Below are 141,494 nucleotides of genomic sequence, written 5' to 3'. Positions count from 1 at the left end.
ACCAAAAAATGACGAGAGCGTAGTCTAAGGTGCCTCCCGCCTAAGCGGACAGTTGCTCTGGGAGAAAAGGAAATTAGGTTTGATATGACTCATCAAGACTAGTTTTTCACCTCTGTGTGCTTACTAAAAAAATATTTATCCCAGTCTTTTTGGGCGTTGACATCGTGCCACTTGTCTGTAATTTCGCAATTTCACTCTTAGCCTTTTTTTGGCTACATGCTTTGCCCATCTGCGGGATGCGAGTTAGCAGCTTCTGTTTTTTCTAGGTTTCCAGGAAGTTTGTCAGGTTGTCCCTCCTATGGCCTGCAGTCTCTTCTCTAAATTTAATAAAAAATAAGTGTTTTGTTACAAATTACCGAATAAGCATTTTGTGACTCTGCAACAAAAGTTGAAACATTTTGTAGTAAGAATAGGATTCATTAGGAACAACCAGACCTTAAAAATTACATGGGTGTTAGTTTGGTGGGAGAAAACATCTTCTTAGAAGAAAATGCTAAAATGATTTTTTTGATGCAGGGGTTTTTTGTGTATTTCCAGGATTATATTCATCTTGAAAATTATTATTTGAATAAGGAAACTACTGTAAAAGAAAACTGAAAGACAATTATTTAACTATTACTGATAAAACTGTGTGTTACCATGATAAATTGAGAAAAAAGGGAATAAGGTTTTAACAGAACATGTATGGGAATATCATAGTGCTGATTCTTTATTACACCAATTTTATTAGATGGTTAAATAAATTATATTGGCTCAAAACTAGGTCAGGCACTATATTCCTAGCGGAAACATGGCTGCAAAACTTTAGAAAATATTATTTATTTTGAAGGCAAGTGAGTCTGAGTAGATAAAACAGTTCAATGCAGGGAATTCAGGCTCGCTCTGCAAAAGGCGTGCAGTGCACGCTGATATTATTTCCTTCGTGTTGAGAATGTGCTCAGCTCAACAAGAAAAAATAAATAAACACTTCTCGGGATTTAGATAGTTTACGGGCTGAAAGCCAGAGACAAGGGGCCATGGTATATAGGAGACACACCCCCAGCGTGTGTACGTACACTGCACGTGTGGAAGGGTGGTGCAGGTCAGCGCCAAGCAAAGCATCCAGGCACGCAGCAGCGGGAGGGGTGCTGGGGAGAGGAGAGCTCACGGGAGCGGGAGGCAGTGAGGGCTGTTTGCCCTGGGTTAGTTCAGAGGGACCGGCAAGTGTTGTTAAAAAATCCATGTGCCAGTAACGCGTCTCTTTGGCCGTAGTGAAAGCAGTGATTATTTTAGGAGAGATTTGGTAGGTCAGTGGCTGGAGAAGGGAGAATATTTTGTGCAGAAAGTACTGCTAGCGGTGGTGGGAAGGGCTGCAAGAATGGGGCAGGGGAGAGATGCCGACCGGTTCTGTCATGGCAAAGTCAAGAAGTCGAGGCTGATTAGGGAAAACGAAGTCTGAATATGTTCAAAAGAGGCAGCACGATGGTCATAGTAACAGGTAATGTCAGCTGATGGAAGAGAAGCAGGATGAATAAATGAAAGATAGGAGGATTTCTGTAACCAGAGTGAGAGACAATTGAGGCAGAGAGAAATACTTTAGTTACAAAGACAACTAGGAAGGATTGATTCTGAGACGTTACAGAGAAAGAAATAACATTGCTTATTTCTCAGGTATATGGATAGTATGAGAAGACTGATGTGCAAAAGGGAGAGGCACCCAGTAATTCACACAACCCCACCTTTTCAGTGGCTTCCTGGTTTTCTCTCGTCCCTCCCTTTCCTTTTTCCTTCTTTGCCTGCCTTGGCTTCTCCTGCCCCGGTAAAGGTACTACATTGTAGGAGTTAAAAAGGTATTACATTTATAGCATCAGCAGACACAGGAAAAAAAAAAAAGGAAAAAAAGTCAAGTTTTATATATTCCTTACACTAATCAAGACGTTCGTCTCTCTACAGAGATTTTTTATGGCCTCAGGTTGCTCTAGTTAGGCTTCATGGACATTTCAAAATGCAAAGTTAGCTTAAGGTATAGTACGAGTCATCTGTAGCCATGGGAAGCCCTTGGACTCAGACATCTACAGCAGAATTCAATTTATTTTCTAGTAGAGTTTATGCTGATGTGCGTGTATTATAAAAGATAATTTAGGGCTAAAATTATGCTTTATTTTGGTTCGCACATTGCAAGTTACCTCCTACGTTTACCTCCCATATCTCCTGAAGTGAAGGCATCCTGGTCAACAGCATCACTGCCTATCTTCTGGTCTGCTCCCTGTTTTCCTAGCCAAGTATCGTATGTCTGACTTCCAGGCATTGCTATCCATGAGAAGCAAAATCTGAAAGTGCCCTTACTTAGGCACTTGGAAACAGCAGCCATCTAATCGCCTACCCTGTTCTTTCCTTGTGGAAAACAGGTCTGCAGGGGACTTTGCCACAGGAATCCATATTATTTGGGGGGAAAAAAAAAAAAAGGAAACATCGCAACATCACAAAAAGAACCCTGGAGTAGGAAGAGAAGGTGGAAATATAAGTTATCATCAAGTTATAAGGACTAGGAGGGGGATACTAAGTACATGTGCTTATTCTGATTTTTCTTAGCACCTGTAGCGTCAGGAGCAGTGTAGACTGAAGGGGCTGATTGATCTCCAAATCATGGGAACAGGGAGCAGAAAATCAGAGCGGATGTAGAGGTGAGGGACTGAATTCATCCTCGCAGGGGCCTGTAGGCACAGTTTATGGGAATTATTTCCTATAGCATGTTTAGAAGATCAAAATGGAGTATGTGGCTTAGAGAGGTCACATACCAAAGGCCAAGCAGCCATGACAGACAGCTTTGATGGGAAGCTTTTACATACTCTTCACACTGCTTTTTTATCTAATAATGGAAACAAAGAGGAAACCATGCAAGCAGTCTGCTTATAGATGAGCCTGAGAACACACAGGCTACATCTGTATCACCTTTAGTGATATCTTTAGTATCACACCTTTAGTGATACCTTTAGATTACCTTTAGTAGAAATACCCATATTTCAGTTCAAGATCACCGAGCAAAGCTGTTGGAGGGGTAAACCAGCAAAGATGCTCCTCTACACTGTAGGCTTTAGCTTATGTCCACTAACTTGGATTTTGTCAGGAGTGAAACCACTCACCTGCTTCCTCCCGTCTCCATGTGTCCTGATGCAGCCGGTCCTGCTAGCTCCCATGCTGGATGCTCCTCTTCCTCAGCTGGACTTGCCACTCCAGCCCCGAGATGGCTGTCACCCCCTCACAGGCAGAGTCGAGGACACAACCCTGCTGCCTGCGGCGGAGCCTTGTTTCGAGGAGAGACACCAGTATCTGCTGGTGGCAGTGTTTAATCCTCGGAGTCTTGATTAGCAAACTGTACGGCAGCTGGCAGCTCCCCAGAAAGGTCAGCTTTCCAGGGCAGGACTCTTCTTCTGCACCCAAGAGCACCCAGCTACCCCCAAACCCTACCCAAAGGGCAACATGAGCATCCATCCTCTTGTTTTTCATCAGGAACAAGTGATGCTGGCAGGGAGGTCCTGGCGAGGAACCCTCACGTTTGGACTGTACCGCTCCGCTGTGAAATCGCCCGGTTCCTCTGACCGTCAGATCTGCTGGACCCATCTCCAGTCCCCGTTGGTCATGGGGCGCAAAGCTGGGACTGGGCTGGGGGCCCTCAGAGCTGGGGGCTTGGTGGGCCCCTTTTATAAAGGCTCTTACAATTTGAACTCACTGTCTCAAATTGCCCTCGTGGTCTTGGTTAGTGCAGGTTATCTGAATGACTGTTCGGAGCAGGGAATAGTTTTAAAATTATTTTTTGGTGACTGTTTTCTGATTTAATGGAGGTTGCTGGTTTTATACTTGTTTTCACCAGTCTGACTGTATTTTCCTAAATATCAAAATCATGCAGAGTTGTGTATAGACCTTTTTTATGTATCATATCAATCTATTTAAGTGAATAAATAAATAAACACTGCCACAATGGAGTATTAGTGAAAGATTGCGTCGATGCTATTAGGAGTAGAAATATTTTGGAAGTACCACTATCAAATCATCTGTGAAAATGCCATATAGGCACATGCATACACAACACCCACAGACAACATTCTTTCCTTCGGATAAATGTCAAAAATACAGACGTCTGTTTTCATTTAAGTACCTGACATATTCTTCAAATCCACACTGTGCTTGGCAGATACCAGAGCATCTTCCATTAATCCTTAAAAGATTTAAATAGCATTTTATTTATATTTAGCATTCTGAAAGCACAAAAGAGAACAGTAAGAGTATTCGATGCCTAGATCTTACAGGCTTCTTCCTAGAAAAGACTGCTACAAGAATAAAACTAAATTGGTAGTAGCTTAATCTGTTGTAGGTAATATAATTTATGTTGCTATGTATCATGTTAATGACTCTAAAACAATGTGCACGTTATATTTTTTTCATTTGCAATTTGGGATTCTCAGAATAGGAGATGCAGAGACAAGGATAACCCATGTTTTCCGTAAGAGATTCATAGAAACTGAAAAATAAGGTCTTTTAATAGTTCATTATAACTGTTTTTCTTGGCTTAAGTGTAGGTTTTAAAAAATGGTGCTCATTGTTTTGCTTGTAGTTCTTTCATGCATGGACAATCATGCTGATGATGCATTTACTTCAAGTGAATTTTCCAATTGAAAAAGTGCTCTTGAGTAGTTTAAGTACTATGAATCACCAAAAACTCATCTAAGTCCCATAAAAGCACTGGCTGCAGAAAGCAGCCCTGGAAAGAAGACATATTGGGGTTGTACTGCATGATTCAGCTAAATGGAAATATATTTTGTCAACACAGAAGAAGTTGAAGAACCTAAGAGTTCTGTAAAAATGAAATTATAATCTGCTAGAAAGACAGAAATTAACTCTGCTGCAACCCCCCAGTTATATCCCTCAGTTGTTCCTTGCTGGCCTGAAACAGAGATTCTAGACGCGAGAACTCCAGCCCTTGAAACACAGGATTTTTGAGAGAGATATTTTATTCCTCATCTCTTTCTCTACTTTTTATTTCGCTATTGCCTGCCTTCCTTCCTAGTTTCCCTTGTCTGACTGTTGGAAGCTATCTTTTCCCTGTTATCACTGCCCGCACCATTTGGACAACTAGTGTTTCTGAGACAATGTCTTGTTAGTATGAACAAATGCAATCTATTTATTTCTTACGTAATAATATTTCCACTGAAACAACTTTGAGTCATAAGTATTTGTCAGGGAGACATTAGTGATTTTTAAGTTATTATTCAGTTCTTACGTAGTTTTTATTTAAGTCTACCTTTGAAAGCAGATAAAACTATTCAGTAAATCACAGTATTCAAGCTTTTCAAAATTGTAAAATGTTTAATAATAATTTCAAATTGTTAAGCTATTGCCTTAGAATTTTTTTAATTTATGATATAACTTAAGGTTACAAGTTTTTAAAAGTAATTTAAATATGCTGAGAGTTTAAAAAATTTTAATGTAGCTTTCTGTATCTTGGATAGCCATGTATTGCCTCAAGTGAGCAACGCAAGTGTAGGGGGTTTCCTTGTGTTTGGACTTTCTGACAGGTTCAAAGGTCTTGGGGTCTGGCTCCGGTCACAGACTGCTGAGCCCATGTGGTGCTCCAGTAAGTGCTGAGAGGCTCGCTGTGGTCACGGCATCTTTTCTGCTTGCAGTCACATACGCAGCTGTAGGTTAGTTGGTGCTGGAGCTTCCATCTTGCCCTGGTGAAAGAAAATAATTTTGCCCACATGCATTCACAGAAAACTTTCATTTAGATCGTTTTTCCAAGATAATTTGGATACAGGTTAAGATGTTTAACATGAGCTAGGGGAACTTGCACGAGTGGTCTGGGCGCCAGAGACAGGGAGCACAGCCAAGCCCTGGCCATCAGCACTGGCAGGCTGCCATGGCCCTTCCCCGAGCGATCTAGGGTGATTGTCTCTGGGACAAACTTGTTTTTTTAAAAAAAATGAAATTATGTGTCTACAAAACGCGAGGGTTTGTTCCTTCTATGTCATCACCTCTGGCACCCATTGACACGAAGCATCTTGTCCCTGCCATCAGTTTGGTTACCTCTCCTTGGGAATCTGGAGTAAGAGTGCCTGAAATGTGCTTTTAGGGTGGAAGATACCTGAGGAAATTTAATGGTTTATCCCATGTTTTATTTTTTGGTGACATCATTGATTCACAAGCCAGTTAGCCTTACTTTGGGGATAAGCATTCTCCTGCTGTTCTTTGAAATAAAACACTTTGTGAAGGTGAAATGTAATTAAGTCGTTCACACCCTCTGATGAGCTGTTAAAACAGTAGCTGTAGAACAAGCAGGAATAAATAAATAGTCTTTTGGCCTCTACAGCTTCCTAGGCAACATGGATGATCTCTTCCCCTCTAAAAAAAAGTAAAAAAATCTTGGGGGAGGTGTGGAGGGGAAGGAAGCTATATGAACATGAATGTTTAGTGCGCACTGAAGAGAGACGTGACAGAGGATGCATTTGTACCACAAAGTTATGAAATGATCAGTGCTCACTTCTAACTCAACCTAATCCTCTTGAAGACATGCCTCCCTTAAGTAAAAGCTCTGTTTTAAATCAAGAACATTTTCTTTGATTTACAGTTAAATCAAACTTCCATCCAGGTACACACACACACAAAGGTGGAAGAGCGATTGGGCACATCGTTTGAAATACTGATCAAGCAATTGAATGTCATTTGGAGAGACGGTAAAAAAATGAGAAAGGCCCACGTGCCTTGTTTAGTGAAACAGACTCCTGCAGCAGGACACACAGGTTGTACACTTGCATGACAAACTCGCTTCCCCTTCCAACAGAAAGCAGATAATTAATTTTGCATTTCTAAAATGTGTCTGTTCGCACTTTGCCCGGAAACTTTTTACATTGCCACAGAACAATCCAACAGTGTCAAACTGGAGCTTTCTCAGGGAACACCATTCTGCTCAATGTTATTTTTGTTAACCTTCTCTGGTTATTTGTACACCAGAAATTTTGAAGTCACTGTTAGGACTTTTTAAAGGCGTATGGCCGAGGGAGCTGATGATGTGCTGCCCGGTCACACGCACAGCTCCCATTTTCCCCATATGCTACTGTGTACAACTCTGCTTACCCTGTTTTCACAGCTGCCTCATCCATCATCTCCCACACCCTTCCTGGGGTTTCCACCTTGCTTATCTCTCCAACATTGTGCTTCGTGAGGCGTTGGCAGGACCTGGTGTAATGGGAGGACCAAAGAGGTGAGAGAAGCCAGGATGGGGGACAGGGGGGCTGGTGAGTTGTTAGAGAGAAAATTGAAGCAGACTCTGAAACTTGACTCTTCTGTCCTTTACAGACTACAGTTGTTTGTGCTATACTGGGGGCATGACTTTTCTTAAATTAAATCAAAATCCGAGAAGTGACCTGCCTCAAAGACGACTTTGTTGCAATTTGGAGTTTGTGGTTGTTAAGGCTGAGGAACAAAATTACTTCAGACTACTGCAGGCTGTGGCTAACCAAAGCAGAGCTGACAAGTCGACGGTGGTGCTGTGGTTGTGGAGACTGAGGCAACCCCAGTGGCTGTAGTTTATGCGCAAGTGTGTGCATCGATATTTTCTCTGAAATAAGGATAGTTAGCACTGAGGGAGTGCTCCAAAGCTCTTCTGGAGCCATTGATCACGCACATTACAAAGCACATAGGAGCGTGTCAGCTTAAAAGAGTGCTGCTTGATGACCGGTGGAGTTGACCAAATCTCACCTTCCGAAGAAGCTAGAGATGAAAACAAGTAATGAAACGTGTGGCAGATAGGTTAAATGGGATAAGCCTGGAAAATGATAAACCTCATGCTTATCTGTAGAAAGCAGGGAAAGGAAGAGCCAGAGACTTATGGAACAAATAATCAAACTAGCTGCAAGGACAAATTGGATTTGTCAAGTACAAATTGTATTAAACCAGCATAATTTCCTTCTATGACAGGATAACAGGCCTTGTGGATTAGGGAAGAAGGAATAGAGTGCATAAATCATGACTTTGGGGAGACTCTTGTCACCGTTACACGTGGAATCCCCATGAGCAAGTAAGGGAAATACAGTCTAGATAAGTCAGTCCAAAACCATTTTGAAGACTAAAGGGAATAATTAGTAGATCGCTGTCACACTGGAGCATGTTTCAAGGGGGAATGTCCCAGAAGTCTGTCATGGACCTGGTAATACTGAGTGTTGATATTCCTTCAGAGTAAATTCTAGTAACAACACTGCTGATGAAATAAAGAGCATATTTGTTAAATTTGCAGAAGACACCAAGCTGAGAGAGCTGCAAACACTTTGAAAGGCAGAATTAGAATCCAGACTTTACCCGATATCTTGGAGAAGGTGATGAGAACAAAATACTGTGCAAGTTCATAAGGAAAAACCCTACACTCAGCAAGGAAAATCTGCACTCCAAAACCCACAAAACTGGGAATAGCTGAAAAGGCATAAAAGTCATGGAGAAGATCTGGAAGTTATAGTGTATATGAGTTAATGATATGGCAAAAAGGTAAACATTGTACTGGGCTGTATAAAAAAAGGTATTTTGTCTGCAATGTACATGAAGTTTTCTTCCTCTGCTCAGTGCGAGTGTGGTGTTCAGCTGGAAAACAGTGTCCAGTTTTGAACACTTGGAGCACTTAAAGAAAGATGCAGGTGAGGTAAGGTGGATCCGGCCATTTTCTTTATTCTCCTCTAGACTCTTTGGCAAGATTAAAGGAACCCGGCTTGCTTGATCTAAAGAAGAGAGAAATTAAAGCAGACATATTAACCATCTTCAAAAACATAAATAGCAAAGAGGGCAGGAATAACCTCGAAGAGGACAACAATAACCTGTCAACAAACAGAAAGGAGTCTACATTGCATTAGGAGAGATTTAGTTTAGGTATTGGGAAATGTCTGAGAGCAAGAACAACAAGGCACTATTACGGGTTATGTAGGCAGATGCTGGCATCTTCATTGTTAGAGTTAGGATCTGGTTAGCAAACATTGCTCAGGAAAGATTAGGTATAACTGATGAGTGGATAGATGGTCTTTCCAAGACCCTTCCTGTTTATGATGACTCTATGTATGTGTTGGATTAAATATCAGTGTAATAAAAGAACCTCAAAACAGTCTTCAGCCACTGGATATAGGATTTCAGTATCAAAACATCAATGTTGTAATTTCCTGTCCTCGGCAAAGTAGAGCAGGAACTGGCCCTTTGCATAGGCAGTGTAGGCATCTGGTTAAACTATCAGATCACCGAGTCCAGCAAAACAGCACAGTCCTGCTCTCTGTGCTGCTTACTCCAGAGCCCAGAAAGCTGGGCTGGAGAGGGCAAGGTAGCCAGACTGAGCTTGTGCTGGGGTGAAGGACCCTTCCCAGGAGCATCATCTCTATCCTTTGGAAGAAGAGGGAGTGCTGGCTCCAGTCCAGCACTGTCCTTTTCTTTCCTTTTGCTTTTCCTGAGGCAGGAGTAGAAATACGCTTGTATGTTGCTCACCCTGTTGAGAAGCCCGTGCCAGCTTTGCAGAAGAGGGAGATACCATTCCCAATGAACTTTCACTCTGACTTTCTCAACAGCCAGAATTTTAGCAATTCTTTGGCTAAAGTCACCTTTGTCTGGGGAATACAGACATCTCAGAAGAGAATTGGAGGATGTATAAAGTCCTTCCTTGTGATCGTGTGTTGTAAGCCAACTGGATTGTGAATTGAAGGTAATTGGATGCACTGATATAATGAGCTAAAGACCCATGTGACAATTAATAATTCTATCTAAATAAAGTTCTAATTCAATATTTTTGGTAATGTAACACTAAATGTAATAGAAGAGAAGAATGTCTTCTTTCTCAGCTTTTCACAGACGAGTTAGACTAACGCTGAAAACTCCTGCCTGCATGCTTAGCCTGACTTCAGCAGGGCTGTTGGCAAGTATGTGAATTTAAGCAGATGGACAGGCATGGACTTACAGGGGGCACTAACGTGTCAGTACAGTAAAACCAACACATTCTTGTACCACGTGATGTCCCAACAGTCATATAACTGTACAGTCCCTTTGCATTCCCCCGTTTTGATCAGTTGCAGGTATGCAGAGGTGCAAGTCTTCGTAAGTACAGTAGACTTCTTTCTTGAAGTCTAGGATCACTGAGCGGTGAGCACCTCTTGTCGTTATAAGTGGAGGCTTTTCAACAGAGTTCCCGCCTGTCTTCTGGAGCCAGAAACGTGGTAAATGTAATGCAATAATGTGGGACTCCTCAGGACAGAGCTATCACAGCAAGGGCTAAAAAAGCAGCTGAACCTTCGTGGTTCCACTGGGCCCTTGGTGGAATCACAAGACAAAAAGTTCAAAGCCCAAATTGATTTTAGGTTTTTGAAGGACCTATTTGGTGATTAAAGATTTCAGGTTTTCACAAAAGCTTTCAATAATCTTTCTAACATCAAAACTCTCTCAGAAAGATGGATGTATAATGGATCAATAAGAGGAATGATTTTTGCATTGCCAACCTGTTCTTTGCAGTCACATGTTAAAGATGAAGTGGAGATATTTTCTGTCAATCCACGGCTTTTGAGAAATTACTTAGCCTCCACTGAGTCACTTTTCTTTGCTGCTATCCTATCATTATTAATTATATATAAATAATATAGATGCTTCTCTCACACAAAAAGGAACCCAAATAGCATATTAAGGCTCTCCAGGCTTCAGTTCCAATCTTCTATCACTTTCTGTGCTGTGTAAATGAATTCTGCTCCCCTTAAAGGCAAGGTTGAACACATACAGGTCACAAATCAAAAATGGTCTGAGGTGCACACTTCTGGCTCTTGGACAGCATTTCAGCAGGCACAGATCTGCAGCCCACACTGAATGGCATGTGCTAAATTCCTAATCATGTTGTAGCTGTGATGGTCTACAGACATGACAGACACGACTGCAGGAAGAAATGATGCCTTTTTTTTTTCTCTGGGAGCAACTGATATAGCTGGAAAAATAGCCAAGCTTTCAGGCACAAATTTCTCTGCAGACAGAAAAAGCTAGAAAGCTTGTCTGTGTTTTTACAGCCAAATCAGCGGGTCTAACCAAAGACATCATCTCTCCTGACAGATTTGCCTCATGGCAGCCTGGATGGCAGGGCTCGTCAGTGCTTGCTGGTGGTGTGTGCCGGGGCTGTGCCGGCACCTGCTGTGGGCGCCTCCATGGGGACTGCGGTCCCCCGGACACGGTGGGAGAGGGACAGGGCAGGGAGGTGGCAGCCAGGAGGTGAGAGGAGAGGAGAGGAGAGGAGAGGAGAGGAGAGGAGAGGAGAGGAGAGGAGAGGAGAGGAGAGGAGAGGAGAGGAGAGGAGAGGAGAGGAGAGGAGAGGAGAGGAGAGGAGAGGAGAGGAGAGGAGAGGAGAGAGAGGAGAGGAGAGAAGAAACCTCACCATTTGCAAAGCCCACCTCTACTCTGCAAATCCCCATCAGGCTTTAATTTCCCCTCAGCCCTCAGGCACCCCAGCTTTGCCCCTAGTTTGGACAACGTCCCTGCCATCTCTGTCCAACCAGCCTTCAGCCCCATTGCTGTTCTTCCATCTTTCCGGCAAGCCCACTCACCACCCCAGCAGCAGCAGTCGGCCAGCAGCCGCCGGCTCCATGGGTACCCATTAGCAGCCATCGCTTGCCACAGACGCCAAAGATGAAAAAGGAGAAACGCCACAGCTCTTCACTGAGTGCAAGTTCAAAGTTCTTCTTTCCAGGGAAACGCTTAATGAATCAAAGTCTCAAACAGAAGAGAGAAATTATAGCAGAATAAATCATATAACTGCAAGATTGGTTCAAAAGTGCTGAGAGGCAACACAAAATATGAACATTCCTTCTTAACACTAAAGTAAGGGATTTAATATTCCAAAAGGAGTCTAAGGAACTATTTTTAAAAAGGGCAAACGTTTTAAGTCACCTGCTACTTTTGCAGGCTTGGTGACTTCACCTTCTGAACAGTTTGCTCAAGTCCAGAAGTACTTCAGGTCCTGCATTAACTAGACTGTATTTCCACAAAATATGGCCTAAGTACCCCTTTTTTGACCTCCTTTATATATTTACTTAGACTTGAACTTGTGCTAAATGTGGAACTGTGAGATTTTTAAATGCTGAGTCAAGCTCATAATGAGAAAAATAACAGAGGTCGTAAGAGGAAGAGTCCTTTCTGTAGTTCCTTTGCAGTAAAACCGCTTATGGTAAAGACTGGGGGTAAATGGTAAAGAGGATATAGAACTGCTGTTTTGCGGTGTGGCTGTATGGGGGACAATGCAGCTGGTGCATACAGAGACCCTGTTTCACCCTGGAGCTGCTTCCACCTCTGCCCTTCCCTGTGTGCTGGTTTGGGGTCACGGTGCCTGTACAAAAGCATCAATTTCTACAGCAAGCTGGTGTCCAGGGAGTGAGGCGTTTCACAAGGCGGTGCTGGTGCTCCAGCAGCCGTACGCCCTGGGGACTGATTTTGTGGAGCAAAAAGAGTCATCCCGTGCCCAGAGAAAGGGCTTTGCCTTGCACACACCAGCTCAGCACCCTAGCTGGTGCCTAGGTCCTTTTATTCAGGAAGCCAAAGCAATATTGCCCTCCACTGGTCCTGAAACTAGTTTAGCTGCTAATGTGAGTTGGACAGAATCGTTGTCAGTACCATCAGGGGCACTTTGAAACCAAGACTCGGATTCCTGAGACGTGTTGGTGTTGTTCCATCTGTACTAGGATCTCTTGCTTTTCAGCCTCAGCTGCAGCAGAGACAGTCATTATGAGTGGCGGTGGCATGACTGCACAGCAGGAGGGGTGTACGAGGAGTGTCACCTCCTGCGGGGACCAGTGCTCTGCAGGGGATTTTTGGTCAGGGGATCTGCTACTCAGCTTTCATTCAAAGCAGACAGAAACTTCACTCAGCGTGAGCTCTGGCATTGTCCAACATGAGCCGCCCTAGTGAATGGATTTGCTGTCGTCAAACTGATATTCCCATCAGGTGAAACCTGTAGGTCCACTAAACATTTCAGCGTTCTAAAGCTTGCAATATTATGTTGAAAACCCATGTTTTCAACTATTATGTCTGCTGATTCTCACTGCTGGCTGAGGAGGAGGCGAGAAGCCCTACTTACAAAACCTCTGGGCACACCCCGAAGGTGCCGGTGCTGGCTCCAAGGCCCCCAACGAAGCCAGCGTCACTTGAATAACCCAGCCAAACACCAGCGTCCAACAGCTCTATGCTAACAGCAAGAGAGATTAAATAATTCCTGTCGCGCTTCGAGGACCATCCGAGGGCCGTGCAGGCAGCGCTGGCCTCCGCAGGCTGCAGGTTTATTCCTCGGGAGTGTGGTGTGAAGGCGTGTGGCACCAGCAGGTTTCACCTGCGTGCTGGTGACACGGAGGAAGCGTGCCAGATGATAGGTATTTTTGGTACGGTGAGCAGCAGTGAATTGATTAACAGTCCTGGCATTTGAGTGACCATAATTAGGCTTCCCGTGAACAGCCCTTTGAGATAAATAATAGAAATTCACACCTATCTGGGTCCTGCATTTTTTCAGCCTATTTGGGGCAGGCTGAAATAAGGTGTGTAAATCTCCTTGAGCACCTTGGACACTCTGCAGTTGTCTTAAGGAGCTGTGGCAGTCACTGGCTCGGCCTCCCTAGTTCAGTCTTTTAACCTGCTGTTCCCAGCGTCACCTCCATGAATAAAAATGTTCCTGGTTTGCAAGGCATGCTTCCCGGAAAATTACTCTTCTAAGGATCCACAAATCTTACTTCTGTCTGAGCATGGCTTGATACACCTAGAATAGCTGTCTGAAGTAAGTCCAAGACTGCCGTGGCTGGTTGAAGTTCGAAAGATTTTAATATCGATACACTTACTGTGACTTATCATTCGTAAGAAAAACTTCTTTAATTTCCACCATCAGTTTCTTTCAATGACGTTGGAAGAGGTGCACGAGAGCAGCTCGGATGCCAGAGAGGTTTCTTGCAGAGTTAAGGACTTAATTTTAGAATAATTTCCAGTAAGTCACCAGGAAAGATAGGGGCTGAGGGTTTTTGCAGGATATTAAGAATGATATCGCCCCTTCCAGAGCTATCTGCAAATCCTGTGCTGGTGTGATAAATAACCCCACGGTTACCGAAAGACGGGGAGCAACCAATGTCCTTGCAAACTAGAAGAGGTCTGTTTTCCAGACAGCAAGGTAGCGAGAGCTACAGTTGTTGTTCTAATGCTGTTAATGGGCGACAGTATGCTAATTAGTCAGATTAACTAAGCGGGTGAGTCATGCACTAACCCTTCTTGAAAGAAAGTGCCCATTTTGAGATGCTAAATGAGAACATAAATGCAATCAGGCATAGAATTCTTGAAAGATAAGACGAGAGCAGACCTGCTTGTTAATGGAGCCAGTGAAATTAATTCTGCTTTGGAAAGGGGTGCACTTTTTCATATTCAGGGTTCGTTTTAATGGGGAAGGGTTCAAAACCTTCAGATCTATACAATGCATTTCACTCATGTCTAAGTAGCTTTAATGACCTAACATAACAAAGATATTTCTGATATTCTCTGCTACGTTTGCACCTTCAGAAATATTTTTTTTTTAATTAGAGGCATTCAGATGTTTCAAATGAAGACAAAACTATAATATTCTGAAAAAACACAAAGCCCTCTCATCTATAATTGATGGGAAAGTATTAAAAATGTTTATTGTGAATGCTCAAGCTCTTATACTGAAAAACTACAAGCTCCCCACATTTGAGAGGTCGGCATCAATGCTCACAGGCACCACAGATGTGGTCCTGCTGTGGTGCTGGGAGTCATCGCCGAGGGTGAGGAAAGCAGGGCCAGGTGCCCTTCTGTGGGGAAGACCTGTGCCATTTTTTGGTGTGTGCGATCCCTTCCTTTCTCGGTGGCCACCCGCTATGTGCATGTCAGCCTGTTTTAACCTTTTTCTCTTCATCACTCATAATGGTGTAGGCATCAAAGAAATGCAGAAGTGGTGCTAGCAGCCGTCGCACACTGTCTGGGATACTTTGGGTCCTGAGTTAAAGACAGCTCAGACAGCTGGGCGGCCCCAGCCTCCGGTCTGAAATCCCGGACAGCTTTCCAAGTGCCTGACGTGGCGAGAGGAGGAAGCACGGGGCCCGGCTCCCCGTAGCTGTTCAACAATCACGCCTGCACATGGTGTTTGCTTGTGGCAGCACCTCCAGCGGTCATTTGGGTACCGTGAGGCTTGCAGATGCATGCCGCTGGGGATGAAAGCCACATCTCCATGCTCGCGTGAGCCAGCGGGGAGGTCAGGCAGTGCTGCGAGGAGGGCTAGCACTGGGCAGAAGCTCTGAGGGAACGATGCCCGCAGGGGTTCTGTGGTCATCAGGACCTCGTGAAAAAATACAGGCCTTACCACGACTACCCTTGGGCACTGCATTCACCATGAAAATATTCTGCCTCACGCTTGTTTTTGAACATGCTCTGTTGACTCATCATTTGCCAGAACTAGTCTTTTTTCTTAAAGATTTCCGACCCTTCCAGTCCGATTTCAAGGCAGCTGCTTGGCAGTAGGACTGCTAGAAGTGCTGGCTCCACTAGTCTGCCTTCTTTTCTAACCCAAGGTTTTTCCAGTGCCACTGCAATGGCCACCAGTTTCCACCCCAAAGGTGTCTGCACTTAGATGACTGGTGAAGTGATCCCTATATATATTTGCAATTCTCTGAAGTGCCTTGAGGCTTGCAAAAGGCACTATATAAATCAATTAATAACAATATCAGAGGTCAGTCAGCCAATAAGAATACAATTTAGTTTAATGAGAGATAAATAAGACAGACAGAGTGAGAGGGGAAGGGAGCTACAAGGCTCCCTACTTGGTGCCAGGCTCTAAATACGCCAGCTCCTCACTTTATCGCAGTGATCATCAGAAACACGGAAGATAATTGTGTCATTGCCATTTCTTAGTCCAGTGTAATATCTATTACTGGTTTTGATGTCTTACTTAGCTCTGTACCAGTATGATTTTAGGAAGAGTGTACATTATTTTCATGAAAACAAATATGAGCATGAGGAAGCATTTTTCCCTTGCGTGCAATTCCTACTAAAGAATTTACATTCTTCTAATTTACTGGTTTACTGCACCACTTAGTGCACTCCTGAGATGTGCAGAATGTCCTCGCAGTTAAGAATGTGCAGATGAAATTTACCCTTTTTGCACTGAATCACTCACTCTTCCCTTGGAAGTCACCATGCTCTTTCCTCCCTCTAAATCTCCTTTAACCGCTCTAATAAAAGAATAGATTATTCTGCATAGTTACAAAATGGATCCAAAACAGATGGTTGGCAGTTTATTTGGATTTTCGGGTAGCAATATATTTTTGTGACCAGTCTGGTACTAAACAGGTGAATGGAAAGACATTGTTTTACATTTGGTTCTTCCTATTATATGGGACTGTGGATGTAGGAATGAAAATTCTCCATTGTAGCCCCAGACAAAAAGCTGGGCTACATCACCCTCATCAAAGCAGTATTTGATAAGTTGCCAGAAGATGCAGAGGACATGGGGAGGTTACCCCGAGTGGGGTAGGACAGGGGATGGGGGAGGCCTGCGTAGCAAAACGAGGAGGTGTTCTGTGTTTGTGCCGCACCGGTACACAAGCTGCACAGCCTATCGCTGTGTCTGTGTCCGCACGAACCTGTTGGGATGCGCTGGATGATGTCTCGGGCCCCGCTGCCCTGGTTGTGCAGCCTGAAGAGCTGTTAGGGAAGGCAGCAGCTCCTGTCCAGCCCCTGCACGTGCCCTTTCTGGGGGTCCAGAGGGAGCTTGCATATTGGTACGGGTGCTGAGAAACGTTCCAAGGCTCAGTATTCTAGAAACAGCCATTAGCAGCAGAGCATGAAACATGTATCTAAAGCAGAATAAAGCAGTATGAAGCACTCTTGGTGAACAAGCCCATAGCTGTAGGGCAAGGCTGACTTGGGCTAAAATTTGACACAGTGTAGTGTAGCGTCATTACATGCAGAATCGGCTCACCTGGTTATTCCTAGAAACTTCTTTTTTTTAGCTGTGCCTGCACGCACTGCATGTCTCTTTGTCTGGCAGTTGCCTACATCGTGCTCTAACAGGGTACTTGTTCAGACCTCATGCCCTGCGGCCATGGTGAAAGGAGGCAAAGGAGGCAGAACAGACCTTCCTAAAGCTCTTTGACAAAAGCCAAAGCCAAACGGAGCTGACTTCATGCACATCAGCACTTCTGAGGTTGGATCCCCAAAAAATTCCACTTACATTTTTGGGTCCTTTCACGTGCCTCTAAACAGCAGCCTGTGCAAATCTGGGGCTGTCTGCTTCACACTTAGGTAATCCACTTGCAGAAACTCAGATCTGGACATGAAAACATTGCTTCTGCACGGGGGGCTGCTCTTTGTTCCCTCTCCCCCGTGCCAGAAAAAGCCAGCCCTGAACACGGTGACAAAGGATTAGCTCAAGCAGAGGCTAGGCTGCAATGTAAATAGCCAGACAGAGAACAGAATGGTTTCTTTTATCAGACTTAACATCCCAAAGCTCTACTGATTTCATTGTCATTATGGTGGTGATTAATTTGACCCAGAGTACTGCCACCCACTGTTAAAGCCTTTGCTGCATCCCTGTTGATAGCTCTCATGACAGAGATTACAGTCTGCCACTGCGTTGTCCATAATTAGTACTTGTCAAAATGAGATTTGCCTATGGTAGCCCACCGTCCATGAGAAACACATTCAAAATTTAAGACGCTTTGGAAAATAGAGGACAGTTCATCCTCTAATTGGAACCAATGAGTACAGAATGAAAACTCTTTTTCTCATCTATTAAGTGTTGTTCCAGGTCTAAAAAATGATTTTGTGAGTCCTCTCCATAGCTATCAATAAGTGTCCTCTGGTGAAGTATGAGGGTGCCGATTCTGTTCTGCAGCTGGGTCCTAAAATGTTTGCACAGTTAATTCCCTAAAACAGCGTAGTTTAATTGCTTCATCTGAAACGGGGCCAGGGTCAGGGCACAGTGACGGTCCCTGCCACGTGGCCGATGCCAGCGCTGCTGCCCGGCCCTGAGAGAGGGGCCCTCAGGAAGGCAAGGGCTGGGCACAGCCCAGGGAATACCTTGTGCTGGGGGGGGGACGGACACCCGGGGGGGTGTTTGGATGAGTCATAGCACATTTCCAGGGAATGAGGAGAGAGGAGGGAGTGAAGCCACACAGCCCGTGGCCTGCCCGATGGGCTAGCGTAGAAATGCGAGGTTTATAGTGACAGGGGTGTAGGCTAGTCTGAGGCTTCACTCACCAACAGTTGGGGCTGGACTAGACATGGAGTCTAATATTCAATTCACTTTGCAGGCCAAGGCTACAACCCTTTATTTTTTCCCCCCACTGTAAGAGGAATGGCCAGTGTTATTGCAACCCTGAATGCAAAGACTCAGTAACTACATCCAGTATCACTAAGGATTGCAACAAAAGGTTTTCTGATTAAACTCTGAACTACAGGGCCAGGGATGGACACAGAGATGGTAAATGCACTCAGAGTAAGTAACCACGCTGGAATCAACTGAAGTTGATGTCCAATGACATTTTTCACAGGACAAACAGGAGAGCTGGTGTTTTTGTGATCGGAAGCATGAATACATACAGCTATGAAAATGGTTCTCGCTCGAGCCACCGTCTAAAAACAAGAGGAGGGAATCCAGAGCGTGACATGCTAGTGCTAGTCAAAATAGACCACTGTTTGAGAAATGTTGTATCTTTTCATTTCAGGTACTGGCAGTGCTCAGTAGCTCTTGAAACCAGTGGAATATATCATGGCAAAAGTGAATGCTTGGAGAATAATTCACAAGAGGTGGTGGTGTGCCAGACATAATTCTGTCTTTCATTTTATTCCACTAAAAGAAGTAAAAGAGCTTAAAAGACAACGGTATTTTTTTCTGAGTGCCCAACCGCTATCAGTGCCACACTTTCCTACAGCAGGTTAATTTATCTTTATGCAGTCCTGTATGTCAACTCCATTCACTAAAGCTTATTGGATTGGACTCTGTACCTGAATCCTGCACAGCCAGATTATGGCTTCCATCCTCATCTCCAGTGGAAGTGCTGTTAAGAAGAGGATGTTTCGTCTTGAATAGTGCCAAAATACCAGTCTGATGAGCACTGACCTGGGCAAGTTACAGGGAGGCCTACTAATGAAGGAAAGACCTCACTGCAAAGCTTCAGTCCACTGCAGCCCTGGACTGCATTACTGCAAGTTAGACAGAAATCTTCTGGCCTTCTCTGCACTGGTCAATGCGCAGCTGAAGATGTGGGCCAGCTGGAGATCAGCTAAAAAGGGAAAAATAAGACTGCTGGTAGATGTAAAATCCATAGTCGGGGAGGAGAGACTGAGTCACAGGCCTAGAGAAAAGTGAAGACTGGTAGTCTTTGGGTTTGCAAAAAAAAGCTGCTGCAAAAAGAGTGGGAATAAACAGTTCTCCTTATCCACCAAGAGCAGAAGAAGGAAAAGCAGCTTTGAAGGTTCTGTCATCTGTGAAAGTTTTAGATGATTTAATTGTGGACTTAAATTTTTGGAAAATATTTGTTTTCTCTTTTAGGTTCTTCCTGGAATCATCTCTTTAAACTAATGAGACATTTAAGCTAGACATTAGGAAGCATTTTCTAATGATGACAATGACTACATCCCATCACACATTGCTACAAAGGTTAGGTGATTCAGCAGACGTCTGCTGGGAGTGGGCTGGGCATCACCGACCCCACCGTGGCGGGGGGGAGGCAGGGGATGACCTCGGCAAGCCCCAGTCAGTCCCGTTTCCTATCACTCCGGCAAGTCTGAAGATTTACTTTCACCCTGAAGGTAATCAGTCAGTCATGATTTTGACCTACAGTTTAATGTGCTCTCTTGCTATAGTTACAGACATCCTCCTTCTGGTTATGCTCCCTGCTGTGACTAATGGCATCTTTGCTGTTAAAGAGGTGGTTTTTAAAGAAAAAGATCCAAGTTGCAGTGATGTTACTGAGTTTACAGCTTTAGCAAAAACAATGGCACAGCAGTCCTTACTATGGCCTATGAACTGGACATTTTTCGGGTGCAAATGTGTATGTGTATATTTATACACCTTTCTCAAAATCCCTAAATACACAGAAAGCAACAATTTTTTTGTTACTGTTTATGCAACGGATCATCAGTTTGGGTGTTCACTATTCACAGTGGAGTATGTTTAAAGTTCACTTACTCCATTCATACAAAATATTCTTGATCAGCCCAAGTTTTTTGAAAACTGAATTGTTTTGCACAAATGCAAACAAAAATGGAAACAAGTTTGCAAAGAATCAGGAACTGAATATCACACAAGATCCCGAGATGCAAAGCAAACTTTACTAATGCGATTCTTCCAGTGTGATTTTTTTGGAAGATGTTTAAGGGTGATATGAGGAACCATTTGTTAAAGAGAAAACCATAAGGATTTTAAAGGTATTTTGCAAAGTGCAGCTTACCTCAACCATTAGTAAATACTCCTTCTGAAGACACTGTAATGATTGAAGGTAGTTCTCCAAACTGAAGAACAGGTTTCTAGATTAAGTGATGAGACCACTTTAAAGAAATTCAGCTGATTTTGTGTGTGTGTGTGTGTGTGTGTGTGTGTATGCTGAAGGAAAAGAAAAATTTGGGAAAATGCTGCATTTGTTTAAATCTTCTCTTGTTTTTGCTTTCTAAATAGGTTCCCTGTATCTGTTCACCTCTAAGGCCAATTAAATTCAAAGGCAGCAGATCACAAAAGCTAAAGCTGCTTGACCAAAATTTCTACTCTGTGTGGCAAGAAAATCAGCAGAAAGTAGCTCGAGTTTTGCTTTTCTTTGCTAGAGAAGACTGCAGATGTCATCTGGATGCTAAGTGGAGTCATTGTACAATCGTGTTAGATGCCCTGTCCTCATTCAATATTGTTGCAGGTAACATAGTACCTGTGTTCTTCAGGAAAGGATCAATGACACAAAGGTAGTTTTCTGCTGCAGGGAGAAAACAGACAATTAGAAAAATCACTATTTGTATTCAATCTCTGTTTACACTGGTTGACCACATCTCTTGCAAGCGCGTATTTCTCTCTAGCTTCAGAAATACACAAATATATCAGCACCAGAAGTCTCCTCTCGTTTTACTTTGCAATTCAGGAATGCTTTATTAATCAACGCAAGATGCATTCATTGAACTGGATTAATCCTGCATAAGTAATTTTGAAATTTCCTGCTGAAGTTATTTTTCATTTCTGGGAACAAATCACGTATTTGGATTTTCATATATCAGGATCACAGAGATTTGCCACAGTCAGATTTTAATTTTAGTTACATCTGAGCTGGCTTATATATTAGGGCACATAGTTTTGCATGAGAGCATCTTCTAAAATCTGTAATTGGTGTGGAACACTGACATGCACAGAATACATCTGACAAGGTCCAGAGAGTTAGGTTCAGTTTCGCTGATCAACATCTATGCTGCAGATTAACTGAATCTTTTATGGCGTTACGAGCCCTCCAGAATTCATTAGTGTACTTTCCCTTCCCGCTCACCACTCTGACCTCCAGCGCTGCCAGCACTGCTTCCTTGGTCTGGACCTGAGAGGCTGAAACACTGACTCTTTTTTGCTGCTGCACTTAGCAACAGAAATGAGAATGTGTATCTTAAAACTGTTCAGGAGTGTGTATGTTAGCAATTACTGTTTTGCCCTTTTTAGCACTGTTTGGGATTTCCGTCTCCTTTGTCTGTACCCGGAAAGCTTCACTTAAATTGCAAGCTGAAATATGGTCTGTCCTTTAAAAGCAAGAGAACTAGAGAACTATTCTGGTGAGTTATTATAATACAATACAAACTGGTATATATAATGAGGTTTGGCATGGATTTTTCTCAGAAATTGGCTTACAGATGCAGCTAGCACAGTAAATCATTGTATTAAAAGCGGGAAGGGGGACAAACACGTGAAGGAAAGCAATGCCAGCTTTTGGGAGGTGGGTGCACAGTACCTCTGAAAACAATGCTATGATCAATGAAAAGCACATTTCTGAATCTTTGCCCTCCTTAAGGACACGCATATGGGTTGCAAGTCAGCAGCAACCCAGCCTTCTCACGCTTCTGGGGCAGTGGATGGGACCACAGCTCAGGGCCCGGGAAACAGCTCCATTCACTGGTCTGTTGTTTTCCAGGCCCAGCTCCACAAAAGTATTTAGGCAAGTTTGTCATGCTGAGGAGGAGGAGGAGAAGATTAGTGTTTTGCAGGAAGGACAGCAGAGAAGAAGAATGGAGGAACAGTCCAGGTGTCCAACTCCCAAAGGCAACTCTCATCTGTGAATCAGAAATGGAGAAGATACTTCTCTCCAGCCCAGCGGGGACTGGGACGTGCGACACATCTGCTCTTATGCTTCTCACCACCAGCAGCAGCTCTCCTCCCTTGCCACAGGTGCTGACTGTTGTTGGGTTCTTGCCGCAAGCCCAGGCACCGCAGAGCCGTGCTGGGCACCTATCTCATGATTTTTGTTGCGCTGAAGTCTGCGCATTGAAAGCTTGCACACTGCAACACCTAAGTACTCTGCTGATTTGATCCTTCTGCCTTGACAGCTAGACCACTATAAATGATTAGCTGAAGAAAACAGGAGCAGTACCATCACCAAGCGCCTATTTAGTTTCATGTTTATTTCATGTCCTCTCTTATTGCATTTTCTCGTGTTTCTCTTCTGCTCTTTGTGTCGCCTCTCCTGTCATTTCTTTCCAGGCTTGCTCTGATGTGCACTTCTCAGAAACCATCTTTGCCTTCCTCATTATTCCAGCCCTTACTTTCTCTGTGCCCTCGATCCACAAGAACTTCCCACTTTCTCCTCTCACAGGCTCTCGTTTTCTATTTTTCCCTTTCATTCTTACCTCTTCTTTCTCGCTTCATTCCCTTCCTTTCTAAATCATATCTCTGCCCACTGGTTCCAGCTTCTCCTCTTCTTTCTTCTCCTACATTACTTTAAAAAAAAAAAGCTTAAATCTGTCTTCCTTCCTATTGTGAAATAAACTCATTAATAAAACAGCCCTATTCATTGTGCTATCTTACCGTAGGTGCTGCTGGCTCGCCTCTCCCTTTCTCATAAAAGATTTGAACAGAACTGATCCCGTCTCATTAGACCAGACTCTATCATTGCGCCCTCAGCCACCCCCCAGCACAGCTCACACTTACTGTAAGCATGGGGGTCAGGGACTGCCTTTTTGTTTGCTCAGTGCACCCACTTGGTTTGCATAGGAAGGTTCTGTTCCATGGCAAAGGTTGGTAGGCACTGATAAATAATACATGTAGTGTAGTAAGTGGTATTGATAACGATTCTGTTCCCTGGTAAATCCCCTGCCTGTACCTTGTCTTCTCAGCCTGGCAATACCTCTTGTCCCAACTCCTCTACTGCTCACCCGTGCCAGCACTTCCCTCCAAGAACAGAAATACCCATAGTTAGAAGGGTTAATCGCAGGGGGGGACATTTTGAAGAGGAAAGAAATTACCATGACTAGCATTAAATTCCCCAAAGCTTTTAACCGGGCGGCCTCCTTCTCGCTTATCTTACCATGGGACGGAGGAACGGGCAGAGCCGCGCAAGGCAGAGGCATTTCACAGGCGTCTGATCGCATCAGTAGGCTTCTGAGGTCAGACCCTGCCAGTGGGCACGCAGGTGGGGCTTTCCCTGCTGGAAGCACAGGCCAGGCACGTGCGCTCAGGGGAAGACTCTGACTCACTACATTTTACTGCGTCGCTGCGTTTACAAGCACTGAGTAATGACACTTGGAGAACAATGAGGCAGTTATGTACGGCCACAAAATAAAAGAAGTTTACACATCTACATGATAAAAAAAGTTCCAAAGAATTTAATGTAGATATTATTTATACATACACTTTATAAGTAGGAATATGGCAGACAGTTGAATTAGTACATAAAGTTTTATTTAAAGTTTCCCCCCTACAAGCAAGCTTCATTTACACAGTCTAGTACTGTACAAAATTTACATTCTTTGTGTGACTTATTCAGTTAGCACTTTCCTTGGTCATGCCTTCCTAAAAGATAGAAAGATTTACATACAGTCCTCATAAATCTTTAAATTATCTTGGTAAAAAAAAGAACCACTTAAAAGGACAACAAATATCCTTTAAAAATGGTACGTTTTAGTAGAGACAGGTGACAGTCAGTGCTTAATGGCAGACCTTATTCTGATCTTAAATGTCATTCAAGGTTTCCTCATTTAGTATCTTGACAGTTTCCTTTTTATATATATTTATATTTATATACTTTCAACAGGAAAGGAAAAAAAAAGTCATGATTGCACCAAATATATTTTACAAGGGATCCCTTGGATCTGAACAATATAAATAAATAGAAAACCAACTAAGATTGCACTATAGAGTAGAAATGGATTGAGATTTCAGGATATACACTCCACCTTTATGAGTTCCTTAGTGATGCTCACTGGAAAACTCCCCAACGGCACATTCAAATATTAGCATCTTCAGATAATTATTTTGTTTAAACATTTTTTTCCAGGCGTGCAGCTACCTCATCAATTGGGTTATTGCATTTGTACCATATCAGTCTTTACTGCATTACTCCAATTTTACAACTGTGTAATTCTGCTGCAAGCAAGGGAGTTGCACGGCAATAAAACTGGACTGATGCCAGAGAGAAACAGTCCCATGGTATTTGCTCTCCGTTATTTATATTGCTCTCAAGCTTCAATATATAGCGTAATTTCTGTGTACATTCGCCCTCTTTCTATTTTGCAAAGCAAATAATGAATTCTTCCTCCCATCTATTGCCTCTGCAGCAGAAATCAACCTCCAGTAGTTGCCTGCTCCTTGCTTAATGCACTAGCATTAAGTCCTATCATGAAAGATATGCGCAGGCTTGAAAATGCAGGATCTGAGTCTCCCTTGCCTCTTATCTGGTGCAGCCAGTTACAACTAGGCAAATTAAAGGCCAGATTCTTAGCTGACATAAACCAAAGTACATCCGTTGGCTTCAACGGAGCAATGTCAGTTTATACCAGCGAAGACGATGGTCCTGAGGGTAATGGATGCAGCACCAGTAAACCACAATGGAAGAACTATGCATATACTTTGCTGAGGTGTGGACGATTATGTTAACTGCAAGGGGGTGAAGAATCAGGCTCAGATTTTGTCACTGCTTTTGCAAAGCCAGGACAGAAAGACACAAGCTTAAAACGTGGACAGCCTGATTTGTGCAAACAACTATGGGTTCATGAAGCGAGTCCTAAATGCTACTGGTCCAATGTGGTAGCGTTCTGAACTCACTTTGCAGCGTGTAAATAATTACACAAGCTATAAGGCAGTGGAAAGTCTCGCCTCCTATTACTTTGGATCAATAGTAAAAATCTTTCAGAGTACATTTTAAGATCAACCACACAGGAGTATTTTAACTATTTACCAGTGTCTCTCCAAAATTGTGCATAATCATTTAAGAGTCCAAAGTAATACACTTATAGTTAAATGCAGTCTTCTTGTCTTTGGAAGCAACTAGCATGGATGCTCCTATCAGGTTGGTGAAAAGTAAGTAAGGGTGCTGGTGCTTCGTTAAGTCGTCACAGAAATAACTTACTCTACGAACCCAGAATTTAAGGTGTAGGACCAAATTTCTGTTGTACTAATGTAAAAACAGTCATTCCATGTGATTTCAGTGAAATGACTCTGACTTTACACAAGTGTGATTAGAAGAATTTGATCCTAATCCCTAGGCTGCTATTGCAAGAAGTGCTCTGTAAAGCATGTCTTTCATTGTAGTCTGCTTTCCGCTGCACTTACACGTGGGGACTTTGAAGGCAGAGTGTATTAGTTGCCAAGCTGTGCAAAAACTGAATGATATTTCTTTACCTTTTATAATCTTCTGATGCTGTGTTGCTTGCAGAGCATGTGAAGTAGCTGTAGGTTAGGATTACAGAGGAGGAGACAATTCTGCAATGCAGTGTGAGCTTTTCACTATCTGAATTCTGAAGCATTCATGAAAACAACATCCTCATGACTTCAACACAGATCACATGCAGGTAGATACAATGCACAATACTGATCTTGTCTCTTCAGGCTGTATTGAACATTTAGCCTTCATTTTTTTTAAAGTTAAATTTGATGTGAGGAATATCTCTGCAGCAGGAAAAAGTTAAAATCAGTCTGAAATGGCAGTCTGTCAGCATGTAATGTTCGGTGTGTTTTAGCTACTTGCTTCATAAGACACCGGCATCTATCTGAGCTGGGACAACGCTTGGTTTTTGTTTTCTTTTAGTTTGCTCCTAAAGCATAAATATGGAATAAGGGGTCAATTATGGTAGCTTTGTTTTAACAGGAATCCTGTTCTAATAAAATATTTACGTCACCCGTCATTATTTTCCCAAATGCAGTCAGTGTTCGTGTCAGTGCTCCTTGACTATCATTTGTTGTACGGTACGCAGGCTGGCAATATGACAGTTGAACAAGCAGGTCCTGCAAGTGGCTCAGCAACATCTCCTTCTAGTTCTGTCCAAGTCCCTTTCTCAGGACTATAGCAAATAGTAGAAGATTTGTAGGCTCCCTGTAATAGAACAAAAAGTCATATTAAATGTGGCTTTGGTAAAAACCAAGTCACACATCAGCTTTAAAGAAAGATGTTTGAAAGTGACTCATGGTTTTGAGCTCTAATTTAGGAGCCTTTCAAGAGGTTTGGTTTTCGTATGGGCTGAACACCCAGCCTCTGCAAAGCAGGCTGCTTTACAAGCGCCTTATAAGCAGAGCTATAAGCATACAGTCCCGTCAATCACTTTTGCCAAATTTAATCTGATTTTTATATTACTCCAGATCAGTGAATACAGTCTGATAATAACTCATCTAAATAGAAAAGCACGAACGTGAACAAATACTCCATGTTCTCCACAAGTTGAAAACCAAACCAAAACCAGCCGCTGCAGCTACTTCATCCCTCGTCTCCTCTCCATCCCATCTGAGTAATACACAGACTGGCTGCAAGAGCTCAGAAGGAATGGAGGGGTCATTGCAGAAAGCAGGTACACACCATACTCCAGCTGTAGCCTCCTACAAGGTAAATACTGTCGTCAAGCACTGCGCAGCCAGGGCCACTGCGACCCTCCAGAATAGGAGTCTGGAGGATATTCCACTGGTCGCCTTTTGGATCGTAGCATTCCACAAGCATTACATCGAGATGGGAGAAACCTGGATGAGGGCATTGAGAAAAGAGAACGTGCGTTATGACATGCTGTTTTATTATTTGTTTTACTGTTAAATTTATTACAGTTACAATTATATTATTACAATTATAACACCATTGTTAAACTTTCTTCTAGAAAATATGGACATATACATTTAAGCCATCTTCTGTAATGTTAATGTCTCATTATTTCAGTTCAAATAAATCTGTTGAAAGCTTTTACTATTAGTTCTACAGTCTTCTACAAATCACAAGTACATATAAAAACTGAACAGATCAGAAAGTAACACTCAGTAATAACCTATCAATGATGAAAGCAGATTCAAGTAATATTCCTCCTCATCTATCAGTGCTAATGCGAGTTTGAACATGTAGGAAAAGCCTGTCCTGGCAGTCTTTCTCAAAGGTCAGCAGATCTAATCTATTCAAAAGTCAACAGATTAAATCTCACTCAGAAATCACTGTCTAATGAGTCAAGGTAGAGCTTAGACAGCTGATGCCACTTTATTCCAGAGGGATAAGGTGCTTAGAATCATAGAATCATTAAGGTTGGAAAAGACCTCTAAGATCATCGAGTCCAACCATCAACCCAACACCACCATGTCCACTAAACCACGTCCCTAAGTGCCTCATCTACTCGTCTTTTAAATACCTCCAGGGATGGGGACTCAACCACTTCCCTGGGCAGCCTCTTCCAATGTTTCACCACTCTTTCAGTAAAGAAATTTTTCCTCACATCCAATCTAAACCTCCCCTGGCGCAACTTGAGGCCATTTCCTCTCGTCCTATCGCTTGTTACTTGGGAGAAGAGACCAACACCCACCTCGCTACAACCTCCTTTCAGGTAGTTGTAGAGAGCGATGAGGTCTCCCCTCAGCCTCCTTTTCTCCAGGCTAAACAGCCCCAGTTCCCTCAGCCGCTCCTCATAAGACTTGTTCTCCAGACCCCTCACCAGCCTCGTTGCCCTTCTCTGGACACGCTCCAGCACCTCAACGTCCTTCGTGTAGCGAGGGGCCCAAAACTGAACACAGTATTCGAGGTGCGGCCTCACCAGTGCCGAGTACAGGGGCACGATCACTTCCCTACTCCTGCTGGCCACACTATTTCTGATACAGGCCAGGATGCCATTGGCCTTCTTGGCCACCTGGGCACACTGCCGGCTCACGTTCAGCCGGCTGTCGACCAACACCCCCACGTCCTTTTCCGACAGGCAGCTTTCCAGCCACTCTTCCCCAAGCCTGTAGCGCTGCATGGGGTTGTTGTGGCCCAAGTGCAGGACCCGGCACTTGGCCTTGTTGAACCTCATACAGTTGGCCTGGGCCCATCGATCCAGCCTGTCCAGGTCCCTCTGCAGAGCCTTCCTACCCTCGAGCAGATCAACACTCCCGCCCAACTTGGTGTCATCTGCAAACTTACTGAGGGTGCACTCGATCCCCTCATCCAGATCATTGATAAAGATATTGAACAAGACCGGCCCCAAAACTGAGCCCTGGGGAACACCGCTCGTGACCGGCCGCCAACTGGATTGAACTCCATTCAGTGTCTCCAGTCGTCTTAGCACGACTGATGTGAAGTTCAGGACCAGTTTCAATTTTCAAGCCGATTTAAGGTGTACCCTAAGCACGCAGCTGTGATGTGACTAAGTCTTTAAGGCGACAGAAAATGTAACCAAAAAAACCGGTGGTCCCATCCTTCCCTGACAGACTGCAAAAGGCTCCATGCGACTGCTGCTTTGTAACCACCAAAGGGCAGATGGGTCTCAGCTCAAGACTCTCAAGCTGTATCAATTAGTATCAACTAAGTGAGCTGAACACAGACTTAGAACCCAGGAGTCCTGGCTCCTGCTCCAATATTTAGATGTTTCCCTATCTCAAACTACCTTCTTTATCAGAGCACCACAGTAAAATTATGGCTTTCTTAATATGCTGCGATGCTTTACCTGACACTACTGCCTTTGCCATCAAGGTATGATAGAAAAGAGAAGTTAAGATTTTCTGGAAAAGGGCATTTGGTGATATTGGTACTTCACAATGACGCTGCTTGTACGAGTATTATTTATGTCAGGAATGAATAGCTGTGATGAAATAATTTTTCGTTGCTGTAAAGTTTTCAAGGGGCCATAGAAAGGCCACTGCAGTGCGCCCAGAATCTGTCAAAAGCTCCGTAATAAACCGCAGTATGCACATGACTAGCTGTGATGCGATAAACACACTGCTGACACTAGTATACAGATCCAGCTTCACAAAGGAGGGCTTTGCCATGGAGCCCTGCTATTCCCCTGGCCCCCCCGGTGGAGAATTTGTAGCATTTCATCTGCACTTCAGTTCCCTCCCTCCTCCCTTTCCTTGCAGTTCCTCCTTTTGTTTCACTGTACAGAAGAAACCAGTTTTCCAAAAAGCCGGCTTTCCAGAAGCCTGGATGTTAAATACCTCTCACAGCAGAGAGCAATTCATACGTAATAAAGGCACCTAGGGCAACAGTTGTAGAGGCGAAAATGCAATGTTTATTATAAGTTCCTTCTTTCCCAGAGGATGGTAGGTGAAACTGGGTGAAAAAAAGGCGGCGGCAGGATGGAAGCAATTCAAGGGTATGCAAACCAAAGCATGTGCTTTAGCTATAGGAGGTGTATGACATGTTGACTTCTACTTCAGTAGGAGAAAAAACCAACACTGTGGAGCTCTGCAACCTCTACAAAATTTGCAGGTGCACGTGGGCAGGCAGCTTTTACCCCCTTCACCCTGTGAAGTCCAGTCCAGGAACACCCATCACAACTTGGGGTGGGGAGTGGAGGCACAGCAGCCCTGCACCTGGCTGCAGGGGATTACGCACCAGTACTATTTACCAGGGAAAATTCACATCTGAGACTTTGTCCCCTACATGCTCCACAGGCATTCAGATCTTCAAAAGCAGCATGTGGCTTCAGAGCTTCCCAGAGACTTGGGTGCCACAGTCATTCAGGCACGTGGCCTGGTGCTACTGGCAGTTAACATCACTTTTTCTTTTGCATTACAATTTTCCCTTTTGTTGTTGTGAAGCTTTTTTTTTTCTTTTTAAGCAAGAAAGGAGAAAGAAAAAAAAAAAAAGGGAATATAAACGGCCAAATATTGTCAGGGGACAAAGGAGCAGGAGCTGTGCTTTTTGTCTAAGTGGCTGGATTAAGCAGAATCTCTTTAGCAGTAATAGCAACGGCATGTAGGTATTAAGACAAAATTACCAGATGCCTAAGCAGTAGTTATTTTAATATGAGACCTTTTCAAAAGATGAAAACAAGAGACCTCTAAAAGGAATTATAATTAACAAGCTACATTTAATACTAAAAAGGGATCTAAAGAGCCTAGTCCTAATATTTAATGGCTGGAGGCTTTTTTTTTTTCATTAAATCAGGAGCTTGTTTTTGTGTGTTGCTCCGAATAAAGCTCTCTCTAACTGCACATTTTGGAAAATGATTTACAGAGGAAAATATTGCTGGTACTTTCGGGTCAAAGAATAATCTGTTTGTTTCATTGAATTCTTGGTAATGACAAATTGTCCATGCCTTTGAGTAATGGAAGCTCCCATTTTTATTATCTAAAGCATTCATTACTCATATATTTAATGTACTGTTATAATTTTAAAATAATTTGCATAAAATGTTTTTAAAATTGCTGGCTCAAGTGTCCTGTTAAATTGTGTTGCCTGGTTTTTAATGTATTTAACAATGACTGTCTAACAAAAATATTCTTTATCAGGAGATGGGGGACACTGGAATGTTTTTCGCTATTAAAAATGTGACCTTTCAAATGGTTTCCTCCAATTGCATACAGTCGATCATTCATTACAGCCAAAGTGTGGATTGCTCGCTTTGTGTTCATGTCCTGTTTTCGGGCCCAGACGTCCATCACAGGGTCGTAGCAGTACAGCCAGGGGACATATTCTCCATTGTGAACACCTCCTGCAAAGTAAATATACTTCTGTTAATCAATGTAAATAAAGACATTGCGCTGCAGCAGGAATTTAGCTCTATGATTTTGGGTTCTGGGTTTTTGTTGTTGTTGTTGTTTTGGGTTGGTTTTTTGTTACATAGCAGGAATTATAAAAGACACTGGCCTGAAATATATATCTTGCCATTGTGAACGGCTCCTGCATGGGCTGCCAAAGGTTGCGGTAACGAAGACACGTAACGCCACTCGTTTGTCTCCAGGTTGTAGCACTCCACGCTGGACAAGTAGCCAGTTTCGTTTCTTCCACCAATTACATACAAGTTCTTGTCAAGGCGACAGGCGTAGAAACTGGCTCTCCTGGAGGACAGGGCAGAACAAAACAAAACAAGCCAACAACAAAGCAATTAGCCACATCAACCATATCTCTTCTGTCTCCAGCTGACTCCCTGAACTAAGATAGCGGCTCCTTCAAATGCGACTTCAGATAGAAGTGTCCAGGAGCTTCACATGCTTACTGCTATCCTAGAGACTGTGGCTGCTTTGCTAATCAAATACATGCTCCACATCAAACGAATACTTCATTTTTGTTGTCAAAACAATTAAGCACACATAAATCTGGTATAAAATACCCCTTTTCAAAGCTGTTTGTTGCTTTTTCACACCTGTGAAAGATAAAAAGGTGCTCATTAATGTTTGGGGCATTACCTTGTAAGGGATATAACAACTCAGTAAGGCAAAGTGAAAAATGAGGTAGATAATGTAACAATAATAAATTATCTTGACATTCACTTTCTTTATGGTCCTTCAAGGGTCATTGTTCCCAATTTACTAAGAGAACCACATCATCAAAATTTTTCTTCAATTATCATTTTTTTCTTCTTTCTGCAGTACTGCAAGTAGAACAACTTTCCTTACGCTAGGCACAATATTACATTTCCGCCCTTTAACTCAAAAGAGGTCTGTCTCCATCCAACTAACTCTGAGAAAAGTTTTAGCCACCTGTCCGCTTTCACATGCGGTATATTTCAGGTATGCAGGAAAATACTTAATTTTTGTGGTCAGGACTGCTCAGCATATATTAGTTTGTCTTCCTCATGCCGCCAAAATTAACAGTAAGTGTCTATTGCTGAAGTAAAAATAGAGCAGTAGACAATTCTGAGAGACCCTGTTTGGTGTAATCCACTTTCAGGGAAAATTCCCTGTATTATGCAGCAGCAGGAAGGTTTTCTAGGGTAGAGGCCTTTAATTTTAAACTGCAATGATATGAGAAAGAAAATTGCAAAGAGCACAGCTAGGCTAGGATGAAGACCCGTACAAAATGTTGAATGACAAGAATTGTCAGTCCCAAACCTCAAATTTTCTCCTGGGTGAAACCAGAGTGGTGTGGGAGCCCAGAGACAAGCAGGCAGGTGAGGGATGGCAAGGTCGAGCTCTGACAACTCCTGCGAAACAGGCACGCTGGAGTGTGGCTGCAGCTTGCCAAACCCTGCTCCGTGCCTGACACAATAAGCTCCGGTTCCTGCCCAGGCATCCAAATTTGAATCTGGGAGCGGCTTGCATATTGCATTCCTGAATCGCACAGTAAATCTTGGGGGCTTGACCATCAAGGGCTCGATCCTGCAGACTGCTACAAAGCATTCGGGATGAGCAGTGGTCCATGTACAGAGCACAACACCCTGCAATGAACAGCTCTGGTATGTCCCAACTCCTCTCCAGGCTTCCCTATAGTCATCCCACGACCAGGTGAGCTAGCAAAGCCTGCTGTGCCATGTCTCTAACCTGCCATCTAGCCAGGCACGCGTTCAGGAGCATTTCCTTCAGTGAAGGCAGGAATAAGATCTCTCTCCTTTACCCAGGTGCCTATTTTCACAAAACTTGTAGTATGCTTTAACATTTTGGAGAAATTTCCCTCTTTGTTAAACGTGGCTGAGACTGGCTGATGGGTTTATAAGTTGGAGGAGAGGTCAGGCAGACACAAAAATACAGCCATGGAAACAGCAGGGCTGGCTGAGCGTTCAGGGAACAGATCTGATGCAACGCCACCTGTTTTTGGCCTTACTTTTTGGATTTGGTGCACACCTGAGAGGGGTCCTCACCCTGGCTGGTGGGGAGCTGCGTCACCGAGCACCTCCTGTCTACCTCTTTGCTTTCATCTTGCCTGCACATGGGCAACTTGGACGGTGCGGGACAGCACCCCTTGTTGAGCAGGAACACTGGCACAAGGATAAGGCTACCAAAAGACAAGACAGAAACAGGAGGACAGGAATGCTGCTAAGTGCCTCCAGCTCAGCTGATGAATTAAATAAGACCATTTAATTTATCTGTCAATGGGCAGATAGAAGCTGATGGCATATATTGCTCTGCATGGTCGGGCAGCAAATTGTGCATCTATGTTTTTAGCCTGATTTTCTATGGAAACAAAGCTTATTTGATTACACTGTACATGTACCCATGTCTGCCTGAGCGTTGTCTCCTCAACAAAAAGCTGCTGGCTGATTTCACTCTAATTTGACAGAGGGTATAGGTGTTAGAGGCAATCAAGTGCCTATATGCTTCCTGAGAGTACGTGACAGGCCAGAGGCAAGACAGGTTGTAGTGGCCTCAAAAGTAGGAAAAGCTGCAGAGGTCACATCCTATTAGACATCAGAGAGCCTGCACGGGTGGGCACACGCTCTCCGACCCTCCTGTGCCTGGCAGCTGCAAGGCACAAACCCACAGGGTGCCTGTCGTCAATGCTTGGGGTGCTCACATGTCCGCTCGTCTGTCCTCGCGCACCTCCTCTGACAAACCCGTCAGCAAACTGCTCTCAGCGTGGGTTTTTGAGTTCAGGTTTAAGAAAAAGAGGTAGGTACAACTAGCAGGCTTTACTATTTTAACTAGGATTTCACTGACATTATTCTGTATGTGTACTCCTGGTTTCATCCACACAGTGTCACTATAAGGAGCAAAAATGAAAGTGTCAGCACACTTCACTCTTCTGCTTGGATGTGAATATTCACTCAGTAGCTCCTGGCACAAATATTTTAAGCTTTTTGATTTTTCACTTTTCAATGGTACAGTGTGTAAGGGGCGTGCTGTTAAGTGATGACTTTTTAAATTGCTGTAAAACATGATTTGGATTAAAATATAATACAGCAATCTTTGCACGACAACTTTCCCCACAAAACTGGGAAGAGACTATCCATCCTATATGAGATAAACGGAATCCACCTCAGGATCTGAACATGGACAATAAGACAATTATTTTGTGGTTTTCTTCAGGATTGCAAGTATTTGACGTTCACTGGTCTCTGAAATGCTTTTCCTTCAAACCCCTTCACTCAATAATCAACCCAACCAAATTCTTCTCATAAGTACACACACAAAAAAGGGAAGAATTTCTTTCTGATTTCCACAGATGATGAATTTACACCTGAAACAAGAAATACAACTACCAGTCTGAAGTTTAAAACTACCAATGCTATTACTGATCACTGCGATATCTGGACCTGATTTCAGTGTCACTGTTAGAGTGTATGCTTTGCTTTTTAAAAACTAAAGTCATCTTAGTAAGGGTTAACATTACTATTATTAAAGTCATAGACTACAATAAAATGTGAAATTGTTCTCTCTCTTTTTCTGCGGCTTCTTTTCAGTTCACTCGGCCTCAGTGAGGATGCTGACCTGCTCGCTTCACTTGTGCTTCTTCAGGCCCTGGTACTATGCCGGGTTTTTTGCTGGTCTTTAAACAGAAACTTTTAACTCAGAATGTAAGAAAAAAGAAGATGTTTTAAATGTTATTATGTTCCACACACCTTGTCCCGCTCTGGGCTGAGCTGGCAAGATGCAACAGTACCGGCTGAGGTGTCCAGCTGAGGCTCATGCCGCAAGTTCAGATACTTCTGCTACAAAGGCCACTCCTTCAGTAGCCATGTTAATCTAACTGAACCGCTCTCCAAAAAGCATCCCGTTGTTACAGCATTGTCAGGCAGACGTGTATTTCAAAAGCCGATGAGTCATTTGCTGTTTCTCTAAACAATGCATGCCTGAAAATAGTACACACTTTTCTTTCGAAAGCATGCATTTTTGAGATGTTCTTCAAATGAAAAGAAACCAAACTTGGCTTTCAAGAAAATACACTGACGGCTCTGAATCCATAACGGATTAGACTTTTCTTTATAGCTCATACAGTAAAATCAATCAGATATGGATTTTAGCATATGAGATAAAAGTTTACTCATCAAATATTTCATATGGATTTCCAACTTGAGAATATACTGCCTGTGAATGAGACCCACATTTACCTGGCAGTCATTTCAAAGGAGCTATTATAGTCTATCCAGCCAATTATTCTCAGACTGAAATTCCTAAGTAGGTTTTGACTTGATGGACCATAATGACTTAGAAGTACCCATTAAACAGTCTGTCTTGTCAATGGTGCCTGCATTATGCCAGCAGAGACAGGGCGTGACCCTGTACTCCTAGCAGGGAAAAAATAGCCTGTTGACTTTAATGGGAACTTTATCTGACTAAAGGAGCTGGGAAAGCAGACTGCATATAAAGCTCTCTCTTGTTTGTATGATCTTCTAAAAACTGGGCCAGACCCTACCTCTAAAGGCTGCAACAATTCCGAGGAAGTCATTAGGGATGAGCAAATAAACCATTAAAATCATTTTAGAAAGTGATTTGAAAATCCCTGTTTTCCAACAATAGCCCCAATGCTTAGGAGCCTTTATAGAGAAATAATGGGCAAGCCTATGAGTTACGTATCCTGAACAAAAGAGGTGACAATTAACGTTGTCATAGTAAAGCCCCTTGCAGAAGGAACTATGTATGAGTGGACCATTACATTTAAATAATGCTGTAAGGAGCTGAGATGCTAATACATTACAGTTTATTACCGGGCAGCTGCTAAGCAATCACAGTGTGCAGCAGAGGTTCTGACTCTTGGCTGAAGGCAGCAGCTTCCACCAGAGCAAAAGGCAAGTCATATTCCACACCTGCGATTATAAACTGATTTTCTAGTGAAACACAACTGGCCACTGTGGAGGTGGAAAAACTTCTACTGTCTGCTTTCTCCAACCCTTAACTGCCTACTTCTGCCTTCTGAGCTTTGTCAGCCAAGTAAGCCCCACCGTTCAGCCAGCCGCATGTGCCCCTCAGGAGTTTTACTTGCAGATACCCCGAGGACCTAATTAGGACACAGATTAGGCTCCACAGAAGAGCTTCAGGCTCCGTACAAACACTAGTCAGCCTCCCGGTTCACTGAAGATGACCTGCACAGCGATGCACAATCTCACGCACACCTCCTGTCTCCCCCGCGCCTGACACCTGAGCCGGCAGTGCCTCAGTCCGGGGAGCTGAACCAGAGGGGAAGGCGTCAGTGTTTTAAGGTAAATAACCCAGTTGTGGGGTTATCCCACAGTGCTGGCAGGAGTGAGGGAGAAGGCTGGGGGCTGCCAAAGCAGGGTCACCTCTTTAGCTAAAGCCTGCTGTTGGACTAGCTCTATTAACAACTAAAAAAGAAAAAGGAATTTTAGTAAAGGACTTTTAAAGTAAAGGATGATGTTATTAATAAAGCCAGAAACTAAAATGAACTGTGATGCTCTTTTTTAATCTCTATTTATATGGCTAATTTTATCAGTTCACTCAGCTCCAACAGGGAACCTCCTCAGATCCGTTCCATTTGTGCTTCTTCATGCAGTGGTACAATGCAGTATTTTTTGGTGACAAGCATTGCACATGGGTCTGCATATGGACTTAGGTCAATCAAACTGAATCCTGAACAAAGGCCCTTCAAAAACTCTACAGACTGACATTTTACCTCCGAAAATTTGAAAGGACAGCCCTATTTCCATGCATGTTGTAATACACACCTCGAATTGCAAGGTTGCACTGAGTTCAATATATTTATGACTGCCAGACACTTGAACACTGGGAGCAGCCAACACAAAAAGAGCTATAATACTGACAGCACATGGAATAAGGAAGGTGTTTTAGGAACGTGGTGTGAGATCTCTTGTACACTGGATCCATGAGAAGATGGGTGTTGAACTGAAGGATGGACATTGAATGCTCTTTCATAGAACAACATTATAACGTTGGATCTTCTGCCTTTGAGATTCTTCTTAGGAAACATGCATCATTCAGTTCAGGTTTGGGGGACTTTTTACCTGCCAGGGTAGGATTTGGGATCCAGAGTTAAGTTTACACCATCTCTACCGGTCATTGCTCAAGCCTACATGCACCTCTGCTCTTCGGTACACAGTCAAGATTAAAATGCATGCTACTCTAACATGCATTAGCTGACAGCAACTTCACTCAAAGACCACCTAGGATTAAGAGTCCTCTGACAAGGTGAGACATGTTGAGGAGAGCTCTTTATGGCTGGCATGGTGAAACAGGATGGAGTCAACATGTGAAGGTTTCAGCTCCCTATAAGATACCTGACTATACTGCTTATTTACTGCAAATTCATCGTGACGCTTCAGTCAGGGAACATGACAGGACACTATGAACACTTGAGAAAAATCCTTCAGACCGTACTCAGGCAACCAGTAATTGCACAAAGTCCATGGTTATTTTCCATGAGTTAGCCCTGCAGGATTTGGCATCTGGAGTTTTGAATTTGAAAGTTTAAAAAAATTAGGAAACAAATGGGAAGCAACTGCATGCTGCAGTTTTATCTCAGTATTTTCAACACTTCTGTAGGCCTCCTTACTCCCAGAACTAAGCCAAACTTCAGCTGCTCCTAGGATGATAAAACATATATTGAAAAACACGTAGCAGGATTTTACCTCTCTTGCATGGGTGGAAGTTGTATCCAGCTGTTAAACCTGGGATCGTATCGGCTAACAAAGTTTGTACTGTGTTTCCCTGTAAAGATAGATTATTTTGACACTCAGCTGTTTGTTTCATGTATTTAACATCATGATTGTAATATATATTACATATACTTCACAAGTTGACAGCTTTTATGAAGGGTTCCCCCTTTTACAACAATGTATGATTACACTATGTGTACAGTAATAATTCAACAAATGGGGCACTGCGAGGTTTGAATTAGCAATTGTTAGCAGTAAAAGCAGATAGAGATTATTCTTGCTCTCTGTAATAAGATCTTGAAAATGTGTATTTAAATTTACTTCTAGATGCTGTGGTACTTTCACAGCCACAATAAATTACAGCACTAAACAAAATTACTGCCCAAAAAAGGGCATCCCCACGGTATTTTTATGAGTAGAGTATTTTGTGTCAGGTAGAAAAATCAAAGGGAGAACGTGTGCTTTTCTTTCTCCACACATAGTCTCTACGTGGAACATGGTAAAAAAATCTTGTGCAAATAACCAGGAGCTGCATAAGCCATCAGCACGGGGTATGCAGTGTTTGCACGAGATGGTTTATTCTACCATGTACTTTCAGTGTAAGTTAGAAGGAATTACACATGTGCATCGAAGGGGGAATACACCCTTAGAGTTTTATTCCAAGTGTGTTAGCTAAAATATGAAACATGAGCAACATACACCAGCTAACTAGCTTATCCCTGCTGTCAAGCCCATGAACTGTATTCATGTCTTCACGATATTAAGATTTCACCTTATTTTACATGCAGATTGACATCAAAGCAAGAAACCTGAAGCAAGAGAGTGTATGGCAATTTCCTGTAACACCTGCGACTTCAACAGATGAGGATCTCGGAAACAGAAACCTTTGTTTATGTATGTGTGACTAAAAAATTGAATTAGAGGCTTCACAGGCCAGCAGAATAACCCAACTGCGTATGTCACTGTTCTATAAATGGTCACTGGGTATTCTACAAGGTGAATATTTTTGCATCGGAAAAGCCCCTGTAGGATTGGCTCGCTTTGCTTGTTTCATTCCACACTACTTCAGCATGTGTAAACAGACCATCAAGATTGTAGAGAAGAGTAACGATACAGCTAGAATTTATATTCGTAATAATTTAAGGTCATGTTCTACAAGAAAACAGAGAAAGAAACCATGTTGACCACTCCGTCTGGAAGCAAACTCATTCCCTCTCTATGTTATAAGCATGTTCTGTGTGAGGAGGGTAAAGCAGAAGACTGATGAATAATGCAGCATTTCCCTTCAAATCCAGCATGGTGCCTAATGAGGACCAAAGCCCTTTATGCTGAGCACCACCCAAACACATCTCAAGACATAGGGTGAGACCCCCATACACTAAGGGCAACTGGTCATTTTGCCCCTGGGTTTAGTGAAGCGAGGCTTTGCTCTTGGTCCCTGTCTGAATTCCTTCAGTCTATACAGACAATTTAGAAAAAGAGGCATTGAGAGCTATAGATTCAATAAACAGTAAAACAGTAACAACAGGCATCTAACTGGTTCTAGGTCTCACTATTTAGGACATTTATTAATCTATTTCAAAAAGCAGGATTTCTAAACAATGTAAGTATTGATCGTAAGTTTGGACTTCTAGTAGGAGGGTTTAATGCTGCCATATGCATTAGATCTTTCAGAGTTACTGGGGACTTCAGTGGTCACTGGTTATATAGCAGCTTTTTAATTGTTGTCATACAAACCCATGATTTGGGGACCTTGGCCTTCTAACATAACATGTGTCATACACGTGTTCACTACAAATAACACATATGTAGAAGATTGTATGGCGCAGGGTAGAAGGAGAAGGGTTTAGTGAGCCTAGAGTGAGAATACAGGACACAAATCTGGTCACTTCACAGGAAGGGAGATGAAATCAAACTAGAACAGGCACAAAGAAGAGCTACTATGGCGACAGGAAGAACAGAAAGTTTACCGTACGGCAGGAGACAAAGAACTTGGCTTGTTGCACCTAGGAAGACAAAAGCTGAAAGGGGACAGGAGCACTGTCTGTAATACATCAGAGGAACAAACCTCCAGGAGGGGAAAAACTATTAAGCTAAAGGCCAGCTCTGGCATGAGAACAAGCTGATTTAGACAGTCAAAGAATACATTTTACTGGAAATTAGAGTAAGGCTGCTAGTCATTTAGAGCAATTGGATTCTGTAACAGCCTTCAGGAGTAGTAGGGGCTAAAAATCCAACTGCTTTTCGAATGGAGCTTAGAAAATTTACAAAATGGGACTATATGATGCCTGTGATGGCAGGAAAAGGACTTGATGACCTACTTAAGCTGCCTGGTGTAACTGTGACTCCAGTTTAATTTTGGAATTCAGTTTGCAAGACAACTGTATCTATTATTTTCCCTTGCTCATCAGTCAGGAGGTTTACACATGTTAGGAAGCACCTGTCAGAACGTAGAAACTGTAATAAGTGATCAGAAATCAGGATTAGCAAATCAGGACGATGGGACAAAAGGAGGCAGATGCTGCTGCTCTCTGCTCTCTACAGGAAGGTCTCTGGAGCCATGCCAAAAGGTGAAGGGCTCTGAAGGTTATGAAGGTTGGTCTTAATCCATGCCTGTGTTCTGCAACCTGCTCTCATCAGCATTTACTCGTGCGGGGATCCCTTGTGACTGGAAGGGGCATAGCCATAGGAGGATGTAAAAGAAAGAGTAAAAATGTCCCCCATGCGCTCTAGGTTATCAGGAAGTCACAGGAGCAGCACGGAGGGTACATGGGTGCTCCTCGGGCTCCACCTGGCTTCTCAAGAACCTGCAGGTCTGATGGCTAAAGAAATGCATGGTGCTCCTTCCATTGCCCTCATCTCAAGGATAATTCTGTCCACTGGAAAAACACCTGGCATATTCTCATTCAAACCAAAAGCCTTGTAATGCTCTGGGCAAGACAGTTCCAGCTAGGTGCATATGAAGCCCCTTCTGTACTATGAGGATAGCAGACAAAGGCCTTTAAATTCAAGTAGGTATGTGCAAGCAGTTCCCATGTAGCTGCACATTTAAAGCAAATCAGTTCCAAGAAAGAACTAGCCCAGCCATAGCATAGGATGCAGTTTATGATTTTCAGGTCCGCTTTTTGCGACAAGTAAGATCCATTTCTCTTGGGGTAAATTCGTAAAGAGATCAGTATCAGCAATGCTTCTACCTCTTTTATTCCTATCTTCTCTATAGACAAATCACAGCTCTGGTATTCATAGAACAAGGAAGCTGTTAGACGTCCGATGGCAACGTCTTCAGCTCAGGAGTTGATCTAGGCGACCACAGACCTAAGGTACTATCCATCTCACAGTTGTGCTCGACTCCTATCTCAGATGCAGGATATGTACCCGTTCTTACCTGTCCCCATCGTCTTGCGACTCAGTTTCCACATCTTTAAATTGTGGGTAATTATACTTCTTTTCTTTCATCCTTCATGTGACATGGCTATTTAATTATAAACTGCCTGGAACAAGGTCTGCCTCTTACTACCCATATGCCTACCACCAAGCACAACAGGGGCCCTCAGTTGTTGGATGTGGCTGATGCTCCTAATAATAATTATCATTAATGATACCACGCTATCTCCTTTTTAATATAAAGGAGATCCAACAATAGAACTGAAGGGCTCTTCTCCTAAGACATTTAGTGATATTTTTAACTACACCGGAAATATGCTTATAGGGTGGACTGGATTGTTTGTCTCAGGTTTTAGGAAGTGAACAGATGTAACAATTTTCTATAATTTGGTTTAGTGCAGATGCTGAAATGGGGCATTCACAATAAAATATATGCAGTATATGTAATTTCAGCTGGATCCTCTGGTGTTTTAAAGTAAAAATGTGTACCTGCAAGCTGTTTTATGGTTTCTCAGTCATAATTATCTCTGTTACACAGACTGCTACAACTACAACTCTTTCTTCGTGTGCAAGCTTTTTAACAATGTCTTGACAATTTTGTGAATTTTGCAAGGCATGGTATTCTCCTTTTGCTTTGCTCAGAAGCCTGTTAAATTGTTTAATTTCTCTTTGCAGTAAATTTATGAAGTAATCAAATCAAAGAAGGTAGCAGCAGATAATCTATATGAGAAGCTCTTGCACAAGACTGAAAAAAGGACCAGTTAAAGAATCTCGGAGTCTAGATAATTAACACATTAACAACTTTAGCTGTGAGTATCTGGTTTGACAATAGAAAGGAAGCATCTACTGCAATTGCATTATTATATTATATTACGACCGGAAGGAGACTGGAAATGAAGGTTAAAATTCTTAACAGCTGCTGCCTGGTGCATGCACATGAAAGAGTCTGTTCTGCTGCCTGTGGCATTTCTCAAGGGATGTGGGAGCTGATGAATGATGGAGATGCTAATGCTGAAGTACCAGATATTTATTACATCAATATCTACAAGTAGCCTTTACTAGGTTCAACAATCAGGCTGAGGGTCCTCAAAATCCCTTGTTAATGATTACATCAGCTGACCTGATGGACAGACAGACAGAGGAAGGCAGATGCTGCCTGTGCCTTTTAATATTCTATACATACCATTAGGGTTCCATTGGTCTTCTCCTCCCAGCACGAACAAGAAGTTTTCCACTTCCACGACACAGTGATGGGCACTGTTATATGGCATAACTGCAAGTAAAGCAAGAATTGTTTGTCAGCTCAGGGCACTGATTCCATCAAATATTTCCAAAGGTACAAAGTACAACACTGGGATTACATCTGTATGAAATAATAGGGGAATGCATCACCCCAAGCATGTATGTCCACTGAATTAGCAGCAGACAAAGCCACTTATTAGTAATCGTACGTTATTCAATCTTGCAAATAATTGAGGAAAAAAGCTGGAATTCTGGTCCCTCAGCGCCCCCCCACCTGTCCAACTGCCGTATATGCTGCTCTAAAAACAACTTGTAAAAAGGGGTGAAGTTGCCCGTTATTTCCCTGAAAATAAGCAGATGCTAGGAATCCTAGTATGCTAGGAAACATTAAAAAAATCTTAGCCCAGCTTTGTTCTGCTGGTAATGTTTCCACAAGAAGAGTCAGTGTGTTCAGTAGCTTTCTATTACACAGCAATGAACAAGCTGCATTTCCATACAGTTTTAAGTTTTTAAATTAAGGTCCTGCTGATTTAATGCCTTTTCCAAATGTATACGCTTAATTTCCTGTACAATGTCATTAGCAGCACAATCACACATTTTCTATTCATCTAATCAGGAAGCCCTTTGTTAACAAAGATCAAAACTGTGGCATTAGGTTTGCAATATCCCTCTTTTTTGGAGGTGGTGTGATTACTATGGACCAACTACAGTCGCAATAATCTATTTTTTTTAAATTTACGTTTTCCACTGCAAATGCTAAGACACAAAAATAAGGACTTACATATACATAATATGCACATATTATTGCGGTGTGCCATACAGCACTATTGTGATATTATATGGTAAATGTAAACTTACACAGCATTAGTTATCATACCCCATAGAGCAGTTTTGGCCCAGTGACACCAGTAGGAAAAATGATGTCCTTGTTCAGCTCATCATATGGGCACCTTAAATCTAGGTGAGGACAAATGGGGAGGTGATGTGCATGTACAGGCAGGGAACTTATTGCTTGACACGGATCAACAGAGCACTTAGGAAACCAGTGCAGTGGGAAATCAATATGACTCAGGGCCAGCTCTTACTTTGTGCTCTTTTGCCAATGCCAAAAAAAAAAAAAAAAGAGGCAGCCTATCTCACACTTGGATTATTTTGGGTGATATATCTCTCATTTCATTTGTTTTATTATCTTTTATTTTTCTCAGAATGCAGTTGTGCAGTATAGCATATGCAAATAATAATAAGAAGAAATACGCACAGCTTTGTTATTTAGGACACATTTTCTTAAAGATCCAGTGGGCTCATTTAAGCTTCTTACTGAAGTTTTTGCCAAGGCAATGATGAATAAGTAAGGTACATTTTTAGTTTCTAGTAAAGGTCGAATATCATTTTCATAGTCTGTGCTCTTACAAGTCATGTAAGTGAAGCTGTTCTTAAATTGGGCAGCCAGGTACAGTGAAAGTTCATTAATTAAGGTTATTTGTTACTAGTACACTTTATAAAACTGGGAAGTAATCCTATACTAGGCACTGCATAAGATTTTATACTACCTATAGATTCCTATAGGAAAGAATGAAAAGATTTTTGTTATCTTCTTAGCGCCCATATCATATTTATCTCATTCTTTAATCTCAAACATTTTCCCAATTTAAAATTATCTCTCTCAAAACCCCAGTACTTTCCTTGATTTTGTGGATGCTTGTACTACAGAATGAATTTGGGTCTCCCACGGGAAATTTGCTGTCTTCCTTAGATGCTTTTTGGGACCCCTCCTCTGAAGAAGAGACTCCCCAGGATCAGTCCGCAGGGGCTTCAATCCTTACCTCATTCAATGCTCTGTTATGGTGTCAAATTAGGTCCAAGCCAATGGTTGTACTCTCAACTAGGCTCTTCCTTTGGTCAATCCGGAGAGATCTAGCATTTATCAGAAGAACTGTCTGCAGGCAGCACACATGCTTATTTTTCACATGTTGTGTCTTCATTTTTACGAAGACTTTTGTTTATTTATCCTCCATTTTGACACAAACAGGGCCAGTAGAGGAAGAAATTATATTTTAAGCTTTTCTGCTGTTCCCATGCATATAAACTATGCAATAAGACTCCCACACTTATGATGATAATTAAACCTTGAAAACTAAGGGCTTAATCCTGGCTCCTACTTAACTTGATGGCAACATTCCCACTGATATGGGATTGGGCCCAGATGACCCGAACTACCATCCGTAACTCACGGGAAAGCTAAAGGGAAGCTTGCCTTAGAAAGGAGGGTAGTATTTGGGCTTCAGAAGGAAAGGTGACTGCAATAAAACACTGCAGACCTTTACTATGACCTTTGTTTCTCACAGAGCTTTGAGGAAAACTCTGTTCTTGGTCTCATGAATCTGCCCATGGGGCTGGACAAAACAGGGAGGACGGAGCAACACTGTGGACATCTAAGAGGGAGGGAGTTTCGGCATTGAAATTGTGAAATCGCCAACATCGCAGTCTTTCTCCCTGACCATTTTCAGGGTCCCTCAGAATCATGAGTTATACACAGAAGTCAAAACTATGGGAATAAACAATTTTTTTTACCGCTACAAAACACCCCCTGAAAGCACCAGGAAACTTGTGCTGTAAACCGTAATTCCCTATGAACACACACCCATATAGGACATAACTTTTCATGGATATAGTCAAAATTACGTGGCAATGAGCCTGCTAAATTCAGCCTCTATAGGAACAATCTTCTCAAACTCACGGGGCTTGCCAGGGTGTAACAGGAAGAATTTGGCCCATCACACAGTCTGGCCAGGCTGCTGCTTTCATTAATTTTATACGAGCCTTTGTCTGCTGTTTTGCTTTAATAATGTGAAAATCCCATCTTCTCATTTTTCGATTTCAACTCAGTGGAACACCTGCCTGCCCCGCAAAAAGGGTATTTGAAGAGAAGTTTGTACGCCACGCTCAGACACAGCCCGGTGTGAGTTTTTAGCGTGTCAGTCAGTGAGTTAGAGGGAAAGGGTAAGGAGAAGCTAATCAGGATGAAATGAGATTAAAGGCTGTCTAATTTTACAGCAACTGTGATCCATCAGCCACTGTGAAAGTGACAGTGGAAATGAATGATGGAGACAGACAGGTGGGGCTGTACATTTCACTGATTTATCCTCAAATGCACTGGGCCTTATTTTATTGAGTGAACATGACCGCATTTATCATGACTGTCATCTAAACCCACTTCCCTCCATTTAAAAAGGTCACTTTACTAGGAGGGAGTAGGATAGAGGCACTTTCAAAACAGATTCAAAATTTAATAACACATGTTTATAAAACCCTGTGCAAGAATTCTCAACTTTAATAAAGACCGATTTAATAGGAAGGAGAAAAGACTATTAAAAAGAGGAGAAGATGAAAAAAAGCCAGAGTCATCTGAGAAACATGCTTAGCTACCAAGGCGATAGGTGCCAGAGAATTGTGAGACGGACAGATATAAACAGACTAGTCAGAGCGGGCAGAAACCACCTGCTCTAAGCCCCTGCCCCTCACACACGCTTCCCAAAGCTCGGGAGGCCCATGGTTAACAAACTTGTGCTTTCCTGGACCAAGAGCATGAACGAGTCCAAGCAGCCCTACAGAGGACAGCACCCCCACCAGCCCCCTTCCCATGCAATTTATGTGTGATCGGTAGCAGACCCTCGGTAAGGTGGGAGGCAATTTCTCAGGTACAGATATGTAACATGCAGAGCTTTCTAGGTGAAGACCAAATGGGTGATTTATACTTGAGAATGATCTGGAAGGCAGTGGAGTCCAAGACTGCAGAGGTGTTTGCTGAGAAATACTTCACTACACAAACATCAGTGACATTGTGCAGGAGGTGACACTCATGGACGTTCTTCAGACGCAGACGCAGGTGAAAGACACAGCAGCGCTCTTCACATCAGCATAGCTGTCCCAGGCAAAAACTCCTCGCATATGCCAAACCTTAGTTAATGAAAAAGCACCAGATAATGTTCTGGGACCTACTTTCAAAAACAGAGTCTACAGCCTATAGCCAAACGCTCACGAAACCAAACACTCTCAACCGTAATGCCTTGAGGTCAGCCAGATGCAATGATGCTCCAAAGGCACCTCCAACTTTTCTATGTGGGTGACAGTGACACACCTCATTCACCCAACAAACAATAATGTGTGCTGTTTGTTTTACCCAGTTTTGCTTAGTTTCTGCCAACAATTGCACATTTAGGAAACAGCATCTGCTTGTTCTCGATACCTTAATCAAGGGGTCATCAGTACCTTCTTCTCCTTGCAACCCACCTTCCCGTGTCTATCGTCACTTCAACACTAACTAGCGGGGAAGAAAGGGGAACAGGAATGGCATTTCTCAAGACAGAAGGAGGGATGAACTGTGGTCCCAGGAGATCTGAAAGCTGTGATACAGCCCATAGCCATTCCCCTGCTCTGCTAAAAACTCCTTTCAGAAACTGCACTTGATTCTTCTACTCAAAAGTTGAAAAAAAAAATCCATAGATTTTTCACTGCCTGAAAATGGTTGCCCTGAACCATTCAGCTGCTTGGGATACAGGAGGTACTGTGAGGAAAGCCAAGAAATCTTCTCCTCAGCTACTGCACAGCTTGAGCATAGCCCCTTCAAGACTCAGTACACACCAAGAAGTCATGCATATCATCTCTAATGACCTGTGCAGATGACGAAAGAAAAGAGTGTGTTTCCAGAACCAGGATGTCATTACCAGAGGACATATGGAGTCAATAATGACCTTCCACAATATTAACAGCCTAACCTGTTGGCTACATAATATTCAACTACTGCTACTTGAAAACTGGTTATTTCCACGGCTCTCCAGAGGGCCGAGTAACATGAGAAGATGTCTCTTTCCAGTACAGAAGGCACCTACAAACTCACTTTTGGAGACTGATTAGCTCAGAGTCATGGCAGAGACACAATATTCATTTCATTCCCAACCCTCTCCCCAAAATGCTGGCCAGACCACAGCTGGTCCAATTATTTCTTGAGAACAGAATGTCAGATACTGTTCACCTTTCTTTGGTTCATACATCATTTGCAGGAAGACTAGGCATTTATTACTGAATGTGACTTGTTATTTCTCACCAAGGAGGTTATATAAATAAACGCTAGGATTCCTCTGTGAATTGTTCACTTCAATTGTTTGTTATTTAATAACTGTGGGGAAAGACTGACCACAACAAGTATGAAATTCTAGCCTTGGTGAACATGGTGGGAGTTTTGCCATTGACTTTAAAGGCATCAGGTTTTCACCCACTGGTATTTTCTGCTCAAAAGATAATGAAACAAAGTTAAAAGAGGAGAATAATCAACAGTAGATGGCAAATACCTCTGTTAACATTCCTATAGCCAAACTGCACCCTGTCACCTCAAATTCAAGCAAATACGTGGGGAGTATTTTTTCTAGTAACACACCAATGGCAGTCTTGAGTCCAAGTTCAACTCAGTGGGGGAAGCCTGGGACAATCAAACAGCAGTCACCATAAGCAGAAAATCCTAAAATGATCAGGATGAAGCACTATGCCCCAAAGTCACCTTTGAGAACAAATAACTGGTATAGCTCTGGTCCAGCTGCCTCACAGAGAACTCCATCAGCTCTGCTAGAAACTTTACAACCTCTTCATCCCCGTGCCAGTTTTGTGGCAACTCCATTCAAGCCATCACAGGTAAGATGGACAGAGGCTAGCAGAGTTCATCTAGCACACGGCCCCTACTTCACCTGAGGCTGCAAGTAAGCAAAGGCAAAATGCCACCCCAAACCTACCCTCAATTCAAGATAACATAAGCACTAAGAAAAAGTTATCTGAGCAGGTGAAAGTCCTTGGAAACATTCACGACATAGTGACTGGTATTTCATACTAATTAAGGTATTTCACATTATGAACATATTTTTTATTAATGAAAATATCACATTTTTCATTCAAATATCAGGAGTTATTATTCTGATACATTCTCTGGAATAACACCAGCCAGGCCTGTTCAGCAGGGTTCTCAGTTTAATTGTTATAATGGGCTAAATTTTTCATTTGTGAGCATCTAAAATAAGACACTTAAATTCATGCTGAAGCACCAGATCAGGCAAACATAACATCAGGAATAGCTGGCATGCTCAGCTCTCCCCTGAAATAGTTTCCAAGTTACTTGGATGCAAGTTCTGAGTACGGACCTGTCTACTTCCATGGGTGAAACTCACCCCATGGCAGAAAGTTTTACTGGTTTTCAGCAACACTGTTTCTGTTGCAAGAACAAATTTTACCCATATATTTTCAAAGCTGCAAGCACACATTTGGACTTCATCTGAATAATAAAATAAAGCTGCCTACTTGGATCAACAGTGTCTGGATAAAGTAGGAAAATACTGCATTTCCACCTTAAAAACTAATGTTCCTGTACCAATATCCTGACAAATCCTCGCCCTGCAGTGTATAGCAAACCTATGCACCCTCTACTGCACCCCCTTGCCGCCTCCCCCATGGAAATGACTCCGTGCAGTCGAACTGCCGATACAGCATCTGAGAAGCACATTTAAGCGAATACACCAAATTTCCTGGCATGACGCAGAACAGGGGGATGTAATGCACGGTCCTGTGGGAAGGTTCAAAGCAACAATTCCTCTGTTTTGTTATCCCCTACTTACCCACCAACCTGCTGAAGGCTGCCCCTGGCCACCTAGATGCTCCACTGATTCCCACAGACCGTTTTATCAGGAGACACTTGTTGTCCACCACTGTGAGTTATACAATGTTACCTCAGTGATGGTTGCTCTCGAGTATTAGAATCATAGAATAGTTGGGTTGGAAGGGACCTCTAAAGGTCATCTAGTCCAAACCCCCTGCCATGGGCAGGGACATCGTCAACTAGATCAGGTTGCTCAGAGCCCCGTCCAGCCTGACCTTGAATGTTTCCAGGGATGGGGCATCCACCACCTCTCTGGGCAACCTGTGCCAGTGCTCCACTACCCTCAGCGTAAAAAATTTCTTCCTTATATCTAGTCTAAATCTGCCCCCCTTTAGTTTAAAACAATTACCCCTTGTCCTGTCGCAACAGGCCCTGCTGAAAAGTCTGTCCCCATCTTTCTTATAAGCCCCCTTTAAGTACTGATAGGCTGCCATAAGGTCTCCCCAAAGCCTTCTCTTCTCTAGACTGAACAACCCCAACTCTCTCAGCCTTTCTTCATAGGAGAGCTGTTCCATCCCGCTGACCATTTTCGTGGCCTTCCTCTAGACCCGCTCCAACAGGTCCGTGTCTTTCTTATGCTGAGGGCTCCAGAGCTGGACGCAGTACTCCAGGTGGGGTCTCACCAGAGCAGAGTAGAGGGGCAGAATCCCCTCCCTCGACCCACTGGCCACACTTCTTTTGATGCAGCCCAGGATACGATCGGCCTTCTGGGCTGCGAGCGCACATTGCTGGCTCATGTCCAGCTTTTCATCCACCAGTACCCCCAAGTCCTTCTCTGCAGGGCTGCTCTCAATCCCTTCATTCCCCAGCCTGTATTGATACCAGGGGTTGCCCCGACCCAGGTGCAGGACCTTGCACTTGGCCTTGTTGAACCTCATGAGGTTCACACAGGCCCACTTCTCGAGCTTGTCCAGGTCCCTCTGGATGGCATCCCGTCCCTCTGGCATGTCGGCTGCACCACTGAGCTTGGTGTCATCTGCAACCTTGCTGAGGGTGCACTCGATCCCACTGTCTATGTCATTGATGAAGATATTAAACAGTACCAGTCCCAATATGGACCCCTGCAGGACGCCACTCGTCACCAATCTCCATCTCCACCTGGACACCATTGACCACTACCCTCTGGATGTGACCATCTAACCAATTCCTCACCCACCGGACAGTCCACCCATCAAATCCATACCTCTCCAGTTTAGAGAGAAGGATGTTGTGGGGGACCATGTCAAAGGCCTTACAGAGGTCCAGACAGACAACATCTGTAGCCCTTCCCGTGTCCACTGATGTAGTCACTCCATCATATTCTACTATTCCATGCTGTGTACCTACTCAGGCCTGGATTTATGGTCTCTAAAGTAGAGCCCAACATGTATTACTGGGGAATGACATCTCGTCGCATCCTAACAGTCTCATGATGAAACATACATGTGTGACATTTTGCACAACAAAATCTCCTCATGGAAGATATGATGAATAGTCCCTGATGGGAGAAAACCACTGCAGAGTTGCCAGAAAGCTCCAGAAGGAAATACTATTTTGTCCCACTGGAGGCTTTCAGATCCTCCAAGACGTCAGCTCAAGGACATGCACTCCCTTTTCTAGCAGTGCCACAGGACAGAAGAGCCCGAGCAGGACTGGTGTGTTAACGCCCAACTGCTTGTGATCAGTTGCATCCGTTCGTGGCTCAATTTCTACCTGACCTTGAGATGCAAACATTCTCCTGGTCTCCTCTGAAGGTAACCTTCCAAGCTCAGGACAACCACAACTACTTCTTGTGTTTTCCTGGCCGGATCCTGTTGGTGCTGCTCAGGGACCCGTGTCTTTAAAAGAATTAATCACATGCAGCAAGATCTTACTTGGCCCCCACTGCCCCAAAACTCAAATCTTTCACTATTTTCTCTCTCGGTCTCAGTACTTCCTATGCTACTCTCCACTCTTGACTAACCTATTATTTTAGAGCAATCAAGTTTTTTTTCTTCCCACTAAGTCTTGAAGTCATTCCAGGAGAAGAAGAAAAATGTGATTTTCCATTTGGAAAACTCTACATGGAGAAGGGATGCGCCCATATTTCACCGTATTAAAACAGCAGTTTTGATACACTTAAGTTCACTCATAATAGATAAATCGAAACCTTCAGAATTGCACTGCTACAGGTTTTTGGACTTTTCCTTTTAAATATTTCAGTATTTGCAAACAAAAGGGTTTGTTTACAAGAGAGTCCAGCACATACCTAAAGCACCAGACATAGAGCAGAGGAGGGTGGAAGGATCTGTCCAATGCTTACCACCAGGAAAAAAGCTTAAAAAATGCTTTCTTTCCCAGAAGACATCTGGGTATCTGAAGGTATCTGAAGAAAAGTCTGAAACTCCAAGATGCCTAACTTCCAGCATGCAGAAGTAGAAATGTCCACGTAGTATTACAGTAACATACCTAGGCTGCCTAAAGAAAGCTCAGGAGTCCCTGCCAAGGACCGCAAGAAGGCTGAGTTCATCTTTAATGGACAGAAAACTCAGACAACATACTATCAGGGTGCTGGGGGCACCAACAGGACTTAATGGCCCTGACCAGCCTGGGGTCTCCCCCAACACCACTTGCCCATGGGCGCAAGAGCCCCATTTCATCTCAGGCCTAGGCACCCAGACCTGGCCTGGATGGACCCCATGTAGGCACGTTGCAACGCGTCTCCAGTCCGGTCTTTGGCTTTGTCTCCCGGATGGACTTTGGACCCATGTTGAGGTCTGTCCTCGTGGAGCCACCAGCCCTGCTGCACCCTGACACATACCCATAGGCGGGAACATTGCTGTCTAAGCAAGGACTGCAGCCCAGATTTTCCCTCGATTCTGCACATCCCTAACAGCACCCTGAGAAAAAAAGGCACTTGGAGATGCCCCGGCAGAGCTTAACGTTCTCATCACCACCAAAATGGTCGTTCAAGTACCAGGGGACAAGTGTCTTACTGTTGATACTTTTTCCATGATGGACAGAATTAAATATAATTTATAATATTCTTTCTGCTCAGGATGGGCAATAAGAGCTCACTCTAAAATGTACTAATCACTGGGCAAACAAATACAGAAGGAAACACAGGAATCAAGCCACATAAATTAGGTAACACCAAAGACTGGTTTCTCCAACAGAAACCAGGCAGAAATGTTGCTCTCCTAGATCTCTCCCCACAGATGGGCTCCCAAGGAAGGGAAATGGCAGACCCACAGACAATTTTCAAATTCAGGGAAGGAACCTTGACCTGGGCAGCAAAACCACATACTTACGTAAAATTGGCACAGATCACTTACTTGGTAAATCTATACACAGAAGATGAAATGAGAATGTGTATCCGAAAAAAATCCATTAATAGATTTGGACTAAATTTATGTTAATTTTCTTTTGCTTTCTATAATAACAGTACTGTTCAGTATTTTCAGAAAAACTGCTATGAAAAATGTGTTGTGATGCCTAATCATAATGATCAGAAAAACTCATTCCATATGAGCACTCATACCAGAAATTTTGTTCTGTCTCCTCAAAAACTCTTTGCAGATTTAGAAAACATCCAGTCAGGAAATAGAAGTAAAACTGTGTTTCTTAAAATTAAATACCAAGCTGAATATCATAGCACAAATAGCTGCTATTTAAATCAAGCGGTGTCAAAATTCATGGGCTGAACCATGTTCACACAGAATCACAAATAATTCACAAATTACACACTAGTGCATCATCATGGACTGCTGTCAAACAGGATGAAAGGTCAGGTTAATTTAAACCACTGGCCATGCCGGGACTGCAGGATTCGACAAGTACAGTAGAGTAAATTAAAGTTGTGATCAATCCCAAATACTTCAAATATACATAACTAAGGGTCCTCAACTGGCTTGCATTTTTTGTTGAAGAAGTTAAGTTTGCAAACAGTATTGTTCATGAAAGTATCATTTTGAGTTAGTTAGGTGAAGGGAAGCGAGGACTGAGACAGAGTCTGCATGAACGAAACTGGGATTCCCTGTGCTAGTAACTGTGGCTCGGACCAGGTTCTGGTGGAGACTGAATTCAAGAAGGGAATGAAACTGAAATGAACAGACAGGGATGGGTCGGGTCAGGTCGGAGGGGACGTGGCAGAAGGGACCGGGACTGGAGGAAGAGATGGCAAAGTCTGCAAACACAGCAGCACATACTGATCCAGAGCCCCAAGTCCTGCACCCTTCATACTCTTCCGCTGTCAGCATATCTGGGTGGACACTTGTGCTGTTTACACCCCCTGGTTAATGGGGCGCATAGCCTCCACTGTCACCAGCAACTGCCTGAATTCAAAAGGCAGAGATGCGTACAGCAGATCTACAAAGCCAGCCTACATGACACGCTGTTTTTCAGCATACCTTGAAAAGGCAGTTTCACCTCTAAGTCTATATAAATGTCAAGGAGATACGGGGCACTCCGAAGTTACAGACTGCCACTGTGAGAGGCTGCAGTGCACATCTCCTCCGGCACTTCTTTCTTTATGATGGCATGGTCCTTAAACAGCTAACCGTGACACTTCCCAACTGCCCATCTTGCTGAAGGTTCAGTCCCATGAACACCAGAGATCTGCAGAAGCTGCCACTGCAAGAAACATTTCTGCCCTTTCTTGTCCCAGGTCCCATCACTCTTTGTGATGGCTGATGCATGCATGCAGCCAAGCAATAAACAAGCAAGAAACCACACTATGTTTTTAAGGTGCATTGAATTTAACCCAGATCTGTTCCCCACCAAGCTTTCCTGCCTGGCCCCACAAATCAGAGTTAGCAGGAGTGCGAGGCCATGAGAAGAAGGGAAGGACTGATGTACCAGCAGCAGCACCAGCTTGCATCAGCTTATTGCGGTTGTGAAACTACCTCAGCACACAATACCAAACCATTTTAATGGGTCTAACCCAGTGTTGCTGTGGCCCTGCTCCTCTCACAGCCCAGGCAATCCAGGCCCCTCTTCGTGCCAGCACAGTCTCTCCTCAGCACCCCTCAGTGAGACCCTTCAAAGCAATAATCTGGTGGAAAAATAACCCAGAAAACAAGAGAGTATATTTTCATTGTTGTTTAATGCCCTGAGCAGGCTCACCCAGGAGACAAATGAGTTCCAGCGCTGACATGAAGGAGGAGACAGGACCATGGGATGGGGTTTGGGTGGAAAGGAACTTGAAACAACAGCAAGAGTTTCACTTACCATGCGGCCGTGCAGGGGATGAAGCTGCCCTATGAATGAAGCAGGTAACAGTGAACAAGACCTCTGACTGCAAGAGATTGTTTCACTTCTGGAAGGTGTGTAGGGAGAGGCTGGGGGCTGCAGGAGCAGATGGGATTTCTCACAGTTAAGGCAGCTGTGCCCTGAGCTGGAGAATGGGATCTTGTCCCTGCCTTTGCTACACGATTCTACTGCAGTGCTAGACAAGTCCCTTAAGCTATTTTTTTTCCACAGCTACCTGTTTCCCCTGTTCTGAGAACATTAATTACGTGCGCTTCATTTTCAGAGAGCCTGCTCTGATCCCTGTGTGTGATACACAGGAGCACTCTGTGCTCACCGCTGTAACTGAAGCAGGTGGGAGAGGCAGTCTGGAAAGCATGGTCTAAGGGGTCTTAAAATGGGCACCCCAAAATAAAGGATACCTTTGACTTTAACCCCATTGTACCTCTGTTCCTTATCTGCAAAATGGCAACAATGACAGACTATGCTCCTCAGAAGGAGGATGGTGCAAAAATACTGTAACATGCCAATGAAGCAGTTGGCCCCTGTTGTTGTGAACACTATAAAGGAAACCTTGTGAAAAAATTCTGCCTTCAGAAGATTTTAGTAGCATGTGACAGACAGGATCTACTTGCCGAACAACAGAGAAAACAAAATACTGTGAGGAGAAATTCAGCACAGTCCCTTCTGTGCACTGACATGTGACAAAGAGTAGTACGCGATATCATTAGAGATCGTATCTTAATGCTTATGCAAACAGAGGCCAAATTAAGGTTGCAGAAGCAGCTCAGTTCTCACATTTCCTAACTCCGGAGGGCTTGGTATCGCCGTCTGTCTAAGGCTCTTTTCAAGCTTGGTGCAAGTCCCTTGTGTGTGATCCACCCTAGGTCTGACAGGCAGCTAACGCCTGCCTTATTCTGCAGCTCTTTCAGCATCTCCGGAACACCCACGTAGGTGCTGTGGATTCCAAAGTCTACTGAGCCTACGGCCGGAGTTGCAGGAGCCCTCCTCCTCCTCTTCGTCCTCCTCCTCCTCCTCCTCCTCCTCCTGCCGCATTTCCTTCTCACCGGCAGTTTGAGGCTAAGCCACTAGATGGGGTGCGGTGTGCTCGGCTCCCCCCTCCCCCGGGAGAGGCATTTCAATCATCTTTTGGCTTCAGGTTTTGCAGCCAACCAAAAAACAAAGAGGTGAAACGCAGCACAAAAAAAGACATAGCCAGCTTCCTCCCAAGCAGTTAACTTCTGCTTGTTCCTCGTGTTTGGCGTGAAAGGGAAGAAATCAAACGGAGTACACAAACCCCGGCGAACGCTCGGTGCATCAATCCTGGCGGATGCTGAGCCGCCCTGGCTCCCGCTGCCTGCAATGGGCACGGCGGGTGCTCAGGCTCTGGCACGGTTATCAGTCATACCTGCTTTGCCTCGTCTTGTCTCGGCTCCCCGAACCCAGACTGCGCGAGGATCAGTCAGCGATTTCTCTGGCAGTCCACACACATCTGCTTTTCTACTCCACGCGCCAGTCCCAGTGAAATATAGCAGGCACAGTTCCCTTCCCCACCAATACACCGCCAAATCTCTCTCTCTCTCTCTCAATAATGATCTGGAAGCTGGGTAAAGCAACACGCTTGCTTTTGACAAAGAGCGCGCTTCCTCATTACAGGGGTAAGGAAGGGGAAAGAGGACATGAGGAAACTGTGATACAAAAAAATAACCTACAGAATTACAGGGGAAAAAAAAGAATCCTTTCTAAAACAGTCACTCCTTTCCAGTGGAAACACAGTGCTTTACTCAAGGTTAATCCCAAACCGAACTGCATAAAGGTGGCCAGATTACAGCTCTTTTCTTGTCTCTCTAAAGAACGATTTTTTTGGGAAGGCACGCAGAAGCTGAAGCGTGCCTATTCCATCAGGAATGTGGGAAGGGACTGGTATTAACCTGCATATGCACTGCTGCCAAATGACACCTTCTCTCACTCTTTCCCAGCTGCTTACAAGAAGAACTGTCCCTCTCAAGGCATCATCCATCCCAGTAACGCTACTTATTATTAAACCTGTATAAATACAGCCAAGCACTCCTTCCCAAGATCCAGCTTCTTCCAGCCTCCTACGAAAAGAGATATCCTAGATCCCCTATACAGCACCTTCTCATGACCCAGCCCAGCCTTGCAAGCTCCTGCAGACTCCTCTTCTTCTTCTTCGTGGCCAAGAGAAGGAGAGCAAAAAGCCAGGGTCATTTTGAAGTCAGTCTTTTATTTTTCTTTCCTGGTATGGGTAGAGAAAGTCCTCCTCCCACTCAGCAGAGGAAGACCACCTGAGGGCAGGTGCTGGGGATGCTCCTACACAGGGCAGCAGTACTGACAGGGGTAAGCACACCCTCAGTTGTCCTCTTTACCCCAGCAACAGGATAACTTGCATTTTTCAGCCTGTCACAGCTGGTGCTGCAAAGGCCTATATCCTCAAAAGCCATCTTGAAAAGAGCCATGCACAGGGGTACACCCAAGTGGCAATGCACCACTTTTATTAGGCAGGATTACACCTTAGCTGTGAACTGGGAGACGAGCATGGGCAGACAGATTTGTGCTGCCCAACAGTATGTCCTGTCACATACCCTGCAGGTGAAAACTCAACTCAACCTTCATTCCTGATGAATTTGGATTTTCACAAAGAGAAAGAGATGAAAAAAATGTGGCAGAAAAAGAAACACAATGGGAATTAAAAAAAAAGTGCAGTTGAGGAGTTCTTTTTTTAATTCATTGCAAAAGCACTGACAAAATGCGCAGTGCATCATTACTGGACATTAATACAGAGTGATCCTGTCTGAGGAGTTTGCAGTCTTCCTATAAATTAATAAAGACAGAATATAATCCCAAATCCAGTGCATTTGCTCATATATATTCATATGGACACTGCTGATCCAAGCTGGCTAAAATAAATGTGTTTTTACACAAATTAGGTTACCACTGATACAAACAGTTTTGATTCCTACTACAGAGCACAAACAGATGATCAACGCAATTGCTTTGGTTTAGCACTGTGCTTGTGAAAGTCACCACTTATCAGCTGGGCTGCAGTAATTGCTTCTAGTCTCTTACAATTAGAAAAAGCCACTAGCTTAAACTACCTTAAAGCACTGATTAGATTGTTTAGAAGAGCACATTTTACCTTACATTTGTAACCACCTAGGAACATGAGCACTCTCCAGCATTGTGGCTCAACTAGTGGGTGCTACCTTAGAGAAAAGTAGATGAGCTGGATCTCATGCAATCCTTTGCCCATAACAAAACTGAAAAAGATTTAGACTCAAAAAAATTCCACAGATGACAAACAAACAATAATAGCAACTACCTGCAAAATGAGCTGGTGAAATCAGCCTACTCTTTGTGCCAGTGTACCTTATTTACACAGTACAAAACCACTGAAATTTTGCACTGACTATACCTATCCCAAGAAGCAGTGCAGCATTTTTATTAGAGAAATACCTTGGTTAAAATTCCGTAGAGTCCTTAAAGCCGAACTTTAGACGTTGAGTCTGCAAAGACAGCTCTGTATGATCAGCTATGTGTAGACTTTCAAATGGTAAGTCCTCTGATTTATTTTGTTTTCTGACATAAAGAAGTACTTTTTGGCGTTCTGCAACATGTAGAACCTCTGAGCGATTACAAAAACCTGTCTGGGACTCTTGCTGAGATCCACGTCACTGGAGGTTCACAAATACATTCATTCCTATTGCAGTACCAGGGTGCTGTCCTGGTTTCGGCAGGGATAGAGTTAATTTCCTTCCTAGTAGCTGGTACAGTGCTGTGTTTTGGATTTAGGATGAGAACAAAGTTGATAACTCACCGATGTTTTAATTGTTGCTAGGTAATGCTTACACTAGCCAAGGACTTTTTAGTTTCCCATGCTCTACTGACTGAGAAGGCTGCAGGTGCACAAGAAGCTGGGAGGGGGCACAGCCAAACTGGCCAAAGGGACATTCCATACCATGTGACATCATGCTCAGTACATAAACTGGGGAAAGCTGGCCGGGGGGGCCGCTGCTCGGGGACTGGCTGGGCATCGGTCGGCAGGTGGTGAGCAATTGTACTGTGCATCACTTGCTTTGTGTATTATTATTATTATCATATTATTATTTTTATAATTTTATTTCAATTATTAAACTGTTTTTATCTCAACCCATGACTTTTTCTAACTTGTGCTCTTCCAATTCTCTCCCCCATCCCACCGGGTGGGGGGGAGTGAGCAAGCGGCTGCGTGGTGCTTAGTTGCCGACTGAGATTAAACCACGACAGGTGCATAAACAGTTTTGATAAACATGAATACAGTAAAAGTGCTGATAACCCGAAACATTTTCAAAAATTACAATCCAGACCACTAAATCCAAGACACTACATATGCTTGATGCCCCTTCAATTTACTTTCAATTTACTTTTAATTTTCAACCATAAGATCAAAACCTCCCATTTAAAAAATTATCAGTTGAATCACAAAGCTTTGTCTTAATATACTAAATGTGCAAGATCAGAGATAAAATTGTTGGCAACACTGCTAACGTAACTCTGCAGCAACTTCCCTGAAATAATCAGAATTAGGTACTCAGGCTTTATTTAGACACATGACAAAGGGCAGTATTACTGTTGTGCTCTGAGGGCACAGTCCCAGGGTAGAACTGTGAGTACCAAAATTGTTACGGTATGGTATAGCGATACCTGAACTGACTTCATGCTACCTGACTTAGCCCCAACTGGTGTACTCTCAGGTTCTCTTTTGTTTTAAAGGTCCCAGTTGGTCCAGGGCCTGAGTTCAGCACGTGCTGTATCCACGGGTGGCAGGAAAGAACATGTTACAAAGGCATATAGAAATGATCAACAAATGGGTAAATCAAATATTTCCTTCCAAATTTTTAGTACCTGTCTGTGGGTTGCTCCAGTGGACAACCACAAATCATTTTTAAGTAGAATGGACATTAAATTCATAATAGATTTCATCCATAGATATCATGGAGTGGTATGAATTTGGTCCACAGAGTTTACTTTTCTTACCTCCAATAGCCCAGACTCTACTTTGCTTGTGGTTTTTTCCTGTGACACTTGCATGACATTTTTGCACCAGCCTCTGGAGCCCACCCAGGACAAATGCCAGTTGCAGACCCAGCAGGCAGCTCTGGTGTCTGCCCTCCTTGCCCAACTGTGCAACCCCCAACGAACCCAATCAACTAAAACCAGCCACTCCTTCACCCTGCCTGCACCCTCCATGGCGTTCCTTACACCCAGAATTGGTGTGCAATCGTTAGTCTTCCAGTACTTTGGTGCTACCTCTACAGCCTAGCTTCTGCAAAGAGGAGGAGACTTTCTATCCCTGGCTGTGCACCCGCGGGCAGCTCCAGCACCCCACCGCTATGTAACCCCCGCAGCACCCCGCAAAGCCTCCGAGTGTGAGGGGAAATGCAGAGCTCTCAAGAACACTTCTTGCATACTGCAAAAAGGTAATTAGTGACTTCAGAAGCAGAGGCAAATAACCGTGGTATTGTACAGTTAAATGGTCAGCCCTGGAAGAATTTTTTTTGTGAAAATCAATAGAAGGTGATAGATCAATGGAAGTTTTCTGTATAAAAACATTTTGTCCTGAAACAGCGAGTTTAGCATTATTCAAACAAATTCTTCTATTATTTAAAGATGTATCTTTATTCCTGTTGAACACTACTGTTTCGTGCCATGTAAAGCCAGAGGACCTTTCTCTAAGGAATCAGTTCTTTTCTCTGAGGACAATGAATTGTTTTCCAATATTGAAAGTTTCATATGAAAGCCCTCAAGTAGCAGCAACTGCTTCAGGCAGGTGCCAGCGCTGTTTTACCTGGGGGGAAACCCCTTTTCACAGCAGCCCTGCCTCTCTGAGAGGAGGCTAGGCTGTTAAAATCAAGCAGCTGGGGTGAAGCCAAATCATGGCTTCAGGAAAAGGGACGCTATGTCAGGGCTTTATTGCTGTTGTAAATCTTTGCAGTTAAGAAAAATCCAACTTCTGAGCACTGAAATGATCCTTCCTCGGAGCTGTGCTGGAGGCAGCCCGGGAGCTGACAGGAGGACAGTGGCTCCAACCTTGCCGGGTGAAATGTGCCCCAGTGCAGAAAGCCCCTGAAACACCCCCCATGTTAACAAGACCTAAGTTGGAGGCTTGAGCGCTATACAAACCCTTACATGGGGCACCTCTACCCCGGACGCATCTTTCTTTCCTGGAGCTGAAGTTAATGGGAGCCAGTAAATGCCCAGCTGATTCCAGCAGTTGTGATTCTGCTGAATAAAACAAAGTTTAAACGACCTTGTGCAGACATTAGTGGTAATGCAGCTGGGAGACAAGGACTGCATGGGGACTAGCCAGAAGGCTGGGATTTGGACACCACAGATCATCCAGCTCTGTGCTACTGGCTGCCACAGAGCTTAAAATAATTGTAGTTCTCTGGAGAGAGTATATAAACTCTGTCCTATGTTAATGCACTGTCATATAGAGTTGTTTACAGGCAGTACTTAGTAAAGTACTTAAGCATGTATTTAAACACACTGCTGAACATCAGTGTGATTAATACTTTGCTGAATTAGAGATATGATACGAATAAATTTTTCTGCTGTTGTAATTTTTCATTATATACACTTAGAAGCTGGTCATAAGGATTTTCTTTCAGTTTTGCATCCAGCAAATGAGTTAATTTGGGAGTCAAATTCTGCCTTAGTTATGCCTGCACAATGCCTTTCACATGTATGAGGGCAGAAGACTGCTCCATGACCTTTAATTGGACTTCTTTTTTGTTAGTTTTTAATGATTCATCTAAGAAAAAAAAACCTGGTTCTTTCTTTCTGATCTGGCAGCTCTTTGACATTCCTTTCATGTCATTTCAATCAGAAAAGTATCTTTTACATATGGTATATATGTTTGTTAAGGCTGTGCACGTACAGCAGCCATAATTCTTGACCAGCAAGCAAGCAGCTGCTGGTGAGTACAGATTGGAGCCATACACTCTGTTCTTCTGCGTATAAAACTGGGGGGGAGGGACAGGAAGAGAAGAAACGTGGCTCTTACATCACTTATCATGGTAATTCTATTTAAATCTATTTTAATGATTTCTAATAACATAATTTGCCAAGCCTCCCCACCTGAAAGTGATGCAAGCGCATTTCTCTCTCACTTTTTCCTTTCCTGCTTAACCCAGGGAGGAGCATTTACCATCTCCTAGTTTCAAGTTTTGGAGTCAAAACTTTTTTTTTCCTCTTTTTTTTTTCTTTAAAAAAAAATCAGAACTGAAATCATTGGCCTACCCGTATACATTAAGGTGCTGCTTATTGTCATCACTGCAAAACAGTCATTCCACTTGCATCTATTTCGTTTTTACTCACAAGGAAACAAGCGTGATTTAATAGTTGTAGCTGTAGCCATCTCAGAGTTGAAGACTTTTTTCTCCCTAAATTAAAGCTAAATCATGTGCATTAAATACATTATCTATTTGTAATAAAATGGGAAATTTAAAAATGATTCAGTCACAGATAATTTGTTACTGAAAACGACAGGCTCGCATCAGCCACTGGAAGCTCTAGGTGTTTGCTGAGCTCAGTGAGCATCCGGGTAGGCTTACCCAGATTCACAGATAACAGACGTTCACACTGTGGAAAAGATCCTAATTCCCTTTTGCTGTCCCTCTCACCACCTCCCAAGAAGCCTGAGTGGGGGTTTCTCGTGCCAAATGGCTGGGGTGCCGGGCTTGCTCCCATGTCTCAGCCCTCACAGGCGGTTCACACAGATGTAGGTTAGCTCGGGGCACCTCAGCTGGAAACCAGCCGCCCCCTCCGTGCCAAAAATACAGCCCAGCTTATTTCACACACTGCTCCCCGCAGGCGCTACGGACAAGACCACCCCACGTCGGGCTTTTGCCACTCGCCCCAGTCCACTGACACCACCTGCTTAGGCCTCGCACCCTCAAACACTCTTGTGACATGACTTACTGTATTCGACACCCTGCCTTGGTGTCCTGTTATAAAGAGACTGCTCTGGGAGGCTGTGACAGCACCTCCCACCCCTTCATGCACATTAACTTGTCGTAACTCACAAGAGCAATAGGAGTCTTAGGGCAGCACTGGAGGAGACCCAGGTGGAGGACCGGAGGCATCCTGCACCACATGCACAGGGTGGGCATGAGCCCCCCAGCAGCAGAGCTGCAAAATGAGCAGGGAGTTCCAGGTCCCAAGCCAAGGCCCCCACGAAGCCAGCACAGTGATTCTCCAGGGCAGCTCTCAGGGGGCTCAAAGTCACCCGTTTTTGTTACTGCTGGGGGTGATCTATTCACAAGCAGAGGGGGCACAGTCATGGGGCAAGGTAGGGTAGCTCATACTAGAGCTGCCTTCGTTGCTCCTGCCCGGCAAACACTAGAGGACATCACTTGTCTAGACTGATGGGAAGGCATATGTTAAAGCAATTATTTCATTTGCCCTAAAAGATTGAGGCCAGGCCAGGATTTGTACCTTTCCTAGTGCTCAGTCTGATCTTAAGCAATGGGATTTCCACCATTTCCCATGGGAGATTATTCCACAACCTAATAGATCTCAATGTCAGGAAGTTTTTTCCTGATATTCAGCCATAATTCATATCCATGAATTATGAGCTACTGTCGACATCACACCCATTGAGGCATTCCTAGAGCCTGCTTCATTTAAAATTATATGCTCTAGTTATGCAGGGTTTCTGTGTACTAGGGCAAAATGCTTTTTCTGCAGGTTAATTCATTATTATTCAATTTGTTAACACTTTTTTTCTCGGTGTGAACAGTCATTCTGCAGTTGCATACCCTATAGTAGCACAATCCCCATTTGGGAGTAGAATCACAATATATAAATACGACAAAACAACATACCAAAACCCATCCCTGTAAAGACGTATTAGTCTGTTGCTGCAGATACTTACTCCAGCATTCAGTTAAACGAAAGCAGTAGCTCATACAACACCTGGTATGAGACAGAAAGCTTAGAAAAAAACCCTCTCAAGTCTGTAATAAATTTTATTTCTGTCTTAAACAGAGGGAAGATACAGGAGTAGGGGGGCAGGTAGGGAAGGGGGAAAGGATGGGGAAGGAAAGGGAGAAAGGAACTTAATCAAGCTGTGAGAAAATAGAGGAGAATTGAAAAGAGAACAACTTCCTACAAACAATGAGCCACCACAACGCAACACGGACATACAACAGCAAATAAAGTTGAGGATGCAAAATGTGCACCCCTTGCCATTAATAGCACTTACAAAACTGAGAAAGCTAAGGCAGGCTTCTGAAATCTGTACTGCAAATAATTGTGTATAAAACACTTCTTGGAAGGAATCTGCCTTTTGTTTTAGGAACGTTTGAGAGGAAAAAATTTATAAACCATGTATCAATTTCTCAAAATGTCTGAGGATTTCTATGAGAATTTTTTATGATTACATTTTGCCCAGCTAGTGGTCCTTTGCTGTCCTGTTTGCAACCCATTTGTGCATAAATAAAACGTCACATTAGATACTGAAAAAAGGGAATGCTTTCTAAAGTAAGCAACTAGAAACACACCAGAGTTCATTCTCATCTCCATACATGCCTAGCTCCCATTAATGCTACATAGATCCCAGAGCAGCTAGATAAGAATAAACATGTAAATTTTACCTGAAATCATCTAAGAAACAGAAAGCCATGTTTGCAGCAAGCACTAAATTCACACAATGCCACATAATTTTGCGTGGAAGTTATTCCAGAGGGCTGATTTTTTAGAGACAGTGGCCAAATAATATTAAGGGATCTACACAAACAGATCCGGTGAGAACATTTTTGACAATATTTCCTTTCACTAGAAATTATGCGACTTTACTGAAATCTACATCTAGCCAGGTGAGACACTTGCTTTGGACAGAAGACAGGACAACGCAGCTCGCAGTTCCTGCTGCACCAGGGTATGTGTGTTCATAGCAGACACACGATGCTTATAGGCTGAGATGACTCGAAACGCTGCAGATCCTTTAGGACTGCGTTAAGCCCAAGTATCTATGACCTGTTGCTCACCTGGGTTTACCGTTGAAGTCATAGCAACTTGTTATTTGTAGCTACGCAGTTTCTGGTTTGCAGTTAGCCTTGCAAGACCAGACAAAACTGTCTCTGGTGGCACTGTGAAATACCCATTGGGATACACACAAGGGATTTCTAAGTTTAAAAATTGTACTCTGACTTGAGCAAAGCAGGGACTCGAACCTCAACTGCCTGCCTCTTCCCCACCCCACAAGAGTTGTTGAGATGAGAAAGGACGTTCTGATACAACACTGGTTTTGCAAAAACATTTGAAGGAATTTGTTTTCATTCTGCCTTTGAACAAAGCTGTAGAAGTTGCTGCAAAATGGAACGGTCATCCTCAAGCCATCTGTAAAGAAGCGCAACTCAAGTTGAAAGATGAGGTAGAAAAAGGTAAGTTCTGTGATCCAGGAGGAAAGTTTTGAGTCAAAGGTTTTGATGTACTTGCAAGGATACAGCAGCGAGCGGCATCTTCAAGAATCATCAGCTTTCTTTGTAAGATGTCTCCGCAGAAGGCTGACATCAGCATCTGCTGTGGAAATGGCACAGACACTGGATAATTCACCTGTCTCACACTTGCACCTGCTGCCTTCTTACTTGGGGCCATCCACGACTCAGCTCTGCACTGTCCCGGTCCCCTGCCTAAGGATGTCTTGGAATGGGGCTGTGCCTTGTTCTCTTGTCCCACTCAGGTTTTCCACCACAAAAGGTCCTGGCTGAGCAGAGGCAGGGAACAGGACATTTGGGTAACACTTCTGGACTCCACCTGAAAGTAACTGTTTGCCGGTGGAGTTTCTGAGGACAAAGGTGAGTAGATTCAGGCATCTTTGTATATGTGGAAGAAAATGAACAGCCTGGTTTCCAGAGAGGTGGCTGTTCACAAGTCCATAACAAAGGGCAGAAAGTAGCCAAGAGAAGCTGAAAGACTATTGAGGGCTTTAGCACAAACAGAATGCAGTGATAAGACTGGCCGTTTCAAAGACACAGCACAGCAAGATATAAAGGGATTGGGAATACAGGAAGAGAAAGCTATCCAGAATCTACAATACATCACACTTACAAGTAAGAGGGAAATATGCAGAACAATCTGCTTTATAAATAGGCAGAAAGTCTCAACCGAAATGGTAAAAAAAAAAAAAAGTAAGTAATTTACTTACACTAGCCCTTCATTCTCTGAGATGAAGTGAACAAGTTGCTTGATCAAACCAGGAACAGAGTACAGAGGTTATCACAAAAGATACACACAGTCAAGTAACACCTGTGTAAAAGCAGAAGCTAACAACATTGTAATCAAAAAGAAAAATGCACAGAAAGAGAGCTGACATTTCTTGAAAGTTATCTCAAATGGTAGTGCAGAAGAAAACAGTATTTAAGGCACAAATACAGCATTCATTGTGAGAACATGCTACATTTTCACTCATACTTAGAGCTCTGTCTTGCTCGTAGATACGCAGGCATGCAACATTAATGGCACTTGCATGGTTGAATTCCCATGCATCATCCTCAGAATGGGAGTTGTGGCTAACCTCTAGTATGTCACATGTAAGAAATACTCTTCACTGTACTTCTGTTTCTCACTTCTATATTCCCACTTCCCTGTATGTGTAAAGCATGTGGCTTATTGGCAACGTGTCTGACCACATTGAATAAACCTCCTAAATCCAGGCTTAAAGTTGGACAGTCGTACTGATCAGTCAACTTTTCTGTGTATGAATCTCTCTTCTTTTGTGACTGTATTTTCCTGGTTTTGAACCTTTTAAAAGGGGCTAAATATAAGAATGGAAAATATGGATGGAATTTATGTTTAAAATTAGCTTTTAATGCAATCAGTGTGTTTATTTAAGAAGGAGGATACATATGAGCCTGTGCATACGTGTACATGTACTTGTACAACTTCTACATACATCTACCACATTTATTAAACCTGTCTAGTGGATAATATCAAGACTTCTGCCTTAGCAATATGCTAATGCTTGCTCAAGCTTTTCAGTGCAGTGCTGAAACCATCCTCAACACAGCACTGAAGCAGTACCTGCAGCATCCCTGGCTGCTGGATAAATGGAGTAAAAGAGATGAAATTTATCAGGGCTGCCAAGAAGTGTTCATCAAGACACATTTTTGATTAACGTAAGTGTGCACTATTCTCACAAGTGACCAAAAAAGGGGGAAGACATTTTAACTGGCATATGACAAGATATTTAACCTCTCCATCTGACTCGCCTCACTTTTTGCGAACACCACCTCTTTTATTCAGTTACCAATGAATTGGGGGTAAACTGAAGGAGGAAACCTTTGCTTCTAACACTCTATAATTCTTCTAAAAAGTAAAAGCTCTACAGTGGATGAATTTATTTACTTAAAAGGCATAACATTTCCAAAGGCACAATACGTGCTAGGCATCTAGTGGTACTTAAACTGACATTTATGCCTTTGAAAATTTCTCCCAAGAACCTCTGATGTGAGCACATAAATCATACTGTCTGTCTTGTAAGTATCCAACTTGGGAAAGAGAAAACTGGATTAAGCACTCCAACACATGAAGGACCAAGAAACTCTTAGTGACTCCAAAGCTATTTCAGAAAAACAGAGGAACAGGACTTCTGTTATTAATTTGCCCAGGAAGGACAAAGTATCATTCCGTATAGGAAAGGCTGATACAACTGAGTGTCACGGAATTGCCAAAGAAAACAGAAGAGAAAGAAATGCAACCTATTCCAGCAGAAACGATGTAGGCTGGGGAGTGGAATGACCCAGGTTCTCTGATGCTGACTATGATATGAAGCAAACCATTCTACCTTCCTTTTACTTGACTCCCCTATGGGTAAAATGGATAAATAATGATGCTGAAAGGGTTTCTAGAACCACCAGTATGCCTAAGTGCTGGCTGACACTCACAAGTGTTGTTACTGAAGATGGAAGGCTGCTGTACAGAAGGCCATACTGTCACAGAACATATTCAAGGGAAATTTAAAAAGTCAAAATGACAGAAATAAAAAGATGTTGTATTCAGACTGGACTACCTGCAGTGGAGATTGCCTCGTGAAAATGAAAGCACAGCCAACCTGGGGAAGGAAGGAGAAGGTGGACCGTCTTTATCAGAGCATCGAGGATGAAAAGGTTACCGGCTGCTTGTCATGATCAGCGAGTCAGAGGAAGACAAGTAATTGACAACTCCTTGATATTGTGTGATTGCTGCTGGCATGAAGGAGAGAGATGGAGAAGGAAAACAAAGGGCCTGATTCATTGTTTGTCCTTCCACATGGACCAAACGCATAGACATAAATATACCTAGCAAAGGGCAGGAAGGTCAAGATAACTAAAGTAAGACTAAGGGATAACTAGGAAAAGAAGTAACCAGAAATGGGACACTGGTCATCCTGACTAAACTCTCCGGTCTGGTGACCTTCTGGACATTTCCCTGTCTTTCCTATCCAAATATATCGCCTGTATTATACTTTTCATTGGACAGTGACACTGGATTTAAATCCAAACCTAGTGCAATACCTAAGCATAAATGCATTATTGCCCATACATGTATTTGCCACTGTTTTGATGTTCATTGAATCCTCTCCGCGGTTTACGCAGATTATGTGGTTAGCTAGGGAGGTTAAGGAATGTTACAATTAGCATCTTACTGAAAAACAAAGTACCGATATAAAAGAAAGATCTGCTGCAGCTGCAGCTTCACATGGATGGAACGTGCCATGTAAGAGTTCAGTAATATTTCCAATATTTTACCCTTTTGTGCTTTAGAGAAAAAGGAATTTTGCATTGAAAGGAGGATTCACTGTATACCTAGAAATCTGTAAGACACAATTTCTCTCCTACTCATCGCTTCTAATCAGACAGATGGATACATTGCTATGGAAAAAATAAAAAAAAAAATAAAACTAAAACAATGACTGCATCATTTTTATTTATTTCTTGCATTCTCTGTTCACGTAGCAAGAAATTTAATTCCAGTTGGATCAGTCTCTTGTGATATTTTTTTCTTTCATTTAATATATTTTTTAAATGCTTAGAGGCATTATGACAGAAAACCATGTATTTTTTGCCCTGCTTTATACCCATCATCCTTACCATTACGATGAGACAAAAGCATTAAAGTAAAATTAATCATGTCAAAAGATTTTAGCAAAAAACAAAGGAGACCATGCATAAAGCATCGCTTTGACTAGTGTGAAGTCACGCTCTGATTAAAAACATATAATGAAAGTGAAAGTAATACATCATTGCCTTAGCAGTAGGGTTTTTGGGAGAGCTATGCAATTCTGAACACAAAAAATCTTTATAGGCTCTGGATTTTGAAACTTGCAATTATTACAGAATAATTCTAACAAACAAAACATTGTTTCACTTCCTTAAAGTTTAATTAATCTTAAATGTTGCAGTTATAACAACCAACCAAAGGAGTTCTAGGATTAAACAAGGACTCCTGGCAGGACCGTAGCTGGTAATTAAACCCAAAGCAGCAGTGGCTGGTTCTGAGCAGTGAGGCATGAGGTGGTGACACACAGACCCCCCCCACTGCCCCACGTCCAGTAAGCAGTTATGAGGACTGTGAAATATCATGGCACAATGAAATCCCATTAACAGAGCAGAACTTTTGCTGTTACTGAGGACTGTCGAACACCCATCAGCCGTTCAGTTTGTGTCACTGGCAGTGGTAGCCTGTTGCTGCCATGTGACATAGGTAGCACCCAGTTAAATGCACTGGTGTTTGTGCATGTCTAGGCAAGCCTGAAAAGAAACCACGCAGTGAAGATCTGTTCACTGTGCTTTGCCATAGTCTACAAAAGCCTCCACTTTGCTCAGGCACAACTGTGCAATAAGTAGTGTTTCAAATTAAACAGCAATGTGCACATTATGAATCTCAGATTAGGGCTGTGCCCACATCAAGTAAAATTAGGTGGCAAAAAATGTTTGTAAAATGCCACTTACTTTCTCCTTTTTCTTCTTTATCCTGTCTCTATTCTTTGTTGCCAACATAGAAAAAATAACTCTCTGAGAAATACCAGACAGGAAAAACACACAGTAATACTAGACTGTGAAAAATCTACCAATCCCTTGAGCCATAGCATTCTTGCCTATAGATGATGACATTAAAAAATTGGAAGTGGGTGCATGCTTCCCCTCCTCTTCTGGATCTATGAACAAGGCAAGTTGTTTTCCTGATACCTTTAGAATTACTCCCATTAGTACCGATGCATTTGGTGCTCTGGCTAGCCAGGCAGAGAGAGGTGGGCAGTATCCCCTGCCAATAGATGTAGTCTTGTCATGGGAACAAAATGAGATTGCTACTCTGCTGAGCTGTCATACTCGATAGCTTGCGCTGTTCCACCTGCAACTGTCTTCATAGCTCCAACTGCAGCGCCACAGCTTACATGGAGTCAGTAGCTTCTGATGGTTGATCTCCTCCTGTTCCTTACGCATCGCACAAGGCAGGACGCAGAGCCCTAAGCAACCAAGTGGTTGCAACAGTCACTCTCCACGCTGAGAAGGAAAAAGGCAACAGGCAAACAGCTCCCTCTCAAACAGGTTTGCAGGCCCTGCTGAGTAACTTCCAGGGCTCCTCTCAGTGGAGGGTGACAAGAGGAGATTCGGTCTCCTCTCATCCACCTCCTCCTCAATGGCCCTGCCACTGCACCCAGGACTAAGTGTTTGCAAGCTTCTTTCCCACCTTCCCTACCCCCAAATGCCACTGGCACAGAGAGCAGAAAACGAGTAATGTAAGATGGGTTTGGAGGAGGGAAAGGGGAATTTCTGCACACATTTACATTGCATCAGTAAGCCTCTAAAGCCTGGCTTTTTGTTGGTGCGTGGGGGAGTCTACTGGAGGGCAGAAGGTTAAAGAAAAGACTTTGTAAACGTTTGCTAGTACAGGAAGAAATCAAATACACCTAAGGCGACAGTAAGATAGAACACCCTAAAATACCAGACAACAAGGACTAAGATTCTTCCCATCACAGAACCTTATGAGCAGGACATGGCTTTTGCTTTGTCCCTGTTCACTAGAGAGCAAACTCCTCATTTGCACTGATGAGTTGGAGGCGAACTGCAACCTCAGGACTGACAGCACCGTCCAAACAAGTGAAAAAGAAACAGAAAAAAAAATCTCCTCCTTCGCCGCTGATTGTACATCTCTGATAAGAATAAACAGACCAATTATTTTCCAAAACTGTGGACTGGGAGAGAGGTAAAAGGGTAAAGGAAGGAAATAAATGTACTTCTTCCTAAAGTGCAAAAAGTACATGGAAAAATAAAGATAAAACAATGTCCTTAAATTCCCACATACCGTAAATGTCATAGTACGTTGATACAACACCATGACTGCACTGAACTATCACCACGTTGTAATGTGATTAGTTTGTGGTCTTCCCTAAAACTGCTCAGTCACAGTTCTTCAAGTCTCTGCACTCCTATGCTGTATAGTCCTTCAATGTTTTATGGAAAGGACAGGACAAAAGTTCTGCTCCAATTTGTCTCCGCTTCCCATCCTCTCTTATATTAAGTTAGAAAATAAAGCAGGGGATACTTGAAACTCTTATTTCAACTTCTTTTTAAAAATAATTATTGCTACCATTTGGTGAGTAGCAATAATATCCTCTAAGAAATCATGCTTGTTAACATTTAGTCTTTTTCAGTGTGAAAAGATATACTCGAACAGTAGTCCAGGCCAAGAAGGCATCCTTTTCTAGCAGTTTTTGTAAGAAGAGGATTACTCATGTCGTGAGAGGGCTGGGTATTTGACAGCCACTGTCTCAGCCGACACTGAGACAGATCCTGGGACCTTCAGGACTTCCAGTGCTGAGCACCAAGTGCTTGAACATGAGCTAGCTAGGACCGTAACAGATGCATTATCTTTTAATCACAGCACAGAAAGTTACGTGCATTAACCAGAATGGAAAGAGAATTTTTGTTTACTATTTGTTACTATTTGTTAGAGGTAACACAGAAAAGACTACATTTTTTTCATAAAATTACATAAAATTATTCAGAAACACCTCTCAACACCACCATAGATGGTGTTGTTATTCAAATGCTAGCGATGGATGGATTTTTAACCAGAGCATTTAGGTAGAATCATAGAATCATAGAATCATTGAGGTTGGAAAAGACCTCTAAGATCATCGAGTCCAACCGTCGACCCAACACCACCACCCACTAAACCATGTCCCTAAGCGCCTCATCTACTCGTCTTTTAAATACCTCCAGGGATGGGGACTCAACCACTTCCCTGGGCAGCCTCTTCCAATGTTTAACCACTCTTTCAGTAAAGACATTTTTCCTCATGTCCAATCTAAACCTCCCCTGCCGCAACTTGAGGCCATTTCCTCTCGTCCTATCGCTTGTTACTTGGGAGAAGAGACCGACACCCACCTCGCTACAACCTCCTTTCAGGTAGTTGTAGAGAGCAATGGGGTCTCCCCTCAGCCTCCTTTTCTCCAGGCTAAACAACCCCAGTTCCCTCAGCCGCTCCTCATCAGACTTGTTCTCCAGACCCCTCACCAGCCTCGTTGCCCTTCTCTGGACACGCTCCAGCACCTCAACGTCCTTCTTGTAGTGAGGGGCCCAAAACTGAACACAGTGTTCGAGGTGCGGCCTCACCAGGGCCGAGTACAGGGGCACGATCACTCCCCTACTCCTGCTGGCCACACTATTTCTGATACAGGCCAGGATGCCATTGGCCTTCTTGGCCACCTGGGCACACTGCCGGCTCATGTTCAGCCGGCTGTCGACCAACACCCCCACGTCCTTTTCCGACAGGCAGCTTTCCAGCCACTCTTCCCCAAGCCTGTAGCGCTGCATGGGGTTGTTGTGGCCCAAGTGCAGGACCCGGCACTTGGCCTTGTTGAACCTCATACAATTGGCCTGGGCCCATCGATCCAGCCTGTCCAGGTCCCTCTGCAGAGCCTTCCTACCCTTGAGCAGATCAACACTCCCGCCCAACTTGGTGTCGCCTGCAAACTTACTGAGGGTGCACTCGATCCCCTCGTCCAGATCATTGATAAAGATATTGAACAAGACCGGCCCCAGTACTGAGCCCTGGGGAACACCGCTCGTGACCGGCCGCCAACTGGATGTAACTCCATTCACCACAACTCTCTGGGCCCGGCCGTCCAGCCAGTTTTTGACCCAGTGCAGAGTACACCTGTCTAAGCCGTGAGCCGCCAGCTTCTTGAGGAGAATGCTGTGGGAGACGGTGTCAAAGGCCTTACTGAAGTCCAGGTAGACCACATCCACAGCCTTTCCCTCATCCACTAGGCGGGTCACCTGGTCATAGAAGGAGATCAGGTTGGTCAAGCAGGACCTGCCTCTCATGAAAATTGGTATCATATCAGAGGTATCATGCCTCTGGGTCCAGTATCCCACAGTCTTGGAGACAGCATCACAACGTAAGTAACCAAGAACTGAATAAATTTCATTCTTATAAAATCTGACACATCTACAGATAGGTAAGATTCAGAATAAAGTTTTTTAATTCAGTGGAGAGTTCAGATCTTGAAGCAAGAGATCCATTTCTCCTGCCTGTCCTGGTGAGCCACTGGATTAGACACAACAAATTCAAAAAACCTGAACACTTCTGCTTTATGTAATATCATTGATTTTTCACTGACTTACCATCTTCAGAATTTTCTTAGAAGTAGTGTACAGAGGTGAGTATCTTATCTCATTTTTCTGAAAAATGTGAAGCATAGTATGTTCCCTAGTACAGACGCTGTAGACTTTTCTAATGTACAGTTCATACGACCTTTTGTAATTGCCATTCCTACACAATACCCTCAACTATTAGTCCAGGGCATCTATACCTAAGCAGTCTTTACATTGCAGCACTTTGAGAAAGGCTCCTAAATTTTCCATGGGAGAAAGCAATTTGCAAAGGCATCATTTCAAGTCCTGCATCATAGCAGTCTTCTGAATTCTTTTTCATCCTAACCTGTGCATATAATATTAATGTGGATGTATCCCATTAAAGTGCTATGGATAAGGGATGAAGAACAGAATTCTGTAAAATGTATTTTACTGGGGAAAAAAAGCAGGTCTATTAGGAAATCCAGGTTTTACCAGTTGTCCAGTTTTAGAAGTATGGCTTTGATTTATGGATCAAAATTGCTCATTTATTATTTTATCTATACTGCTTTGGGCAATTTTGACAGTTAAAATTTAGTTTTATTGACCAATGCAGCCAGTTTAGCCACAAGGGGACTAATGCACACACAGCCTGCTGCACTCAAGAAGCTATGATTTGATTCCATGACCAAGTCAGACTGGGAATCGCAACCAACATAACAATAAGTTCGAAATCTCGATGCTCGAGGCAAAATACTTACTCTAAAACACAATCAACCTTTAAAAGAAGGTGGGAAAGAATTTTGTGATAGGAGCCTCCGTGCACTGTTTATTGTAGCTGATATATTCCACCAATGCTTCTGTCAGCAATGGACGCAGAGCAGTACAGAGGAAACCTTTCTTTAATGATTGTGGACAACAGATAAAGCTGGAAGAAGGAAATGAAAATGCAAAAGAGAATCAAAGGTGTGCTCTAGTGCTATGGCTTACCAGGGATCTGACTCTGAGAAAACAGTCTCAAATATTGCCTGTTTTTTTTCCCTAAACCAGATTTTATTCATATGTACATAAATATGCATGTATTCATGTTGCAGCATGAAAGACTTACAAGTTTACTTAAAAAACTTACTGGAATGATTTTAAGCCAATGTTAATTTAGGCCTATCCTATTATAAAATTAGCATCTTCTGCAACCTCAATTTATTGCTCCATTGTGAAGCCCCTTGTGATACATAAACAAATCTCTGAAGAGAAACAAATCAATAAAGTGTCTAATTTGATTAACCATGTTTTTAAATTCATCAAGACAACTGTACAAAAATGAACCACTTACTTGTCAGTATTTTCCACGTCTTCTTTTCATCATCATAATACTGAACCAAATTGCTGGGTAGCCGGTCAGGTCCGGGAGGCAATCCTCCAACCAATAACAGCATTTTCTTATTGGAACGAATTCTTCACCCAAAACAAGAGGAAAGATGAACAACCGCATTACTGAGGAGTATTTTTAGTGGCAACAAAATCATAACCATCAAAAGAATGTTCACTGCTTGCAGTTTTCTATTTCATTTTTTGTGTTTCTTTCCCCAATCATGTCTCAACAATTTTTTGAACCAAGCAGAAAAATGATCAGAAAAGCTGCATATCTCTCTACTCATGGAATAATAAGCTTCCTTTATGCAATTTGTTAGAGGTTCATTCTAGAACGACCTTTTTCTTATATTATCCCTTTAAATCATCACTCTTTACAGCTGAATACACATGAAATGCTCTGGAGTTGTACTAAGGTTAAGCATTAAAGTTGCATGTCAAAAATCGTATTAGTCAAAATCATTATTATAAGCCATTCTACACTCAAAGAACCTTGAAAAAATTAAGGTTATGCAGAGAGTTTGTGAGCCAACTCTTTAATCACACACTGAACTTCAGATATATAGTTTAGTACAATTAGCAGCACTGGGCTAATGGTTATGGGTTAAATGCTACTTACAAGCACTTTTGTTTGTTTAATTTAGTCCAGACTCTTGCTTCTACTCTCCCCCCCGGCTCCCCCCCTTCTCTTCGCTCTCCCCCTGTGCACCACTGGCTATAGCAACACCAATTGGTAAAAATGAGACTGTGATGTTGTTGTGAGCCTCCCCAGAGTGGAGCCCTGCCAATGCTTGCCACTGATCCAGCGGCATGAACCTGCTCAACTGTGCAAAGTCACTCTAATTCCCTCCCTCTGTTTTTCTACCTTCTCCCCCAGGGGGCAACCACTGAAAGGAGTGACTACCCACCCATCAAGAGCTGGCAATTCGCTGCTATTAACCGTGACCGTGATTCCCAATCTGCCTGGCAGTTCTTAAGAACAGGACTGCAATGTCTCATATGCAGTAAAAGCAGTTATCTGCACCCTGGCCTCCAACGCTCCACCTGATGAACGTACGATTTCTTTGCAGCATTAAGGGATTTAGCACAATTGTAAGTGAAAAGGGGAGGGGAGGCCCAGACCCCCAGATGAGCCCTGATGCTTTAATAGTCACTTCGCATATAATTGAACTTTCATCAGTTATACTAAGCTTGGGTGTGATAACACTGAAATAAAGGTCTACGCTCGAAATGTTCCCGTGAAGTAGGAAGGTGACGTAGCCCGGAAAAAATGCATCGATACAAACGAATATGCAGGGGTACCATGCATTGGATGGAAAGCACCCTTGCCAAACACCAACATGTTTCCAAGCACGACAACATCACTGTAGCAATCTGTGTGTCAGTCTGCAGCAAAGACTCCTGACCAAGAAAGGTACCGAATGCCAAGAACCAAAGCCCACCACCACGACTGCACTCCGTGGGGTCAAAGCTGCCCAGGAGCTCCAATCTCAGCAGTGCACTCTGGCAGCAGGGGCTTTACCACCGAGGCACACCAGTGGCTTAGCTCCAACTACTACCTAGACCGTGCTGGGGACCCACCAATTTACATTTGTACCAGGACTGCATCCTCTCTTCGTAAGATTGGGCAAAATGAACTACGTTGTGCTGTAGACACGCACTACCTAGAAGGAACCTCCTTCAGGAAGGGGGCACGCAGCTGAAGGCTCGACCCACACGATGCTTAGGAATAAAACCTTTCAAATGGCTACCCAAAAGACAACTACAGACTGCAGATACATCTATCACAAGGATGGCCAGGGAATTATCTGGCAGGTGGCCTTGTTTGTTTTTAAATGGATTTAGGGCTCAGGGAAGGTCCTGAATTGACAGCGGAGGGAATGAAACCCTCCCTGCAGGGGCAGGAGTTACAGCGCAGGGGCAGTGACACTGCAATATTCTCCCACGCTGTCCTAGCCCCCTGCTTCGCTCCTGACTTGGGGGGAGCCCCTGCGGTACTTCAGTCTTTCTGACAAGCCAGCCTTTGACCTCTGCACTGAACCTGCTATGTACTGTCAAATGATGACTGTTACCTGCCCACCAGACTGTATCTGTGGAGGATATCAGGAAGCGTCTCATGATCACTGTCGGCACCAAATCCACTCAGCGAGACCAAGCTCTGGGGAAAGCTTTCATAAGCATCGCCAGCATCTTGAAACATTCAATGTCCCCGGTGAAGTTTTTAATGAGAGAACATTTGATAAAAACTATGCAACACAGGAGTACGATAAGCTATTTTTGGTATGACTTAGGGATGACTGCACACGTAACAAGTGGCAGAGCAAACCAGAGCCATAAGTCAGTTATGCATGGCCATCCCTAACGATAGAGAATAAATTGTTTATTCCAACCCTCTTGTGTTGTATGTTATATCACAATCAACTCCCTGTGTATTGCAAAATTCAGAATGCCCTTGCAAGGTTTACTTGATAAAGGAGTTTATTTTGATTTTCATCCTTCATCTGTAAAACTCCCTTCTAACTCCAAAGCACTGTGAAAAACCAATGAATGGCCAAGGCTCAATAGTTAAGGTGAAGAATGAAATGTCAGATGTAACTCTGAGTTTCCAGACTTTGGCAGCTGCAACTATCCTTAACATTACTTTTTCAGCTAAACAATCTGAGAAGCTACTGCTTCTTGAGAAGGAGCAACACTGCTATATGGGAATGTTTAAAAAATATTTAGTATTTTTACATGTTTAAAATGGGAAGTAGCATGAACAGAAGCCTTTAATAAAAGTTTAATAAGAACTTAATAGCCAGCACAGTCTCTACCAAAAGCACAGGGTACTCTCACATGGCAAAGAAGAGATGGGTTCTTTTACTCCAAGTATCTAATTTATCTATATTGAGAGCTCTTCCAGTGAACCAAGTAAAGATAATACAGTGACTAAAGATATGCATGTTTTAAACTGATGTGTTTTCTTGGAGCCAATTCTGCTTTTTAAGTTTTTGTGTGAATCGCTACATTTTACATTTTGAAAAAAAAAATCTTCTTTATTACATTGTATTTGTGTTTCATATTGCACTGAGCAGTACTGTTAAAATCTTAAAATACATTCTAAAATATGAAAGACATGGAAATGATCACTGCTTATATGCAGAAGACTTTTCCAAATATTAATAAAAACGTAATTCAGTGAAATACTACAATGAAGGCTGGATTTAAAAATATGTGTAATACCTTAGCAAGATAAAGTTTCTCCCTTTCTTGCATTATTGCGTGTTTGCTATTTGGATAACTCAAGATTACCATGTGAAACACTCTGCATTATATCTGAAACACTCTCTTTTCATAGTCCTTATTTCACAGTGTAGTATACTATTCAGTTACGTACTATGGTTCACAGTGTCCCTAGCAAGGCTATTATGATCACTTGTGTTCAATTAACAGTAGTGGGTCCTGGTCAGGGAAGGCTAAAATAATGTTAACCGTGACCAGGCAGGCTGATGTCATGGCAAAAAGCTGAGATAAACTTATCCATATCTTATCCCAAAAGCATTTCTTACACCTAGAATCCAAAACTCTAGTTCTCATTGATAAACATACACATGTTGCTATTATTCTGCACACACTTAGCAGTTTCTGTTCTGCAAAGATTTTAAAACACTTAATTCACCCTAATTAAGTTCCTGGGTACCCCATGTGGTATGAAATTTATTTTGTCTACTTACAAGACTGGAAACTAAAGTATATTTTAAAGTCAACATTTTCAAACTTGTATCGTTTCCTTCAGGCACACCAACCTAGGAATTTGAGAACTCATATAAGTGGCTTCGTTTTCAGAGATGTTGAACACCCATCAACATACCTAAACCCTACTAACTTCAAAGGTAGAAGCAGACGTGCATCAGCTCTAAAACTCAGGTCACTAGTCCATAGTCTAAACTAACCGTGAATACACAGGGCAAAATGCTGAGCCCAAGAGAGTTTACCAACTCAGAAGGAATCAGTAGAAAAGACAGACCTCAATACTCCTGACAAGCACTCCCACCCAAAGCTCTTTTGGAACCTTGATAGCCTCATGTTAATGGAAAACGCATGAATGGCAAATACTCTTCTTGTACATTGTTTTTCTTTATTAGCATATCCATCAATCTTGCACTGATGGGTTTTCCTTATCTGGGCAGTTAGTAGAAGTTCATTCTACCAAGGCTGGCAAGAAAACAAGCCCCAACAACAACAGGTTTGCTCCAGACTCTTCCAGTTTTTAAACAATGCAGTAAGACTCCCGTCTCTGCATTACCGAATGCAAAGAAATGGAAAGAATACAACGATGAAGTGGCAATCCTGTGGTTCTTAATGCATTTAGTGTAGCATTACACATCAGAAAGAAAACTGCATCTTAGACATACAGGTGATCATGGTATTCCATGAAAAAACAAACAAACAAAAAAAGACAATCCAACTATGCTTTCCACTTAACTCAGGGCTATAATAAAACCAAAAACCTGGATCATTCATTCTCTTTTAATATAGGCTATCACCATGGCTTTGAGTATGGAGCGAGGCAGGTGGCTCTTCAGACCAGGAACCTCACAGACATGGGATGCCTCGCTCCTCCTTGAGTGCTGACCTTAAACACAGCAGAGCCAAATTGAACTTCAGGTATTTGCTCACTGAACTCAGGCACAAACAAAAACAGCCAGAAGACCAGCCCAGATCCAGCAAGAGCAGGTGAATGAGTGGTGAATTTTACTTACATCCACAAATCAAAGGATTTGAGAAACTGGAGGCCAACACACAGTGATACTGTCAAAAAAAAAAGTAGCAAGAATCTCAGAAAAAGTGGCTGTATTAACCTGCAGCAGAAACAAAACATTGCAGTGAGGTTTAGATACCAACCTCAAGGTAACAGACAAAGAGATAAATCATAGAATAATAGAATAGTTTGAGTTGGAAAGGGACCTCTAAAGGTCATCTAGTCCAACCCCCCTGCCGTGGGCAGGGACATCTTCAACTAGATCAGGTTGCTCAGAGCCCCGTCCAACCTGACCTTGAATGTTTCCAGGGATGGGGCGTCCACCACCTCTCTGGGCAACCTCTGCCAGTGTTTCACCACACTCAGCGTAAAAAATGTCTTCCTTATATCTAGTCTAAATCTGCCCCCCTTTAGTTTAAAACCATTACCCCTTGTCCTATCGAAACAGGCCCTGCTGAAAAGTCTGGCCCCATCTTTCTTATAAGCCCCCTTTAAGTACTGATGGGCTGCAGTAAGGTCTTCCCGAAGCCTTCTCTTCTCCAGGCTGAACAACCCCAACTCTCTCAGCCTTTCTTCATAAGAGAGGTGTTCCAGCTCTCTGATCATTTTCGTGGCCCTCCTCTGGACCCGCTCCAACAGGTCCATGTCTTTCTTATGCTGAGGGCTCCAGAGCTGGACGCAGTACTCCAGGTGGGGTCTCACCAGAGCAGGGTAGAGGGGCAGAATCACCCCCCTTGACCCACTGGCCACACTTCTTTTGATGCAGCCCAGGATACGATTGGCCTTCTGGGCTGCGAGCGCACATTGCTGGCTCATGTCCAGCTTTTCATCCACCAGTACCCCCAAGTCCTTCTCAGCAAGGCTGCTCTCAATCCCTTCATCCCCCAGCCTGTATTGATACTGGGGGTTGCCCCGACCCAGGTGCAGGACCTTGCACTTGGCCTTGTTGAACCTCATGAGGTTCACACAGGCCCACTTCTCAAGCTTGTCCAGGTCCCTCTGGATGGCATCCCGTCCCTCTGGCGTGTCGACCGCACCACTCAGCTTGGTGTCATCTGCAAACTTGCTGAGGGTGCACTCGATCCCACTGTCTATGTCATTGATGAAGGTATTAAACAGTACCGGTCCCAAGACGAACCCCTGGGAGACACCACTCGTCACTGATCTCCATCTGGACATTGAACCGTTGACCACTACCCTCTGGATGCGACCATCCAATTCCTCACCCACCGGACAGTCCACCCATCAAATCTATATCTCTCCAATTTACAGAGAAGGATGTTGGGGGGGACCGCGTCAAAGGCCTTACAGAGGTCCAGACAGACAACATCCGTAGCTCTTCCCTTGTCCACTGATGTAGTCACTCCATCATAGAAGGCCACTAGGTTAGTCAGGCAGGACTTGCCCTTGGTGAAGCCATGCTGGCGGTCTTGAATCACCTCCCTGTCCTCCATGTGCCTTAGCACAGCTTCCAGGAGGATCTGTTCCATGATCTTCCCAGGCACAGAGGTGAGACTGACTGGCCTGGAGTTCCCCGGGTCTTCCTTTTTTCCCTTTTTAAAAGTGGTGGTTATGTTTCCCCTTTTCCAGTCAGCAGAAACTTCACCGGACTGCCACGACTTCTCAAATACGATGGATAGTGGCTTAGCAACTTCATCCATCAGTTCCCTCAGGACCCACGGATAGATCTCATCGGGTCCCATGGACTTGTGCACCTTCAGGTGCCTTAGATGGTCTCAAACCTGATCTTCTCCCACAGTGGGTGGCTCTTCATTCTCCGAGTCCCCGCCTTTGCTTTCTGTGGCTTGGGCAGTGTGGCTTGAGCACTTGCCGGTGAAGACTGAGGCAAAAAAGTCATTCAGTACCTCAGCCTTCTCCATGTCCCGGGTAACCAGGTCTCCCGTTTCATTCCAGCAAGGGCCCACATTGTCCCTAGTCTTCCTTTTATCCCTGACATACCTATAGAAGCTTTTCTTGTTGCCCTTGACGTCCCTGGCCAGATTTAATTCTATCAGGGCTTTAGCTTTCCTAACCTGATCCCTGGCTGCTCAGACAATTCCTCTGTATTCCTCCCAGGCTACCTGTCCTTGCTTCCACCCTCTGTAGGCTTCCTTTTTGTGTCTGAGTTTGTCCAGGAGCTCTTTGTTCATCCATGCAGGCCTCCTGGTGTTTTTGCCTGACTTCCTCTTTGTTGGGATGCATCGCTCCTGAGCTTGGAGGAGGTGATCCTTGAATATTACCCAGCTTTCTTGCGGCCCTCTTCCCTCCAGGGCTTTATCCCATGGTACTCCGCCAAGCAGATCCCAATCAGCATTTCAGTTGCAGACCTTTTGTTTGTTAACACTAAAGACTTAATTTAATCTTCGGAAACCAGGACGGTCCTTAGAAACCTTTTTCTTCTAAAAAGGCATCTGAAGGAGCGCTGTGTCCAACAAAAACATAATGTTGAATCCAGTTGTAGTCTGCAAATCTGAACTGATACTGTCGGCATCCATTTGCCCGTAACTGAAGAAACTGTTTTGCCATCACAGAACATGTGATGAGATCTTTTGACAATTACCTTCCCTGCTCCTGGATCGGCATTTCAGTGCAACAAAAGTGTCATATGAAAACTGCTTATTTCAATGGACTTCAGCTTCCACAGTTGACTGCAAAGATAGCCATAATTACCAACACATGTTTAATAGGCAGAAAATATCATTATCCAGGAGTTTAACTATGAACTTGATGAAAGCCATAAGATACAATGTAAAATTTATTTTGGACGGAGAAATTTTGTAAGGTTTTGTTATCACGCAAAATGAATTAATGGACATCACAACCTACAGGTGAATAGGCATCCAGCATCTCTTCCTAACCCTATAGCACTGCCAGGGGATGGACCTGAGCTCTCACAGCCACCAGACCAAGTCCTGCAGATCGGACTTCTGCTGGAACTCTGACCCAGCAGGAATATCGTTTTCCCTATGGGCAAAGTATAGACCTAAAAGAGTATCTTGATTTTGTCAAAACCTAAAGCATACTGAGGTCTCTAGCAAATTATGACCAAGAAATTATTTAGTTCTTAGGTTCAAAATACATTCAAAAATATGCTGAATGTATGAACGTTGCTTTATGAATGGATTTTTCTGACTCTTCTAAGGCACACCTATTGCCCAAGGCACACTTGAAAGAATGGGAAAGAACTTTCTATTAATGCTGTACCTGAAAACCAGTCTCATCATTCATTTTAGTGTCATGAAGATTTTGGGTTTCACCTTTTCATTCTCAGTGTGGGCATGCTTAGCAGCAGGCCCCGAGTACAAGTTTTCATTGCAGCAGAGCTCACTGTAATGTTCACTGAAGAGGTTTGGTGATGCCCAAGAGACACCCGCTCTCCTGCTCATTTAATACATGTTGCTGACCACTGACAGACTGAAGTTTAGGATCATAAATACTAAGTTGGGAATGATTTGCTGCAGACACTGATTGTTGTTTTTGTCCTCTGAATCTACTACAATTTTTTTTTATTTTTGTCCCATGATTTTTCTTTTAAATAAACGCATACAAAAAAAGGAGAGTCACTGTTTGCTCCAACAACAATCTTTCCTTTTTGTCTCTATCTTAAAAGCAGAAGTCTAAGGGTAAATGAATCTTTTGTCTGACAGGCCACACTTAACTGTTGCAAAGTTTCTTTTATTTCTACAGCTGCCAGACAGTTTTCCATCCCCTATGTTAAAATAACTTAGAACCTGTTTGGAGCTCTGAATACCCGATTTTTCTTTATGAATCCATGTCCCACTGCCGTTATTAGTTTAGAATGGTGTCTAAGTAAATCTTGAAGAGTTAGTGTATTTTTTTAGCTGGAAGATTTTTAAAAATAAAGCTAAAGAAAATGCCAAAGCTAGATACTTTTGCAATTTGCTTTCCCTTCTCCACCTCCTTTTTTTTTCATTTGTTTTAGACAGAGGTGGTAAAATGGAAATGTTTATAGAATGTTTCAGGGTGCTCAAATTCACATTTTCCCCCTAGGAAACTTCAATCAACTCTTCCTTTTGATTTTCAAACTGTGCAAAGTCAAGAAGGTCCTTTTTTTATTTGATTCTATATCGGATGTCCATGACGACAGGAGGTCTCTGCATCAGAGGCTGTGTGCTCCCCAGCTGAGTCTCCTTTTCCTTAGGAAGCTGAGGAGGAGAAGAAACAACTTGCTGCTGTCTCACCCAAGCAATCACTGGTTACCTTTTCCACTGCTTTTTTTTTTCTGAAAGGAGGTGGCAGTCAGGGAAGATGGGAAGAATCAACTGTGGCATCAACTTCTATTTACTTCCAGCTTCAGTGCAAACTGCCTGTTTCCATTGAACTTGGCAGCTGATAATATTTGCTCAAAGTTTATTGTCTGCTTTCCAAAAATACAGCAAGAAGTGTTGACTACTAAGTACTAGGCATGACGGTCTTTAAAGAAAATTTCAGGCAGCAAATATGAAAAATGACGCCAGGAAGTATCTACTAATGGATTTCAACTTCCCATATCTTTTAATTTCTTTAGATGGTCCTTTGGTAAACCTGTAATACCAGACAGGACCTGTTTCAACAAAATCAACAACAGAGATGTTTACAGAGCGGTAGAGTCCAGCTCAAAACTTTCATTCAGGATTCCTTAACTTCCCTGCTCAATCTTTTTCAGGCCGTACTTTGCAAAGGATAATGACAAACTTTGCTCCGATTTAGAAAACTGCTCTGATTATTAAAACACAGGAGTTGTTTGAAAAGATAAAATGGTGTTTTTACAGATTATGAGGATTTTTTCCATAACGTGAGTTTAACAGAACCAAAGCTTTTTTCCTAGCAAACTGTTTTCTGTTGATTTTGTGTTCTACATTTGCTCTCCTCGCTCTCCTTGCCCCCAAAGCTCGCTGTACTTTCTCTTCAAGTACAAATCCAAACAGTTACACCTTCGCAGCTCTGTTCCATTTACTGCTCAGCAGTTACAGACTCAGAACCTCTGTATTAATCTGCTATAAGGAAAAAACTATAGTGACCCCAAGCCACAACGTGCCTTCAAAGACTCTCTTCTTTCTACCTCCTCTTTCCACATGAAAGGGATGCACACCAGGCAAAGAGTGAACAGAAAAGCCTCAGATAGGACACATAGGCAGCCAAGACAGGTGTGTGTGATGCTCACCATGATCCTAGAGCACTCCATTTGTAAAAGGTACACCCGAAGTATAAATCATACCAGGAGGACTTTTGTTTGAGAGGGAACTTCCTTATCTAGGAGGCTCTGCACCACCTGTGACCTACGTTCTCCCTGACAGGACAGTCCTGGATTGTGTTGCCAAAGCATGGGCAAGAACAGCACAGGACCTCATGGGAGACAGCTCCATTCTTTTAGGGACCCAGAAGATTTGTAAATGAGCTGCACAGACTGTTGCAGGTGCTGGAAAGGGGCATTTTTGCTGAAATACAGCATTTGAGGAGGAAGTTTCCATTTTCGCAGGCACTTTGCCCTCAGTTTGAGTGGCTTAGTAAGACTATTTTTTTAACTTAATTTTCCCTCTAGAACAAGGTGGCTTGAAATCCAGTGAAAGGTTTCCCCTCTTGCAAAAAGAGTTTGGAGATGCAGATACCTGAACCTGCTTCAAGTGCTAAAAGGGGCAGGGTGACGGAAAGCCGAGGAGCAGCACAGCCCAACCAGCTGCAGCAGCCTCTGGAGATCCACGCTGAGAGGTCTGAAGCAGTCGGCATTGGTGTGTGTGAGGTAGGGAGCCTGGTGGAAGGAGCACTGAGGGGCCAGGGGCCACAGTAGCAGAGGATTCAAGAGAAGGGACAGGCAGAAGTGAAGCTCAGGTAGGTTGGATCTGGGGAAGAGCCCTATCTTGCAGAGTGGCCTGAGAGCAAGGAGGAGCCTATGAGGCAGACTGGCAAGGGAAAAAGAGTAGTTTGGATGTTCAAAAGGCTTTGAAGTAAGGGATTTTGAGAAACTGAAGTTCTGGAGCAAGAGAGGGCAGGAGGTGGGGAAGGAGCTGGAGGTATTGGGACTATGTGTCACCTAAGGACATAAATCAGGAAGGGCTGGCAGTTCACAAAGGAGAACATCCCAACTAGTACCTCTGACAGGACACTGGCTGGCAGGGGAAGGGGAGTACCCGCACATGGTACTTGGCACCCCTTCTTCATCTACAGCTGTTGGAAAGACGGTTGCCCATAAGAAAGGCCATTAAATGCTCTTCATAAATTATGTTTCTCTCAACAAGTACTATAACTGGGCCAAGAAACGGGCTATCACCTATGCCACCGCAGCTCTCACGGATTTTACCAGCCAGGCCATACAGGTCTTTAATTAGGCTCCCAAGGACTGTCCTGACCCCACAGCAGTCCTTTTAGGACAACGGTGCTGCCTTTGACTGTAACGTGAGCTCCAGGCCTCCCTCCCTCTTGGATACTCAACACCTCCCCACTTACACTTCAGCACTAGCCTGTCTCCAAAGGCAAACGGATGCGCATAAGGCAAGTAAGGCAAGTAGGTGAGACTAACTAGGATTAAACCGACTACAGGTTTGTGGTTCACTTCGCCGCAGCCTCTAATGTGTCAGTCTCCCTTCTGCAGCTCAGCTGAGAGAGTCCTGGCACAGGTACAATTTCCTGATATTAATACAGGCACATAGGACCTGATCCAAAGCCCACTAAAATAAACCGGAGCCTCACATTCACTTCATCCACACCGTAATGCAAATGTTAATAATTCACATACATTTTAAGGTATGTTTTTTATCCAGATGTTAATTTGGGGTCTGAAATATTTCTCACTTGCAATTAACCATGAGTACGAATATTAGTGAAAAATCTGAATATTGGTGTCAGGATCACAAAGGGACAGGCAGGTGGCTGTTACTAGAACAGGGAACAATCTATTTCAGTGAAAAAAACAAGTCAATTTTTTTATAACCACCAAACATGCCCTACTGAGATCCTACAAAAATCTTAGCAGAAAAAGAAGTCAAATTGAACTACAGTCTCTAAAATTTGTAGACAAATAGTGTATTCAAGAAGGAAATTATTTAATTGCCAAGGCACGTAACCAGTTTCTTCAAATTTTTAATCTCCTCTGTAGAAAGTAAAACAGACTGGGTATATATGTCTTCCACATAAATGCTAGTGTCTCACCCTGTTCATCACTTTACATTTTCCTTCTTCATCAACAGTTACCACCTTCCTACTGAGTGAAAACTGGTCATATCATCTTCATCACCTGTCACTGTTTAATTTGCTGTCACTTTCACTAATATCACCTAACACCAAACAGTCTGGATGATCCCCTCTCCCCGCTGAAATTAAAGAAAAATAAAAAGCTCTACAATTAGCTTCAGCAGGACCAGAATTTGCACTTCTAATCTCCCCAAGGTCTAGTAGTCCAGGGAACAAAAGTATGGAAAAACAGCTGGGTCTGTACGTGCTGGGACTTCACTGAATCCAGAAAACAGCATGGTCAGGCTTAGCCTTCTTATCTCTGTCTTTTTATCTCCCTCCTTTCTCTTTTACTCTTTAATTCCATATTTCCTGCCTACAACTTTTCCCACCTCAGGTCACTTGGTTGATCCCCGTCCATTTTTCCTCCCCCACATCTGAAACAGCTTTTCCAGAAACTGAAATACTCAGCTGTTATTGACAACAGATGCTGTTTCTGCCAAGAATTAGTTTTTTTCCCCTTTTGTTTCATTCCCTCTCTTCTTTTTATCTGCTGGGGTTTTATTTGTTTTGCTTGTCTCCTTTCCTGTCTGGTATCCTATTCTTCCACTTTTCTCCCCTCAAAACTGTTCTTCTCTCCCCTTTTCCCTCATTTGTATTTCCTTGCTTCCGCTACTTATGTCCTGTTTCTCCCCTGGAGTATCTTAATTCCCTTCTTTTTCTGCATTTCCCCCTCTCTCCCAGCTTTACTCTCCTCACTCCCCTCTGCCTTCAGGTACCTGATGCAGCTGTACAGACGTCTAACTGCTGCTCTGCCTGCAAATCCTGGGAGGAGCTGACCGGCCCAAACCACTGATGTCGAGAGGAGCTGCATGCGTCCTGCAGCCGACAAACAACTCCCAGGCTGTAACTGCCTCTTCCCACCCAGCCTATCTTCTCACGTCTGTCTGGAACAGAAGTCATTGTAAATAGTTACAGGCGAGCGAAACCATGAAATCATGGCAATGTTCTATAAAAAGGCAACAATATTTAGGTAAAACATTTAATAATAAGCTCCATTATTCAAATATTTTTCTGTAGTGCTCCATTCTCTGTCTACAGCTATACTGCGCATTAGCACAAGCAAAATTAAAGTTAAAAGCTAGGCATTTCATAGCAGTGATGTGTTTTTAACCATTTTCATTGTTGCAAGTAAACATGGAAGCAATAATAATTCTCACTAGCTCACTCATCTTTAAAAGTGAAATTCTTTCCAGCCATACGGTAATACTCTAACCCAGAACTTTTTAAAATTGAAAACACATACCATGTATTGTATAAAATTATTATATTACACAATAAAGCACAGAGACATTTTAACTAACTCAGTATTCTTAGTGAAGTCCCGAGAGTCAAACAAACTGGAAGACGAACATTCCTCTGTCTAAATGCATTTTCTTTCCAGAACTACAGAAAACATGACACAGCACAGACTTATCTGTGTCTCTTAGGGACAGACAAACATCATTTAAGCCTAACGTTCAGGGTCACCATAATGGGCCCAACCCGCTCCATGCTGAAATCAACTGGGGTTTTTCCTACTGATGTCAAAACTGACTGTGCCTCAGGAGGCTTTAGCAGTGGTTTGTGTGCTGAGGCCCTACTGTAGGTGAGGATCACATCGGCCAGAAAGCTCCAGCATTAACCTGAAAAAGGGAGATCAAAGTCAACAGAATTACTAACTTACTTAGAGTTGAGCACCTGATTAAATGCCAGATCAGAGCCAAAACACCCACCCCCCATGGTAAAGTCCTAAACCTCAGAGTGCACGGCAAGGTTCACAAGTCAGGAACGTCATTCCTCAACTTTTTAAACGATGATCGTTTAGTTGCTGTACTTCAAAAAATAATTTTACAAAAATGCATGAGGGCGTTCAAGTGTTACCTTCCCTCAGGAAATTTCATGAAAAAAAAAAAATTTGCTCTCCCTGCAGGTAAACAGCGTTTTTCACTGCAGCACAAAAGACATCCCGGGTACCTACTAGCCCCAGCATCACTTGCGCTGCAGTATCTGCATTTGTAGCACAAACTTTATAAATAACTCTGCTCGTAGTGCGCAGACTGGGTCTTAGGATCCAAAATCATTTTCCTCCAGCCCCGACAACAGCAAAAACTTGTGTTTGTCAGAAAAGCGAGCACGTGTGATTTACCACATAAAGAACAAGCTTAAAGAAACAACCAGTGCTATTTTTACTGTAACATTTCAGAGGAGAATCACAGTATTTCGAGCTTCCCATTACACTCGTTTTGTTTAAGAAATACAAGTAGACCCATTTCCAAAGTACTCCAGAGTGGCAGTGCGCGTATGGATATGTATGTACGTATGTGTACACATTTTTAAGTAGCGTGTTACAAAAAAAAAGTTCTCTTTCAAAATGCAGAAAAGTTATTGGCAAGTTCTAATTCTGAGTGCGATTCTCCTAATTTCTTCAACACCCAGTAAGCAGGTGGCTACTGCACTGTGCCGCCTGTATTTCTCACCAACCCATACTGCACTGTGCAGTATATATTATACTGCACAAGAGGAACAGTTAATCTCTTTCTAAAGACATGTGAATCTTTCGTGAATGACCTTGCATTAAACTTTAAATTCCAAATTACCAAGGCCACCATCGCTCACAGAAAAGGTAATCGAAGTTTTAAAGTCCTTTTCTCTGTAACAATTTTTATCTACTTGCACACGCACTTAACTGTTAGTTACTTTTAAGATTTCCTTCTGCAGATTAGTAACTTAAGAAACTCTTTACAGATTTTCTCCCTTAAAATAAAATTTTACTGAATGAATGTCAGCCTGTCACTGCAGCTTTAGAGAAACTATGAGTAACAGGAACAAGTCTGGAAATCTCTATAGTCTTGGGTATGTTTCTTTTGTTTCTTCATTCATGTTTAAGGCGGCATTTGTACACTTAGGCAGCCTGATGAAATCTTAAAGTGATTAAGATTCAAAGATGGGCCTTCGTGACATTTATGAATTCCCAGGAATATCACCCAAAACCAAAAATGAAAATATAATAATTGCATTCTGTATCACAGAGCATTTCAACATCTCCAACATTTTAACATTTTGAGTAAGTTCTAGTGCCAGCTTGTAAATAAGAGAAATCTAAATGGTTGTGCTCTGATTTCACCGCCACCGAAGAACCCAATCAAGAGAAGCCAGTTACGATGCTGTCATTAAACGCACATTAAAGTTGAGAAGGTGACGGTACGTTTTCACCCACTACGGTTAAGGGTCTCTGAAATACCACCCTCTGCACAGACGTGCAGACCTATTACAAATAAAAAACGTGGTATTTGTGGTATTTGGAGTCGCCCATAAGCCATTAAGTAAGCACAACTTAGAATCTAATCTAGGTCTACTTAAAGTGCGATCCTTTTGTGTATGCTCCCGCTTACAGGGAAAGCCAGCTCCCAGCACCAGGGGTATCAGATTCTTGCAGCATCCATGACACTTGTAAGCATTCAGTGGTCAGAACACCACTACATATCCTTCAAATGACATGGACCAGTGAAGCTGGAAGGTATCTTCACTGAACCAAGCCGGCTGGTATCTCAGCAATCCACCAGGACACGAGCCCCGGCATGCCCCCGGCGGCGTGCAGAATCTCGACTGAGAAGGAGGTGGTGGGGTTTGCATTTTTGAAAGTCAACAGTTTTGAATATTGAAATGCGAAGGGTACGCAGCAGCTACAACAGTGGCATCTCAAAAATACTTTACACTGCAAAATGCTGGTATTCGTTTTTTACTGTAGGATTTCAGAGTGAGAATCGGTTAGACAGCAAGGTGATAAGCACGACAAAACACTAACAGAGCGAGCTAGCCAGAGATAATAAAAGAAGCCACAGCATTTTCAAAGTTAAATCATCGGGGTACCTATTACATGAAGATGTAAAGAATCCTCTGCATTAATGCTAACAGTGCGTATTATCTGAAATATATAATAATGTACTAGTTTTTCTTGCTGCTGTTAAGTCATTAGTAATATCCACCTACTAGTTAAAAAGCTGAATAATACAAAGTGTGCTTTGATTTCTGCGCTGCCATGCCACTGTACTTGGAATATGGTATTCTCTTTCCATTTTTGAATGAAATGAAGTATAAACGTATTTTAAAAGGAGAAAAATAAATATCCCCTTCATTTCGGGTATATTTACTGCTCATTAAACTACATGCTGTGCTTTCAGTTCCTAACACCAACCTCATATTGTCAATCTTTGACATCATGATTCATTACCTTATTAAATGAAAATAACTGACATGTCATAGATGTAAGGACTATGAAGTCACAAGTTTCCACACACAATATGGACATCACCCAAACATCAGCAATACCAGGGTGTGCACAAATAATGCAGTTATTTATGAAAATAATTAATTAGATTTAGGACTTGGATAGTACAGCTTAAAACGCCCTGAAGATGCAACTCCTTGTTAAGGAATAGCATTGGGGGAAAAATATAAATAAATACGGCCTATAAGAAATAATTACAACAGGTTCCCAAAGCACGGGCCCCCCGCACGCACGGCGAAGCCCCACAGTCACACGTTTGCCCCACGGACGAGGCACGACGGCTGAGAGAGCTGCGACCGCCGCCAGCACGCCGGGAGGCCGGGGAGCGGGCCGGGCACGGTCTTCCCGCGCGGGCAGCCGAGGGACCCACGCCGCGGGAGGCACCCGCGGCCGACCGCACCGCCGTCCGACTCCGAGGAGCCCCCCCGCCCTCGGACGCGGCCTCCGCCCCCGCCGCTGCCCTGCCGGGGGTCCGGCCCCCGACGCCTAGCGCCGCGCTGGCGGCGAGGCAGCCGGCGGGGCCGCCTCCGCGCCCCTGCCCCGGCCGGCTCACCGCGCAGCAGCCCCCCCCCCCCGCGCCGGAGGCGGGCGGCCGGAGGGGCGCTGCGGGGCGCCAGCCGCTACCCCCCGCCCCCGGCCGCAGCGGCCCCGCCGGGCCGAGGGGAGGGGACGAAAACTTTGGCGGTGCTGGGGGCGGGCAGCTTGGCCCCGCCGCCGCCCTTCAGCCGCCACCGCCGCGGGCGGGCTCCCGCCGCCCGGCCCGGCCGCAGCCGCCGCGCCGCCCCCTGCCCCGCCGGAGAGCGCCCGGCCCGGCCCCCGCGGGGTCTCTGCCCGCCGCCGCCTTGGCCCCGCGCCCTGCGGGCCCTCCCCGCTCCCGCAACCTCCCGCGGCCAGAAGCCGCCGAGGGGGCGTCTGTGAGGGAAGGCCCCCCCCTCCCCGCCGCCCCCCTCACCTGCTGGCCAGGCTCTGCCGGCAGTGCTGCCTGAAGGGCATCAGGTGGTAGTTCATGGCGTCCAGCAGCAGCTTCTGGCAGACGGGGTCGGTGCGCATGAAATCCACCGACTGGACCCGCTCCACCAGCTCCGGCGCCGGGATGAGGGCGAAGCGGAGGCGCTTCATCAGGTCTGGGGCGTACTGCATGCGGGTCTCCCGGTCGTGCTCCAGCCAGAGCACGGACATCTGGAAGAGCGCCAGCTCCGACTCGACGGGGGGGGGTAGCGAGTCGAGCAGGGCGCGCATCTCCTCGAAGTTGAGCAGCAGCACGTCCTCCACCAGGTACTTGTTGGCCAGCTTCTTGGTCTCCTCCAGGCCGTGCAGGGCGGCGATCTTGCACACCTGCTTGTAGTTCTGCACCGAGATCTGGTCGTTGAGGAACTGCACGCACAGCTTGGTGACCTGCGGGATGTGCAGGATCTTGCTGACCGACAGCACCTCCTCCACCGTGTCCAGCGAGAGGGTCACGTTGGCCGTGTACAGGTACTCCAGCACCAGCCGCAGCCCGATGGAGGAGCAGCCCTGCAGCACCAGGTTGTTGATGGCCCGCGGGCTGGCCAGCAGCTTGTCCTCCGGGGAGGAGGACGGGGTCCCGGGCTCCTCCTGCGGCTGCGGCGGCGGCGGTTCCTTCGGCGGGCCCCCCAGCCCGTCCTGGGCGCCGGGCCCCAGTCCCAGGGCGTGGGGGTGTCCGCCGCTCCCGCCGCCGCTGGAGAAGAGGGATCGGAAGTACTGGGAGCAGGAGGCCAGCACGGCCTTGTGGCAGTGGAACTGCTGGCCCTGGGCCGTCAGGGTCACGTCGCAGAAGAGCTGCTTCCTCCACAGCAGGTTGAGACCGTGCAGCAGGTTGTCGCTGTGGCTGGGGTCGAAGGTGGAGGTCCTGTCCCCGGATCTGGACATGGCGAGCGGCCTCCGACACACCTGCCTTTTAAACCCTCCTCCAACCTGGGCAGAGGGGTGGGGAGGAGAGCGGGGTGGGGGGACACACGGGACGACACAACAATAAACACAGAGCTTTAGAGGCCCGGAGGGCGCATCCCGGCCGTCTGCGCACGGGTGCCGGGGGGAGCAGCCGGGGAACGGGCTCCCCTCTGCCCGCCGAGCCGCCCCCCCCCCCCCCCCCGGGCACGGACGGGCTCGCTCGGAGGGGCCGCAACTTGGGAGGGCTGGAGATTTATTTTTTTGGCCTCCCCCCCCTCCTCCCCTCCCCAAACACCCACACACACACCACCCCTTTCTCCTCCCTCCTCGGTGCAAACCCGGCTGCTCTCCAGGGGAGGAGCGAGGAAGCTGGGGACGTTTTCAAAGCTGAGCCACCCCCCCAAAAAAACCCCCCACCAACCACCCAAGCAATCAAACACACACAAAATAAGCGCCCCCCCCCCCCCCCCGCCCCCCCCAAACTCCGCGATGCCCAGAGAAACTACCAAGTGACTGAAACTCTGCCGGCAAGGCGAGCTGCCCTGCCCGCCGCCAGCCCCCGGCCCCCTCCGGCCGCTTTGGCAACTCGGCGGCTCCGGGACCCGCTTCCTCCCCGCGGCCGGGGGGCGGCGTGCCCGGGGCGGGGGGCCCGGCGCTGGCCGGTACCGAAGTTGAGCTCCTCTCCTCGACCCGGCGGGGGGGCGAGGGGGGTTGCAATACTTCGCACCCCGGAGGAGGAGGAGGAGGAGGAAGAGGGGGTGAGGAAGCGGCAGCCCCCGGCCCGCCGAGGGGCCGCCCGCTGCTGTCCTGCCCGGCTCGCTTCTCCTCGCAGCAGACGGCGCCGCTGCCGTAACTCCGGTAACTACGTGAAGTTCCAGTTGGGGGAAGGACGGGGGAGGCGGGTGGGGGCGGCGGGTAGCAGGGCCCTGCCCGGCGGCCCCTCGGTCCGACCGGGCCCCGCCGCGCCCGCCCCGGCCCTGTGCCCGGCCCGGGGAGGGTGGTCGGCGGGGCAGCGCCGAGCTGCGGCCGCACCTGCGGGGGCTGCGCAGCCACCGACCCGCGCTGGCCGCATCCCGCCCCGCGGAGCGCCGCCGCCGCTCTTCCTCCTCCTCCTCCTCCTCAGCGGGATCCCGCCGAGACCTGCTCCTGCCATTGCAGCGCGCTCAGTCGCTCCTCGCCAGCGCTGGGCTTCCTCTGCCTCCCTTCACCCCCCCCCGCCCCATTTATCGGCACAGCGAGGGGCTCCCTCCAGCCGCTTCCCCTGCCCCGGCGCCGCTCAGCCCCGCTCCGCGCCCCGCCGCCGGCTACGGAAACCTCCCGGAGCCTCTCCCTTTAAGTGGACCCGGTCAATCCCCCCCTCCCCAGCGCACACACACACATACATACATGCACACACACACATATATATACACACACACACTCCTCCTCTTTCTCCCTCCCCTTCTTTCTTCCTCGTTTTGCCCATTTCTTGTAATCGGAGTTTATTCTGCAAACGCGTTCGTTACACAACTGCCCCCCCCCCCCCCCCCCGCACACACTTCCAGCACACACACCCGCACACACAGACACCCCTTTCCTCTCCCCCAACAACAAACAAATCGGGAGACACAAGAAAATGCACAGAGACGGTTAGACACAAGGCCAGAAACTTACCTGCTCCACAACCAGCTGCCAAAGTAAAGGTTCACTTAAGCTCCCCCCCAAAAAAATCAATTGTCCTTCCTTTTTAAAGGTTTGCTCGCTCCTTCAAAAAAAAAAAAAAAAAAAAAAAAGGAGAGAAAAGAAAGAAAGAAAAAAAAAAACCTTCTGGTTCCCAACTCGGAGCAGTCACTCTTTACAATTTATTTTGTCGTACATCATTTGATCACCATGAATTAGCAACAGCAAGAAAATGTACGAGAGAGAGAAGAGGAGAGAGAGAGAAAGAGAGAGAGAGAGAGAGAGCGCAGAGCTTTCTGCAAGAGAAGAAGAAGAAAAAATGTACGTGTGACAAATTATGCTACCAAGAAACAACACATCATTATCCTTGGGCCTGGGGCTCAGTGAGTCGTAACGAGAGTAATAGGAAATCCACGGTTGGGGAGAGAAACGGTCGTGCATGGCCAGTGGAGAGAGACCATACAGGGGGATGGATGCTGGAGAGACTCGCAAAATTATGGCTCAAGGCTATTGTAAAAATTGTCGAGCGTAAATGACTGCGATTTCAAACATCTTTGGAAGAAAGAAGGGGAAAAAGCGAGCCCCCCCTCCTCTCTGCCTCCCTCCCTCTCGCTCTCCCTCTCTCTTCTCTCCCTCTATAAAGAACCGTCAAGTTTTAGTGCGCATTGCTAATTAGTCAATTTCTCTCTGCCTTCACAGGCTGGCGACTTTGCTGCTGAGCTGAAACTGCTAATTTCTGTGACCAGCTTTTTTCTTAGCTGTGATCTGGATGAATGAGTAGCTGTCTCACAGAGATGACAAAAATAAACTCTAATCCCCCCAAAAATTTCCACTACATCTTTCTCATGCATAGATTTATGATCTTCAAGCGCCCTGTGCAATATGCAAACTTTTTGTGTGCGAGTGTGTGTGTGTGTTGCTGGGCGGGGGGGGGGGTAAGTCTGTTGTATTCAGGTTGCACAGTATTTGTTTTGTGTCTCTGCTCTCCCCCCGCACCCCAGATGTGATGGAAATAATGTCTGATTTCACTACCCAATATATTGTCACCCACCCCGCCACCCCCCTTGTATTTATATTACTGCTTTGACAGGATACATCCTCCTTCCTTGCAAGTATTGATGAGGCTGGAGGGGTGGAGGGGAGAGAAAGAAAGTGAGGCTACTAAATGGTGTTAGTGGTAAAACATTCCCTTTACATTTGTTCCCCTGCACTGTTCAAGATTTATGATCTTGTTTGAAGGCATATTTTCTCTATCGTTTTGTCTGGTTAGACAACCGTCTCTGAACTTCACTGTCAGCTCTTCAACAGATAAGGGTTCAGAAGTCACTTTTTTTTTTTATTGGAAGATTAGCATATTGTCAGATTTGTCTTTCGGTTTCAAGACTTTGCAATGCAGAAGCCTGAATCAAATGGCAGGAAAGCAGCTGCTATTTCACAAATGTAACCTTTCAACTTTCTGCCAGAGCTGATACCCTAGAAACGTGCACAGCACAGCCCATGGGTTGGGGCTTTGTTTTGGTTTTTGCTCCTTTATAGTTGTAACAAGCAGAGGAAATGCTCATTGTAGGCATTTTGGGCTTTTTCTTTCCACCAAGGGGCACTTTGGTAGAGGACATGTTCTCCATACTTTATCTCATGATATATTGCACCCTCACATTTATAGCTCTGTTCTTCTGTTGTCAAACCTCCAATTGTCAAAAAAAAAAAAAAGAAAAAAAGAAAAGAAAAAGGTGGAATGTATGCCCTTGAATGAAATGCACATGAAAGGAGACTGGAGCGAGCACTTACAGAAAGTTTTACCTGGTGTGAAAGCCATGAGCCCCATCCCCTTTCCCAGATAATACTCAGGCTCTCGTTAATTAAAATACACACCAGGAGTGGGACTTTGTATGCCAGGTCTCATGGTCTTTCTCTTTGACTTGGCCAAGGATGCCGATGCATTTACAAAGTTGGAGTCAGATTGCTCACGAATGCAAGGACTGGAACTGAAAGGCATCAAGGCAGTTTCTGCTTTTATTTATTTTCTGATGACCTTAAAAAAGAAGTTCTGTCATACCTTTCTGTTTCTCCTCACCAGGTATCTCCTTTCCTCCTCCCTTGGACGTCAAGTATTTCTGCAAGAAATTTCCAAGCGAAATTAGGCAGCTGGTGTTTTAGGGCATGGTATTCTTCCCAAAAGAATGACACCCTCATATGCTGCTTCTAAAACCGTTTTCTTTGTTTTGCTCCCGTTGTGCCTCCCCTTCCTCCCAGTTGTACCCTGTTGGCCACCCAGATTTTGACCCCGTTCAGGTGAAGAGAAACATGAATTATAGGACACCTCCATTTCACTAGTAGCTGGTGTCTTCAGTGATGCGAGTTGTCACCCAACTGTAGTAGATGGGAAGAACAATTTTTATATCACGCCTGTGCTGCTGAACTTTACTGCTGTAATGGCTGTAAATAATCCCCACGGGGTTTTGTATCAGTTTTCACTGAGTGATGTGTCACACACTCTTATACCATTGTAAGCTGCCAAAACAGGTCTGTGCCAATGTGTAGCAAGTTTCTGGGACTAGCATACTGGTATGTTTTGCTCATTAGTGAAAGGACCTGGTTAATTTTTATTTAACTTTGCTACACTAACTCAAGTTGAAATAAAGTTCAGTCTTACTTATATATATGATTTGTGGTCACTTACGAATTACATTGGACAAATATTTCCAGAAGTCCTGGGTATGGTATTTTCTAAATGGGCTTGAGCACTTCTGAAAGGAGACTTCAAAGTTTCTAACTCACTTGGGTGCTTTTCAAAATTTTACACATTATATCTGCAAAGTAGAAAATTAAAGTTCCTCTCTTACAGGCGGCAGCTATCAGCAGAAAATTCCATGTGTTTTCTTTCTTCTGCGGTTACTCCCTGACCTGCACCATGTAAAATTATCCGTTTTCTTCTGTGGAGCAAAACTAGATGTACTTGCCACTTGGTTTAAGCAGGGACTTCATGTCTCTAGTTTATAAGCCTAAGACCATCACAGACTTCAGGGAAACCACTGGGAGCGAAAAGCGTCTGCCCCAAGGCACTGAACACATTCTAACTCCTGAGCCTTCCCTACTGTAGCTATAGGGCTCTATCCCTAAGCAGGATTTCCAAAGAACAGCGGGCAGTGCCCCATGCTTTCGTCTTTTCAAAGCCAGAGGTTAGTAGGTGTTGTGCTTTTACTTGTCTTCCCTTAGCTCATCTCTTTCCTTCCATGCAGACTCCTCAACTTACCGAAGCCTCATTGCAGAGACTTGCAGTAGGGAAGTCAATACTGCAAAAGGAACCGAATCACATCCTGCAATTAAAGGAAGAGGTCCTCATGCACAGGAGGCCTTCATCAAGAAAGTATAAGGCATTGTCATTAGAATCCCAGGGAACAAACTTGGTAAATAAGCACAGTAAATACTTTTCACTAAGAGTAATTATATAAAAAAGAGAAATTTAGAACCCCTTTATTACCTGCGCTTGTAATATGAAACATACCTCTGCACAACTGATGTTTTGTGGGGGATTTTTTGCAGTTTTAGTTGTTGCAATATACACTGATATCCTGGCACAGCTCAGAAATCAAGTTACATGCACAGTATCTTAATTATTAAGAACAAAAATAAGTGTCAATTCTGAACACCTGCCCCTTTGTCATTGACACTGTTGTCAGAAACGCAACTTCAGCTGGCTCCCCTATTAGGGGCACAGCAATTGACTTTGTGCATGTCGTCTGGCCTGCTGAACTCTCTCAGCAGTCTGCATTTCTGCCACTGTTGCATTTCAAATGGTAGAACAGAGATGATAGCGCTCATCAGAGCCACCTGTGTGTGGATGGGATCTCTCAGCACAGGAGAAGAAAGTTCTTTTGGGGACGTTCCAGAGAGGTGAAGACTACAGGTAATCTGGATCATTTTTGTTAAGCAATGTTGTTTGGACAGATCTGAGCACACAGGTCCCTTTTGTAGTACAAGTACTGTACAAATAGATGAGCAACAGCAGTATTGGCTGTTACCAATAACGTTGCTACTCATGCCGAACATTGTTGTATAAACCACCCTGAAGTTTCTGATGTGGAAGTTTGTAAGCTCGCACTTCTGAAGGTAGACCTGGCGTCACAGCAGCACTGTTCCTGGAGTGCAGATTAAATACTCACTTCATCCATTGCCAGGTAGTATCAGTCCAGGAGTAGGGCAGGAGTGGAAGGTTTCAGGAGGTTGTGGTGGTGGTTGTTAGAGCCAGGGTCTGGACGTTTGGATTTCCATCACTGGCACACAGTGATTGTACCTACACTGGCTTGCACACTTTGGGTTTAGGGCTTGGGAACCATCCAAAGCTCACAGGTGCCTTATTGTTCCCTGAGGAAGCCTTTTCCCTGTAAACCGAAGGGATGTGAGGCATTGCAAGGAGCTGGGAGGGAGAGAGATCTGAAATCAAAAGTTATCTTGGGTCTAATAATATAGGTGTAACAACCTTGACCCAGGTGCATCCTTTAATATCTCTGTGCTTCAGTTAACAAATGCTAAAAAGGGTTTTCATTAGTGCAGTCCAAGGCTCTCCCAGCTTGTGGTCCGTCGGCCCTGCTGAGCACACCTGCCCAGCTCCACCCCCAGCTGGGTATTTTTGAACTTTTACTATTATGCTTGCTATGCCAGTGGCTGCCGTAACCGTGTGGCTCTAGAGACTGGCACAACTGGCCCCAGAGGTGTCACAGGCATCCCGATCGCCTGTGTTGTGTCCTAGTTAATCCATGCTTGCCTAGTGCTTTGAGATTCCTCCAGGAATACTGAGTAGTTTTATTTATACACACAGACATGTCATGAAGTATTGTTTCTATGCCTGAATGTATGCAGAGCAGAATTTTTTCTATTACAAGGAGTCGTGATACCATTACATATTCACACTTTTGCCCTGCTTACTCAAAGCTCTGGTGGGGGTGGACTGGGAGCTGCTAAACAGGACCCTAAATGAATGAACCTAAGAGCACCGAAAGACAAACTGTTCTTCCTCCTCTCCCAGTCCCCAAAAAGGCAATAGGGTAAACTACATAAAAAATAAAACAGTCATTCAATGCAATGCTGTGCAATCCAGATGACATGAATAAAGTTTGTAGAAAACGGGTAGCTTCTGAAAAATCAGAATATAAGGTATTGCCTCTGAAAGAGTTATTTTAATAACTTTGGGGGGGCAGAACTCAGAACTGTTAAAAGAAGCAGCTAAGCTTGGGGAAATTGCAATCTAAAAGCAAGGTGGATTAAGCAAATCCTTCTGTACAGAACCATGCTACAACTAGGAACCCTCTAACCATCACTTGGAAAAGCTTACGCTCTGGGACTCGATTTTCAGGCACATAATACGAGCTTTAGTGATTGTGTCTGCACTGTACTCCCAATTAAGGGATACTCTCTTGTGCTTAAGTCCATTTCTGTTCAGGAAAGCATTTAAGCATTTCTTAAAGCATATTCTTAAGTGCTCTCTTGAAAGGGAATGCTTTCCTGACGTGGGACATGCGTCTGCATTCACCATTCAGTTTGGCTGAATTTTCCCAGCCTGGTGCACACAAGACTCATTGCAAAACTAGGAGGAGGATACCGTTGGTGGCAAGTGGCACCGCGATTGCTCTAAAGTCATGGTCAAGCTTTGTAAGGAGGCATGCCCAAGTGGGACAGTGCTCCATCCCAGTTGCTTGATTTCTTGAGGCAACATTTTGAGACACACGGGGGGAAAGGGCAAGCTTCAGAGCAACAGGAACTAGCTGGATTGCAGTGGCTAGATTTAGAGTACATTTTTGTACTAAATAATACATAATCCATAGGTTTAACGTGGCTCTCACAAGCCCCAAGGGAGCACTAACAGTTTTTAAGGGAGAGAAGAGTTGTGAATTTTTTTTAATTCCCTTTCAAGCAAAGTCTGCTGACAAAGACTTTTGTTCTCCATCACATCTAAGTGCTCTGGGGACAGAAATCCCTCCCATAGTGCTCCATTTCAACTGCCCCAAGATCGTCTCCTCCCTTTGGATACAGCAGAGAGGACTCATTGGATGTTGACTCCCTCGTGAGGAAACAATGATTTAAAATAAAATGTGGTGTTAACTTTGACTACCAAGATACTTATTCATTAACATAATTTTGGGGGCATAAGTTAAACATAAGTATAAAAAAGCAAAGGAAACGCGAGTTAACGTTTACAGTCTCCCCTTGCTTTATTCTGTCTTTCTAAGATAACAGAGCACCTTCTGACCTGACTGCTTAAATAGTAGGGCTGTGCTTAAATAGTACAGTCTTGTTCTGCTGCAGAGGGGAAAAAGGTGATCTCTCTAGGGGGATCATGTATCATCGCTTTCTCAGTAACCAGACCTATTCACCTTTGTGAAATAGTCAATGTGCTGCTTCTCCCCCATATTCCAAACTGTATTTTTAAAGTCAGAACCTGCTAACTCAAGTTAGCTAGTTTGCTGGGAGAAAAAAACCAAACAAAACATGGAGACAGGGCTTCATGAGATTAAAACCAGGTAATCTTTAACTTTATGTAGCCAGTGAAGGTCAAGCATTATTTCCCTAACTGGTATTGACCCTCACTAGTTGGTGAGGGTGATTTTGGTGAACTCCAGTAGTGGCTCCAACTTAACCCAACTAGCTACCCAGATAAACAAGGACCTCTGTCTTGTCTCCACTAGGTCCAACTGCAAAATAGCAACCTGAGGTTGGTGTAGCATTGTAAAAATACACTTTTTCATCAGGGAAGATAAAACTTTGATAGCAGATACTATCCACTAGGAATGAGGAGAAAATGGGAGCAGGAAAATAATCCCTTTCCTTTGCTGAAGTGTTTCTCTGCTTCTCAGCAAAGTGGGCAGTTGTGTCCAGCTTCCTGGTTTGAATCTGGCCCAGGCAGTAGAAACCAAAAAGAAGTCATCACTGAATGGCTGGCAAGGCTCTACGTGTCACCAGCCAGCTGTTTCAGGCCAGCATCTAGTTCACATAATAGAAACGTCCTTATATTTGGCTCTGAGTGACATTGTCTTGGAATTCGAGCAGATCATCTGTGGTCTGCTTTGGTGTGAAGGATATGCCAACCATTCACAGCTGGAAATTGTTCCCCCCTCACCTTTTCGAATATGTCCACGGTGCCAAACGGGGAATGTGAGGAAATCAATGCTAGCTCTACTTCTGTTGTACCAGAGGATTAAGAGGAGGCTTTAGTCTTCCCTGTTGTCAACAAACTCATTCATGAGCCGTATATGGGAGGCAAAAAAGCAGGTATGAGGTAGATATGATTAATTCTAAAAAAAGGAGATGAAAAAGAATAAAGTGATACTTGGTGTTGGAGCCCAGTCACCAGAACTCCATGTCATTTTTTTTTCTTTGGCTCAAGTTGCCTGGGTGATTTTCAGGTACCTATTGCTCATGAGATAACATCTTCCTGTCTGCCCAATGCCTCACATTCATTTACACCAAGGTATAAATAAACATCCCCAATATCCTAGGGCTGGAAACGATACCAGAGAAAAATGAAAAAGGTTTCCATTTTTACTTCATTCGAGTACAGCTCATCAGCAGACAAAGGTTCATTGCTGACGTAAAGGGATGGTCCTAGTGGACCCAGTGCTCGCTCACACAAGCTATGAATCTGGCCGGTAGTCTTTTACCGATGATAAAACAGGGAGACAGGCAAAATGAAGAACATCCCTCTGCTGAGAAATTTCATTTTTTGAAATTAGACATATTTTAGTTACAAAAGACTGCAAAAGTGTTCAAAATAATAAAACTTTAGGATTTCTGTGCTCCTTATCTCAAGAATAGCTGCAATGATTTAAAACGAATATGATTAAAAGGAAATTTATATACTGCACCTTGACTTTGGTTTCAGACCTGAATGGATTTTAACTGCCAAGCGACAAGCCCTTTAAAACGGAATTAACAATGGAAATTCTGGCTTTTTTAAGCTACCACGGCGCTATTATAACATCCAGGCTTCTTCACAGCCCTTGGTCCACCGTCAAGAACTCCCAGTGACAGACACCAAGACTAAAGCTAGGGCAGTGACCCGAGTTATTTTGGAAGTTACAACTCCACATATAAGATTTCATGCAGTAGCTCTGATGACAAAAAATGAATTTACCACATGGAATCTCACAACATATTGTGCGGTAACTCAGAAAATAACTTGGGTTACCGTCGCACATATATATATAATACGCATTAACAGCATTTATGGACACTGATCTATTAAGTCATTTTCCTACACTACCTTCAGACCTTTTGTATGAAGCAGAAAAACCATCATTAAAGCTATGGCTTGCCAGACAATTACTTTGTCAAATCTCAAGAAATTGCATAATAAATTGTATACATGCGTCAAACATGAACAGCAGAGGGGTATAACAAGCTGTGTATTTCCAGTCCACTTGTTCTTTCATCTAAACAGTAGCTTTTGTTTTGAAGAGTAATCCTATATTCTTTTCAAGGCATAAAATGTGCATATACATTTATCTATCAAACTAAGTAGAAATAATTGAAACACTTAATATGCACAGTAATAAAGAAACGCACGAACAACTTCATTATTAATGTCTATTGATTATTTATGTTTTCAAATAGGCAAATGTAGCTACTAATATTTTATCATGTTAGTCTATATGTGCATTTTGGCTTTACCTGTTTATTGGCAAATTTACTATCCACATTATGGGTGTTTTTATTGCTGTACACTCATTTGCTATGCGCATAACTGAGGTCAGTTTACGAACTGACTAGTGTTTACTCAATTTGATTACTATGTAACATTGCTGAGACTATTCCCCCTTTGGAAAATTAACTGTACAAGGAAGCCCAGTAAATCTTTACTTAAAAATTCCAAACTTTAGATTGATTTCAGCAGTGGGTCTGTATTGATCTAAAAAGCTTTGCGTTCCTAACTAAAAACTAATCTTTATTTCACCCTTTAGTGACTGCAGCCATAAATATGTTCACTCGTACTGGAGTTTAGTAGATTAATGGTTATTGGAGATTGTGGCTTCCAACTGAGGTTGGTAAACCTTAACCTTTGGAGGACAACACGAAGGCATTTACCCCTTGTCATCTGTAATAGCTGGGTCCCTTTCTGACAGTTACCTGAGTGTTAAAGAGGAGGCAGAGCAGGGGATAGGAAATAAAGTACCAGCAGCTCACTTTAGCTATTAATCACTCATTAGACTGACCACTGTATCTGGACCTGACTCTTTTTCTGATGCAAAGGCATTAAAATGATTCGTGATACTAGAACTCCATTAAAAAAATTCGTGATACTAGAACTCCAAAAATTTCCAAGCACTAGAATTAGTCATGCCTCAAAATTAAGAGACGGAAGTATTATGTCTCCTATTCTCTTACTTCACCGTGTTTGTGGGAGATGCTTTATGTGACTCAGGACAGATCTTTCTCACTGTCTCTGACAGGATTTTTGAAGGCAGCTGGCAAGAAACGTTACCTTACATTCCACTGCAATGACTTATTAGTTACTACCCAAAACATAATTATACTAATTGTTATAAAAAGCATAATTGCATTAATGTCTTAAAGTAGGGTTCATTCTGGAATGTCATGTTCTGAAATAGATGTCAATTAGCACTTAAGTTACGAACAAGCCATCCCTACAAAACTTTAATTCACTTAAGTCAGCTTAAGTTACTCAAGAAAGTAATGTGAAGGTAGAAATTATTCCCACATGTAAGGACTGAAAGATCTTGCCCTAACTTTTCATTAAAGAGAGTAACGATTATTGAGAACATAAAAAAATTATTTCATTAGCAATACAGAGGAAGTTTCACTGGAACACGAAATACACAAAACGGTAGATGTCAAGTGATTATATTAACAGACACAATTCAATATCCATTGTTCCAGAAAATATACTGAGCTTAAAGGAGAGATTTCTTCTGCAAGAAATACTGACTCGAGCCTGCCTAAATTCAAGGGAGAGATTTATTTTTTAGAAGCAGGTACCATCTTGTGACAGTCACTTTTGTAATTATTCCCATTTGAGAGCATAAGGGATACTTGTGTCAAAAAGGGTGCCTGGTTTTTGGAAACTGATCTTATTTTAAAACCTTTCTTTCTATTTCTATTAATTCTTCTATTTTTGCAAATCAAATTCCCAGGAAGGGAGATTGCTTTTGTAATAACATAGAATCGCAGTCGCTGGCAGCTGTTGCAAATGATTCTAGGCAATTTACATCCCTCGAGACATTTCCCCAACATCAAGGTAATCAGGGCCAGTGGGATATAATCTGGGAACAATTCTAACAAAACGTTTCCCATCCTGGACCAAAAAACACAGTCCCAGGGGACATGCAGATCGCTCGCTGTGCCTTGACATTCACTCCTAACACTTAGCTGCAAATTTTGCATCTGTTTTGTTTATTAAACTAAGAGCATCGATTCAAACACTTAAACAAAGGTAACAAGACTGTAGGAATACCGAACATCTGCTAGGCAGAACGTTGCCCTTATTTTGCCATTTCATTTGTCTTACCTTTTCCTTGTTCCTCCAATTCTCTCTGACTCATCTCCCAGTTTCAGGCTGTGATAGATTTCACCCAAGAAGGTAAAAAAGCACAGCAGCACATGGGGTAGGACCCCACTATTTGCTGTCCTCATTGAGGATGGAAACAGGATTTGCGGGGGTCTTCTACAAGCTTTGGCTAATAGCAACAACTGTTGGGGCTTTGTAAAGATAATCTCAGTTTTAATAACAAAGCATCAGCTTTCTTAAATATATTGTTTTCTAGAAATCTTCGATGATCTGGACTGAAGTTTGTTTCCCCTTAGTTGGCAAAACAAGCCTTAAAAATGTGACCTAAGTGGAGAGAGTGGAAAGAATAGGGAGTACTTCTGCTGCAGGAGGCTGAGCGGACAAAAATATGCCCGTCTCTCCGCCAAGCATACATGGAGAATATATACAAAATGGTGGTGGTTAAGAGTGTCCTAAAAACATTAGCTCATTAACAGTCCCTAAAAACTTTGTGCCATATAGTCGCAGTAATTGCAGATATCTTCTGATTGCACTTGGGGTGGAAAGAACAAATTTCCAGCTTATGGCCAAATGCTAAGGCTGATGTCTCTAGTTTACATTTAAAGCGCTGTCTGACTGCACATGTATTTGATGCAGCATTGACAGCAGCAGCAAGAAGAATGAAATTGGTCTTTTTGGCCCAGCGTGAAGCAAGAAAAGTGTGTACTGCCATGCACAAGACAGAAGAGCTATTGCCTCTCCCTTCAGCACCAGCTGTATAGATCTTTCCGGCATTTGGGAGATACCTTTATCTGTCTGCATGGGACTGTCAACCTGAGGAACGGAAGGAAAAATGAGTCTGCCTCTGACCACCTATTCCTGCAGCAGGGCAGACCCGGTGGTTGTCTGAGCCACCACTGTAGGGTTAGCGCTGGCAGGAGAACTGAGCGCCGCAGGGAGCAGTGGTGACAAGAGACCACCAAGCTCATTTCTACTGGATTGGCTTTGCAAAACAGTTGCTGGGAAAGGAAACCAGCTCTAAATGCTACCAGGTGATTGGGATGAGCAAGTGTAATGGATCAGCGGGATAATGGCTCAAAACAGGGGAAATGAGATGTTCTGTGGCTGGGAAAGGAATATATGGAGTTAGCATGCTTTTTTGTGAGGAGGACATGCCCACAGAACATGACAGGCATCACTGAGTGAGGGAGAAAATATTTTTGGGAACCTTTGTTAAATATGTGGGAGCTCATCACTCACGGCCACCTAGCTGAGATCAAAGTAGGGCCACCTAGAGTAAGACTGCTGTTCTCTTCAGAGAATGCCAAGCTGCTTAGAATATTATGGGAAAAATACAAAGAAATTAAAAATGACCACATCATTTCACACAGCAGTAAATATGTCATAAGAATTTTTTATCACATGGACTTGATGCGCGTTGGGCAGTAAGAAAATAGATTTGATCAACAGGAATAGCTGCTCTACAGCTAATATGATCTACTGAGTCACAAATCCTCTTTTTCATAATGCTTAAATACGGATTTACATGATGGACCATAACAACTCCAAATGCACCATTTATGTTTATCATGTAAATAATGATGAGTTTTCAAATTAGAATGCAGATCAAAATAGCATGCTAGTTATTCAAATGGCTTCTTGGTTCAGAAACTCACTTTTTGAATAGTTCAAAAGTATGAACTATTTAGACTGTGAGCGTACATTACTGAGACCCAGGTAAGTAATGTGCACATGAGAGTGGTCCTGCTGAACTCGGTAGCTTTACTCAGCTGTACAAGGTTACTCATGGCTGTATGTACCTGCAGGAGAGATGTCAAAGTCAGTAAGGACACTTTATTTTTTCTTGTCGACTTCCAAGGATTCTGTGAGCTGATCACTAAGATCCTATTAGCATTCACTATTTGCTGCTAGGGGAATAATTTCTGTGTCCAAAGCACATGCAGTGTGATCACTAGTTTGCCAGTTTTTCTACCCTTTTCTTCTTCCACAATGCAGTATTTCTTTAAAAAATGCAAGAAACCTTGCCAGGATCCTGTTTAAGTGTATGCACCTTCAGAAATGCTGTGCTACCCTCTCTCAGCCTGCCTTTGCGTGCCTCAGTGACATACTAGCCCTCCAGCTTGTGTGTGTATGCACAGCTGTGGGGTTCTGTGGGAGTCAGGATAGGTCCTGCATTTAACATTTAAATCTTTAATAGTTAAGCAATAAATTGTTCTCCTGATTGTCCAGTGTTGCTGGAAAACAGACACATTTTCGCCTTTGATACTAGGATCTCGGCCAGGGGTGGCTTCTGTAGTTCTCCAAGGCTAAAAACCAGTCTTGTGCAAAAGGCCAGTACAAAGGTCTTACAAGTCAAGTTATTAAAATCCTCCCTCAGCCCTGAAAATTAGTCCTGATTGCCGTAGTTTGTGGCTGACAACAGGCTTTGGGCTGCCTCTCGGTAGAAAGGTGAGGTCTAAAAATAACCAAGGCCCAAGTGTTCAGGGGATACTAGAAAGCCCAAAGGTTATTTGGCATTATCTTTTCCCGTTCTGTACCCATCTCCCCCTAAACAGACAGAGTCCATCCCCTTCTACTTCCTCTAAGTTAATTATAACTTGCATTGAGTAGTGTCATGGAGAGAGACATAAAAAGCAGCAACACTAATAGTACTCAAGGGGAATTTAGCAGCTCTACAGCAGAACAAAAATCTCCCAGCAAAGAGTTGTGGCAATAAATGAGTCAGTTTGATACCAGTCAAAGTCCACATGCAGATAGATTTATTTACTCTATATTGGCCATGCTTTTCCAGCTTCATGAGATATGGGTATTTCTGCAGGAAGGATTCCACGTTTAGATTGAGAGGTAGCATGTCTGTGTAACATAAAGCATTCACTGGCCACTGCACCGGTACAGGGACACTGGAGTTCAAATGAGCTTTTGCAAATCCCCAAGAGGGGAAGAAAAAAAAGACAGGAACTTGGGCACTGCTTGAAAAGAAATATTTGGACTTACAGCAGAGTTGAGGGGGGGTGGAGGGGGAGGATCTCACTGTCTCTGTTCCTGTTTGAGACAGGTCAGAGACAGCCAGAGGCAACCAGTGTATCAACGGTGCGATGTGAGGGCTTCCCCAGCCTCGATGCTCCCGAGCTGTGCGGGTGATCTGGAATCGTGGGCAGAGCGCAGCATGGACATGATGCAGGGAACAATGCAAAATACGTCTGTGGTGCCAATACTTAGCTGCTTGCTTTTGCTTAATTTATTTATGCTGGTTTAGATGTCAGGCAAATTTTCAAGGTCAGTAGTGCCTTACTCAAATCGGCAGCTAGAGGGGACAATATGAAGCTACTCGCAGCTGGAATCCCAACCAGCCCATCTACTTTCTTCCTCTTGGTTACTACTAGCTTGTGCAAAGGATCATATTCTTCTACCTGAAATTCAGCTGCAGTCCTTGCTTCCTTCTCCCTCTCCCTCTCTGGTGACCTCTCTGTCTGTCTCTTCTCAGCAAATGGTTATCAGCCTTCTCCTAAATGGTCTAAGCATCCTTCTACTCTTCTGGTAGATTCCATCTTGTACGAGAAAAATTGACATTTTTCAGCAAGAGGGCCTACACAGTAGCAGAGCTATAGCAAGAACTCACTGGGGTCATTTAACTACATTTTACTTCAGAATTTTCCTTTGTGATGGCTAAAATCCTATTTGTGAAGTGTGCTGACCATGCTCCTTGGTAAAATGTGAGCACAATGAAGCCGGTGCTGTGGACGCCATCCCAGCTCAGAATCTATATCTTTGAGATACCTATTTCCTATGGGACGTCTTCACACAGCGAAGGGCTTGTACTTGAAGCTGTGAACTCATGCCCATAGCCTGGATCAGACACAACTGATAAAAGGAAAAAAATGGTTCTAAATCTGCACTTCATAGTTGTCCCCTAACACCAAAACAGGCTTTAGTATTTAATTCTTGAAGGTTGGAGAAGGTAAGAATCTCTAAGAATCTGTAGCCTCCATTTATTTTTCAGGCTGCCTGTTTTTAAGACATACCGCCTGTGCAGTGTAGTTGATAGGGGAGCGTGGTCTGTCTAAAGAAGCTGTAGACCATTTCCTTTGACTAGAGCAAAGGCAGCAGAAAGCTTTGCAAGCCGTGGATCTGTGGGGAGTCTGACTTCATTGGTATGTGTTTCCCTTCTTCTTTGCAAAAAGATAATGACTTTCTCTTGGTACTTAAAGGGCCAATTTCTACAGCAGTGAAGAGATCCAAATGGTTGCTCCAAGTTTTCCAGACACTCCATAGACTTTTCTCCAGATGGAAAAGATAGATTTATACAAGAAAGTGCTGAAAACTCTGATGGTAAGGAGAAAATGTAGGCAGAAAAAATGTCCTAAATGCTGATTAAACACAGAAGTGCACAAAAATTTACCATGACTTCCCATCCGTCTTCAAGTCAAACTGAACTTGTTGACTACCACTTGGTCTTCTTCAAAGGTTTATGGAAAATAAACAGACTTCCTGTGAAACTGCATTGAACAAGCACCAGATACAGAGCTCCCTTCCCCCATCACCTTTCTGCACCATTGCAAAGACTTACTTAATGATTTACATTGTTCAAAGAGTCACTCAAGCAGGCAAAGTGGAATTCCACCTGATCGGTAACATAGGGTACTTCCTATCTGAGCTGGCGTGCGAGCTGTTTGTCAGCTCTCCTAACACGTGAAGAGCTATATGGGAACTGCTGAGGTGGCTATATATTTTAAGGGCAATAATCTGCTTTTTTTGCAACGGTGTGAAAAAAAAACCCACCACAGAGAATGCCGTTAAGACGGGGGCAAAGTGAACGTAAGCACACCAACACGTTATCCAGCCTCAATGGCACATGGTACATTGTCTCCATTATCAGACAAAAAAACCTCACAAGAGACAGAGATCAAAGGGTTAGCTTTTCAGTGATCTTGTCATGCGGCTTCTTAAATGATAATGTAAAGGTTTTAAAAAACATTTACCGTAATTTCTGCTAAGTGTCACAGCCTAGTGAACCATTAAAAGTGAAGCAGCTCACTGAACCGCGCGGAAGTGAACAGATGGAATTCCACCCTCCCTCTGCTCCAGAGCCTCCTCGAACAATGCAAAGTCTTCTTTCAAATCTCCTCCTCTGAGCTCATTACCCAGGGCAAATATGTGGCAGGTTCTACTGCCACAAAGGCTGGGGCTCGCTCTTCTCTGCAGCCGGGCTGTGAGGTAGGATTAAAAAAAAAAAAAATTTACACTGGTTTCTACACTTGTGCAATCTTTTCTTTGTTCCTCACTTTATATGGATGTTGGAGAAAAGGAGGACACCCTGATTTGAGCTTCCCAGGATTTTATGGATCACTGTCAGTCTTGTTTTCCCCAGACTTCACTTTAAAAAAAAGTAGCCATTTTCTTTGGGAATAGTTGTTTGTGCCTCTGTAGTTCTGAATTTTCTAGAGAGAAAGACGTAGCCCCAGCACCATTGCTGCTGTTGCATTTATTCCTGCTCCTCTTACATCCTCCTCTCTGCTTCCCTGCCTAGGCGACAAGTAATTCTGCACAGGTATGCATGATCTTGCACTCTCTCTGCTAATTTCTTAGAGCGCTTTATGGTCTCATGGAAATTTGGATCATTATCGCAGGGCTGAAATTTCCACCGAGTTTTGTGGGTTTTGTGAGCACAGTGTGAATCACCTCCTCAGGCCAGCTTACAGTAGAGGCTAGTAGGGGTCCTGCAAGCTCCGGTGGGGCATGTGAATCAGTGGTGCAGCAGCCGCAGGGAGAAGAGGCTACGAGAGGAGATGGGGGATGCTCAGTGTTTGGTAGGTGCCAAAGTGTTTGAGGAGAGAGGAGCCATGCGATAAACTCCAGTTCCGCTCAGGGCCACCCTCTCCCTCCAAGGAGTCTCACTGATGGGTGAAGGGTGACATGCAAAGTATTGATCTTTCTCAAATTTGGACACCTTTAACACCCCAGTGCAAAACTGCAAGGTCCCCGTCTACAATTTGGGTCACCTGCTAAGATTAATTTGGGCTGGGTTCATTTCTGCAACATGTAACTGGACAAAACCTACTGCTTTTCATCTTTATCTTTGAAGTCAAAACCACAATTTCTGCCAGTCTGTGGGTTAAGTGCCTGACTCCTCTGTGTCCTGTAGCATGTTTACTTCTGTGTAAAACTCTGTCGAATATAATATTGTTCCTAGTTCCCACTGAACCAGGGCAATATGGTCCAGAAACCATCCATGATTCTCCTCAGTCTGCTCTCGCCTTTGGCCTTCATCACAGAAACGTGGGAGTGGGGCTTACTGTTCTATTCAGCCATTAGAGGTCCTTCAAACCATGAAACCCAGAAACCATCTGTCTTCACGATTCATCCACACATGGTTTCAGCATTTTACGAGGACGTTCACTCATGTGAGAGCTGGTGTCTTCCAAAAAGCCCTTTTTCTGTTATCAACAGTCTTGTGTTCTGAGGGTACCTAGTGAGAATGGAGTACCAAATTCGTAGCTGAAGAAAAATAACACTTAAATTGGTCCTTTTCTAGATTCTGAAGCTGTTTGTGAGTCATCAGTGCAGCATAGGAAAATTCACCATTTTGTCCTCAGCTTAAGCACGCTGGAAAATAAGAAGAGTTGTCTTGGAGCTTGGGTGCTAGACTTGAGCCCTGCTTTGAAATCTGGGATATAAAAAGCACCCTGGCATCTTGAGCTCTCCACTTTGCAAGGTTGAACTGAAATAAGTAATTCCATCCTTTCTGGATACTGGAGAAGGTTGGAGTTCAACTTCATGGTGTGCCTGGCTGGTGATGTGGGCTGAGAAATACAGGGCTGCGGGGAAGGAAGGAGGAAGGCTCTGGCACCTCCTTCTCTGGGAGAAGCAGCAATCTCCATCATGGGCTCCCTACAGCAGCAGGAGACACTGCCAGCTGAACAACACATCTCTACGGGGGCACGAAGTGCTGCTCAGCCAGGCATGGCCAGCCCTGTCTCTGCCTGGCCGGGCTGTCTGCTGACTGCAGCACACTCTCACCAAGGACATCCTGTTTCTCCCCAGGAAGAGGCAAAGTACCTCCCTCAGCACATTCCCCTTACCCACCACACAGCTTCTTGTTTTCACAAGCTTCTGCCGTCTGTCCATCTCTCTGCTGGGACTTACTAGGCAATTATCTTTGGTTTCCTTCCCAGGGTAAGATTTAGCCAGGTGACTCTGGCCCTTCCACTGCTAGTTGAGCGGAATGAAAAGGGTCCTCTCTGGTGTGACAAACTGTGGCATTCAGGAGAACATAGAGTTTGCTCAGAAATGGCAGCTGAAAACATAGGTAAACCGAGAAGGACTGAGTTAGCTTACTGGGAGAAGTTGCTGCCCCCCTCAGCTGCAAGCTGCGGCTGTCCCAGGAGAGGCAGAGCACCCGACCATGTCTGTGTGAGGCTGTTCTCTGTGAAATGAAATGCATGTGCTTGAACCACCCCTCTGATCATTTGACCATGCCCTTGGAGTAATTTGTATGGATCAAGATGTACTTCTTCCTCTTGAATCTTCCAGGTTGTCACGGCAAGTGAGGATAACCACCACGTTGCTGGGGTAGACCCTGCACCAACTCTTACACAGCCACTTCTAAGTGGTCTTCAGCACCACAAGAGTGGGATCAGACCTTCTGCACAGGAATTGTTATCCTGGTTTCCAGCTTCCTTAAGGGTGCACTCCCTGAATAGCCCTAACTCATATCCTCACTCTGCTGCAGCCATAGGAACTGCGCTCTGAGTGAAAGCCTGAGCACTGGTCCTTTTATTTGTGGAAATAGATACGAACGAGTGCTCCATGTTTCATTATCATCTTTCTTTTTTTTTTTTTCTTCTTTTTTACTATTTACATTGCATGCATACACTTGAGCAACTTGGCTTCAGTCTTGATTGAAATATTTAATGGATATTATTCATTGTTGGTATTCTCTCAGTGTTGTTCTCATTCATTTTAAAACTGCCAAACCTTCCCATTTTTTCAGGGATGCCTGGCCTTTTAAATAAGGAAAGCATTTTGATACCTTTATTACATTTTTTTGAGGCCACATTAGCTTGTTTTTGCTATCATTTTGACTTTGATTCTAATAAACTGAATAGAAATAGCAGTCTCTCCATTTCTTAAATACTGCATGCTTTTCCATTATTGTCCACAAACAGTTGATTCCAATCAACTTTTTTCAACTCATTCCGTCCTCAAAATTATTGTACTTTCATAACCATTCACAAATATTTTCAGAAGTGTTTCCAATTTGATGATATTATCACCTAGCCCTAAGGGTTTATTATCTTCTGTATTATTCATTTCACCTAGTTTCATTTCCTTGGACTAAGTCCAAAATAGCCCCTGGTCTTGTTGATTGCTCCTCAAACTGAGAAAACAGTTTGGTACCACACTCAGAAACACGCATCCATCCTTAATGACTCCACTACTGCTATGCCCATCAATGTCAGTATAATTGAAATTCCACTATAGTCACTGCCTCTGCCTTTTTACAGCTTAGCCCTTATCTATGTAAGCGTTTCCTGATCTACTACTTTGTTTTAACCACGTCCCAGGTGCATGCCAGTTTTCTTCTTGGATTGTTTCATACCTTTAAGAGGTCCTTATTCATGCTTCACATTTGTCAGTTATTTGACAAGCTGAATGGAAAAGAAATAGCATTATAAGGAGCATGTTACCTATTTCTGGATTTCCCCTCAATGCAGGAGTAGGGCATGTCTTAGAGCATTTGCCAACTATGCCAAGAATGGTTACTCAGGTGCAAAAGAAAGTGGAGAAAGTAAATAGAGGGAAAACACTCCCCCTCCGTATTTAAGCCATATATATTCTTTTCTACATGCAGTTTTTCTTGGGAAATTCTGGTGGTAAAATAAAGCAGAACATTTAGGATGCTTCAAATAATACAGCTCTCCTCCTGGTGAGCAAACCATGAGGGGGCTTCCTGACCCTAGCAATGTTGCAGTGCCAGCAGAGAGAAACCACTCTTCCGTTGCTTAGGCATACGCTGAGCCTTTGAGAGCCTAATTTGGCTTTTTATATAAGCAGATCTTCCTTAAACAGAATTTTGAGTTAGCAATGAGCCCTTTACACTGTAATTCTGGGGAAGGTAGAGCCTTTCCCCTCGTTTGTTAAAAAAAGTAAGTTTTACTCTTACGTGGCGTGCTGAGATCTTGGATTATTGAGATGGGTGGGTAGAATGGTTTACTTCCAAAACTGCATAATCTCACTGATGATATTGCTAAGCTGTGTGAGATTTTAAAGGGTACCTGGTGCTGCTGAGACTCACTGAAATGAAACCTTCACAGGCCTTGAGGTCCCCTGAGCACTGACCTTATCAGTGGGTAGACCAAGGGGGCCCAGAGGTTGCTTAAAAAGCCATGCCTCAATGGTGAGGATACAAGTGAGATAAATACGAAATGAGGTTTAAGGGCTTGAGAAACCTTGCTATACATTGCCGCCCGTGAGCAGAAAGGCTCTGGTGTATCACTAAGATGCCCAGCCGATTCCGATCCTAACACATGCAGCCCACAGCCGCGGGAATCCCCACTTTTCTGAATGGGGATCCCGCTTCCGCAAGGGGCCAAGTCCACTGAGCCCTTCACTCGCTCCCTTCAAAATGGAGCCGGGCAGTGGCTCGCAGGGCTGAGCCGACACAGCTAACAGCGTTTCTTTTGTCTGGGCGCCCCTACTTACGCAGGGATGCTGTGCCTGGCAGGTGTTTCCAGTGAGCAGCTCATGCCGGGGTGCTGCTTTCTCACTATCTCAGCACCTCTGGAAGTTGTTCATGAAAGGATTACAATGCCCGTCCATTTTTCATATGCCTGCCAGCTTAATATTGTACCTAACCTCGCATTTGGGCATCGCCCATTCTGCGGTGCATGTCTAGTGTTTATTTCAGTGTCTGTCAGAGACCCAGGGTTAAAACTATTGGAGGTCCAGATGACATCTGGCTTCTCAGCTCCTCCAGAATATTGGCTGCAGTGTTTATCAGTGCATTATTCATCAAAACTGATGATGCAAAGTACAACATGCTGTCTGCAGCTCAGTGTAAGAGTAGAAAGAAGTTGGCAGAAATGCCTAGTGTTCTGTGAGCAGCATGTAATCAATAGTCTGGGTGCTTGTTCACTTTATGTTGATGACTATTCCCTCTGGTACGTCTTTGTATATTTTTGGGTTCTCTGTATTACCAGCTGTGCGATTTTTCTCTCTCTTTTCTTGATACCAGCCTTGATAGAACAGAAGGGGCAACCTTTTGTGCAGTAGGTGTCAAATCAAATAAACTATTTGCACAAAGCCTGGAAATGAGAGTCAGAGAAAAAAAGATGTAGTTGAGAATTTCCATGACAGCCTGATATTTCTTCTTCTTCTTTTTTTTTTTTTTTTTTTTTTTTTAGGAAAAGGGAGGAGATGACATGTAATAGAGGTAAAAACTGCTTTAACTGCCGTTAAGATTTCAAACTGAATTCTGTTTTCCAGGTAAGGTACGTCTAGCAAGACTCCAGAGACTTCAGTGAAGTTACTCCCGCTTACACCAGTGTAACTGAGCAGAATGTGAATGCTTATCTTTAATGCAAGAACTTGCAAAACAATAATCAGATTCTCAGCTGGGGTAAGTTGGCAAGTTTCCATTAAAGTCAATGGACCTAGGCTGATTTACACCAGCTGACGATCTGCCCCAGTATCTGCCATACTACACACTGCTTATTTATTTTCGGTGTTAGACCTGCATGTGAATTTGGTGCTACAACAACTGAAGAACAGTGGTAGGTGAGTCTTATTAAAAAGGCATATTGCAGATAAGAACAACATTATTTTTCTTACAGATCTTCCCTTAGCATGTGTGTATCGATCTGCAAAGTCTTACTATTCCTGTCCAATGCAAAAATTATAAAGAAGAATGGAACTCAAAAAGGCTGTTTCAGTTGTGACCCAAAGCAAAATAGCAATCTTCGAAATTGTGAAATGGAGACTTAGCACTAATCCTCCTAAGCAAAACATAAGGGAAGCAAAGCAAAACAAAATCTTGCCACTTCATTTAATGGCTTTTCTTAGAAGGGCTGTGTGATTTTTGTTTCCCAAAGAGGTTCACAGATGTGTTAGCCGGACGTATGTGGATCAGTATGCACCGTGGCAGAGGGGGGCTGCTGTTCATCAGTTATCTGCCATTCTCCCAAAGCCACGGAAGGCCAAACCGTGCACGGAATGGATATGACCGCTGCTATGTCTGAACAGTGGGTCAGTCCCAGAATGCCGTTTAGCCAATATGCTATATTTTTTATATTTGAACAAGACTACTGATAAACAGTAAGTGTTGGTACGGCTGTCTAGGTGAGAGGAGCTCAGATTAGAAAATACAGGAATGTAAATCAACAGCTTATTTGCTCCTTCAACAGAGATCCTCTGTTGTGCTTCCAAGACCGAGAAACGTGCTGTAGGGTGTCTAAGAAAAAAAAAAATTAGAAGGATGATGAGTTTCAGACTTGAGGATGTTTGCCTCAGCAGTGTTACTGGAACTGAAGTTGAAGTGACATTCATGAAGCTGTGTAGACTCAATAGATACCGTCTACAGCTCTTCTGTCACAGCATATGCTCTTCCTGCCTGAGACAGAGAAGTGAAGTAATAACTTCAGTCCTATTGCCATAGCTAAGTAACCTTCCAAGGCTCACTAGGGTCACAAATACAGGCCTTAAGGGTTCACATAGGAATATCAGAGGGTCTATCTTGTACCTACTCTGTCTTGGGCACTTGGAGACATTTTTTCAGTAGCTGCAGAATCCCTGGTGTTGGGACCAGAGAAAGTGATGGGCTAAGAAACACTTCCCCACTGAGAAGGAAGGGAAGAGATTTTGTACTTACAAAGGTTCTGAGCGTTAGGTCAAAAGACAAACTGTCCTTGAGGATGTGCAAGACTGAGGGAACATGGGTTATGCTGGAGTTGGTATCTCTGCCTTGGCTCTATTCCACATGCTTTCTGCAATATGTGGAGTATGTCCTGGAAACATAATCTTTCCTAGAGGAGAGTTCTGATTAGCTCGTCAGACTGACCTGCTCATCTTATTTGTTTCAGTTCAGTAGGCATGCTGCTAAGCTCAGGCTTTTTGGATCTCTCTGAGTCATGGGGTGCTCTGGCACAGCAGATCTTCTAGGCTGGTAGTTAAAGAAGTGACAATGCTAGAGGCAAGTGATTTTCGAGAACCACAGACGAGAGGAGGAAATAAAGAGTGAAAGTGGGTCACTACTGCTATACACTGGTGTTCAGATTTGATTTTGATCACAGCCTGTCGCCAAATCGTGCCACATTTAGCCTTGTCCCTCAGGGGACTATGGTACCAGGAGATCTTGCTGTGGGCAAGATGAAGGAAACAGTATTATTGTGGTTACCCATAAAACATTCAGCAAGACAGAATTTTATTGCAGTGACTGTTTTGCCTGGATGCAGACTGAAGGATTTGGACTGGAACAGTAAAAGAATTTGCTTACAGTCGTGTAACAGGTCAGGAGTTGAGTCAGGCCAAGGACCAAGAACATGTGATGTGGCGTACCATCCTATAATCATTAAACCATTTATCACCCCTTGCTCCTGTAATTTTCAGGCTTTCAAAGGCCGAGCACACCTTCCACAAAATCAGACGACAGGAAGCCCATCATGAACCTTGCGTCCTGTAACTAATGGTCTATGTTTGTATTGTCCCATGGCTGTCTCCTCTCCACAGTGTTCTCTGCTCTTCAGCGAACCCCTAGATCTGTGTGGTGTGATACTCCTCTTCATACCCACTCCTCCTTTCTAGGACACATACGTGATAGGAATATTAAGAATAGTGACATCTGAAATATCCTCATTTGCCTCCAAGCTGGCAACAGAGTGATGCAGGGATGCTTACGTATTCAAAATACTTCTTATTCCAAACAAAAATGAAAATTTCCAAACTGGGGTGCTTGCTGGGGTGTGGGATTGGGTTGTTTCATTTCTTACAGAAAAGAAATTTTTTAAAAGTTCTGGTTTAGCAAAGTGCTTTGCAGATGTTTTGCTTGGTAGACTGAGGGAACATGGGCAAATGGGTAGCTTTGGGAGGCTGCAGGTTCACAGGTCCAGAAAATGAAGTGGGAAAGCTAGTGAAGACCTCTGGGGCATTTTTTGTAGGAAGTCACCAAGTCATGGAAGTAATATATTCCAGTGGAAACCTGCTCTGGCAGATGTTCTGGTCAGGTTCATTTCAATATAACTTCTTCCAGGGCTTTTCAGGGGACAAATAAGACTCCACCATTGCCGACTGACTGGAACATCATACCGCAGTGTTAGGTTGACTGGACAGCCCCACCAGCTCAGTATGGAGAGCCAAGATTCATTTTCCCCTTTTTGTGCGTGGCTTGCATAGCTCACTGGGGCAACACCCTACGCCTGGCATCGCTCTCCCATTCAGTGGGAAGCTGGAGCTTCCTCAGCATCACAGTGCACCAAGGACTCCTAAGTCATCTCCCATCAAAGTGTGCACTGGGCCCCCCTGCTTGGCTACTGAGCCTGGCTGGGTGGTAGGACAAATTGACACCATGCTGCAGCCTGCACCATGGACCAGGGCCATTTGCACCTCCCAGCAGCTGCATCAACCTCTCTGCCAGGAGCAAGTGCCACTGCCTGCTTCAAGTTTTGAAGGCTTTTCTTTGCAAGAGTACAAGTAGACACTCACTTAAATAACTGGAAACAGGCTCAGAAGGGTGACTGAAACATTTGTCTTCATACCTATGACATCCTGCCTAAACCTTTCTACTTCCCAAAAGGGTCTCTCTGCACCACGCACAAGAAAACATTTTCTCTACTTCACAGATTTCCAAATTTGTCAGGTTAGAAATATTGGGCTGGTGCTTCGTACTAGGGATGGCAGTACAGACTATCTCACATACCTGCTCACACACATGTACACATGTATATGGGCACACAAATCCTCCTGGTCAATAATACCCTGAATGACTAGTAGAGTCGTAGCTATTGTTTTCTGAGGACTAGTGAAAGGTAGTCAGGAAAAGGGCATTCCTTTCCATACTGTTCTGGTTTCAAACGAAATCTGAGATAAATTTAGAGTAAAGACTAGAGGAAAGAAAACGTTTATCTTTCTGGGACTCCTACTGTCAACTTCCATCTCAGATCCCCCACCTGAGCTAGCTTTTACTGTAGCACATCATTTAAGCAAAATCCCAGTGTTGGGATTTCCCATTTTTCACTTGTCACTTGCAGTCTGACTCCATTTCATGCGGTGCTCTATCCACAGCTGGTCACCACCTCCCTGTTCATTTTTGCCACTTGCTAGGAAATGCTGCTCCACCTGACATCTGTCCTGTAGGCGAGGGACCCCTTCTCCTCCCACCTAACCTCCTCACAAAACTGACTGCCGCGCAGCGACTGAGAGGTGCACAGCACCCTCCCTGAGTGCACATCACTTTCCCGTCACTTCTGAAGCTTTCCACCACACCTGGCCCAGGAGTGCCCACCTGTGGCTTGCGGTCTGGACCAGGCTTTCTGCCCAGCGTCCCAAGGTGGGGACTCCAGCAGCTCCCCAGCAGCTCTGCCACCCCCTCCCTGCCCTCCCAGCCTCCCCATCGTAAACCCGTCCGTGTGGTCTTGGCTTCCCTGGTTGTGTTTCATGACACCTGGTCCACCTCCCGACTGAGAAGGTCTAAAGAAAAAGAGAAGCAAAAGGTCGTTTGGTTCTTTTTACACTTTATTGTATATGACATCAGGTTTTGAGCTAAAGTTCAGAGCAGCTTCTTCATGGTATAGTCCAGTTGCCTTGCCACTAATAATAGTCACTAATCCAGCTCCAGGCGAGCTAAGCATCAGTTTCCAAAGGCATGTTTATCACATGTGCTCTAAAATGAAAATGTAGCTATTATTCTCACTAGACATAAATGTATCATTTTAAACATTACCACCACAAGACATTCACTGGCCAAATACCCACAAGAATTTTAATTGTGAGAAAAAAGCTGGCAAAATTATTCATCAATATTATGGTGTCCACAATTTTGGGTAAAATCCTACAGTGCTATAGGTAAAGAGACTCCCATTAACTTCAAAGTGGGAATGTGACTTAACGAATTGAACATACATGGAGCAAGGCCCTCAGAAATTTGCCCTTTGGATAGACTTTTTCCAATTATTTTCTAATTATCAAAAAGATTATCTAATATAATCTTTTTTTTAAGCTTCTCATAAAGCAACCAAAGTTCATTATGCTACTATTAGCATTAGTATGACTTACTATTAATAATAATGTGAGTATTTTGGAGCCTAAAGTGAAGTCATCTATCTTGGTGATATATTAAAAAGACCCTTAGGGAAATGAGGTCATACATAGAATTTTGCTGCAAGACCAAGATTTTTGAGGGGAGTAGTGATTTTGAGTGACTCAGGTTTGGAAATTCAGAGCATCTATTCAGTAAAAAAAAGGCTAATTAAAGACACTAAATAATCTAGTTGGTACTTACTTCAGAAAATATGAGTCTATTTCTCCCGAGGAGGGAGGATGTAAATTCCACACTTACCCGTGACATTTTCAGGAATGTGATAAAATCATCTTACAAGGATATTTCTTATGTAGGAGTGAAATTACATAAGAACAATTCACTCAACAAAAACAAACAAACAAACAAACAAACAAAACCCCAAAGCCATTTCAAAGGCTTCTGCTTTCAGGGGCATAGCCATGGAATGAATCAGCATTAAAAAAGAAGAAACCTGAGCTCCTTTCCTTTTTTTTTTGTCCTTGTAAACCAATCAGTTTGGATTATCCACTTTTTAAAAAAGCATCTGCACATCAATTACCCAAGCAGTTTAGAATGCCATAATCTCATTTTGTGACCAGGATGTGAAATCCAAATGTCATCCAATGCTATCAGTAAATGACATTATGGTGCCCTGTGCTAGATATTGCGCTATATCAAAAACTCTCCAGCTTTTTTGTTGTTTTTAAACACAAAAATATGTAAGAGAAAACAGGTATAAAGATTTATTTTATAGATTCATCAGAGAGAGAGGTGGAATTGGTTTTATCAGAGACTGGGAAAGACAAAGGGATTTTTAATTCAGTTCGGAATATAAACTGTGTTGGGCAGTAAGTGTTGCAGGTGTAATATTTCACGTGTACATTTTTGACACATACACTCAGGTATTTTCACCTGCAGATCTGTAGACACGGTTCTGTATGGGCACAAATCGAGTCTGCTAGAGGCAGAGTGGAAAATTTATCCCTAAAATATTGATTATTCTCCTGGTTGTTAAATCATTATTAAAGCAGGTTGAAAACTCGTTTGCATTCTCTTCTAACACTACTAGTGTCACAAATGACATCACTTTTTAACAAGATGGATGTTTCCAACGCTGGGCTCAGAAATGCCAAGCGGAATTAGCAACTTTAAAAAAAATGCATTTCACTGTTTATTCGTGGTGACAAGTGCTTCTCGCACTGTACTTTCATGCTGCTGGCCTCCGTAATGTGGCTGCAGTTTTCTTTTAACTCGCAAGTGCAGGGCAGCTCCAAGGAGGCAAGGCAGAAGAAAGCTTGGCAGGGCACAGCCTGGTGAAGCGTGCAGGGGGCTGAATTCCACCGTCCCCATTGCTCCAGTCCAGTGAGCCGCGTCTTTCTGAATGCTCCCTGTGCTGTGGCCACCAGCATTACAATAAAAATATTTGCAAAGTATTCTTGAGTTGTCTGAAGAAAGGGACTTCACGCAGAGAAGATGTCGGGCAGAAACCTTAAAGCTTTAAAAAATATTGGTGTGGGGCAGATAGACACATTCAGAAGCTTCTCTTCTGCTGTTAAGAAAGAAACAACAAACAGACACAAGCTTTGCATAGAAGGTGATTTGCTGAAATGGGATCAGATGGTCATACGTCCCTTCCAGACACTGGAATGAAGCGGCGAGCTGTTATTCCTCAGCTGTGGTGTCCTACCACCCCAATTGCCACATTTCTGTCATGGGCAATATGATTTCTTTGCAAAATATTTCAGAATCTTTTAAAATCCTTTATCCATTTCTAAGGAACCAAAGTTGTCATCACAATGTCTGTTTCACCTTTAGCCTTATTATTGTCTGTCATGACAATAAATAAGTTGACCACGACTCTGAAGAGGGGGATTCTCCTATTGCCGTGCCTGGCACTAGGCTCGTTTTGCTTTTCCTGCTCTGTAGGTAACCAGAAAGAGGTGCAGGCAATAATTTGTTCTCTCGATCAACAAATGCAAGGGATATGTAATTCCAGTTGCTTGCCCTCGAGTAAACAAGTGGAGAGGGACAGAGAGGACCCTCTAGGGAACCAGTGAAAAATGTAGAACACCACACATACATAACATACTGTTATTTGGTGTACAGCACTATGACATTCTGAAGAATACTATGATGTGAAATATAAAAGGCTCCTCTGGGAATTATTCTGCATTCAAGATTCCCGTGATCCTTCAGTGCTGCCTGTTGGGTTGACTGTCCCTAGCCAGCACTGGCCTTAAAACACCTTCCAACATGCTTGCAGCAGGAAAAGTGTTTGTAGGACATGGCAACCAGCTGTTAGTCAGACATTTGTACTGCAGAATCCCGTGCTGCCCCTGAAATGCACAAGATTTTATAGGCCTACCTTGAAGTGATGTTTTCTTCTTCATTTGACCCTCAGCTTTTATGTCCCAGGAAGCAACTGCAGCTCTGTTTAGTGTTGTGTGTTTTATCTAAGGTCTTGGGGAAAGAATGCCAGAAAAAAAGCAACAAAAATATTAAATGATATGAAAAAGAGCAGAAGCTGAATGAATACAAGCAAAGTGCTTTTAAAAGGGACTTTTTCTCATGGCTGAGGACAAAGAGTTGAGAGATGATGCCTCGGAGCATGTATTGTTGCTCTTTATGTGTTGCGGTGGGAAATCAAATTTACAAGAACAGTAGGAAGGGTGGAAACAGTGAAACCCCAAGCAACATTAGTATATGCAGCTGAGCCACAGCACCCAAGAGACCAGAATCTGGGTCACAGCCGTGTCTTACCTTACAACATGACAAAATGGCCTCCGAGGAGCACAACCAGTGACCAAAAAGCAAGAAGAGAGGAGTTTGGATACCCAAAAACCTCAGGAACAGGACTGCAGTTTCTCTCTCTATAAAGGGCATTTGAAACCTAAAGCAAAGCCCTAAAAGAGGAAAAGTGTGTTGGGAAGGGAACATCCAGACCCCTCCTGTCTCCAGTATAACACATTTTCCTGTGTTTTTTTTCCCGTGACATCACACAGCACAAGGAACGCTGGCTGGATTTGTCGAATGTTTTTGATATGCAACCACACAATTTAATGAACCCGTGAGAGTGAATTACCTCCTGACTCTAACCCCGGTTGGGAGGCACTGTTTGCGCGGCAGCCGGCAGGCACAGTGGGGCTCTGCGGCTGGCCCCGGAGCTCCTGCCCTGCCAACCTGCGGCAGGCTTCAGCCCCTGCAGCACCTGCTCCCTGCTCGCTGGAGGAGTCACCGCTGCAGGGGAGAGGAAAGTGTATGGGACATTTCAGTCAGATCCTGTTGGCACCAGATTGCCCCTTATCTGTGCCTGTCCTGCATCCGTATACAGGAAATTTTTTTTTCCAATGTACTCATTCTGCTTTTCTCACCCATTTTTTTGTCAGCCCTCCTGGTGATATTTTTCTCTTTCTGCTCACTGTTTTTTGGCTTTTCGGGGTGTCTTGCATCAGGTATGAAGCTTTATGCCTTGTCATACTTGTCTGTGTGTAAAAGGTACCTGCATTTTGCCAAAGCATGAGCTGAGACATAGAGGCTGTATCTAAACTGCCTTTGGTGGTTATATTTAATTCAGCTTGCGTTTCAGAGTCAAGAGGCATAGGGCAGTTGTGTCAATACAGCATTTAAGGACCGAGCTCACATAGGGAGTATGCTATTGCACAGTTTTCAAAGCAGCTAAATGCCTGTACCTACCTTAAACTTTCACAGGAACTAGAATTGCTCAGCACACCTGGAAGAAGTAAGATGGTGATGCTGTAATAAAGTCTCTGAAAAGCCAGGATAATAGCTCTCACTAAGTAATTTTTTCCTTATTAACACTTTCCTCCCTTACCAGTCTAGGGAACACCACAGCTTCCCGGGCACAGCTCGCACTCCGCTTTGCCCCAAACAAAGCCTACAAGAAAGCAACAAAGCCTATAATCCTATATGTGTATTGCCGCATAAGCTCAAAGCGGGCCTATTCCTACAATTCAGCTTTACGGCTATTTTAGTTAGCAACAATAAAATATCAGGTTTGCACAAGGCTTTCTGCCTCCCGAAGTTTGCTTGTTTTGTACATGGTATCCTCTGCTCCTGTTATCTCCTGACCTCAGGGTGACACAGTTCACAAACTGCTCCTGCTGCAGTGCGGGAGAGGCTCTGTGATTTTCCAGCACAATTTCCAGCCGAAGCTATTGCCAGAGCTCCATCTCTATCTCCAGCAAGAGGTGTGAGACAACAGAGGAGTTTTTCGTCAGCGTGGCTGGGCTGCTGCCATCTCCTTGTGCTTCCCCATCGTACAGACCTGGGGTATCCTCTCTCTGCTCTCCCAGGCCCATGTGGGGACCAGCTCCGCTCTTTCACCCTCTCCAACGCTCCTAAAATCCTCTTCTTTCCTCGTGTTTTATCTGCTGTGGCAGTTACAAAAAGTTCTCACCCGCATCATGTCTCCCCAAAACATTTTGCTTTTTCCCTCTCCTGCCTCCCTCTTTACCTTAACCTCACTTAGGACAGCACTGTACCTGTCACCTGCTGCTTTCCCCCTGCAGAGACACCTTCAGTTCTCCTCACTTAGACACCTCCACTGGCTCTCTTCTAACTGGATCTTCAGGTCCCATTTTCTCCTAGGCCTTTTTGACATGCTTCTTCCTGAGGGAAGTGTTAGTGCTTTTCTACCACTTGTGTATTCCTCCCGTCTTACCGCCCGCTGGCTCGCTCAGCTCTGGCTACCACTCCCTGCTCTTGCAGATCCTCTACTTCTCTCATGGACTTTTTCAGTCATTGTAGTGATATAATATACCCTGTAGACCTAATACTCAACAAAGTCAGGGCCTTTAACAGAAGGATCCTGTTAGCTTCTTTTCCGCTGCCTGCTCCTTGAGATGGGCTGTGTCTGCCTTTATGTTCCTAGACCACCATGCATGCTGTTAATGCACAGTCAGAGGGTTACGTGGCAAAATATGTTTCAAGTTTCCCACTGAAACGTTCTCCAGCTTTGTCGCACACCTAAACTATCCTACAGAAGCTGAAAGATCTGGGTGTCACATATGTAATGGCAAAGTTGAGCCTGGAAGATAGCTGTAATTTTGGTTCAAACTTCCGTTGCGGAATTCTGGACAAATTGTGACATTGCCCTCACCAGGTGTGTCTGGAAAACTCTGCCCAGGACAACTCTCAAGCAACTCATATCTTGTTCAGTTTGTCACACAGTGTGGTCAGCTTCACAGGGTCTCTGCCCTCCAGGTCGGTGTTTGGCAATACTTCCACGCCTGTTTCCTTCTTTTCCGGCAGCCCAATCCTTGCAGAAGAACACAACAGCTCTGTTCCGTCCTGACAGCGGTGCTGGAAAGGGTTAATTTTGCACTGTCTGTGATAGGGAGACTTCTGTGTAAACACTGCTGACATTTCATCACTGGGATTTGTCACAAGCCAAAATAAGATCACATTCACCAGGCCTTTAAAAAGGCCTTCAAAACCTTCAGTTTAAAGGCCCTGAAGAAGTGTCACTGGCATCTCCGTGCTTAGGGCTGTGTTAGTTACTCTGCTATAGATCTTGTTTTCACAGATTAAGAACATCCACAGAAAGTTCTGTATGCACGGCTGAAGCTATTTAAGAACTGTGTTTTACAGGAAATGTGAGGACAGACTAGAAAAATGCAAAGCAACACATGAGAGAGGATAACAACAGTCAGAAAGAATACATTAATAAAGTACTCTCCTAGAAGAAGGAATGGTCTTCCTTAGGCTTAGATGGCAACTCAAAATAACCTATCGCCAAAGACAAGGTGGGGCTTTTTAGTCCCTTATTCCCTTTTGCATCACTGCACCCAGACAGACGTCAAGGATTTAGGGTGGGGGTCAGGATGGGGTGAATAGGTGGATCAAATGAAATGTAGCTTTCTAATGCACTTTGCCTGGTTCTGTACCTGGATTGCCAAATGGAAATCTCATCTGGAAGTGAAACAGCTCCAGGCTGTGTTACGACTCTCTGGACACTCTCTCCGACTTCTGCTGCACAACTAAGGAGAGATGAGGACAACTGCGCAGCAGCTTCTCTTATGAGCTGCTGGGGAGAGTGGCTGTAAACTGAGGGCAAACCTCGCCCTAATAATTTTAATGGCTGGCATTTAAAGCACAATATAAATTTAAAGCAAACAACATGAGCTAAACCAATACAATATAATCTATGATTTGTAAGTGCTGTTGCTAGTTACTTTTTTTGTGCAACTACTGTAAAATGACAGCCAGCCCAGGCTAAGTTAATGCCAAAAGATGGGTTTGTGTTCTGAGCTCTGCTATGCCCGAGCTAATCTTCTGGGTAGGAAAAGCATAAATACTACAAGTATCCAAGAATAAGTAACGCTTCTAAGTTTTCAGCAAGGAGATAATGAGACAAGTTCACCAGTTGGCTCAGCCTTACTGATCCAGACACGGCGATGACTCCTGGCAGGCGCAAGGATGAGATAAAAGCAGCAGGTCACAACTTTTAAGCTAACATCAGAAAAGTGGCATTCAAGGGGGAAAAGTCTGGGTTTCGAGTATCCGACCATCTGCCCAAAAATAACATAGGCTGTCCTGAGCCACAGGGACGACTCGACTCTCATTCTGAGTCTCCCCAGGCTCCCCCCTGCAGGTGGTACCAGCAGGGGGAGGGAGGTCTCATTCTGGGAAGTCATTAGGACTTTTTTTTTTCTCTGATGAGCATTAGGACCACCACGTGATCTGTGCTTTTGGGAACTAAACCTGAGGCCTGTAATGCTCACTAGGCAACAGTCATGGGCTGTGGTGATCTAAATAGGTGCCTATAAACTGTTAAAACAAAACGTTGAAGTCTATATTCTGCTTAAATAGTCCCAGGAGCGAGATACATCGGGATCTGGCACTTTTGGCTCCAAGGGGAGAAATTTTGTCTTGGTGCCCAAAGTGAACACTTTGATCAGTCCTGCAACACCCTAAAACTGCAACCTCTGCTCTACGAGAAGGCTGGACGAGGCAGTCCCATGAACACGTAGTTAGATGGAGGAGCTAATTGTGGGGCTAGGAAGCAGCAGCATATATAGCATGGCTGTTGGTGGAAGGGGCAGAAGGGGCCTCTGTCTCGCCAGACAGCACACAGGTGAGACCCACTTGTGAGGGTGCACAGAGACATGATGGCAGCAGCCACGGTGGTGTGCACGTCCACAGCAGTGGCTAGAGGAGTAAGTTAAGCAGCTGCACACCTACCTCACTTGGATCTTGGCTGTCTGCCATGAACCAGTGCTTCCCTGTCCTCCCAGCTTCGATGCACGGTACTTCCCTAGCCTGTAGGTCCTGGTGCAGACATACCACCTACACACCATATGTAGCCTCAGCACTAGAGGTGCAGCACACACCACTTTGCCAGGGAAGGGTGCTCACCGTCCTGTGAGCCCAGCCAGGAGTGAGGATGGGGGTAACACTGTGCCCAGACGTCACGTGTGCCTTGTGGAAGCAGCACAAAGTCTTCATGCAGCTGCAGCATCGCACTTGCTTAGCAAGGAGGACCTCGCAGGAGAGGATGCTGTGGGAAGAAGGAGGTCTATGGAGGCCTGGGCTGGAAAGTACAAGATGGGAGCTCAGAGAAGTTAATCTTTCAAAAAGCCGGTTCAGGGCTCGGGGCATTGAAAGTCTGTGCCAGAAGACAGGAGAGAAGATAGAGCCTTTCTTCTCTGGTCTGTGAGTTCAAACTTGGCCCATGGTGGCAGACACTAATTGCTATTTCTGCATGATGGGTGTTTGTAACACTGCTTGGTGGGCTCAGGCCAGCCCTGACGGCCAGAAATCGGCAGCGAGACAAAACTGTCATTAAAACTCCCAGAGGCTGGAGGAGTCCCTGCTAGGGTGTTGGGAGGAGACGTGCCCTGAGGCCTGACTTAGCCCTCCGAGGTGGGTGTGAGAGACTTGCAGGGCTATGCCACGTCTCACGTCACATCCATGGCAGCCAGAGGGGCATATCCTTATTTAGAGCGGGGAGCGATGTTTGTGCTACCATCGATTTGTTAAATTTCACCAGTACAACAACCAACCAGTGCCCCACTCTCTAGAAAGACGCCCACATTTTAACAGCTACATGGGCACCTCTTTTTAATGGATATCAATAGCACTCAGAAACACAGAGTGCTGAACACAGATATGGGATGGTGACGGTGTGATGTGGGGAGGAAGGCACTCTGCAGAAATTAAGTGCTTGGCTGACGTGGCTGCTGGGGCACATCTGCTCGGCAGACAAACAGGAAAACATGGCCCAGTCTTTAAGATAGCTACACTTGGGAAGGTCAGGTAGGACAGCAGGAGGTGCCTCCTGTTTCAGGTCTCACCACCCTACTGCTGATAATATCATGGGTTAAAAAATGTGTTCCTAGTCAGTCTTGTAATTTAGGTAGAAAGAATGCATGTTGGTTAATTTTTATTCTTGGTATTTACTGGGACATAGTAACAAAGAGGACACAATAAGCTAGTGCAAGATGTCAGCCTTTAAATTCACATGGCTTTGTCCTTAAACAGTAAAGATTTTTTTTTATCACTACTGACACCTCAATATATAGCAAAGGACACCCTGAAATGGTCATTGCTATTTCAAATGAATGAGCGTCAGTACACCACATTGTCAAAAGGAATTATGCACAAAACCAGGGTGCTTGAAAGCTGAACTTCCCCACAGTTGTGGGATTTTATGCAGCTGAGAAACTGGTAGCGATAGGAAATAACTCCATGCGGTGTTTTACATGGGCATGTTTGAATTACACATACAACAAGAGCTTTCCATTGTTCATCTCGCTAGTCTGAGTATATAATTTTCCTGCTGTCTTTTTCCCCTTTTTATTCTTTTCAGCTATTTTGTGATTAACACTGTCTGGGGAAGAATTTCAGTATTTTCTCTGGTTTAGCAGGATGTGAGTGAGGTGGTGCTGCTGCATGAATCTTTTAAAAGCAGCCTAAGAAATATTTAAGACCTTAGTCTAGGAGGAACAGCTCTCCCAGGCATAATTTTTGGTGCTGGTTGCAGCAGGGAGCGTATGCTGTGAGGAAAGTATTATTTTTCTAAATGGAAGGTGTCAGATGGTCACGCAATGTGACTGCATGTTCGAGATCACTGCCTCCCATCTGCAATTTGTGACGTGTGAAAGATTCTGCCCAAATGTGCTCACCAACTGGAAACCCTCGGCACTTTTTTTTTCTTATCAGGAGAGACCAAGATAACCAATGGTTTTACAGATCAGGGATCCTATCAAATTAATATCATTCTAGGATAAAATCTGCTTTAAATACAACCACTAAACTCCAGCAAAGTTAACTAGTACATACAAGTTCATTCAAGTGATTAAAAATCCCTACTAGTAAAACAAGAAAATATACATGGAATTTTTTCAAGGAAAGTATTCTGCTCCTATCTTTTAACCAAAGGCTTGGTATAAAACATGACAGTCTTTTCCAGCACTAATTAATGCCACCTAATTATAACACTTACTAGGCTCATGCCAGGCATTAATATACTGGGGATTGTTTCTCCTTGTCCAGCTTCCTGCTGGATCAAACAAGATGATTGCTTTTTGCCTCTCTCTATCGATTAAACAGATACCACTCTGGCTGGGGCAGAGGCTTAGCAAAGATTATTTGTCTCCAGAAGAGACTTTGCAGCCTACCAAGAGGGGCAGGTGCTCTGGACAGGGGCGGTCGGCAGTCCCTCCCCTGCCCTCTCTCCAGTGAGGAAAGCACATCCAAGGATTATGAGCCGGTGAGTCAAACACCGGCTGTACCGATGGTGAGTGGCAGGTGATGCTGCCCACTGCAAGGTTTAGGGGCTGCATGGAGCAGCGTAGCCAGGATAGCCTGTTGTCAAGTGTCCTGGCTCACACAGGACAGAAAATGGGGCTGTGAGGCAGTAGTAAGTCTACCCCAGCATCCCGCCCGGCTACGTTACCCTGAGCTTTGCCACGGAGCAGTGTATGGTAACAAACTTGTACGATCCCTACCACAGGGCTATGGTGTGGCTCACCTAGCGTTTATAAATCCCAGAGTGCCCCAAACAGGAGTACTTAGTGTGTTCAGGGGATGGATATAAGCCTCACCCAGCCACTGGAGCATCCTCCATTGTTTTATAGTCTGAGCTGACAGCTACCAGAGGAGAACTCCTCTCCTGTGAGTTACTATTTTTGATGATCAATAAGTTCATTGCATTTAATTTCCCTTCTTGGCTCAGCCGAGAGGTAATATAGCAGGTATCTCTGCCAACTCCCCAAAAAAGAGCAGATGTGCTCATGACTCAGCACTGGGTGCCTGTCCAAGGAGGGGCTGCTGACCAAGGCTGTGTGATGGACAGTGCCATTACAGATGTGTCTGCAGCCGTTTGCATGCAGCAGAGCTATCTGTAACCTCACTGTTGTACACACAGGAGAAGGAGAGACTTGTACAAGTTGATTAAAACCTTTCCAGGAAGACAGAAACTTGCCCACGTGCCAAGGACCTAGTCAAGGTTATTAGCAACAGTTATTGATACTGGGGTTAATTAGACTACAGGTACCTCTACATACTACCATTACCACATAGACAGACTTCAGGGACCTGTTCTTAAAGAAAAGTCACTGAACACAGTGCAAGTGAAAAGCATTTGAGTAACAGCCCTTCATCTGCTGAACGGCTATAGCAAGCCTGATCTGCCTTGCCTCTTTACTGGGCCATCACACCAATCTGAAAAAGAGGGAAGATTTTGCCTCTTTTTTGAGATGTCTCCACTAGCAGAAATACCAAGTGCTGGCTACAGGTGCAGGCATCTTTATTCAAGGACTGGAGTGGAATGTGTCCTGGGTCAGGGAGACTGTCCTTGTGTGAAGCCATGTCAGATGAATACCCACTGAGATCTACTTGGTCTTGCTTGCCCCAGTTGAGCAGGAAGGCAGGGAGCTTTCTTCAGTGATTCAGAGCCACCTTCTAGCTGGCTAGAAACCCTCCTGACCTGCCTATACCCCTGTGTGGTTCTGCCTACACTGTCATTTAGGTTAAACAGGTCTTCTCCGTTCCCATGTTTATCTTTTTTCTTGTCTTGTGGATGCACACAGCCAGAGGAAAGATATCTCTTCAGAGGCTTTGTTTTTTACACAAATGAATGCCTTCTGGTCCCATACAAAAGGATCTTCATTCCCCTGACCAGCCTCCCCAGCCCTTCTCTGTACCTGCCCAGACCATGCTCCTTTTTTTGGGATTTAATCACATCATTATTTCAGATTATGCCTTTGCCTTGCACAGTGGTGTGAGTATTTCCCTATCTGTGCCACAGCTATCTGATCTGATATGTTCCAGGTTGCATGGCTTCAGCTCGCTGTTTTTCTGTAGTCGTCCTTTGATGTACTAGTACAGGTCCTTCTCTTCCCAAGCCATATCTAATCAATAAACTCCCAGTTTACTATAAAAGAAACAAACACTGGGACCCTAAAACTTTTCTAACCAAGAGAAGTGGAGAGCTTGCTACAGGCACTTCAAAATAAATCTGAAATAGAGCCAGTTTTCTAAGGTATTCAGGCATGTGGGAAGATTAAAGCCTTACAGTATTTCTGTGCACACCTTCCTGCACTTAGCTTGAAGCCCACCTCACCCAAGCTTGCTTCTTGCTGTCAGTCCATGAGCATCAGAGCCCTGGACAGTTTGCTATTAGGAGAACTTGCAATACTACAGCTCCAAGACGAGGTCTCTGCCACGCTTAGTTCTGATTTAGCAAATCAATACCTTACCCAAAGCCTTCCATCCATCATCTTTCTCTGCTCTTGTCCCGTAGGAAGTGATGGCAGCTTTCTGTCCATATTTATTCTTACTTTCCCCATAATTACTTTATCTTCCCCCTCATCTCCTTGCTGTAGCAGCCAGTTCACAGGTGGTGCTGGTGGTTTCTGTCTGGTAGCCATGGGGCTGCCGTGTCCCTCAGAGTTGCTGAGCAGGGGGCTTGCTGTAAATCACAGACATGCAGTAAATACGTTCTGCAAGCATTTGATGGTAGAGAAGTCAAATGAAAAAAGGAAAAACAGCCATTGTATTCAGGGGCTAGAGCCTGGTGAGACATTTTCCAACAAAGCCCATACTATAGGATTCTTTTTTTTTTTTAAATCTGAAGCAAAACAGCAGAAGTTTTAAAAGCCCTAATGAAAAACCCCAAGCAATAGCCCAATGCTAAGAGTCTGTCACCTACTCTACCCCAAAATGTGGTCAGCTGAACTGAGAAGTGACCAGAACATCCCCAAATGTTACGTGCGTGAGGCAGGAAGCTTGGTGGAGTTGGCTTTGAAGGAAGATTTTGTATTGTTCAGAGAGTCACCCAAGCATGGCAAGGCTGGAATTCCATCTGTTCAGCTCCGCTCAATGAACTGGGTCACTTTCAATGGTTCACTAAGTCCTGACTATCTAAAAAGTACAGTTATTATGCTTTTAAAATCTTGAGCTGCACAGCAAGATCACCTTACTGTTTTTGTCTCTCTTGCCCTTGAGTTTAGCACCTCTGAAAGAGGTTAAGTGTAGTTCACAACCTAGAAGACAGGTCACGTGTCATATACGACATTTGGGTTTCTGGAAAAGAGATATGAGCAAGTCTGCTCATTAATAAACAACCTTGTGTCAGAACAATTCTTGGCAGGACTTTGTTTCCTGAAGAATTAATCTCTAACATTGGGAAAAGCTGACCTTCCAAGACCGATCTTTGGTTTTCAGTCCTCATGGAGGTCTCTCTGCACTCTGGAGACTGATCTCTGGCTGCAGCAAAAGACAGCAAGTACTTGGGCGGCCTTTTTGCACAGTTGTTCCTGGGTATTGTAAGAACAGCTACAAGAGCAGTGGAAAGACATGGAAAGATAATGTCTTTGGGGGCCAAAAAACCAGCTTGTCGAAGGGTAGGAAGAGGGATGAGGAAACAGCACTGCACGGTTCCTGGATATTCAAGCTCTCATGGGAGGAATTTCAAAGCAACTAATCAGACCACCTCTGAGAAACAAGTCTTGCATGCTGTGTCCAAGTTTGGCTCAGGAAAAGAGAAGGAAATATATCTACCTTTGTCAAAATATGGATCTTCCTCCATGAACACTAGGGCTTGAGAAGGTGATCTTTACTCCAAAATACGGAATACACTTCTCATTCCTGTATTTATTTATACTTTATCCCGACATACATCATACTGGGGCAAATGTACATTAGTTTTTTTAATGTTATAACTTCTTTTTCCTCTGTACAAAGGGATTAGTAATACTTAGCTGCCTTCTAAAGGTGATTTATGTTGTTATAAAGAACATAATGTCACCAAAACCAAGAGTGTTAAAGAAAGAGCACAACTCACCAATGGAACTATATGGACCTCTAAAAAGAATCAACTGAAATCAGCACTTTGGAATTTAATGCGAAGAACACATTACGGAGCCTGCAATTAAAGACTTTTTCCCCCTAGATGGTCACATAAATAAATGAACCATTCAAAGTGAATCAGTTCACTGAGGAGCAGGAAAGTGCACAGCATCAGCTTTCTGATCACCTCCTGACACAAGTACTGTAACTTCCACCCCCTGACCTCCCCCATGCCCAAATCCCTCCTCTGTAGTCCATTTGGGTCACTGACAGATAAGTACCCTGGATGAAACTCCTTGTGGAGATAATTAAGCTGCTAAGCACTAAATGCACCTATTGAGTCACTGCAGATGCTGTATATTTAAACTTCTTTCTTCCCACCTGGCAGATGAAACAGGTTCAATTTTGCTGCAGAGCAGCAGCACAAAATAGTGGTACCTCCCACCCAGGCATGGACAGGTTGGTGGAGAAGATGAGGTCTCACATGTCTGGCAGGAAGGGGAGGTCTGTCTGAAGTGGAGAGAGTCCTGGAGATGCAGCAGACAGATGGTGCGGTATGTTGATTTGGGTTTTTCTACACAGAAAAAAATTCAGCCATTTTTATTGTGGAGGAAAGAATCCAGACCGCAAACTGTTTGAGTTCTTGCAGGTTTTTTTTTTAATAAAAAAGAAAAAAAGATTCTTAAAAATATTTCAAGGGCAATAAAATATACATCAATGCCAGAATTATTTTTTTATAAATCGAAGTGATTGTAAGCATTATTGGCAGATTCTCATGTGATTCTCTCACAAATCTTCGTTTCCATTTCATGACTGATTATGTTCAGTTTTCCCTCTTACCTTCTTGCATACATTTCTTCAGTCTCTGACCCACATAACCAAGAAAATAAAAAGAAAGAAAAGAGCGTTTCAGTTAATTTGCAGTATAGCTCAAAAACAAAACTTCAGGCGCATCCCAAGAAGCGACCACTACATCTGTTTGTTGATTTTATTCTGTTTTCTCTCCTGTGTCTAAACTGACCTTGTGTCACTGCCCTACCATTTCATCCTTTTTCCTGGCTCTCTAGTTCTCCTGTGGTTGCTGGTGAGATGAGCCCTGTGGCGCAGGATACTGCATCAGCCCATCAACCTGCTGTTCTGTCTTTCATTTAACAACTGTAATAAGGATGCAAGTCTCAGATCTGGGTAGTGAGCAGGGTGTCACAAATTTGTTCTAACCCAAGATCTGATGCCTTGCAGAGTAGCTTCTCCAACCCTTATTTAGGGATACATACATTATTTCTCGGATTGAAGAGGTGTAGGTTATTTCCCTCCTTTTGCCCACGCAATCAACCTGGTCATTATGGGAGAGTAACAGGATATAAAGCTGCCCTGCCCCTTCTATCTGCTTAGCTGTGGAGGTCATCCAAAATGCTGGGGCTACCCAACTGAACTCCAACGTTCAGGCAATTAGAAAGGCAGAGGAGGGAGAGATTTTCTTCAGAGCTGCACTAGGTGAGACACAGACATAACTTATCTCCAAGGTAATAGAAAGAAAAAAAAAAAAAAAAATTAATGGGCGACAATAGGTCAGTTCCTGCAAGATGCTAAGTGTCATCAGCGCTCCTGACCTTCACAGCAGGCGACGTTATACATTTTTCTGAAGGTACCACTGGAGCTGCAGGAGCATGTCCCATAATCATACTTCTACAGTGCTCGTCCCTTCGGATGTCAGAGCCCTTACGCTATTATCTCTCCACACCCACTATTACCGCCATTTCTGCTTCATAGAAGCAGGTGCATTGAAGCGCAGGGAGGAAAACAGCCACACTAGCAAAAACAGTCTCTAGTTTGGGTTCATGAGTAGGGATCGGAGATGGAGTTCACATGGCTGACGTTTGACTTCTACCTTGAGAAGACCAAAGGTTGAGAGAGGAGGGAATGAAGTCCAGCCCAAGAGTTTGCATTTCAGAGATCTTAATAAGTTACAGTGGGAATGGGATGTACAGTGCTTCTGACAGGGCAGATACCCTCATGCTGCTGATACCAGGGACTGAGGCACTCAGAGAGGGAGCCACCTTTGAAAATAACACTGTATGTAATTTACCCTCACTTTAGCCTCATTCTGCATTGTCTTGCGCTTTGCTATTACTTATGTCTTTGCGCAATGAGACCAAAGCACATTTTGGACAGTCGCCCTGGTTTGGGAATGTCCTGAGTCTATAAGTAAAACTATGTAGAAAATGTTTCTGTAAATCAATAGCAACAGAACCCATGATTTTAAATCCCAGTCCTCTTACCAAATAGCTCTTTTATTTGACCTAGTGGTCATTATGAAATAGAAAGAACTTCATGCCTGGTATGTGAAGAATTTTTTTTTTTTTAGGAAGAACCAGATGAGCAAAGAAATAGAAAGAAAAGCACTCAAAGGAATAGAAAGAAAAGCACTCTGCATCAACTACACCGGTACTTGCTTCTGAGTCATTGGCAGCTCTAAAGGAAATGATCTCAAATACTTATGATCAAATGTATAGCCGATAAGGAACAAGATGAAGTGACAATTGACAACTATTCTGGGCTACCAAATCACACAAGAGAACAGGATGGCCAGTCCTTTAAACATCTTTCTATATATAAGATTTAGGGGGGAAAAAGCTGTATTAGAGGAACACACTTCAGTCTGATTGACGTGTGCAGGAAGTATCTGGCTGGCAGAACTAAAATGTCCTTGGAATTTTTTAAAAGCATGGATGACAACTTCATAACTTGCAAAAAAATAAAAAAACTCACGCCAGTTGTATCCAGCATGGATACTGGAGCTCATCTAACAGAAGAAGAGAAATTTACGTCTGAAATAAAATCTGACAACTGCTCAGGATTGTAAATTGGCTGTGTTATGTGAAAACAGAACACAGCCCGAACCCCCAATATATCTATCTGGTGCTTTAGAAAAAGGTGTATTTTACACAGTCTAAAATATCTGAGCCGCGTAATTTAAGCAGAAAAATATGAGTAACTGTAAACTCTTTGAGAAATAGTTACCTCACCAAATTCACATAAGACCAGAAGAAAGGCTGTATGAGCTAAGAAAGCATGGAAATTTAAACAGCTATAAACACCAAAACAAAAAGAAAAAGTTAAAAAAATGAGATGCCAATAGCAATGAACATACATTAAAAGCAGAGAAATACAGAAAACTGAGTAATAAAGCCAGTGGACACAAAGGGGAAATTTACAGATAGAGGAGTTAAAAGAAAAATAAAAGAAGGATCTTTTTAGACTTTGAAGAATAAAAAGGGTCCAAACTGAAGGGTGTTTTTAAAGAAGAAGATGGAATTGTTAGAATAAACATTTATAATAAAAGAGGGTGGAAGCATTCAAGAAATCTCTCTCTTTTTCATTTGGGGAAAAAGGTAGATCTATATTCATATATGAAACTGCTGCTGAACTATTTCCCAGCATTCCCAACAGTATGCAAGGCTGATGGTAGGCAGCCATTACTAAGGTTAGATGTTTAAAATCATCAAGTGTTTTATTTAGAGCTTGCCAAGGACCTCTTTAGATGGTTAACATTGATTTTCAACATTTTTTTAAACAATCCAGATGTTGCAGAGGAGGAACAGAAAAGCAGTGTTGTGCCAGTGTTTAAAAAAGAGTAAATACTATGATCCCATTAGCTCCAAGCCTCTTAGTCTGATGTCAGTCCAGAGTTTTGAAATGGGATCATTGGCAGAGGATTTGATTAATAGATAATGTAGTGTAATTAGTGATAATTAACATGGTTTTATAGAAAACAGTTCTTGTAAAACTAACTTTCTAACATTTTTACGATAATATTAATTTAGTTGATAATTATATTGATGTAGTATACTTCAATTTTTGTAAAGTATTTGACCTGGTACTTCGAAGTATTTTGATTTACACACTACAGCAATACAAAACCAATGTGACACACGTTAAATGCATTAAAACTGGCTCAATGATATGTCTGAAAATGTAATTACAAGCACCAATCACCACTGACTGTGTTTGTTGCTAGTGGGGTTCTGCAGGGATTGATTCTTGGCTGTATATCATTTGATATTATCAGTGACATGGAAGAAAACATAAAATCATTATGATAAAGTTTGCAGATGACGTGACATTTGGGGCCATGTTAAATAATGAACTGCAGAGATCTCTGCTGCAGGAGGGTCTGATTGCTAGGACAATGGGCACAAACAAACAGTATAATTTCTGTACAGCTGTATGTGTGGTATCTGGGGGAAAATACTTGAAAGAGAGGGGACATCTTTATAACAGTGGCAGTGAAAAAGATGGGAATCATGTTGACTGGTCAACTGAGCATGAACTCCAGTCTGGTCCTGCACCCAGTGTGGTCTCTGAGCGTATAAACAGGAGACGATGCAGACAGAGGGATTTGGTTATGTCAACTGTAACACCGTCAAAGTCCTTTGTCTTGTTTACGTGCCTACAATTCAGACAGGTTGATACCAAGCTGTAGGTGGAACATGAAAGAGTGTTGAAGATAATTACATTAGAATTACATAAGAAAACATGCCTTAATAAAAAAAGACTTAAGGAGCTCTATCTACTTACCTTGTCAGGATGGAGGACAAAGATGTTTCTGAATGGTGGAAAACTGATACTAGATGCGTCCTCAGTCTTCTAGTCAGAAATACAGGAGGACCCAGCTGCTGGGGCCAAAGCTAGAACCTTAACATTTATAAAGCTAAACTGTGAATGAATGACTTTGCAGTAATGATCAATTTGGTCAGTCTGTCCCAAATAAAAACCATTTTTTTTCTGTCTTCTTGACATTGACTGCTGTTGATTTTGCTGTTTAGAGTGATAGATCCATTGCAAAGCTAGGTCCAGAGCTAAAGGTAGAACATTCAGGAATTGAAGGTTTAACAAGTCCAACTAATAAGCCCATTATTTCCATTTCCTAAGCAGGCTACTGTAGATCTTACTCTGCCTGGGAGCTGGATAAAAACAGCCAGTTAATGTAGTAAAGGTCAAAATTTCAGAAGTGCTCTACAAATGCATTACAACCTACTATTAATAATTCTCTCCTTTTTTTAAGGGGTCTGGTCATGTCCAAGGGAATGCCAGCTACATTTTTCTTAATGTATGAGCACAAGTTACACATAACAACCTAACAACACAATACTGCCTCTTTAATGCTAATCTATTCCTTGCAATCTACTAGATACATGTAGAATCATTGGTGTGTATCAAGAGAGCAAAATCAGATTCTGAAAATATCTGAAAGGATGCACTAGAGTGTATATAATAATGTATTTTAATCTGCCAGGCCTTAAAATTAATCATGAATTCCCACAGAGATTTTAATAATTTTGAGATGATTTTTTTTTTCATATAGTGATATTCTTGGACAGAGTTCTTGAAATGCTATATGGAAATGGGTGGGGGAGGGAAAAATGGGGGCAATTTTTCAATTACCAGGTTAGCTAAGATACAGATACGAGAGCTACTGTTTAATTGGTTGTTTTATTCTTTTTCTTCCACCTAATAGATAATCAGTAAGGTACCTCAAACACAAACTTTTATCACATCATAAAGTTGGCATACAGCATAAAGTTTATCTCTTTGGGCATATACTTAAGGGAACAATTCTCATCAGCAAATGCATGCACTGAAGAACTTGAAACTTCCTGGGGAAGTCTGCAAGCCCCAGTGTTTGAGCGATGAGGTTAACAGGGGCTCCACGCTCTGGAGCTTCCCCTCGAGTTGTTATGAGGCACAGACCCTAAAATACACCTTTAGGATCTCATCTTATGTTTTGTCCTAAACATTTTTGTCTCTTTATGGAAAACAATATGTCATGGTTCCTCATGGCTTCCAGTCGCCCAGGGCCATAGTTTTGGTCCAAATACCTGCATCTCCTGCTATTAAATATATTTTACCAGAGCCATTTTGCACGGTCACGACAGAAGCATTATAACTCCCCCAAACCCAAGCTATTTTATTTTTTGTTAAATGCTCTGTCTTTGACATGTGGCCATACATAAAGTATGGTAAACAGCATTGGTACTGTAGAAGGTCTATGATTTTCAGGGCCAAACCAAAGGTATTGTTCCAAAACATACTATTGAATTAACCAAACCAAGGTATTTTTATTACATGTGGAATTAAACCAAGAGGTAAACGGTTACTGTGCACCCGTTACTGTTCCTTGGGAGATATTCATGTCATAAGGGACCAAGCACGATGAGCAAAATACATTTAACTCTTTAAAAAAAAAACTTGTAATTTTTTTAATTAAAGGCTATTACTTATGTTCCACCATTTATATGAATTTTGCACAGCTGTTTGCACTAATATGCATTAAAATGGGTATTGACCACAGCAGTCATGGTATGATACAACACTCTTGCTCCATTTTAAATATCTAGCCCTGCTTTTATCTCTCTCTTACCCACGGACACACCTGGTTTTATGCTGTTTGCTTGCTTGGTTGTTCCTTCCTACTAGTTGATGCCAACAAATATTTCAGACACCGAATATTGGACACGTTTCTGGGTCTTGTGTTCACAGCTTCTGGGCTATGTTTTTGTTTCCCTGTTTTAATGGTTAGGATAAGCAAGAGGCAAACGGAATAGTGATGTTTATGATGAGAGGGTAGATGAAGGGGTCGAGGAAAGCTGGGAATAGCTGAAGTGTGTCTGACACAGCAGTTTCTCTTCTGTATCACTATTTTATTTTTATGAGGCTGCAGCAAATTGATAGCTTCTGATACCATAGTCAATAAAACGTTGTGTAAATTCCAGCGATGGGCTGGAAAAAGATTGAATTAAAAGGGAGGTATTGGGTCACATCCATATTTCAAGCCGTTTCTGTGCTGCCTTATCCCAGTACCTGGGGGAAACAGTTTCTTCACAACTAACCACCCAATTAGTACCTGCTGAGCACCCGATGCTTGATTTTCTTCTAACTGCCCCCCTCTTTCTATGCGAACCAATTTCCATTTCATCCCGTAGAAGAACTTTTTTTTTTTTTTAGAAAGTTTGGACAAGTCACAAAAAGGGGTTCTAGAAAGAAAATTATTCTGAAACCTTCCCGATCCTGGAAAATGTTTTTTGTAAACATGATGTGACAGTCTGTTTAGCCACAATTAGTGCCGCAGTTGTATTACTGCTTCTACCAGGAAGAAGTTTTCTATAGGATCATGGGCTAATTCAGGTCAGAAGGGACCTCAGCAGGTCTCTAGTCCAACCTCCTTCTCCAGCCAGGCTCAGCCACAAGCTCAGTTCAGGTGCTTGGAGATTTCTCTGATCAGGTCTTATAAAGCTCCAAGGGTGGAGACTGCACAGCCTCCCTGGGCAGCCTGTGCCACTACCTCACTGTGTTCCTGGGGAAATTTTTCTCCTTATATCAGTGTGAAGATGTCTTACTTTCTACTTGTGCCTGTTGTCTCTTGTTTTCCCACCATGCACCATTATAAAGAGACCAGCTCCATCTTCTTGATGACTTCCCCATAGGTACTGGAGGGCTGCTGTTAGGTGCCCCTGAAGCTGTCTCATCTCCAGGCTGAACAAGCCCTGGTCCCACAGTCTCTCCTCACAGGGCAAGTGCTCCAGCCCTGACCATCCTGGTGGCCTCCACTGAACTTGCTCCAGTTTGATGATGTCTTTCCTGTACTGGGGGGCCCGATATCAGGGAACAGGCAAGTATAGGGTGGATGTTTTCACCAGCATATGAAAAAGCTGACAAATTTCAAGGATGACAAGCACTTGTGTAGCACAGTGACCTGCTGGGCAGCTGCTGTTTTACTGCTTTGGACAAGGAGGGAGAAGAGCAGCAGTGCACCATGATGCCATGATCACTTTTCCCTTGTCTTGCCAGAGGTTTGCTGCTTCCCTAGTCTACCCCATTACCAAGAGCTCTGGCCATCTTACCCACAGGTACCATTGGTTTCACTAACCTAAACCATCCATTGCCACTGGGCAGAGACCAAGGAGACTTCAGCCACGTCTGTACTGGTAATTAAATCAGAGCCAGGGTGTTGGCTCAGGCACTACCCACTCCTGCCCATACTGTTTCGTTGCTCTCCGGCATGAGCGCCATGCCAGCGAGTGCTCTCCCAGGCAGTCCCCCAGCGCAGCTGAAGTGGTGTCATGGCCCAGAGGCCATTCCTGGGTACAGCCATGCTGTCCTG

At 43.7% G+C, this 141,494-nt stretch overlaps 1 protein-coding gene across 1 annotated transcript; it reads right to left on the bottom strand.

Moving 5' to 3' along the window:
* Positions 1-23,821: 23,821 nt before the first annotated feature.
* Positions 23,822-93,794, bottom strand: KLHL14 (kelch like family member 14). Its single transcript, XM_076329773.1, has 9 exons — positions 93,606-93,794; positions 91,615-92,597; positions 74,387-74,508; positions 42,470-42,559; positions 37,876-37,954; positions 31,266-31,456; positions 30,952-31,110; positions 27,027-27,184; positions 23,822-26,549 (listed from the first exon to the last, which is right to left on the bottom strand). The coding sequence occupies exons 2-9, from the start codon at positions 92,550-92,552 to the stop codon at positions 26,409-26,411; spliced, it is 1,878 nt and encodes a 625-aa protein (XP_076185888.1). The 5' UTR covers positions 92,553-92,597; positions 93,606-93,794; the 3' UTR covers positions 23,822-26,408.
* Between the last annotated feature and the right edge of the window lie 47,700 nt (positions 93,795-141,494).

The sequence above is a fragment of the Aptenodytes patagonicus genome, chromosome 2 (genome assembly GCF_965638725.1).
Source record: "Aptenodytes patagonicus chromosome 2, bAptPat1.pri.cur, whole genome shotgun sequence".
NCBI classification, from domain to species: Eukaryota; Metazoa; Chordata; class Aves; order Sphenisciformes; family Spheniscidae; genus Aptenodytes; species Aptenodytes patagonicus.
Note: the sequence above shows the minus strand (reverse complement) of the source record. Positions and strands in the feature narration are given on the sequence as shown.

What these genes read in the sequence shown, in the direction of transcription:
- KLHL14 (XM_076329773.1), bottom strand. Translation starts at nt 92,552, where the DNA reads ATGTCCAGATCCGGGGACAGGACCTCCACCTTCGACCCCAGCCACAGC. An exon ending in AGACCAATGGAACCCTAATG is followed by an intron (nt 37,955 to 42,469) that starts GTATGTATAGAA and finishes CTATCTTTACAG; the next exon opens with GGAAACACAGTACAAACTTT. An exon ending in GAGGCTACAGCTGGAGTATG is followed by an intron (nt 26,550 to 27,026) that starts GTGTGTACCTGC and finishes GTTCTATTACAG; the next exon opens with GGAGCCTACAAATCTTCTAC.